This window comes from Leptosomus discolor, chromosome 4 (assembly GCF_034619465.1).
Source record: "Leptosomus discolor isolate bLepDis1 chromosome 4, bLepDis1.hap2, whole genome shotgun sequence".
Lineage (NCBI taxonomy): Eukaryota > Metazoa > Chordata > Aves > Leptosomiformes > Leptosomidae > Leptosomus > Leptosomus discolor.
In genome coordinates this window covers 58462689-58606867 of record NC_141394.1, presented here as the reverse complement: position 1 = coordinate 58606867, position 144179 = coordinate 58462689, and the positions used below count along the sequence as shown (strand labels likewise).

At 39.3% G+C, this 144179-nt stretch overlaps 1 protein-coding gene across 1 annotated transcript; it reads left to right on the top strand.

Annotated features, from left to right (window-relative positions):
* The first annotated feature begins 80847 nt into the window (after nucleotides 1-80847).
* On the top strand, nucleotides 80848-135824 carry NWD2 (NACHT and WD repeat domain containing 2). The gene is made up of 7 exons (XM_086464597.1): nucleotides 80848-80998; nucleotides 102623-102711; nucleotides 107536-107652; nucleotides 127245-127448; nucleotides 129241-129385; nucleotides 129682-130271; nucleotides 131889-135824. The coding sequence occupies exons 1-7, from the start codon at nucleotides 80848-80850 to the stop codon at nucleotides 135822-135824; spliced, it is 5232 nt and encodes a 1743-aa protein (XP_086320723.1).
* Nucleotides 135825-144179: the final 8355 nt, after the last annotated feature.

Here is a 144179-nt window from a genome sequence, read left to right as displayed (position 1 = left end):
GACACACTCTTTGCTTTACATGAACTTCAGAAAAGTCATCACATGACCCAATTACCCAAATTAAAAAAGTCATTCCTGCCAACTTACTAAATAAGCTGCTGAACAGACACATATATCTGAGAGAGGTGCTGCACAAAAAGCTGCCTTCATGACCAAAAGGGCCTCCTACAGGGTATCTTCAGACTAAAGTAATTGTACATATCCCGTGAAAAGCAAAGCTTTCAAAGTACAACATAGACATAAGAAACAAACCTGAGAAAAGTCAGAAAAAGCTAGAGGATTTATCTATTCACACTTCCTCTGTTTCTTTCTACTCACTCAATAAAACGTTCCAGATTGTGAAAAATCCTTATGATGACCAATCTAAAAATAAGTGTGAGTACTGTTACAGGATCACTAGAGCAGAAGGCAGCAATTCTTGAGATGGATAAACTTAATTTGATTTGATATTAATTTCACCTGGGCTGCTGCCAATATTGATAGCCCTGTCATTAGCTCAGCTCTTGTGGCACTAGCAATGACATTTGCAGAGCATGGCCAGTCTGTTACGGTGCTCTGCCAGCTGTTAGTGCCTATTGCAGCTACCTAAGGCACATCCAGTAGTCATTGTCTCCTATTCCTTCATCAGATAGCATTTAGAGAAGTGAGAAGAGAGTTTTACACACTCCACCATCATTAACATATACTTTATTTGCTTTTTACTTCAGAATAAATCTGAGGGATGGTCTTTATTTACTACAAGGTTTCCCTCTTTCAACAGTCTTTCTTACAGAACATTATCAGAAAAGCGATATAGTTCACAACAGTAGAAATGCTTATTCAGACACTAGAAGAAGCCTCTCCAACCTCTCAGACTCTTACAGGTTCAGATTTTGCTGCTGTTAATTTAAAAGCTGAGAAAGAGTAGGAGTTTTTAAACAGTGAAGAAGCCAGGTGCATCAAAAACCTCCTCTGACTACAGAGAATATTTTGGCTGCTGCTCAGAAACTGCTGCCGTAATTTAATTCTTTTAGCTCCGGATAGGCTTCAGCATTCTGAAACAAAGTCTGGCACAGTGGGGAGAAACATGAAGTGCTAGAACCCCAAAACTCAAATCCAAATTACAGAAGGAGAATATGGCTCCAATAAAATAAAAAGGAGTTTCACAGCTAATCAAAATAAAGCAGGGCTGTTTCAACTCAAACTCTCACCCGACTTGAAAATTTTTCTAATACCTAAGCCATTAGGATCCAATAGATCACAGAACAGAATTAACTTCCGGATATACATTCCCTGAGATAGTGAATTATAATTTCCCTTTCGTATTCTGAATTTTTTCTTATCACATTTCTTATGGTTTATACAAATGTAAATCACAACATGATGTTTGCATGTATCTGTATCAAGCCTCTATATCTACACAATAAAATATAAACCCTCACTGTCTTATTTTGAAGCACACGATTGCAAGCACCTAGGAAAAAAAATGAAAGGGGGTATTAAACATTGGAGAGAGAGTATTTCTATTTTTGTTTTAAAAAATACCAATAGAATTAGACACTATTTTTTTTTCTTCCCTATTTCTCAGGTATTATTTTTATTCTCTCAAAGTCAGAAAGAGAAACTAAGGATCTCAGGGGTTTTTTTCTGTTATGAGGTCTGGGAGAAGTGGCTGTTTGTTGATGGGGGCAGAAGTTTTATCTTGTGAGCTACTTCATACAAACAGTGGTTAATGGGAGCTCTGACTTGCAAACAAAGCTTGATAGGGAAATGCATAGGCAGAAGAAAAAAAAAATTCTTTTTCTTTTAATGTCTTCCTTTAATAAACAACCAGATTTAGCTATTTAAGATTTTATTTACAGGATAAAGTTTTTTGGTCAATTTTTATTAATAACGTGTAAGTATGAGGTTCTCTCACTGACATATGCAATACTCTTCTCTATTTTTCTCTTGTTGCTTCCTCTGAAGTACCTCATTAAGGCTGAGGCAAAACTTGGCAGGCTGGATTAGCAGAGCCCTTCATTTTTCCCTAAAAAGCATTCTCTGTGTTTGGTTTTCATCACATATTACTGCTAAGTTTTGCTGTCCTACCTTTCTAGTGGCACCACATCTCTTGAGATCCTCCCTGGGAGGGGGTCACTTCAGTTTCTGTTTACCTTCCAAGAAGTCTCAAGTCAAAATATTTTGAGTTTTTCTACTCAAACTGCCAGCACTTTCACTCTGTAAAAATCCAGTTTCAGACTATTGATGTGGGTTGGTATGAAAACCAAACAGTAGAAGATCAGAATTTCCCACAAGTTTGACATTACGGATTTCATTCATCTCTCCTACATGGGATACATACTTCCAACCATATACTAGTGGATTATTGCCTGTTGGGGAAGACCTTTTCCTTGTGCTGCTAATCTGTAAAAAGGTCAGATGTTCCAGACAGGTAGACTCAAATTTTTCAGAAAACTCTCTCCAGTCTAAAGTGAAGTTTAAGAGAAGGAAAGACACTACAGAGTAGACATATAGATTCAGAAACATTAAACTTAAAACCTACCTCCAGACAACTCTTAACACACTAGCTATACTAGGTTGTGGTTTTCCATGGAAAAGAAAAATACGTGTTTTAATCATAATGAAAAAATACCAAACACCAGTAACTTCATGATACACAATTTTATCCCTCTCATTAATGAAAGTATTTGTAACCTTTTCCTTATACTTTTCGGTTGAGCAATATGTCCAAGGCCAGGTTGGACGGGGACTTGAGCAACCTGGTCTAATGGAAGGTGTCCCTGCCCATGACAGTGAGATTGAAAGTAGATGATCTTTAAGGTCCCTTCCAACCCAAACCATTCTGTGATTCTATGTTCATACACACACACACTAAAAAAAAAAAAAAAAATTCTATCTGCAACTTTCTTAAAACGTAAGCCCTTTACACTAAAATGTATTTCAAAATCTTTTTCAAGCATTTTATTCACTGTGCTGATAACCCTTGGGGTTCTAGATGAAAGATTAATGAGCCTAGAAAAATAATAAGCAACAAGGGAAAAAGCAGAAGCCAATGTGTTTATATATATGTATATAGACACGCAAGGTATGTCTCCACTTTCATCTGTTTGACATCTGCAGTCAACATCAGATATTTGCTACATACTTAAAGCATCTGTGTTCCTTGGAACAGCTGGTCCCACTGTCAAACTGAGATTTGGGGCTGTGAGTGGCAGTAGGAGATTAGCACAGGGTCTTCTCACCTGCACAAAGAGCCTATATACATAAAAAAGCTACAGACTTTCCCCCAAGTCCCTTTCATTTTGAAGGCTTACTTTTTTTTTTCATTAAAGGCAAGTTCATGCAAAATATTTGCAGGATCCAGGTCATGCTACATATAAAAACTGGAATAGTCCAATGATCTTTCTGCATCATCTGAAGCAACTTGATTCAAGATCCTAGAATAGCATTCTCTTGCCATTGTTTTTAATGGCTATTTTAGTGTGATTCTATTTGTTTGAAAGAAAGAAGTATTTTAAAATGGCTTCAAAAATGCAAGCAAATCCAGTTTGATAAATACAAGCAAAGGTAAAGAAGTCATTACGAGCCTTCATTTTCACTCCTGCTGATGGCAAAATGTCGGCAAAAGGTTCCCAGCAACACTTCTGAAAATGAGTGCTATTCACGCAACTAACTCTTGAATGTGAGAGTGGAAAATTTCGAATCACGTCCAGCCTAAGCGGAAGAAAATCACTGCCTTTTCTGCATCTGTATGGAAAATACCAGGATTTCTTGCTATGCTTAAAACACTGAGAGGTGCTGGCATCACATACACATCTTTGAGAATTGAAATGTCATGTTCCCTCTGGGAGAGAAAAGAATCCTCAGGTGCTCATTACGACTAAAAAGTGTTCCCACACAAACTAAACCCCAGGCTTTCTCTACATGATCAGCTTTTAAAGGTTAATTAACAATAGCAAGCGATAAAAATTTATAACCTACTGCTTATAATTTTTTAATGGTTTGATTTCCAATCTTTTATCATTGGGCTTATGCTTGAAATCAAAGTCCCATCTGCTCACATCTCAGAAAACCCTGGGGGGGGGGGAAAGTATATTTAATATTCTAAACGTTTTGCCCCATGCTGAAGATACAGAAGTCATTCATTTTCCATCCCCCTGCCCTCAAGACACATATTCTAAGCAACTTTGAAATAAACATGTTTGAAAACATTCCATCATAAGCATGCTACAACGCTTTAGCAAAAAAAAAAAATCTGGAAATAGTAATTAAAAGAACATTTATTACTAGCTTGTTTTTGTAGCTCAATGTAGATTTTCTGTAGAATTTTTGTTCTACTGTAAAACCCTGCTAACTCGCCTTTCTGCCATAAAATGAAGATAATCTAAAGCATTACTTTTTTTCTTTTAATAACCGAGAACTATGAACTTATGGGCTTGCATTTATGTTATTTTCAAGGTAAGTATATTTTCTCAGTAGTTCCTCACTTGAATTTTCTTAGTGAAATTTTCTAGCATCCTTCAAACTCCACAGTGTTGTTCTCTTATTATCTTGCATACTTAAATGTATGTATGTACGCTCTCACCATGGACATTCTGTTCAAAATATATAGAAATGGTAGCTAGGCAAACTTCAGCAAAATTTTCTACTTAGCGAAGCTCAAGGAAAATGTGCAATCTTGATGAAAAATAATTGTTTGTATGGATCTCTGCAACATCCCTACTACTCAGCTCTGCTGAAGAGAATTTTGCCAAGAAAAGGAAGAAAACCATGAGAATATAAGGAGCAGTAACAAATACAGAAAGATCCACAGCCTTCCTCAGTGTTCACTGTTGTGTCTGCGTTATAACTTAGATGAGGATGTGATGATATAAGAAAGACGGTCTGAAACATCAGGCAGGGTGACTAACTGTGAATGTTTTCCAGTTTTCAGAGCTCAAAACCCCTTGCAGATAAAGATGATTGTAAAGTCTTTATTTGTCAGTAGCTGATCACTCATTGCTTTAAAAAAAAGTCAGATTTAGTTTTCTTGTGCAGTTTTGAAGAATTAAATGAATAATGTTTTTTAACGCAGTTGTAGGAAGCTGAAAATAGAAAAAGTAAAATAGAAATGTAAGGTTAAAACTCTGTCTGTTTGGAAGATTGATGCTGGAGCTTAAAAACAAAACACATTACTGATACAGAAGAATTCAAAACTATGTGAGATTAAGAATTCAGACTGTTCATTCAACCCAGGACAAGATCAAGTTCCCAAATGTCCCAGCATCTACTTTCTACAGATTGACTCTCAGCTTACCATACCCACATTCGTCCTGCAGAACCCTGGGCATTTATTTTCCACATTTCATAATATTACCAACAAAAAAAAAAGACAGATGCTGAGCTGCCCATCAAGCAATTATATACTGCACTGGACTTGCTTGCAGCTGAACTAGACAGTAGGAGTCAGATCATTTGGTCCGGTGATCCACTAAAGCAAGATACGACATTAGAATATACAAGCAATGACATTAAATTCTTACTCTCACATTTTGAGTCTTACCATCTGTTACTGTATCTGTAAATCTCACTGTCACAACTTTCAAAATATTTTCAGGGAGGGGTTTTGTGGCCCACAAGTACACGCATATGGAATAAGACAGCTGGCCATTAACTCAAAGCAGTATAACTAGAACTATTGGCAAGGGTGTGTCTTCTTGGTCTTGAGAGCAATATCAGAATGCTTTAATACAAAATATTGGACTTTTTCAAACATTCTTTTTTTAATATATGTAGAAAAGACTAAAAAATTATCTGTCTGTTCACTTTGTTCAATTCTAACTAGTGGCCAGTTAATTCCTCAATGCCAAATCAGGTAATATGGCAATATCGTTATTTTGATAGTGATATAGATGGCAATAGTAACAGCATCATTATTTTGTGGCTTAGAAGGTTTTTTTTCCTTTAGCTTTCATCTGCATTTGTTGAATTTGAAGTCACCTCAACACAACAAAACAGATTACAATTCTTAATATGAACATATGTTTATGCTGGGAGAAAGAGGTGGGGAAAATGACAATAGTAAAGACATTATGAAAGAAGAAACCATTGTATTGTAAGTCACATGAAGAATAATAGATTTACTATACCAACATGAGAAATTGCATTATGCTACTTCCTCTAGCTTTCAAAACCAAACCTCTGAAATAAGTTAGTTAAGGTTTCTGGGACACAATTGACACACAAACAAACTCTTACATGATCCCATATCATGAACTTTAACCTTAATAGTCAGAACTATACTTTAATTCTTTGGGAAATCTATTTTGAATTAATCTAGAAATAAAATCTGGTTTTAGAATATGTATATATATGTACTGCACAAATCTGCACATACATGTAAGACATTGCAAGTGAACACAACAGAAAAGAACCCAGAATTCTTTAGCCCTGAGAGAACAGGTCTATTCATGAATCTACTCATGGCTTGAAAATGTTCACCTACGTTGTAACATCTGACTTGCACAATGACCCAACAAGCATCATTTGCAAGCTATTTCTCAACCAGAAAAAAAAAAAAGGGGGGGGGTTACTGCAACAATGAAGTTATAATGCACTGGTAGTGTTTGAACATTCACCACAGGAGGGCAATCCTGATACGACAAGAAGAAGGTGTGTATCTGTGTGGGCTCTCATGTCCATGCTCCCTCTACTTTCAACTGACTGGATGCATTTTGCATATGGGAGCTGTGTCCCTATTATCAAGGCGCCAATCATGAAAAAGAGTGCTTTTTAACTGAAGATCACTGTTAAGCAGACTTCCCTTTCGCTTCCAGACTTGTTTCTAGACAGTTCAGAGCATGGACAGAATAAACAGTACTGGAAGTGCTAGTGCTGGTTCAGCAAGTATCAGTTTATACTGTACGCATCATTACCCAAAGATGTTGAAAACTATCCATGTGGCCCAGTAAAAGTGGACATTTTCAAATATTCAGTATGAGAACATTCTTGATGTGAATCCAAACAGTGGATTCACATCAAGGGAATACATAGGGTATTGCCATAGGGCTAACAATCAGAAAAAAAGGAATCCAGAATTCTGCATTCTTTTTCTAATTCTACTAGAATTATGAGTACTCTCACAGAGTACTGAGAAGTACCTCTCAGTACTTGCCCCATTTTTGATCTAGGTGTTTTCATAATCAGTAGTGACTTACTCCAAGAGTAGTGCCAGTAATTTCTTCAGCTCACAGTCAGTTTGCTTGATATTAACAACAGAGATTTTTGAAAGGTCTTGACTCATGGAGAAAATACCTCTCTTCATAAATATAAGTGGAAGAGTCTATTCCTTCACTGTACTCTGATGGGTTCATAGACCAGGGTAGAATCATATCATGGGGTGTTTTGTGTTTCAAACTCCCCAGGTAAAGTGAGATACGTTTTAGTGCACTCTGATACCCTCACATATATCTGCTTCCTTCATGTAAAAATCAGGTCATAAAGCAGTGGTGAGGGGTGCAGAGCAAGGAGTAGTTCATCTTTAACGTTAGATACTCATCCAAGTTCTTAATACAGGCATTGTACCCTCAATATGCTCCTGTGTTAGGCTGCATACAAGGGTTGTAACAGACTCCTGGTACTCAAAGAAGCTTTCATAGGTTTTTGTTTTGTTTTGACACTGAAAAAAATTTCAGTTTTGCTTTCCACAGAGATTAATCATTCTCATCTAGGTGGGTAATAGTGCTATTTCTGGGATTAGAATACAATAATGAGACAAAAACAAAGGTACTCCAACAATATTATTGCAGTAACTGAAATCTTCATTACACAATGGTGGGGGGAGTGTTGAATCTCAGGGAATCTTTATTATTTATTTTTAGAGCAGAAGTACTAGTCCTATCACTGATTTTCAAAGTTTTAGTAACTTTAAACCCAGCAGTTGTGCAGCAATGTATATCTTGTCTGGGTCTATTAAAATTCTGATTATGCGCCCAGTCACCATAAACTAAAAATATTTTCTTGAGCTACTGTAAAATACAACCTAATTTGACAGGAAATACTATTCATTTTGCAGATTCTGTATCTTGCTATATACATCTCCCTTGATTATCTATTTACATGCATACAATACTTAAGGTATTTAAAGATATGAAAATCTAGCTCAAATACCACCGAAACCATCTTTATCTGGACAAGCATGTACACACGGCTAAAAAGCCCATCAAATTCAATTTTACCACCGCAAGGAATTTCCTTTGATAGCAGAACATACCTCCTCATGCTTATTTCAGATTAAAAAATTACTCTTCCACAACAAAGAAAGTCTAATGTTTCACCACAGAAAGTCAGTCAATTGTTTTTATTTACTTAAAATATGTAATTTACTGGCCTGTATTGGAAAACAGCTTAGTATCTGAAAAAGGACAGTGAAGTGGTTTAACTCTGGAAAACACAAGGCTTTATACACACAGTAGTTTGGCCTGACATTCTCTCTACCATTTCTGAATTTGTATCCATCTTTATTGTATGTTTTCTGCTGTTCTTAGTACTATACGTGCAGTCTCACTAACAGTGCAAGTAAACCTTAGAATGTCTTGGGTTGGAAGGGACTTCAAGATCAAGATCATCTAGTTCCAACCCCCCATGTCATGGGCAGGGACTCCTGCTACTAGACCAGGCTGCTCAAAGCCCCATCCAACCTGGCCTTGAACACTGCCAGGGAGAGGGCAGCCACAGCTTCTCTGGGCAACCTGTTCCAGTGCCTCACCACCCTCACAGCGAAGAATTTCATCCTAATATCTAATCTAAATTTCCTGTCTTTCAGTTTGAAACCGTTACCCCTCATCCTATCATTACACTCCCTGCCTTTCCTCTAGGCCCCCTTGAAGTACTGGAAGGCTGCTAGAAGGTCTCCCTGGAGCGTTCTCTTCTCCAGACTGAACAGCCCCAACTCTCTCAGCCTGTCCTCATAGAGGAGCTGCTCCAGCTCTCTGATCATCTTTGCAGCCCTCCTCTGGACTTGTTCAAGCAAGTCCATGTCTGTCTTGTGCTGGGGGCCCCAGAGCTGAACACAGTACTGCAGATGGGCTCTCAACAGAGCAGAGTAGAGGGGGAGAATCCCCTCCCTCGACCTGCTGGCCACAGTTCTTTTGATGCAGCCCAGGATGCAACTGGTTTTCTGGGCTGTGAGTGCACATTGCCAGGTCACGTTGAGCTTCTCATCAACCAGCACCCCAAGTCCTTCTCCCAGTCCACTCATCGCCCAGCCTGTATCTGTGCTTCAGATTGCCCTGACCCAGGTGTAGGACCTTGCACTTGGCCTTGTTGAACTTCATGAGGTTTGCAGGGGCCCACCTCTGCAGCCTGTCAAGGTCCCTCTGGATGGCCTCCCTTCCCTCCAGCATCTCATCAGCAAACTTGCCGAGCACACACTCAATCCCACTGTCTATGCCACCACCAAAGATGCTAAACAGCACCAGTTCCAATACCAACCCTTGAGGAGTGCCACTCATCACTGATCTCTACTCAGACATTGAGCCACTGACTGCAACTCTTTGAGTGAGACCATCCTGCCAATTCCTGATCCAACGAGTGGTCCATCTGTTAAATCTATATCTCTCCAATTTAGAGACAAGGATGTTCTGTGGGACAGTGTCAAATGCTTTGCATAAATCCAGGTAGATGACATCAGTTGCTCTTCCCTTTTCCACCAACACTGTAACCCCGTTATAGAAGATTTGTTCTAGTTTCAATTTCATTAGGAAAAAGACTACTTTTCCTTATAGTCTCAAAGATCAGCATCTAGGATTTATAATAGTTATTGCCTAAGGTTTTTCTCACTTTTTTTTCCCCACTCTTCTCCCTCTTCAGAGTGGAACTAAATCACCCAGAATGACTTCTGTATATTAGAAATTTTACGATGCAGCAAGCATCTGCTGGAACAAATGGTTCAATTTCATAGAGACATACGCATACATGACGCTGAGAAAATTTGTCCTGTATTCGGTTTGTGCACATGCTCAATTATAGCATTTTGATCCCTCTCGGCGTTAACCTTTTTCTCGTTCATACCTGTCTTTTCTCTTCAAGTGTACGCGTTAGAACTGTAAATGATCACATATACATTTTACACACTGGGGGATGGATCCATCACTGAGCATAAATTGTTTAATCCTAGCACCTCAACCAAGTTAAAAAATCTGAGGAATACAATTTTGCCCAGAGACAACGTTGACATTACTGGTTGTGCAAGCAATCCTTCAATTTCTTGTATAAAGCCCCATTAAAGAAATGAAAATAGGAAAGTTCCAAATATCAGACTGAGTAGTTTGTAAAAGTGTGGGAGAGAGAGAAAGTTCAGAACCATTAAATGTTTCATTGAATTATAGAATTATATGTTATGTCTCTTGAACCTTATATTGTGGGGTTTTTCTAGAGTATCATTGTTTTTCGTACTTTCTTCTTTTGCAGATGGGTTAAAAGTCGAGTCACTGAAAATCCAAATACCATGTTCTGAAATTCATTGCAATAGCCAATACACTTCAATACCAAAAGAGAAATCTGCAACAAATGTCATATGAGGGAAGTAGAGGAGATAGTTTTCTTCCCTCTTTGTCACCCTCAGCATCTGAATGGCAACCTCCTGAAAGTTTAATCTCACGAGCCAGAGATATTATGTTCATTTTAGGTAAGATAATTTCTCAAACGTAACATTATGTTTTTCCAGCTGACTAGTAGACTGGGAGACATTGTAAATCATGTTTTAGAGCAAATGCATTAAGGTTTCCTTCTCTTGTGTGAGCATTAAAAGATAATCAGTTCTGTCCAAAGTTATCTTCTGCTATGTTTTTTTCCCAAATCCTTTCTTGATTCACTGGGAGAAGTAGACGGATAAGTCTTCTAACCTCCTACCTGAAGACATCTTCATGTGTTTTTCCTGGAGAGGAAAACATGCAAGAACATGTATGTCATAAGTTAGGGCTGGTCCAGTACGTCCAGTTCTGGGTTCCCCAGTGCAAGAGGCACAGGGACATATTGGAATGATTCTTGCAAAGAGCCATGAAAATAAGTTTAAGAAACTTGAGCATGAGGGGAGTCTGAGAGCTGCAATGTCTTGCCTAGAGAAGAGAAGGCTCAGGGGTCATCTTATTTATGTATAGATACACCTGAAGAGACAGTGCAAAGAGGATGTAGTCAGGCTCTTTTCAGTGCTGCTCAGTACAAGAGGCAATGGACACCAACTGAAACACAGAAGGCTGCAGATAAATATCAGGAAACAATTTTTCTCTATGAAGGTGACTGAGCACTGGCACAAGTTGCCCAGGGAGGTTATGGAGTGTCCCTCCTTGGAAAGGAGCCAAAAACCATGTGGACATGGTCCTGGACAACTGAATCTACATAGCCCTGATTGAGCAGGCAATTGGATCAGATGACCTCCAGAGGTCCCTTGCAGCGTCAACTACTCTGTAATTAGAAGCAGAATCAAGATGCAGAAACAAAATTATGGTTAGATATGATTCAAAGTTTCTTCAAGTTAAGTCATACAGCAATAATTTTGGAAGTGCAGCAATGTTGTTTTCGGTCCTCTTGGTAGGAAAAGCAAATTTATATTAACTAATTTTATAAACTTCAGACTTATGCTTACTAGGAAATTTAGACATATGCAGATACCTGTCCAAGCACCTGCAAGTGGCTGGAAAGTTCAATTAAATGTAAATCAGAACCACTCTTCAAAATCTGGAAGTGTAGAATCCTCAACTCCTTCCCATTCAGCTCTTCCCTAAGGACATAGATGAGTAGATTAATAATGTGAGCAGTCATCTGAAAATCCAGACATGGGCAAAACAGTGAACTGAATGAATTCTAACATCCTCAGCACAGTATAGTGAAAGGAATGAACAAAACCTCTAAGATTTAAATATAATACCAACTGTTTGTACTGTCCATTGTGATGAGTGAGAGATCCCAGATGTTCCCATTTATAACTAGCCAGATATTTTGCTAACAGCTGTACCATTTCCTTTGTCTGGCAATTTTCACTCATTCTCCCCGAGTTAGAGATACCAGTAAAATTTAGACTGTGAATCTGTAACTGCTTAAGAACTTCTTTACGCTAGAGGCATTAAACTTGTAACAATTTTGAAGTGCACACACGAGTTCATATTAGGTATCCAATAAAGATATAGTAGATGAGGTAGTTACAGTGCCAAGTTATACAAGACATCGACACTACACAAAGATTTCTTCTGAGCTGAAAAACAAGGATGAATTACCCTGAAGGAAGAGGAAAAATTGCAGATTTTTAAAACACAGTGAAAATTAAGCTATATTGATTTTCAGTATTTCTGCAAACCTCCTAAGTGAAGGTTTGCAAAATTGCAGACTTCATGCAGTTCATCTACCTACAGTTAGCATTAATGACAATAAATAACCATTACTCCTAATAAGGACATCCTGGAAATAGTCATGGGCTCCTTAACAGTTCTCATTGCAGAACAATAAATACAGATTTGAACAGTATTTTCTCCAGTGATCTGAGTTGATCAATACAATTATACACAAAAGCAAGAAAAGAAATGAGAAGGATCTGAATCTTCCCTTGGGTTTCATTTTCTCAACTGGCAAAATATAGATGAGGCAAAAAGAGAACAGTGGTGTACAAACAGCTTTGCTTATATTGTATGTCTGATAGCAATAGCTGTCAGGTCAGATGTGATATCCTCCAGCCTGAACCTCTAGAGAAAAAAAAAAAAAAGCGATGGGGCATTACAGAAGCCGCAAAAGTAAAGACAAATAAAAATACTGATTTGTCTTACACAAGTCTTGTTCGCAAGGGACTATTCTTCCTGGGTTGAACCAAAGCAGTAGGTTAGTCCTCTCAAGACTAAAAGAACTAGATTAAGAGGGATTTTGCACCTCAGCTGGTAGCCTTCTGAAGGAAAACAGGGACACAGCTTTCCAAGACTTGCCAGTGAGAACTGCCATGCCAGCAAGACTGAAATGACTGCTGCCAATAGCCTACTTTCCCAACAAAGAGATAGAGAAATCAGAGCAACCCAAAACATAGCATGCATGTAAAGGAAGAGTAAGCAAGTTGAAAATGAGCCTGCAATGTGCCCTTGTGGCAGGGAAGGCTAACAGGCTGCACTAGGAGTAGTGTTGCCAGCAGGTTGAGGTAGGTGATCCTCCCCCTCTACTCAGCACTGGTGAGGCCACGTCTGGAGTGCTGTGTCCGGTTCTGGGTTCCCCAGCACAAAAGAAACACAAACATACTGGATAGAGTCTTGCAAAGAGCCATGAAAATGACAAAGAGACTGAAGCATCTCTCATATAAGGTATGTCCGAGAGAGATGGGATTGTTTAGCATAGAGAAGGCTCAGGGATCATCTTATTAATGTATTCATATACCTGAAGGGAGGGTATGTAGAGGACAGAGCCAGGCTCTTTTCAGTGGTGCCCAGTGACAGGACCAGAGGCAGTGGGCACAAACTGAAACACAGGAGGTTTCCTCTGAACATCAGGAAACACTTTTTCACTGTAACGGTGACTGAGCACTGGCACAGGTTGCCCAGGGAGGTTGTGGAGTCTCCCTCCTTGGAGATATTCGAAAGCTGTCTGGATACCATTCTGGGCAACAATCTTTAGGTGGCTCTGCTTGAGCAGGGGCATTGGACAAGGTGACCTCCAGAGGTCCCTTTCAACCTGAACCATTCCATGACTGTGATTCTGTAACACTTCCAAAGTGTAAGTGTAAGAAAGACTAACACATTTAAAACCACTGATTTTGGTTAGATTCACAGCAGGAAATCATGGAAGGCCCAAGCAGCCTTATCACAGATAACAGCCAACAGACTTAGCACAGCTGGGAAAGGGAGGACTGCCACACATCTTCAGCCACAAAGTGTTACACCAGCCAGTATCATCAAAAGAGAAATGAATCCAAAGACATTCACTCAAAAAGGACAAAAGAAATCCAGGGTACAGTTTACACACTAAGACCCAGAGGGACTAATGACCAAGTACAATAAAATTAGGAGGTTAAATTCAATACTCGCTTCTCATTCAGGTACCTGAATTAGGCAACCAGGTACTTGCATTAGAAAGAATGAAACATGCAGAATAGCTGCACTTTTAACTGCTATATGTTATAGGAAATAACAGTCTTATCTTTAGGAGAAAAAGATTCAAAATAATTTGGTTTAAATCTTGACTTCAGAGTATATATGGTACATTTTGTCTTTGAGGTTTGGGGTTTTTTGTGGGTTTTGGTTTGGGTTTTTTTTGTTTGCTTGTTTGTTTTGGGGGGGTTTTGTTGGGTTTTTTTTTGCAGGGGGGCGGGGGGGAGGGCAGTGGAGGATTGCCTAAGTATGTAGATTACATCCTTGAAAAATAACTGCAGAACTGACTAGAACATTCAAAATAACCACTGTTGTTTGCACAATATTTTAAGCATTTAAAAAAAAATATTTTATATGTAGCTAAGAAGCTAGTCCATCTTCAAGAAGCACTTTGAATTTCTTGGTTGAATCACAAAGCTTTACTTCTCTTTCTAATTGTCTAATTACTCAGGTGCCCACAATTGCAACTGAAAGCCTTACAAAGAGATTTAGGCTATTTTTAAAATGAAACTGAAAAAATAAAAAAAATCCATTACTGAAATAGACTTTGTGAATTGTAATGGAAGTGAAATGGAAATTATTTCAGTAATGTGGAATTTTTAAACTTCTCTAATACAGTTTTACTGCTACCTTCTACCAATTTAGCATCCTAATTTTACCTCCTGAGACTGTGAGGTCCTTAGAAACTTCTGATGCTCTCTTCTACCTGCACCCGGTGAACTAGAGATAATTTCACAGCATTTATTAATGCCTCATTTCCCAAAGACCTGGAGGCAGAAATAACTTCCAGAAGATGTAGGACCTTTCACATTTAGATCCCTTCTTAACTAGTTTTAGTTCAAATCATCATATTCTAACAATCTGATGGACCAAGTGCATTTCTTAACGTGCTCATAGAATCATTAGGTTGGAATAGACATCTAAGACCATCAAGTCCGACTGTTGACCTAATACCACCATGCCCACTAAACCACATCTACAAGTGCTACATCAACACGTTTTCTGAACACCTCCAGGGATGGTGACTCCACCATTTCCTTGGGCAGCCTGTTCCAAAGTTTGACTGCTCTTTCAGTAAAGAAATCTTTCCTAATGTCTCGCCATCAACCCTACCCTCACACTAATTGATTCTAATTGGAGATCTCCACAAGGAGATCATGGAAATTTGATCATCATCTTCCCAGACCAATTCACCTTGGAAAATCAATACTGTTACATAGGCTATGCCTTCTCAGGGGTCAAGTAATATTTAGACTTTATGACCGTCAGTCTGAATCCAGGACAGCAGGAAGCTCTGTGCTTTCTGTACAAGTGGTCAGCATTTCAAATCGTACTCAGTTCATTTGCAAAGGAAAGAAGTATTTATTTCCTTAACATCTTTCCCAGGCACTGAATAAATTGTACATGCTATGGAAGCATACTTCTGAAACCATAAGCACAACAGTTTTCAGGAAAACACTGTGCCTGGAGAACGTAGCACTCTGAGCTCTGCACACAATACCCAGAAAGAGAAATTAAACAAGCAAGAAAATGCTAGCAATCCTAGAATCACATCTGATACCACCTTGGGAGGCAGCTTTTGTTTGATGTTCACCTGTTTGACCTGTCAGAATAAAAACACAGCAGTTGTAGCGGATGTGAGTCAAAGAGAAAATATCACTGACAGTGACAACTTTGTCAGGAAGGACAACCTTCCTGCTGAGAGAGTTATGTTAATTACCTGGAAATTCAGAGCTGTTGAATATCAACTTCAAGCTGTTTAAAACTAAATCCTGATATTTTAAGAAAAAAAAAATGTTATGGTACTTTCTACCAGTAATCTAGCTTCAAAGCAAAAATATCACCGGCTCTGTTTGAACTCACTTTAACTCCAGCCAGACTTTTACATTCACCTGCACTACAGCTGATCCCTTGCAAGAAGAAACATTCTGCTAAAAAATTAACAAGCTCACCTGACTTACAATTTGTCATATATTTATTTGAAAAATATCTTTTTACCTTCAGGGAAATGTGAAAATAACTTAATCTAGAAAACAGTTTGGTGCACTTGAGAAACCAGAATAAACCGAATACTGTTGAAACCAGCACTGAAACAAGGTCCTGTACGTACAGTTTATAAAGATAATTGCAACATGAATAAGTAGTGACATGTCACAAGTCTTGTTCCCTTGACTGAAAAGCAGTGGATATTGGCATACTCAAAATAAGGGAATCATACACTGTCTCCTTTTCAGCTATAGTACTGAACAGTTAGCCCTGGTCTCAAGTTGAGATGGAGCAGACAATTTTGAACTCGTACTCAGTCACACCACTCAATTTTCTCCAAGGAAGAATTCTAGCTGCTGTCATAAGCAACATGTAGCTTAAGCTGTGAATACGAACACAGGGGTGGATAACTGGGAGGGTGGGAGGCATTGTGTAAGGCAAGGGTGAACATCCAAAACACAACTTCTAAACTGTCCAGCAGAAGAGAGTTTGCTAGTTGCAATCAGTGTGGGCTGATTGTATATTTTGATAACATCTAAACAAAAGTAGCACATCCCAAATTCTCCAATTCGTAAAAAGGAGATGAGACATAACCACAGATTAGAAAGCTGATCACATATTGTTCTTCTGCATATAGACTGTTTAGAGGGGGAAAACCAGGGACCTGAGGTTCTCTCACGAAGAGCTCACGCAAAAAACGAAGGGCTCCCAAAAAAAGATTGTCTAGAAAACAAGATGAGAGCTAGGAGAGACAAGGAAAGCAATATACACTGGGAAAAAACCTGGAGGTGAAGGATGCATGGAGACAAATGCCAGGGGTGCACAGGGACCTTGGTCAGTAATGCCAGAGACTGTGATTGCATAACTGTGAGCAGCTGCACAGCAGAAACCACAACTCTCTGCCCAACCTCACTGGACCAGCAGCGATCTCTTTGCCAGGAAGGGAAGGTGAGACCTAGGGAATGTAGTACTGTGTGCAAGAAAGCAAGCTCATGTGAGAGGCAGTCAAGCAGGGTAACAGCTCTCATCTCATCTGCTCTTAGATAAGCCCCGGTGTCTAGATCCACTGTGAGTTTATTCTGCCTAACCCATGACAAGCCATTTTCCAGCCCAGCTCCAAAACTTGCTCTTTGTTCCCCTCTCAACCGCAACCCTTGCCTGAGCAATAATCCCAGGTCCCCACTATTCACAGCCAAAGGAGAATTCCAGCACCAGCCCTCAGTTCACTTAAGAAACTGCTTTCCATCTCCCCTACAACTGCTGCTCCAGGTTTCCTTTCTCACAATTAGGCTGGTGAAGGAAACCCAACCCTTTCCAACCCAAAAATCCCTCAGGGTTGGATTCTTTCTGCAGCCATCAGCTTGCTTCAACAGTCCCTTTGCAATATCAACTGGACTCAGCTCTGGGCTTACCCTCCCAACTTTAACCAGAGGCTTAGTCATGGACAAGCCACTCCATGGTATCCAAGAACAGATTCAGTAGCAGCTCTGACTTTTTAAGCTAGTGGTGTTTTCAGCACAAAATTTTGCATGCACATACAGGAAGTTTAAGCGAACGTTACCATACAAAAAAAAAAAGAACAATATAGATTATTCATAGATAATACTAACAGGACAAGACTGTTTAGTTGTTATACATTGAAAACCAGAAAATTGTCCCTTACATTGCAAAGAGCTCTGTAATTTTCTTCCATGCGCCCCTTTTCACCTTCAAACCAAGCTGTTATATACCTGTCTCTGTGAGCTTGGAGGTAGCCAGCAAAATCCTCACTAGTGTAATGGCACGTCAGCGCAGGAGAACTCTAACAGAATTAATAGGAAGTACATTCATACACACACATCTGTATGTACATACAAGTTGCTTTGTTTCAGATTTTACTAAGTTTTATGTGTTACCACTTGTTACATATTGCCTTCATTATGTCGTCTCTTATTACAAGTTATTTCCACAGCATTGAGACAATATTAAGACAGAGAAAAGAACTTCAGTGAAGTTTCAAAAGCTCTGTTGTGGCAGATCAGCTCCCTCACCAAAACAAGACCCACCCCAGTAATTTTTTTTTCAGACTCATACAAAAGGTGTTGTATGTATCTGATTTTTTACACACACACACACACACATATATATATATATATATACACACACACATACATAAAAGCAAGCCTTACAATATCCTGGAAAGGAACTGAGTACTTTTAAGAACAGTACCTTTTTATAGATGAGGAATTGGCACACCATGAGACTAAAAATTCTCAAGATCACTGCAGCTGGTAATAAGAGTGGAAGACATTATTGAGATCTAATCCCTATTGATTTAATTTGCTATTTCTTCTTTTCATTTCCTGTTGTTCCTTTGTGTGAGAGTCACTTTTTTTTCCTGACTAACGTAAAAGTAAAATGCTCTGGTGACCTCATAAGCCTCACAGTTTCCAGCATAAATTAATCTTTCTGAAGAAAATAAAGAAATCTTATCATTCTTTTTAATATGTTTTTTTGTAAACTGATCTAAGTCATATTTTCTTCTTGATTCCTTTTTCAAAGCATTGTACAGACACTTCCATTTTCAGTTGTTTATGCAGTGATGCAGGGTTATATGTAGGTAGCATCTTTTCTAATTCCACTTCCAGTAAATTGCAGATGTTCTGCAATAAAAGGGTAAAGAAATGTTTCCAGGAGTCAAAATTCAGATGTCAGTAGCATTGTTATTTTCATGTTGCAGCAAAAGATGATACTTCTTTAGTAGGGACCAAATTCCTCATGTGACATTCTCAGATCGATTGAGCTTCGAAAATTGATCAGTTTTGTAAAAATAAGCTACAAGAGTTTCTATGGCCACAAGTCTGAAGTACAATTTGCAGCAACACAGGGAATAACAATCAACATGTGCTAAAGGAGAAGTTAATATTTTATACTTTTTTCCATCCAAAAATTTAAGTAATAAGAAGGATTTGAACTGTAAATATTACTAAGTTTAAAGAAGTTCTGTTACTGAAAGGCACACTGTCAGGATAGCCAGTACATTTCCACATGCAATTTTTCCTCCCTTGTAACATTGTTTTTATCCAGATCAAATGTATGTAACAAATGATTAATATACCTGCATTGCTAAAATTAAGGCAGCCACACATCAGACTACAGAATGGATATTTTTAATTCAAAAAAATCCAATTATTCAGGTGAATATCAGCATGGCATCCTAGAAACCATGATAAAACGATCCAGACTTCTGTTTTCTTTTAATAGGCTCTCCCATTTTTGTATGGCCTCTTTTTTTAACCAGCTATATTTTCCCCTTTTAGTAGAACCTCTCCAGCACAGATCAGGAATTAGATCATGTATTACACAATAATTAATATATATTCAGAATAATGAGTACATATTTACCACCTAATGTTATTTTCCATTTAATTTTCAGTAATTCCTCATTCCAGTTGTAGACAAAGCAATCATTGTAGAGGAGTCAGTAAGAAGTATAACCATACCTAAAGTGCACCTCTTAGTGTCTTTAAACAAAATACTTTTCTACAACAGAGTTCAAAGAGGTGGAATAGGCTACCATTTCAGCAAAAAATAACTAATATTTTTAGCCAAAAAGGTTCATAATGTGAAAACCTTCTCTCTTTGACTAGTTCAAAAGAACATGCATGATTATATGAGATCTTGGAAAATATTAATGCTTAAAGGTATAACCCCAGGCAGACTTGACTATAACTTAGGTCAGTTTTACGAGTTTGCACAGCCAGTCTTTCCTATTTCAAAAACTGTTTTAGCAAAAACACATAATGAAATATAAATTTTCCATCAAGTATTATATTTGGGTTTATTACTCACTAAAACTTAAAATAAGTTGTAATACACAGAACAACACTCAAACAGTCATTCCTCACCACCTCTGAATACTGATTTAATCTGCTGCCAAAGCATTGCGTGTTTCACGTGTTTCATTCAACGGTGAAAAATGGTTTTCAGTACTTTGCACTGCTTTATGTGTCTCCATAGATAATCTATTCATGGAAAAGGACAAAAAGAAAAAATAATGAAGGTATAAATAAAGCATAATTATTCCATTCATTCTCTTGGTTATAGCCTGTAACTGTAAATAAAGGCCTTTGTCCCAAAGGCACAATAAAGCAGATGCGCTAAGGGTTATTGCAGACTAAAGGTTAAAATTTTTTAGTGTTTTAAATGGACATCACTTCACTGAAGGCAGAGCCATACCGGTTTCCAGCAGTTGAAAATATGATCACTATATTTGGATTTGAAATGACCCTGTTAAGGTCTGTGCTTATAAGACAGGGAATCTAGAAGGCAGATAGCTTTTGCTAGTTCCTGAACAACAAAGAGTAGCCACTGTAAAACTTTGTAAAGCATAATTTTTAGTTGAAATATCAGTTTATAAACTTCCTTCTCTTAGCTTTATTTTTATCAAAGATGGCCTGCTAAAATTTAGAATCACTTTTGGATTTACTTGTGTTATATTAAAGCCTACAATACTGACTACAACATCAGGTTGTTATTTTCAGCTAATGATTTGCTGGTTAGTAACAAAGAACTTCACTCTAGCTACTGGAGTGACTGCATTGGTGGAAAAGGGAAGAGAAATTGCTATCATATGTCAGCCACCTTGACTTCTGTAAAGCCTTTGACACAGTCCTACACAACATCCTTGTCTCTAAACTGGAGATATATGGGTTTGATCGATGGACTATTTGATGGATAAAGAATTGGCTGGATGGCCACATCCAAAGAGTTGCAGTCATCGGCTCAGTGTCCAAATGGAGATCAGCAACAAGCAGCATCCCTAAGGGGTCTGTATCAGGACCGATAACATTTACTATGATCATCCCTGACATCATGGGATTAAGTGACTCCTCAGCGAGTTTGTGAATGCCACCAAGATGAGTGATGCAGTTAATGCACTTGAGAGAAGGGAGGCCATCCAGAGGGACCTTGACAGGCTTGAAAAGTGGGCCACTGTGAACTCCATGAAGTTCAACAAGGCCAACTGCAAGGTCCCACACATGGATTGGGTCAGTCCCTAGTATAAGTACAGACTGGCTGATGAATGGATTGAGAGCAGCCCTGTGCAGAAGGACTCGAGGATACTGGTGGATAAAAAATAGGGTATGAGGCAGCAATGTGTGCTCAGAGCCCAGAACGCCAATCGTATCCGGGCTGCATAAAAATATGCATAACCAGCAGGCTGAGGGAGGTGGTTCTCTCTCTCTTCTCCACTCTTGTGAGACCCCACCTGGAGCACTGCATCCAGCTCTGGGATCCCCAGTACAAGACAGACACGAACCTGTTGGAGTGGCTCCAGAGGAGGGCCACAAAAATGGTCAGAGGATTGAGAAACCTCTTCTATCAAGAATGGCTGAGAGTTGGGGTGGTTCAGCTTGGAGAAGAAAAGGCTCTGGTGAGACCTTCTTGCAGCCCTTCAATAATTAAAGGTGGCTTAAAGAAAAGTTGAAGAGATGCTTTCTGTCAGGGTCTGTAGTGAGAGGACAAGGAGTAATGGTTTTAAACTAGAAGAGGGTAGATTTAGATTAGATAAAAGGAAGAAATTTTTTTCCATGAAGGTGGTGAGACACTGGAACAGGTTGCCCAGAGAAGCTGTAGATTCTCCAGTCCTGAAAGGTATTGAAGATCAGGCTGGATAGGGCTTCGAGCAACTTGGTCTAGTGGAAGGTGTCCCTTGACCATAGCAGAGGGGTTGGAACTAGATGGTCTTTAAGGTCCCTTCCAACCAAAAGCATTCCATGATTCTATTACTTCTTCCTCTAACTGAATAATCAAAACACTTCATCTGTTTAATTATGTCTCCTTTTTATTAACTTAATCATCAAGGTCTTTGTACAATTCTTAATGCTTCTTCACATAACTCTTCACATTCCCTTCTGCATTGACTATGCCTCTCCCTGTCCAAGTATTTTTTATATATATGTCAAAAAATATATATATAAACATTCCCATGTGGTCTGCAAACAAACCTTGATTCTATTCATCAGCATTGACATTTATGTTTATTCTTATTCACAACATGTTTCCCTTCTTATAGGTCACTGTATAGCACCACAGCCCACTCAGCACCTCCAGCAGTGTCTCACAACAGCTGTTCTGCCATGCCTGAGAGAGCTGGTGTTACAGACAGGAAAAAACTTCTGCCTTCCCAAGATTTCCTTCATTCCAGCATATAATTTTTAAGAAATATAGATAAATTAAGCATCTTCCACTGCCAAGTGGTTGATTTTCTGCCCTGACATTCATGATTCAATATTTCAGAAAAAAATACGTAGGTCTAAGGAAATTTAAGTACTACTTGGAATTATTTTCTGCACAAGGAAATACTTGGTGCCTCTTACTCTAAAAGTACAGGTCCCAATTTGAACTTTCATGGGTGCCAAATAGAACATTTTCTACAGAATAAAATAATAAATACTCAGTTGAACAAAAGTTGTATGTAAAATATTACCAAAAATGAAGGTAAAACTAGGGCCAGTTATCATAGGTATCATGCAGAAAGTGGCATTCAGTCTTTAATCCAAGATTATAACATTTGGACCACTTCTGAGGAAGGGACAAAACATACATATGTATACACAATGTTTTGGCATGAATCAGTAACTAGCAGTGCTGACTAGAACTAATTGACAGCTTCTGGCTTTTAACCACGTATTTTTGTACCAGAGCTATATAGGGTCAAGTCTCAAAGAGAAAAAAGTAAAGTATGCAGAACCTGTAATAAAAAAAAAATAATTCACATCTCCTGTTCCTAGCTGTCCTACAGCATTCAGATGTTGTCTCCCACCGTTGGCTTAGTAGTACTCTCAGATTTCCCATTGCCTTTTCATAACACAATGACAGTGGATTATTAACAGATTAGGAAACACGTACCTAACTTCCCAAACCTTTGCTTTTCACATAAGCTCTTAAACATGAATGAAAAACACCGGCTTTCTATAATCCAGTGGTGAATATATAAATAAACTATTAATTGTGGTAAGTAGTAATCATGCAAAAAAGAAATTCAAATCAGGCATAAGAGGAAGGACTTCCACCAAGCAGATGGGAGGACAGTCTCCCTCCTGTCTGATGCTAGACATTTATAATAGGTACTTCAAATCTCCATAAAGACTTATCTGTTTCTATTGTTTGGGGAGGAAAAAAAAAGAAAAAAAAAACAAAAGTCTTTTTCAACGGTTTTCTAAGCAGTGCATGAATACCATACGAACAAGCACAAAAAGAAAGTACCAAAAAAATTAAGATGCACGAGAAATATTATAACTAATTAATTTGTTCTGATCACAGCCCAGGCAAACTTCAGGAGCTGTTTTGAGTGTTGGTCACCTCAGAGCTAACACAAGATCTGCCCAAAAATGCAAACTGTGCTATTATGAAATATTAATTCAAATTGGTTAACTGACAAATTTTTTTTAACATTCAGGTCAGTGATTTAAAGCCATCCCACCTTGTTAGGGGACATAAATTGTTTTAATTTGCCATCTGTTGAGTGACTTTTCTGAAGCACACCAGTGATCTCTATTGAATTCAAAGCCAATGTGTCCGTACCACAGCATTCTCTCAGATGCCATTTGACAAAACCTCTTGTCACCAGACTCAGGCAGAACAGATATACAGATATTTGAGGTTTCTCTTTTCTATCAGTAGCTCTTACAAATAAGACAAGGTATATATAAAGTGAAGTATGAGTACAAAGCTGATCCTGAGGATGTCCAGCTTGCATTGGTTTCAGAGGAATGTAAAGCACAAGGCACAGATTCATCACTGTTACCCACACAGCATCCAAGAATTCAATGGCAATAGGGATTGTTACGGCCATCATTCATAGGTTCATGTGGGACACAGTAGCAGGCCTTTCCTTGCCCTCATCTGATTTCAAGTATCTGTGTGGTACAGGACTATCAGAGTAGCACCAAATTTTTGCACTGACTTGCAAACTTTTAGTTAATCTCTAAGTTCGCTTTAAAAACCCATATATACAATAGTCCAAATTAAACTGTCTCATAAGATTTAACGGTTTCCAAACACTATTTTAAAATGTTTCTTTAATGGAATATTACAGTACCTAATCTTATAACAGTCAACTCTTAAGGTTTGCTAAAAGCCTATGGTAGGCTTGTTGTTTTCCCAGGGACTGGAGATAGATATATTTTCCAAGTTTATTTGGCTGCCTTCAGTCCCTTTCCATTTAAACCATATTTAAAATTGCATCAGCTTTATGTCAAAAAATGGAATGAGATGAACATACAGCTTTTTGTATTCAAATTGAACGGCAGAAATGCCTGACTCAAGAATACAGTTAGAACGGTAGATTGTTCTTAACTTTGAAGATCTCTAAAAACAAAACAGAAAGGGAAAAGAGAATGTAAAACGTGAACTGTAAAACACAGGTAATTACATATAAAAAAAAGGAAACAAATACAGAGTTATCCAATTTAAGAAGTGCCTCAGTTGCAGCATGTTCAGGTTCTTTCATCTTCACCTTTGATTCTTTTTCCAGGAAACCTTCAATTTTTATTGATGTTGAAGCTAGATCTTCTGGGCAAGTCAGTCAGATTTACTTTAAGCAAGTGCTGTGTAACCACTAGTATCATAGAGGGCACTTTTATATCATCCTCTATTCAGGGCTTTAGATGTACTCCTGAGCTACTTGAAAGTTTGAGACAGAGGCAAATCGCTCTGCTGATATTTCTGACAAAGCCCTCTCCTGATAGACAACATCCTTCAAGTGCAGAAAGGGAAGGTCCAGGTAACAATGGTACTGATTTTCTTTCCCCTAACTTGAGCTGATCCCCTTAGAAAGAAGAATCCACAGTTAAACACCAGCAAGTCTGAATTAGGGCCACTGACAGCCTGTATGTATCCTCACATGCCTGGTCACAAGCACCACAAGAAGCCAAGACAGCACATTCTGCTGCAGATGCCATAGGAAGAACTAAACGTCTAAAGACGAGCTCTGTGCTACTCCAGTGGATCAAAGGTGTCTGTGTACCTCTCCATGGAAAGAAAGTACTCACCTTGCAAAAACTAAGACAAAGGAGAGTTTTCTATTACCCTGGAGAAATATGAGCCTAAGAGGCCTGTATTTTATAATACACCGAAATACATTTTTCAGGACTTCAGTATTTCAACAGCTAGAGGAGTTTAGCTTTGAATTATTCTAATTAAACTGCATTTAAAGCACAGTATTTATCTTAATACAACACAAGACAGATTCGCCTGTACGTGAGAATAAGGGATTCAGAATACCACATGTAACATAAGGCAAGGAAAGAACTGCCTGAACTGTGATACTAAAAGAGATAGGTGACGATGGCTGCTGGGCAGCAAAATATTTGAGATTCAGTCTTTGCTATATATCTGTCCTAAGAACTTGCAAGTCTGCTGTTTCTCACCTATTGTGCTCTCATTTGACAGTCTCCCATCTGCTTTACTCCTCAGATTTTTGATGCTCTCACACCTGTTAGTTCATCTGCTCTCTGCTTTGTCAGCTAGCACATATCTTGAACGAGTGATGGCAAGCTAAAGCTTAGCACGGACAACACAGACCTCTTGTTCCTTCTGCATTTTTTCATTGCTTTTAGCAAACCCTGTATTTCCCCGTTATTTACTCTTGCAGCACAACAAAGCCTTGTGCTTTTGCTCATATTTCGTTCACCAGCATAATGGATATCTAATGCTTTTCTTTGTCCCATAGCTTTTAGCCCTCATCCATACTGTAAACACAGTAACTTCATTGTAGTGCTTGTAACATTGCTTTCTGGTAACTCTAATAAACATCTGTTCAATTGCTTTCTTTGTTCAAATCACATCCTTCCTTCAAACCTCCAAAGTACTTTCCTCTGTGTTACCATATCAGATCAAGTATGGTCTTAAAGGCTTACCATCCTAAATTACTTCTTGGACCTTGCCTCCTGTCACAACAGCTTAGTCAGAAATGCCTATTTGTCTCCTTCTCCTGCTACTTGTTCACACTTCCTCCATGCTGCCCACTCTTCAAAGAAAAAGCCTTCTCACTCCAATATGCCATCCCCTCCCACACACAACTATTCTCATTCAAATTCCTCCTGAGACCTATTTTTGGTGATTCTTCAATAAAAGTCACATTTCTTTAACCCCACGATTTAGCTGAGAGAGTGCTGAAGATATAAAGGAAAAATGTGGCTACAAATACGCTCCTATTTCCATTCTGTCAGAGTTTCTCTTCGTAGTCAGCTTCTCATAAAGTCACTGCTCCATCCTCATGTCCTCTGTGAATGATGCAGTTCTCACCTCTTCTGTGCAGTCACTACTTTACCAATATAAAAATCTCTCTAGAAGACATACTTCTGTCATGCTGCTTATTCTGTCTGAAGACTGATTTGTGAATTAGTTAAATTGTTAGAGAGCTCACTCCCACTGTTGGTACTGAAAGTTCTCAAAAACCAGAGACAATTCCCCATTTCCATTGGGAGCAGGGAGATACAATATGCGTTTCAAGTCAATCATGTCTACATTTTTCCCTCCATTTTTACACTGTAAAGTTATTAAACTCTTTATTTTTTAAGACCCAAACTTCTATTACATAATCAGTAAGAAATAATACAAGAGACAAATCAAATTAGATTCCCGAGTGCAGAGGTAGATGCCTGAATGTTCCAGAAAGGTTAACAGAAACAAGTAAGTATTCTCTCGATATAGAGTAGACAGCAGGTTTAGATTAAGTAACTACATGTTTAATTTTGTATAGGAATAAAATACTTCAGCAAATGATGAGCTGATCAATAAGATACACCACTGGACTATAATGTATAGACTATTATGTTTTTTTCAGTCTTCCAATGTGAAAGCTGCCTATGTCTACTAAGAGCAAAGCGAAAGAAGTCCTTTCATTTGCATTGTAAATGCACACAGCCTACTCCCACAACCAACACAGAGAGCAAACCTGATATAGCAATTTGGAACAGATTTCCTAGCTGCAGCAAATTTGGTGCCTGCTGTCACTGCAGCGCTTCAGAGGAGCAAGTCTGAAGTGTTACTCAAGTGACAACTTAGAACCAGTTTTAAAACAGGAAGTTTTATTATATATTACAATTAAAATCCAGTAGTTAAGTCCATTGTTTCTGGAAGATCTCTCTATGACTTTTCTATGAATTTCTTAATTAAAACTAGTTAGAAACTACTTTCTTGTTTAACCTCAGCAAGAATGATCAATGTGAATTACCCCAGTCCTCCCACAAACTCTCTGGAGAGGTACAGAAAGTGCTGCCCCATGGGCACACACTATTTCTTCCTGGATGGACAGCCTGTTGGAATTTAACACAGACCAAACAATGCGTTCCTAAGAAAGGATTTCATGAATTTTTTAATCATATGCTGACTTCAGAAAAGTTTGTCTATATTTGTCTTTGATTCTGACTAAAAATAAATGCTATTAGTTCAGTACTCCTGGCTTTTAGCTTGGGAGAGCTGCTGAGATGTTATTTAAAGGAATTGTTCTCATGTATCACAAAAATTTTGCAATGAAAACAAGGAGTGAAAATCAACTGCATCGCACGTCACCTTTCCTTACAGAAATATCTTCTGAATGTTTTCCGTCACTTTTAAAACTGTCCTTTGAACAAGGCCTCACAATGCACATAAAAATTTGTTTATACTCAAAAACCATCAGTATCTCACAGCACCTATTAATTGACCTGTGAGCAGAGTCAATATAAAGAAAAGCATTTTTGTTTTCTGCAGCCATTGGACCACTTTTAAGAGGTCTTCACGAAGAACACATGGATTCAATACACACATCTAACCTCATTTTCACAGAAAAAACTCAGAAGCAACAAAGCTATTCTAAATCAAAGTTGATACAAGATGGGATTTGGCTTCATTTCATAGCTATATAGTCCATCTAGGTACAGCCAAGTGTTTGAGTAAGACATAGCATTTCTCATGGAGATACGCAAAGAACATTTTCCAGGTTGGTCCTGTATCAACAAAATGAAAGTGTCTGCCAGGTGCAAGCTGACCACCGCATAACCCCCTCAGTAGTGTGGTGAGGCTACAAGACGTTTGCAAAAAAGAAATAGCAGGAAAACTGTCAGAATGATTCATTGACCTATTGACTCTCTTCTCGACCAGCTCTGAGACACCTCCCAAAATCACAGAAATCCTAACAAGATTTTCTAGTAGAATAAATTATCTGCAGAGGGAGATGGTACAGCTCCATGACTAGAATCACCATACTGTTATAAATAAGAGAGCAGGAAGATCATCAATTCATTTAAAAAATTGCACATTCCTGCTCAATTCACAGTGAACAGGCATTTATTATGGATTGTTTTTTTTTTTTAATAAAAAAATGTGCAAGCAGCTGGTTGCTATTTATTTTAAAGACTCAGCATGGAGTTTTCCATGAGGTGACTGGCTCTTAACAGGATCTGAAAGCAGCCAGGAGTGGAGTCAAAATGACCGGATCTTCTTCTTCCTCCCAGCACACAGTAATGTCAAATAAAAAAAAAAAAAAGAAATTTTGAATCTACAACATCAGAACAACAGATCTGTTACTGTGATCGAAGCCAGACAACTTAAACACAAACAAGAGAGGAGCTACAGTTCCTCAGGTACTTTGACTTCAGTGCTATTGGGGAAGAGACCAAGGAAGTTAGAGCTACAGCCCCTTTTCCACCATTATTCCTTGCCGCTTATGGTTATAAGCACAGTGGCAGGTTTGGACAGAGAAAGCAGCATTAACTAGGTAGAGCACTAATTATCAGTGTCTTTTGCAAGGGGCTAGGATTTGTGACCTTTTAATCATGGGATACGAAATTTCTGTATGCTGCCTGAGCCACGTGAGATGATCTAACTGCGCTTGGCTTTAGTGTAGGGTATGAGAGCATACCCATGAACTGTTAGTGGACACCTCCCTAGCCAAGGTAATTTGATCTCAGTATGAGTTCATTAATAGAGATGGACCAGGGTTCCACAGGAGCTGACACTTGAAATATTCAAATTTATTAATAAAATTAGTAGTATATTGTTTATTCTTCTCTACAATGCTTTAGACCATTAGCTATGCACACACTGGAGGACAGCACTCCGCGTCAGTGACATGCCATGGTAACATTGCTGATGTTACAAATTGCATGACTGTACAAAGGCATTGTATAATATTGCTCTTGGCAACAGAGACAGCAGAATCTATTTCGCATGCCTACAGTCACATCCTGTAACTACTGGAATATGAGAAAAAGCAAAAAACAAGAAGTTGTCAGACAACAACTGCCGCAGTTCACATTACACAAACAAACGCTGCCTGATGTCACAGCAGATCTCTTGTATCAGAAGGATTACCTCTACAGTATGAACTCAAATGGCTTTGATCTGTTAGAGCAACGTATTGGGCTCAAACTGAAAAATGTCTTCCCTCAGCTCCATTATGTGTAGATGACTTATAACCAGGACTTCAGAAGCCTTTTTATTGGCCTTTTACCATTGCAGCAAGAGCACCTGGTGCCAACATTACCAATACAGCTTCTCTATTACCTTGTGCATCACTTTGAGAAGGTTTGCAGAGCGCTAATGATATTAATGATCCCCTGCCAAGTATCTTCTGTTCCCAGCTCTAATTTCACAGCTATCCCCATGCTAGCAATTAACTTTATATTGCACAGGTTTAGCAAAGACATGTTTAAGACTTGCTCCCTAGCTGATGTAAACCCACGGGAGTTTCATATCCTATGCAGGAAGGAAATTATGAGCTGCGGAAGCATACACATGGCAGAACATGCACTGACTTCATGGGGAACACTAAGTGTCTCTAGCCTGCTAGTGTATTTTTGTAGCTAGGTTGCACTGATCTCCTGAACTAATGTATTTCTATACATGTCTATGAAGTTTGCAACCTCAAGGAATACATCCATGTCTTTCTCCCCATCTTCCCCCATGTTCTGTATTCAGTACTTGGTCTCTTAAGCTTTTCCATAGTATTTTTCACTTTCAACAATATTAGCATATTCCAGTGAACTTAAAAAGCCCTTGTTTTCACAATCTAGTCATCTCACTACAGAAACTAGAAAAAACAATACAATTCCTGATATACTGATTATACATATGTCAGTCTGACCTTTATGTCAGATGCTTCACAGTATCCTTATTAATTGCCATTTATTCATGGTCATAGCTACAAATGTTCTAATAATTAATGTTTATATTTTACTGTTCCAATCCTGTGAGCTACTCTTCCTTTTTCCGTTTCAACCTGTGGTAGCTCCATTAAAAAGTTTTATGTATAGAAGCAGCTCCCCCCGCCCCCCTCGATTTGCAGTACTTCCCTTCCCATTCCTCACCTTATTTTTATTCTGTATCTACAAGTTGTATACCTTGCGATTTTTCAGACAAAAAAGACTTTTTTGGAATGCAAAATAGCCTTTATGGAATCCTCATATGTCTCAGCTTATGTTTCATACCGATGTCAGCATGCAGTCTCAAGTACATGGGAACAAGGGTAGAAAGAACCGAGACATGCTAATGCACAGTAAGGTCCAAGTGCTACTAGCCCAAGAAGTTCACAGTTTAGTGTTGCAAGTTCCAGTGCTGATGCTAACAGTAGACTTCTTCAAAATGTTTTACCTAGAATATGTTCATGTATTTTGGATGCTTATTTACATGTATTTTAAGTATGACATTGTTTAAAAAGGCAGTCTTTTAACAACACTGTCCAAAATCAGAGAGAAACACATGCAAGGCAAAACTGGTCATCCAGATAACTCCTAAGGATGTCTCAGCTCTCAGTAACGTTTTTGTTTGCAGTTTACAGAGTAATTTTGAAGAGTCTCAATTCAGAGAGCAGCCAGAGAAATCTGTCAGAAAAGTCAATGTAAAACAACAAACCATATTATATTTGTCATGAAATACCGAACACATTTTAGTAAACGAAACAAAAACAAGAAATACAAAAGAAAAAGCATCTACTTTTAAACACAATCTCAAAGTGAGTTTGCCTTAAGAAAATTGTGTAAGAATACTGTACATTACTGAACATAACCTGATCAAACTATTCAACCTATAATAAATATAGGAGTGATCATAACATGAATCAAGAATTCAAGTAAAGAAAAAGAACAAAGAGATTACAGGAGCTGAAGTAACAGGAGTCCTCAAGGCTCTAATTTACGATAAAATTTGACTTGACATACAGTATCTATTCTGAGAGATGAGGTTATTCAAAGTGCAAACTGGAAGAGTATTAGAATAGTTTTCACAATATTGAAATACAGTACACATTCATTACACTTATGGCTTCATAGTAGTTCAGAGCCCCTACACTTCCTTCTTTAGATCTCTTAAGAGTCTGAGAAGCAACAGAACCTTGTATTTTCAAAGAAAGCTGAAAGCCTGTATTTCCCTGTTTTCAACATTACAGTCAATTTTCCAAGTGTTTAGAGCTGATAACAGCCAAAATCCCTACTTTGAACTCCACTTCCAGTGCAACACCACAGTCCTACAGCATACAGCAGATTTTTACTGCTGGTGAAAAATGGTTAATCACATTCTAAAATTAAGTTTGCTGGGGCCCTTACCAAACATTAAGAAATACTCACACCTTCTTTCATACATAAGACTTAAAGACTGTACTATCTTCTGTAATCATTAATGTTTATTTAGTTGTGTCCAGGTTAAGTTAGAGGATATCAGACATTTTAATTCCACCCCCCCCACCACCCCCCCCCTCCACCTGCAGATAAATGTAGCAGTAAAACCAACACATACCTTTAGCAGAAAAATCGGTTTGGGCATGCTCAAGTATGGCTGTTTCAAAACCTAAGACGTTATTTACCTTAGCTCTATCTTGTGTTAAGTATGCAAGATCTGCTTTGTATTTTTTTCCTGTTATGCTACTTTATAGAAGTTGATTTGTTTATTTTAAGATACAATTAGATGACAATTACCTAATGGGAAGGTATAGAGAAGGTGGATCCAGACTTTTCTGCAAAGTGCACAGCAACAAGCAAGTTACTACAAGGGAAATTCTGTTCAGGTACAGAAGCTTCACCATGGCAGTGGTCAAGTATTGGGACAGGTTGCCCAGAGAGGCTGTGGAAACTCTATTCCTGGAAATACTCAGAATTCATCTGGGCAAACCCCACGTTGTCCAGGTGAGTGTTGAGCATCTCCAACCTCCTTTTTGAATGAGGTTCAAAGCAACATCCACAGCTCCTTTACAAGCTAAATTATTTTACAATTCTGTGACTGACAGGTGAGTCAAAGGACCATTTTAGCCCATAAAGCAATCAAATTACTGCAATCTCAGTAAAGAACAGGCTACAGCTTGTCAAATTCTTCTTTTTAAGCTCAACACTGCTGAAAATGTACAGCACCTTTTTCATAATCCTTCAAAGAGCAGCACATGCGAGACATTATCACACTCTGAAATCATATCATAGGGCTTGCTTTCTTTACAAGTAAGCTTTCATTTAATCTTTCATAATATTCTTATTGATGTTGATATATTTAAGTACTCTACAGCTTTCAAATAACAGAAGTTAAGAGTGCTTTGCAGGTGGTGTTGGTTATTTTAACTCATGTTTGCTCTCCACAAGAGAAGTGCTGGTAATTTCTCAGCAGTTTGCAATGATGATCCCTGTTAAAGATATAAGATCCTAAGTACATAACACCTACATACTCATTTCCTGATACCAAATGGTGAGGTTGTTTATACAACAAAGCATATCGGCAGCCCAAAGGAGAAAAAAGAAAAAAAAAAAAAAACCCAGCTATACTAGATTTTTCTCTGTAGTTGAGAAAAGCTGCATAAGCATGATCCCAGAAGCAGTGGGACTGGAAATACGTCCTCCAGCACACAGCTGGGGGCAGTGCATGAGCACCTGCACTCCAGAAATCCAACAGCTGGTACTCCATGCACCCCAACCTGCAGCTGCACATCAGACAACAGTTGAGGGAAATGCAGATGCTGAAAATATCTAATTGGCTTGATCTCAGACTTCTTACAGCACTTTTCCTGCAATCTTACAATAATTTGGTTCACTTGAGTTGAATAACAAACAAAAGCTGCCCAGACCAAAATTTTCTGCAGTATAACAAAGATTGAGTCACAATTGGCAAGACAGAACTTGTTAAGGCATTGCTAGTAGATTCAAAAATATCTAATAATTTTAGATGCTGCTGTTGTAGTTTAAAATGCTAATCACTTCTCACGCTGAAGAGAATAGCCCATGTATGCCCAGAAAATCAGCATGAGCCAATCATAACAAAAAGAAATAGAAAATTTAAATTTGGAATTTCAGGGTGATTCATTGACCTGCCATTTTCAAAGGAGCTTTTGAACAGCTGTTATAATTAAATCATGTTAAAACAAGCAAATATTTGAAGAATGCTCACTTTGCTCCCTTATACAATGAATCAAGCCATCTGTGTTATCCTGGTCATTCACTGATATTCTATCCACGTAGAAGGTACTAAAAATTATGCTGGTTTAGTCCTCTGAGCCAGTGTACACCTCTAAGATGTTCTCCAGAGGTAGACAAAGGCAACAAACAAGCAAACATGTTTAGGATAACTAGGATTTCTGCTTCTGGTTTTGTTTTCTCTTTCCTCTTCTAGGATAATACAAAAGTTAAAGGAGAAGAATGAAGTGGATGTTTGGAATCAGTGTTCCCAAAAGCCTGGAAAGATCCTCCTGACACTAAACAGAGAACTTCATCTTCAAAGAACCAGAATTCTTAAGAGTTTATTCCTTTAGAGCACAAATTTCAGTCCTCTTCTAGATACATAGATTTGATAACTTCATTACATTGCACAAAAAATGTCTCTATTTAGTGGCAGTGATGGAAAGGCACAATCTTATCTTTAGCTGTTTCCAGATCTGCATGAGTGTCTTAATTAGCATTGGAGCATTTAAACTTGGCACCCTGTGGTTTTCTGTGCCTTTCTCAGCAACATATTTATTGGTTTTTTCCTCAAGGCTGTGACTGTGTATTTTACCAGAACAGGGACACAATTATAAGGCCATGAGGAAGCATGAAAGCAAAAGCATGAAGAGATTTAATCTACATTTTCTAATCTCTTAAAGCAAAAAAAAACAAGGAAAAGCTTTTTATCATTACCTTCTGCTCATGCTGAGAATGAAAATTTGATTGGCAGAGCACAATACAAAACTATGATTGCTGTTAGCAACAAGTGACTCCAAGAAGTTACCTGGGCTTGTGTCAGTTAATCTAAAATTCAGGAATATTTAACAGTTTGGAGGTGGTGGTGTTTGTTTTTCTTTTAAACAAAAGGTTTCACCACTTTCAAATATTGGATGATAATTCCCTTAAAAATTAACTCATTAAAAAAAGGTTACAGAAACATTTTCTCAAATTTCTGTCAGGATTTATTTTGGAAGTTGAATAAATTTAAGAGACCAGGAGAAACAAATTGCCGTTGCTGAATTATTCCACACATGCTCATTTACTTCCAAGTCCCTTCTAATCTTTTCGTCTGAACTGCAACAGTACCTGTGCACAGCCAACATCTTGAGCCAGTTTCCTTCATATTGCCATGGAAATGGAGATTGAGACCGTGCCAGTCCCCCCACAAACACATACACTCACTTGCTTTTGCTGTTCGATATTGCCAAGGCAGCCCCTTGGCTCTAAATTAAAGCCAGACCAAAGGTCAACATGCAGACAATACCAGCCTGATGCAAAAGCTCAAGCTAAGAGTACAAGGCAAGTGCATCATTTGAATCTGTTCGCCTCACATCTCTGTCTTCAGTTTTTTCTGAGCATGATGGTCCTGCTCTCCCACACAGCAAAACATTAGAGATGATGGATTAAAATGTTTAAGATAAGTTATATGCACAGCTACTTCTCCTCAAGTCCTATGCTCAAAGAGCAACCTCTTTAGACTCAGCTTCTTTCTAGTCTTTCCTGCTGGACCACTCTCCAGGTTCCTTTTTCATCTAAAGAGTATTCTGGTTGTTTTGGTGTTCTGGGTTCGTTGTGGGGTTGGGTTTTTTTTGTTTGTTTGTTTTTTTTTTTTGAAGAGTTTCACAGTCTGTCAGAAAGACATGGTGTCACTGTGGGCCAGAACACACACAGGCTGACCCAAATGCAATGTCCTACATGGGGGTTGGGCAATACCAAGCACAGACACAGGCTGGGCAATGAGTGGATCAAGAGAAGCCCTGCAGAGAAGCACTTGGGGGGTTCTGGGACAGTGGGATTGAGTGCACCCTCAACAAGTTTGCTGATGACACCAAGCTGTGTGGTGCGGTCGACATGCTGGAGGGAAGGGAGGTCATCCAGAGGGACCCTGACAGGCTGCAGAGGTGGGCCCAGGACAACATCATGAAGTTCAACAAGGCCAAGTGTAAGGTCCTACACCTGGGTCGGGACAACCCCTAACACAGATATGGGATGGGCGATGAGTGGATCGAGAGCAACCCTGGGGAAAAGGTCTTGGGGTGTTAATAGATGAAAAACTTAATATGACCCAGCAATATGCACTCACAGCCCAGAAAGCCAACCGCATCCTGGGCTTCACCAAAAGAACTGTGGCCAGCAGGTTGAGGGAGGAGATTCTGCCCCTCTACTCCACTCTGGTGTGACCCCACCTGCAGTACTCTGTCCAGCTCTGGGGCCCCCAGCATGAGAAAGACATGGAGCTGTTGTAGCAAGTCCAGAGGAAGGCCAAGAAGATGATCAGGGGGCTAGAGCACCTCCCCTATGAGAACAGGCTGAGAGAGTTGGGGTTTTTCAGCCTGGAGAAGAGAAGGCTCCAGGGAGACCTTCTAGCAGCCTTCCAGTACTTCAAGGGGGCCTACAGGAAAGGTGGGCAGGGACTCTTGATCAGGGAGTGTGGTGATAGGACAAGGGGTAATGGTTTCAAACAAAAAGGGGGTAGGTTTAGATGAGATATTAGGAAGAAGTTTTTTACTGTGAGGGTGGTGAGACACTGGAACAGGTTGCCCAGAGAAGCTGTGGCTGCCCCCTCCCTGGCAGTGTTCAAGGCCAGGTTGGATGGGGCTTTGAGCAGCCTGGTCTAGCAGCAGGAGTCCCTGCCCATGACATGGGGGGTTGGAACTAGATGATCTTGAAGGTCCCTTCCAATCCAAACCGTTCTATGACTCTATGAAAAAGCTATGTCATTTTACAGAAGAAAGTGTTATAAACGCGGATTGGTTTTTTGCAGATATTTAAGTTAAAGACATAAGCCAGAATCAAGTGGTCTGAATCAATGTAGCAAACGTATTAGGTCATGATTTTCTGTCAAGTGAGCACATGAAACAATGCATTCATTCTACCCAGTGCTACTCCCATTGTTATTATGCTAAAGCCTGCTCTTCAATACATACCTAACAAATCAAACAGACTTTCAAGCCTTTGACTTAAAACCTGCACAAAATTATTTGGATGCAGCTATCTATGCAGAGCTCTTCAGCGAAGTTTTCAGGAACAGCAGGCTTACACTAAACGCAATGTCATTTACCCTCCCAAAAATATTTGCTTGCATTTTGAGAAACAGTATTCTATCAGATAATAAATATTAAGCTGTCTAGACAGGACATATAGATTAGGATTGTAAAGTCAAAAGAAAACTGTACAGCCACCCACAGTATATTACACTTCTCCAGCTTCGTATTGGACAAAGCCTGGCTCAGTAGTCTCAGACTTACATACATTCGGCCACAACTGCCAGACAGGAACATTCAGGATGTTAAAAGGGTGTCAAATTATCAAAGTCCAAGACCCATGAAATAAAGACAAGCCTTGAACAAATACACCCAAAAGTATTTGCAAATAAAACAAATCTTAACTAACTTTGTTCTTTGGTTATCAACAAAGCCAAATAAGTCAAAAAGCCCACGCTCACATGATGCATGAAAGACTTTGCGGAGTCTTCTTCATTACTAAGAACAGAAATTGTTTTCAGAATTGATATTTTCCTACACAAGACTCAGGTTTAAGGCTTTTTTCCTTGAAAGAGATAAATATTCATTTTGTGGTTTCTATTAAACCTGAAATCAAGTTTGAAAAATATTGAATTGTTTATAATTGTAAAATTATGTTATTGTTTGTGAATCTCTAAAGCTCTAAAGGAGCATATGTCAGGAGTAGATACGCATTTCACCTTAACATTAGATTATCCAAAGTTCATTTTCAGTCTCAACACTGCATTAAGAAGTTTTGCATGAATATAGATCAACCGTGTTAATATAATCTAGCTCAAGGGAAGCCAGTAGAGCTTTATAGGAATCCATTTACATGTTAAAAATTAAATCTTATTACAAAAATTTATTTGCAGCCAAAGTGTCAATTTTTTTATTCTCAAACTGCTACCAACACCATTTCCAGAACACTACCGAAACATAGTATCTTGAAGGTAATAAACTTATATTTAATCAAACAAATCCCAGTGAAACAGTAAAATAGTATTTTTAAATGCATATACCTCTGGGGATGGCAGAGATAAGTGACTGTCATAAGCTCTATTTGCACATAAAATTTATTTATTTACTGTATTTAGTACAAGTACAAGCAAAGATTGGCTAATTTACTATTGCAGCTCATAATATCAAATAATTTATCACTTGTACAAAATAAAGCTAAGCGAGAATTCACTCATCAGTAGAAAGAATCTCTCTGGCCCATACACTCACACTGCCTTTCTCAAAAAGAATAGTACAGTGCTCCGCCCTGAAAAAGTACAAGAGGGCCTTTATTCACAGCAGGAAAAATATATACACATTTGCCACATTTTCTCTTATTTAAGGGTGACACAAAAGCAGCTCTTAAAGTTGGTGGTCTCCTGGATGTGTTGGTTTTGACTGGTATGGAGTTAATTTTCTTCATAGTAGCTAATATGAGGCTGTGTTTTGGATTTGAGCTGAAGACAGCCTTGATAACACAGGGGTGTTTTCATTACTGCTGAGCAGGGCTTACACAGAGCCAAAGCCTCTTCTGCTGCTCCTCACCCCACCCCACCCGCAAGTGAGCTGGGGGTGCAGAAGGACTTGGGAGGGGACACAGCTGGGACAGCCAACCCCAGCTGATCACAGGGATGTCCCACACCGTATGGTGTGATGCTCAGCATATAAAGCTGGGGGAAGAAGAGTGAAGGGGGGTAACGTTCAGAGTGATGGCATTTGTTTTCCCAAGTGACCACTACATGTGATGGAGCCCTGCTTTCCTGGAGGTGGCTGAACACCTGCCTGCCTGTGGGAGGCAATGAATGAATTCATTGTTTTGCTTTGCCTGCATGCATGGCTTTTGCTTTGCCTATTAAACTGTCTTTATCTCAAGCCTCAAATTTTCTCACTTTTATGCTTCTGATTCTCTCCCCATCCCACCAGAAGGGAGTGAGCAAGTGTTTAGTTGCTATCCTTTTTGGCACCAAATGACACTTGGCTAAGCTGGACTCATATTTAAACATTCTTTTATTGGATCAGATTTGTATTGAAAGTTCCAGGGAAATTGCCAGAAAAACGTGAATCTTCATGGTTGATAAGGAATAGACATATATTTTAAATATTATTGAGAAGAAAGAAGAGTTTAGAGCATATCTGCAGAACAAGCAGCAAAACTTAGCACAGTATTCCTCTAAACAATATCTTCTGCTTCCCAGCAGGGCTATTTATCCCAAATGTTATGCTGCTGTAGTGCATCTGTAACCGTGCGATAATCTGAGCACCCTCATTCAAAGCTCTACACAGGCAGTGCATCATATCATGTAGATATAGCCTAAACGTTAGCATCTGGAAAAAAGCATAAAAACACATTACAGGTATTTTTAAGAGACAGAACAGCAGCTTCATTCACTATGTTTCTTCTATTAAACAATCACAAGTGTCTTGTATGGGGTTTAGGCTGGAACCTCCTTTTTAGGAAAGTTGCAAGGACTAAGCACAGCTATAGTCCCTCTTCTTAGCAATAGCCATAATAATTCACAGGTTTTTATGATTATGCGTGACATAGCAAATATGAAGTTGTAGGAAAACAACTAATGATTTTTCCTAGCCATAAAATAGTAGAAAAACTCTAAGGTCCTCAGAGATGAACCATTCAAAAGTAGAACAGCAGTCAAACTCCAGAAGTTTTAAGACACCATATATAGCATTCCATAGCCAGAGAACAAGGAGTACATTAAAATATTTGGTATTCTAAAAGTAGAAACAAATCTACAATGATTATGATACTGTCAACAAACCGTATTTAAGATGTAGCATGACTGTCAGTCACAATGACATTGCATTTCCTTACAGACTCCTTTGGTCAAGCTTGTGTGACAACTTAACTAACATCTGTCACCTTCCATAAATTAGCTCAAAACCATTAAACTGAGATTGGTAATACAGGATCCAAAAGTTAAGAATTTTAGCAATGCTTACACGGTGTGAGCCTCCTGTGCCAGGAAAAAGCTCACTGTCTTTTATTACCGTAACTTTAAAGAATAGCAAATTTAATACAGACTTGAAACCATAATATTTGCTAAATAGAAGACATTTCTATCTGGGGCAAGAAGCTGTTTCTTCACTGTATATTCACACTTGGTGCAAGCATCTGAAACAAGGAGTTGGAAGCATCTTTCAATTCTAGTGCACAACTTTACAAGCCTGGCTAAGATATTTTGTGAGCAAACAGTTCAATGGTTGCAGCTGCCATCAATAACTTTGATCAGTTGCCAACTTCTGAAGGTTCAGTCTGGACATTAGACACTTTGTTGATTAACATTACTGCAACACTGGAACAGGTTACCCAGGAACGTCATGGAATTTCCAGCCCTGAAGACTCAAGATTTGGCTAGACAAAAACATAACTGAGCTGACCTAACACTGACAACAGTCCCACACTAAGCACAAGCTTGGACTAGACTACCTACACAGGTCACTTCTAACAAGTCTTCCATGATTCCGCAAGTTCACAAGAAACAAGAATTGAATGCAGAAACCTTAGGATTAATATATATGAAAGATTCCAATGAAATATACTCTACCTTTTCATTTCTGGCTTTGTAAGTCTTAAGTACAAGATTGCTGCCCCCCCTCCCCCCCCCCACTTTAGTTTCCCAAGAGCACACAAACCATTAAGATTATCTTTGACTATTGCAACCAACCATTTTCTCCTAATCAAGTAATCAAACTCCAAGATATCATTCACTACATTATTTCTGCTGCAAGTCCCAATAGCTTCAAGTGCACTGGACATAATACACATCCCTCAGGGGAAAATTAGTTAAGTTCACACTATTTTGCCTGGAAGAAGCCTGTCTAGCACTTCTGTACGGGCAGCTAAGTTTCAAATGTTACTTTGAGAGGTGCAGGGCTCGAAAGTAGCTTTCTAACCAACCATCTTTAAAAACTCTTTAGCCTCTTTGAAACAGAGATCTTGAATGAATTCTTATCAAACCAAATTTTTAGGAATTCAAACCTTACTAATAGTATGAATAGGAGTGACATGAAGGTGAGAGACTTGGGGAATGAGAATGATACTGTAGTATCACTTTTGTACCTATTTCCTTTTATGAGAGCGCCTGCTGATGTGAAGTCAAAAGTATACAAGTCTACAACATGCTCAGAGAGACCAGAGTGATATTTTTAGTTTAGCTTTTTCCTTTAGGTCTTCTAGTTTCCATCAGTTTATGTATCTTAGGTGACAAAGAATACCAGAAGAGCCTTCATGTCCCAGCTTGCAATCCTGGAAAGAGGAATTAGCATGTCAGCGTTCAAAGAACGCAAATTTACACCAGGCTGGAATGAATTCCAGCATTCAAGGTTAGTTACACTAATCCCTCAACTGTTACCCCATCTCTCTTTGACCAAGGGTCCCTTTCTTTGTTAAGAATAGCAAGATTATCAGAGAAGCAAGTCCCGAAGCACTTAGAAATTTATAGATTCAGTATAAACTATGCGAGGCCCCACCCCCCCCCCCAAAAAAAAAAAAAATTAGCTAACTTAATAAGAGGCAATGACTACAGACTAGGTCTCAAGGAAATACCAGCCACTTACTTGGCAAGTATAGGTAAGTTCTTGCCATCACTGCAAATTGAAAGAAATTTGAAGCTTAGCCTATCAACCCAGATACTCTCACAGTTAAGACTGATATATGCTTACATTTGAACTGGACTTGTATTGCTTTTGATCAACTTGAAGGGTTTCCCTCTGCTTCAGGTGATTTATTGTTCAGCAATCTAAATAAGGTTGATAAATACAGCACCATTACTCACTGCCTGATTTTAAATTATTGACAGAGGCAGGAAAGTAGCAAATGTCATCAGGAACCCCAGAGTGCATTCCTGCAACAAAATGTCACCTTTTTCCTTTCAGTAAACACTGTCTCTTTCCCTCGTTAACAGAGCATCTACTTCACTGAGATGTCGCCTTGCTTTGCAATGCAACCACTATTAGCATCTTGTTCCGTATTTGCTTTCAAAAAAATTGCTTGGAGTAAACCTACTTTGAGGGCAGTGGCAAATTAAGAAAGGTCATTAACAAAAGAAAAAGGTTACTCATGCAACCTATGTGTGGTGGTTTTCATGTTTTGTTGGGGGTTTTTTCCTCCAACTGACTGTAAGGATAAAATTCTGCAGAGAGCAGAAAACATGCAAATCAAATAAACTGCTAGTTTAAGTGAACTTGAAATTGTGGATTAAGTTATGTCTGAGTTAAATCTCAGCTCTTTAATACAAATTGCTCACCATATTTCTTCCAAGACAATTTTATAATTGAATATTAATAAGAATCTGAGCATCATTAAAAGGTGTTTCAGGACTACATAGAATCTCTTGAGGTGAACTGAACACACTAATCTTCATCTCACAGCCATAAAGCATTTTCTCTGATAAAACTTTGTGACCTATTTTACAGTTCCTTCCCTGACTAGAAAAGAATTCGTGAAAGGACATGCATGTCAGTTTTGCAGTATCTACACAGTAATAAACTGTCAGTTAAATTTCTAAATCGACAGATTTTAATAAGTTTGCATATTTGCACTAACCCCTTTGGAATAATTACCAGTGCAGAAAAATGTAGTTCTGAGCCTGATTGATTTCCATGAAAAACAGTATTAAGAATGAACACTATCTTTAAAGGCAATAATTACACTACTAGAAAAAGACCCAAGTAGAGGTCAGAAATAACAAAAAAATAATTCAGGTTGAAAAAATGCTAGATACACATATATAGCTGCATATAAATAAAATTGAACAGCTAGAAAATCTGTGATAAGAAAATGCCAGCTGTGTCAGTAAGTAGCATATTACAGCCACAATACATGATGAAATTCTGTTAAAAATGTGGTTCTGCAATATATACCCAGACAAAGCCAACTGAAAGAGCAACAAGTTTTTTTATAATCTCAGGTTATCAGCTTTTGAGATTCAGCATGCAGTCCACAGTCATAATCCAGTCACACTTAAAGGCTCGACTTGCCAGTTAGATTCTCAGATACAGGTGCCTCCCATTAGTCAAAACTGGTCTTCCATCTGTGCCTCATGATGATACCAGCACAAATATTGCAGGCTCAAGTTCACTACAGTTACCACCACCTCACAGCATGCCTGTTGCAATGCAGTCAATGACAGGTTACTATTCAAATATTTTAAAACACTCCATTGATGCCTCCTTTGATATTTCAGTTAAGCTGATGTCACATTGCTAACATTTCAAAATAATGTATTTTCACCTTCAGAATAGAACAGTTGCAAGGGTTTTAGGAGGACCCACAGCCTGCATGGCTTCCAACAGTCTACCAAGGAGGTTTTATTCCTGAAGTCCTAAACATTTGGACCTTCTTCCAATTTGTTTCAATATTTATCCTCTTTAAACAGGGTAAATCAAGAAATGACACTGTCAAAGCATAAAGTTGCCTGTAAAATTCATTCAATACAAATGAAAAAAGCTTATGAACATACACAAGAAAGAAATTCAGGAGCAACAGAAGATAGCTACAGGTCCAAAGAGTGAGTGTTAGGCCTCCCCTCTCCCAGTTCAGCATGAGCAAATGGATTTGCTATCTTAGCCCCTAGTCTAATAGCAATAATCCCAGCCCCTTCGGAGGTCTTTTAATTTTACTAACCCCACATGAAAGGGAGACAGGTAGAAGGAAGAGACAGCAGGGACTACAGTTACCATATCCTATGTTCACACCACCTGAGCACCTACTAGGAGATACAGCTAGCCAGTAGCTGCTGCCTCACACGTGGTCTTTCACACTCATCTTGCTTTTTTTTGCTAGAATGCAGGGTGAAATAACTCCCAGGGAATTTCAGGGATTTTTACACCTTTAAAAGAGGGCAATTCCAAAAATAATGAAAAAAATATAGGACAAACTTTAAGACTACTTTGCCATGGTATACCCGTTCCACCTCTGTCCCCAGCCCCAGCCATTCCAGGGAGGGAACTACTCATTTTTGTCGATTTTTTTGTTGGTTTTGCATTTGGGGTTTGGTATTTTTTTTGTTGGGGGAAGAGTTATAGGAGACAAAGTTAGGAGGAAGGGCAGATTGTATCACACCCCTCCCCTTTTACTTATGCATTTATGAAGACTCAAAGCAGTATATCTAAAAGACAACTGAAAACAGGCAAGTTTCCTCCTACTTACTGTCTCTTACAATAATACCCCTTCACTAGACTAAAAGTTGAACTAATAAGCAATTCACACTCCCAAATCAAGCAGAGCAGTGACACATTTTCTACAGTAAAAAGCCTAATAGAAAGAGGCAAGCCTACTGCTTCCGGGTAATTCAATTTTTATTGCTTCTAAAATCTGTTCATCCATTTGCCTCTTACTTGACTTTCACACAGTACCTTCATCTGCCTCCATGTCAAGCTACATTTGCAACTACCTTTGAGACAACCCAGTCATGACATCATTAGGCTAAAAAAAAACTGACACAGATTTTGCTCACGCATTTCTGAAAAGCAGGGTGTTGTTCTTGTTGCCCAATACTAATGAGAAGTTTCCATCACATCACCACTCATTATTTATCACAGGTGTATGAAAAACTGCATTCAAGTGGGAACTTTCCTATTTACTTTTTCTGCAGACTGATCTTGCTTGTAAGTGCCAATTACACAATGTAAAAAAAAAAACCATTTTGAATCTCAGGAATATCAGGGCATACAATGATCAATATTTGATCATTTCCCTGACTGTACTTTTCACACTATTGATCCTTCTTCCACTATCTTATGCTCCAGGGCTTTTACAGCATGCTCCTGTTGACCTACTGAGTATTCCAACCATTTTAAAAAATGTCTCCAAGTCTGTTGTCATTGAATTAACTGGATTTTTTTTTTTTTTTTACTACTTAATTTACTCAAAGCAAATGCCGTTAGGCCATCCGGAAAGACCTTTGAGAATTCTGTTGCTTTTCCATACAGACATACACACTTGTATGGTCTTCTAGCTCACATGAAGACCACAACTTCCCAAGAACGCAGTGGCTAGGAAGTTTCTTCCAAAACTTCCACTTACATAAATAACCATAGCAGCTGTGGTTATACTAATGACATCAAGCTGAAAGAGCTAACCATTTCTAAAATTAGGTCATGAGCTCATCACAGCCAAGTCAGAAATAAGTTCTTGGGAAAAATATTACACAATGCCACGGGTACGGTACAGGCAAAGAGAACTAATGCCTCACTCTAAATTGATTGGTGCCTAATTTTATTAGTCCTTACCATGATTCATGACATAGCTGTGTTAGGTACTGTACAGACAAAGAATTAAATAAATTCACCACAGCAGGAAACCTACAATGAAGGGAGAGTCTAGCTATTAAGATGAGCTTAACAGTAGTTGTGGGGGTATATTGTCATACAGAACTACAGAAACTCCAGATAATGATAAAACTTGGTTCTTGATTTACTCACATGCAGTGTAAATTATGTTGCAGTGTATCACTACTACCTGTTGTCCTAGGTTACAGTGTAAAATGTGCCAAAAGGAAAAAAAAAGTATTCTATTACCATCTTCAGGAGCTGTTGAGACCAGGTGGGGCGGTGCTCCCTGCCTCCCCCCTCTGGACTATCTCCTGTCAATGGCCCATCAAGGAACTGCCTCACGACTCCCCATCCCATTGTGAGATGCTCCGCCCGGGGGGAAGGAGCCAAGCAGTCCATGCCAAATAAAAACTGAGATTTCGAACACCCTAGCAGCCTTCTTCCACTGGATTCCCAGAGGAGCTTTTCCCCTCACTGGAGTTCCAGAGGACAAGAGCTACCTACCCACCACTGGACCTTCGGAGGAAGACCAGACTCTTTTACCTGATCGCTGCTTCCACAGAACTACACCCATCACTTCAGGAGGACTGCAGCCAGCATCTTATCGGACTGCTACTGCCACCCTAACAGGGTGTCAGGTTGTATTTCTGACTCTGTCAGTGCAAACCAGTGGGTTGTTTGTTTTTCCCTGCATTGTGTTATTTATATATATATTAGTAAAGAACTGTTATTCCTATTCCCCATATCTTTGCCTGAAGGCCTGTTAATTTCAAAATTATAATAATTTGAAGGGAAGGAGGTTGCACTTTCCATTTCAAGGGAGGCTCCTGCCTTCCTCCACAGACACCTGTCTTTCAAACCAAGACACCTGTGCAGATTGACTGAAAACTTACCAAATCAAGGCAACAGTGGCAAATAGCCAGTTTAATTTCTAATGAAATCACTACCAGGTGCAAATAAATGAAAGACCAGGCTAATTATCTCTAGTCATACATTCCTTGTTCAGTAGTAGTACAGAATTATAGTTCTTCCTTTCTTTTGTAGAGATAGATCTTCAGCCAGCTCTCTTCACAATTCAGTTTTGACAATGCTTACAGCAGCCAATAACACGAACTGTGAAAAATGGCTGCTTAGTTTAAAGTTGTCAAACCCTGTAAGAAAATAACTCCTTGATCCAGTTTAAGAGATTAAATGAGCATAAACATACATAGTGTGAATGTAGTTCTTCACCGCTCTATGAGCAGAAAAATTTATTTTACAGAAAAAAAAAACGGAGAAAACAATCCCAAACACTCTTTAAATGCCTTTCCTGAAGACTGATCCTGTAACCACTGAAGTTAGTCCAGAAATGGCTTCGTTCCCTAGAATAAGGACATCCTGTTTTAGATTGTTATTTCCTATATCCTTTCAACAACTGCAGAAAGTATCAGGAAAATAGTAAGTCACTTAGAAGCCATTTTAAACACAGAATTCAAGTACTGCCTCGTACAACCTAAAGATTAAACCTGCATTGTTATTCAAACGCACTACAATAAAAACATACCAATATAAGAAATACTGCATTTTTCCACACCTTGTTTAATGTCTACAAGGTTAATTTTTTATTGCAAGACGAAAGACCAATATGGAAGTTTTACTGTAACTTTAGTTGTACGTTGGCAGGGACAAGAGACTAGCCTGCCAACTGATGCTATATGCTTATACGCAGATGAAGTAAGTTTAGTTGTGATATTAATTAGCTACTGATGATTTTGTTATCATTTGCTTTTAAGCTATATCCCTTTTCACCAAATCTATTGGGTTTTTTTACTCTTATTTTTAAAAAAATAACACTCTGTTGGACTATAGTGATACGACAACTGCCAGTTGGACAAACACAAGTCAAAAATATGCATTTCACTGCAAATAAGAGCATAAATACTTCTCACCAGTTTAATTATAATATATTGAAAGAGATAAGTGATTGCTTTTCATGGAGAGGAACTGAAATGCTAATTAGCACTTTTTTTAACAAGTGTTTCAATTTATATAAGTGTTTACTGCCAACAAAAAAAAAGGATTAATATAGCACTCCTTTTGCACAGTTGCATTTAAATTTGCCACTACATTGTCTTTATACAGAGCTTGTTTCTTCTTGAAAAGTCAGTGTGATGGTATATGCACCAATAACTCTAGCTTCTTAACTCTTGAACAAAAATAAGTCAGTGAAATGATGACTCGTGTAATTGAGCTTAAATACTTTTATTCCTACTCATATCAGACAAGAAAACATTTCAAACTAGAAGTCTTAACTCAAGATACAATGACCTTCATATATCAAGTTAAATAAGCACATGACCTGTTTGATACCAAGCTCATTCATTTTCACAAAATCTGCATTTATTTCCACAGCTGTGAAGGTCTTTGTGTGACTACAGCCATAGCTTGCTTTCTTACACCTTGTTCAGGAACAGACTTATGCACAAACAGTTCCACGTGAATGACCACTTGATTGATATCCTGTTCAAAATAGGGTATCCCTGTCCAATTGTGCTCCTTCCCAAAGTATGTAAAGCACCAGTTTCTCATTTCTATTTATTTCCTTCCTCCACCTCAGCTCTGTATGTCACAATGTATTAACTTTACATTTGATGTGCACATAAGCCACAGGCAAAACACACGTCGGTTTTCAGACAGATGCAGACAAAACAATACAAGTATACCCTGAATTAATAATCTGTAGTCAGTATGGCAGATAGCTTTTAACTAGCTATTAGCAACACAGAGCTCAGCAGGGCTTCCAAAGCCTGCACAGGTAGTACAGTTTAGCTTGCCAAAGTTGTGCTGTGACAGAACTGGGCTGTTATTCTCCCACCTCCGATGTGCTGAACAATGCATCCCCATCGAGCTTCCAGCCAGCCAGGACTGTGAGTCCAGGTACCTACAAACTAATCCATGCAAAGTCAGAGAGGACTGCTATTTCAGCTTCTGTTTAGATTAACAAAATAAACTTATAAGGCTCTAAGACCTCTCAAATCCTATCTACAGAGATCTCCCTTAATTTATTTCGAGGCCCTGGTAGGATTGTGCACATGAGAGCTATTCTGTCAAGTCTGTTCTTGTTTCCAATTCATTTCTCACAGAGGTGTCAGTTCACTACTGACAAACCTTACATGCTTTGATACATACCTGTCTTCAGTCTTAATCCAAGAAGTGAATCAAATACAGGAACCCTTCAGCTCAAAAGCTGTCTCATTTAAGCTCATAAGATTTCCTACAGACAGAATTATCCTCCATTAATCGTCTAGTGGCTTCAGGACATTAAAGAAAATACCCCACCTGCATACTTGTCAGACAGCAGCATCAGCTGCTGAGATTCTGACTCCCTGGCACAGATACAAGCAGCTTTAGGTGCATGGCTTTAAGACTCAGAATCCACTCCCCCTATAGTCAGTGCACTATCATGTATAGCATGAAGCTGGTTCTTTCATTCAAAATACATCCTTGACTAAAACAGCACAACTCCCAAGAGGAACTAAAACAGAATGCTTAAAATTTTACTCTCAACATCTGTTGCAAATTCTTAGAAGATAGAAAAGGTAAGCCTTAGAGCCCCAAACAATTTCAATTTGACAAAGGAGAGCTGTCTCAGAAAACTTAAGTCTCTTCAGGTTTCAGGAAAGTCAGCAGAAAGGTAAAAATCTGATTCTCTGCTCATCCTTCTCCCTCAGATACCAGGTTGGCAGACAACTTGAGGCTTAGGCTTTGGTAGTTCCATTTCTCAGAAGACTCCTATAGATGACCTCTTTACAAGAACATAGGAAGAACATTTAATTGTGCTGGAAGGCAATTCAGCTAGAACCATCAGGAAAGAGCCCACATCGATAAACCCATATAAAGATTTCACAACTCCATTTCTCTTATCAATTACACATCTCTTGTAGTACAAACTCTGGATTTGCAACACAGGACACAGCTCACTAAGTCACAGCAAGGGCAACAGTGTTTACATTCAAATACATTAGCGAAATCTCGAGAAAGAGCACAGAATTTGCATTGAAGCACAAAAACACACAAGGGCAAGGACTACCTGAAATGCATGTTGCCTTCTTGCAAGCTTCTCTCAACTGTTTACCATAAAAATCTAAGCAGAAATGGAATATATACTACAAATTACTGCTGTTTGAGTCCACTGTATGCAACATGTTAACTTCACTCAATTTAAATCTCAAAGTGTTAATATTTGCAATAAATGTCCATTTATCCACCCAGAAGTTCAGCGTTACCAGCTAAAATCCCAAGAACACATGCAAAACTACTCAAAATCAGTAAGTCTCCACCACAGAATTTGGCATAATCCCACGTGCACAAAGTCAAGATTTTAATCACTAAAGGTGCAAGCACACCTGCTTTACTACAGCTAGCACAAAATCATCTTTTTGAAGACAAGGAATAGCTTCACCCTTAGCCAATTCACTGTTTAGCAAGCAAGGTAGTATATTGGATCCAGTACAATTATACCCTTCGCACTATGCTTACTCCAGATTTATTTGCACGTTTATATCAAGACTAATACAGCCCTTAAATTTTCATGACTAGGTGCTCATGATGAGGGCCTGTTTTCTCCCTAGCTGAACCACATTTCATAGGCTGCCATCTGGCCCTGTAACAGCAGCCTTACAGAGACAGAAATAAAACAAACTTTCATAGCTTGTGCCCATAGAAAGAATAAAAGTTAAAACTGCTTATTCTGCTCAAAGATATTTTTTAAACTACTTATCGCAACATGCACATAAATTATTATTTACATGATACCCAACAGGCGTTATGCTAAAATGAGATTTTACTCTGTTAGGTGACCATGTCTTGCACAAACTGCTTGCTAGCTACCAAAAAGTGTTTGCTATTCTGTTCTGAATACCTGATCAGTAACTGACGTCAGGAGCATTTGTTTGACATGAATATGTAGATATGTGAAAATCTGTGTTCAAAACAAGACAGACTGTGATGAAAAGTCAAGTTTGATGGGCTGGAAAAAACCCTTAAGGCTCCTCTTCAAATCAAGTTTGAGTTTTCTTCAAAGGTCAATGTCACTGTGACCTATTTCCTTTTTCTTCATTAGTAGGCCTCAGGAATGCTTTGAAATATTATTGTTCTAAGCATTTGGGGAAAACTTTATTAAAGAAATTATCACTGCATGACCATCACAGTGCAGCCTCCACAGCACGTCTGTTCTTGTGATTAAAGAGGTTTCTCTATATCATACATCTTTGCATTAAAATTTAGAAACAGTTTCAGTCTTTTCAAGCGTTCCAAAAAAAACACTCTATCAATGTTTACAGTCTAATGAATATTCCCCCCAATATAATGTAAATTACTCACATAGCACAATAATAAATCAATAACCTGATTTTTTTGTTTTGGGATAAGCCAATGATTTTTGTACTCCTAGTGCATACCAGTCAATGGTCATTAGAGCACTCACATGAGAGAAGTCAAGATGATACTTATTTCTGTCTTTTTTCCCCCAGGAGGCTTCCTCAAACATCCTGCAAAGATGACATATCTTGTCTGTTCAAGTCTAATACCACTACTGCATCAACTGGCATCACAGATAGGATGCATAATTATCAACTAAAGGTATTAAAGTCATTTCCTAAGAACAACGAGATATGTAGGTACTGAAGACTCTTTAGTTTTACTCAAATTTGTGTCAGTTTTGGAAGAGCTACAGAAACTGACTATGTGAAGCTCGTTTCTCTTTCATGTTGTATGTAAGTAACCGCAGAGTTCAATTTAGAACTCAGGATCCTGACATCTCTCCCGCTCTCATCGGGAAATTGTATGTTCTACCTTCCACTCAAGTACATCCAGAGCATTTGGGCACAACACCTCTTTGCATCAACACCTGGCTAATTTCAATGCACTTCATGACAAAACATCCTGTTACAGCAAAAGCATATGTCAGACACCTGAAAACCATTACAGCAAGAAAGCCAAGTACGTCTCAACTCCAATACCTGTAGGCCACACAAAGCTATTTTGCAGATGTAGGAGAGGCATAGGAAAGGGATGGGCATTCGTAGACACCAGGAGCAGCTAAGGGTTGGTTTGCTGGAGCTAGAATTTCTGCTTGCAGCTCCTGAAATTCACAGTTGCTATCATGCATGCTGCTGTTTCTGTTATACTTACATAGACAACTTTCAGTCTTTACTAAGTCCCCAATTCTCCTTCCACCAAGGAGCAGTTTAAAGAGATTTTTCTGCATAGAGTTTGAGCAACTGCTTCATCCAAGCTCACAGTTACCTCAGAGAATTCTATTCTACAAAGACAGAGACCATTCTCTAAGAAATTGCTGCAATTCCCTATTGCAAAACTTAAATCACTAGCTCTGCTCACTCATCCAAAACCCAAGTATAAACTTCAGTCAGATGCATGGCTGAGCGAAGAGGACAAGAACTGCACTCACACTAGAAAGAGGTTTACCATGCCTGCTTTGAGGAAAACTAGACCTCAATACAAAGTAAAACATGCTGAATTGAGAGAAGCACACAACATTTTCACTTCTACAGTCAGATCAGGATAATTAGCTGATCAGCACAACTCAATGGTCATTGACTGGTTTAAAAACCAAGCAAGTCTTCCTCTCCCTTACCTCCTCCTCCTGTTAAAGGATCTGTTTTCTCTCCTGCCACATGCTAAGAGGCTGTGAGCATACCACAGAGAGCCTGATTCACTTACACATAAACCCTTCTTGCAGGAAGGAGCAGTGACATCCAAGGTCATCTCACCATGCTAGCAGCAAACCAATGTGCACAGGGCATGCATATAGAGGAGGAGGAGATCATTCAGTACCTCACAATTTACGGATATTCCCAATCATTAAAGAATAGTATTGTGCACGTTAGCAAAAAGCGTCTCCACAGAAGAGCCTGTTCAAACATGACTACAGTATTAGGGCTCCAGATATTGTAAGGAAAAAAAAAAATTACCCAAAACACAGATATTTCTCAGACTAAATTGCACACTTCTGCATAGTCTCCTTTTTCTGAATCAGAGAAATACCTCTAGCACTGTCACTTGGCAAAGGTATCATATATGTAGTTCTGTGATTCTGTTTACTAATAATAACCACTTTACAGAGCCTGCAACACAGGAAAGCGCTTCCTCAGCCTTTGCATATTCCCCTTGTACAACAGCCTTGCAATAGTCCTATGGAAGACAGGCATTATAGAGCAAGCTCATCTCAAGTGGGAAATCATGAAAACTTTACCCAGGAACCCCTTTATAGGGCTCCCCTCTGTCGTCCTTCCTCTTTTATTTCCATGGAAGACTCCTCATCACAAGCCAGTAGATCACACCTTACCACAGATAAGTTACACCTTCTTTTCTCACATAGCTGCACACCTAATTACACTTCTACCCAACTTCTCCTAACGGAATCATTTGTTCCCTCTCAATTTATATAAAGGGTCAGGAGCACTCATGGAGTACCTCTCCTGTGTTTAGGAATAAAAAATCAAAATATGTTGATTTTTACCACAACACAAATATACCCACACCTTCAGGATCCCCCTGTCCTTTTAATTACTTTTTCTAACCCTACCTCCTACAGCTTTTCTCAATAAGAAACCCACAGCCCATACCTGGGAACTTTTGTCTGTCCCTTTCTTCCCTAGCTCATGAAAAAGTAAGCTCCTACTTACCCTTTTCTCCTTCAATATCTGGATAACAAGCAGGCAGAAACTTACTCACAACCGCATCTCTCTTCCAAAAAAAAAAAAAAAAAACAAAAGAAACAAAACAAAACCCCACACCCAACAAAAAAGCAAACCAACATCAAAACATAATAGAGCCAACAAACCAATCCTCCAGTTACCTTTGTTATGGCAGGAGAGGTAAAGAGCACAAGACAACCCCCAGGAAGCCATTCAAACACTAGCATGGCTTCCTTCTAATTTCTAGGTATGGGTGACACCTGGCCTGCCTACCTTATCAGGGACAGATGGGGAATGCCTGCTCTATGGGGTAGTGGGGAGAGCTGACTCTGTTGTGATTTCCATAGCAGCTTCAATTGGTTTCATCGCTTAGAAAGAGCTGGAGTGTCAGTAACTTCACTAGTTCTAATGAAACAGTGCTAGATTTCCATAGGTATTTCACTCAGAGAAAGCTAATGGCATTGCTTTTTAAAAAATGCTTGTATTGAGTAACTATCTTTTATCAAGTAGCAGCTTCGGGGGTTTTTTTTAGCTGTTCTTAAATGATCTATGAAAACTGTAGTTCTGTGCAATCTGGAACACATTTTCTTTCACCAACTAGTATCTCACATTCTTTTTGCAGAAAAAAAAAAGGCCTAATTATCTATTCTGGACCTAATAAAAACAGGAGAGTTATTCTGTGATATTTCCATGTGCCAGGAATTGCTGAATAGTCTTCTTTTACTGATTTAGACCTTTCTCAGATCTTGAAAAGTCAGATTCACTTACAGTTTATGAATCTTGAGGTACCAGAAAGGAATTGACTGAATAAGTCTTAACTGCCAAAACATGATGTGCTAGCACAACAGCAAGTTAATCCCAAGCAAGACTAATCTTCTAAAACAGATGACCTGAGCCAGATTTAACTCTAGTTGGACCTGCACGTTATAGTTTCAGCTGAATTGTAACTTTGTAATCTTTCTCTTTACCCAAAGCAAGGTGCTTAAAGGGTCACTTTTCAATTCGTAGGAAAAAAAAAAAAAAAAGCTGAAACAGCAAGGGAATAACAGCCTTATGTCTAAAAAAAAAAAAAAAAAAAAAAAAAAAAAGCATAACACTGTTGTGTACAGCATTTTTTTAGTTCTCCTTGATTTGCAAATACATGAGCCTTATGCAGCCAGGTCTAACTGTCAGCCCTGGCTTGCTTCCTCTTACCCAAAGGAGAAGGGAAGCAGCTTGTTCACTGAACTCAGCCTAATCAGTGCCTCCTCCTGTTTTTGCACCAGCTGTGGTTTGCCACAGGGACTGGTGTGTCTGCTGCTGCGGGTGGGAAGCCTTTGCCTCTTGCCACTAGCCACAAGCATTGCCCCATCCACAACCCAGCAGCGCAAGCCAGCTCTTGGTGTCAGGCAGCAGCCGTTCCCCCACTCCCAGCACTGAGAACAAAACACAGCCCACGAGGGATCCTAAAACCCAAATCTGTCCCATGCAGCTGACAAAATTGGACCACCCCACAGCCAGGAAATGAAGACATTCCTTAGACAAGTGCAGGATCTCTTTTCATTAGATAACATACGTTTGGGGTTGTTGGGAAATGTTGCTTCTTCACTTTCTTGCGAGAAGCCTAGTTACCATATGTGCATCGAAGTTATCTTATTGCCAGCAGCTGAAAAAGTGTGGGTGCCAGTGTGTGAACACCAAATAATAAAGGAATCCCCAGGAGACGTCTGATTCAATTTCCTCTGTAGTACAAGACAAACATGAAAATTCATTGTCTTGATTAGCTTTAGTGCAGGGAAACATCTTTCACAGCTGATTGTAAATCTTCTGAATGATCTCATTTAGCTTTTAACCTTCGTCTCTTTTTCATCCCTGCACAGATTATTCCAGCCCAGACATTCATTTATTTAAATAGCCTATGACATGCATATGTTGTCTCCAGTTGGAATGAGAAGACTCTGAAGTGCACAAATAAGACTAAGAACATTAAAAACTTCCTTCGAGTTTCTTGATGCAAACATACTGCAGATCTTATTCCTAGAAATAGGAAAACTACAAGGAGAATCCCCGTCACAGATAAAATGCATGTACTTCCCTCAAAATTGCTAGTGTTAAAACTGGGGAATGAGGGAATAGTTTAAAAACTGAAGACTGCACCCTGTGTTTTAAATCACCTTTCTAATGATCTCCACAATGACATGAAAGCTAGTAATGTGCAAAAGCACGGTGACAGTGTAGGTCACAGAAACAGGGGATGAGTGCTGTGATCTAATGAGACACTGGCAGCATGCATTATTCTTACAGTCACTGCATCTGGTTTATCTGTGCTGACTCCTCTGCCCTTCCATGGTTTCATCTGTGATGTTTCTGTTACAGTTACCGAAGGAATTCTTCAAATGTCAAGAACTGTTATGACCAAGAGAGAAATCACTCTCTAACATGTTTTTCCAGAATTTTATTAATGCAAATGATGATGGAAATTACTGCTCTGCTTTCAAAAGGCATATGGGAGATTAAATCACAAACAGAGCATCATATCTCAATCTGGTTTCTATCAGTATTCTTCCTCATAGGTCAGAATATCTAAAATCAAAGCTGTTACACGCTTCACTAGGCAAAATATAAGGAATCAAAATCTCACAAGATATAGTTCTACCTCATAGACTCTTTGGCCTTAATCATGTTTTAGAAACTTGAGTTAGCTATAAATTTTACAGAATCTTCATGAAATAACTAAACAGCGTCTTCTCAAAGGTGTAAAATATTCAACCCTCCCCATCTCTTCCTAATATAAATAGAAGGCAACAAAGATGAGCAGAAGTATTTTGTTTGTGTGTTTTTCATATACACATGCCCACGAGACCTTAGAAGAATTATGAAAGTTAATGCCTGCCTTCAAATAGAATTCAAAGACACAAAGATTCAGGATGTCTCACTTTCATTCTTCAAATTGAGATCTAACCTATACTGGCTACCTAGGTTTCCTCCAAAGTTTGCAGGTACAGATGGGAAATTTTAGCCAGCTATTCAATTAATATATCCTAAAACCTCTCAGGATGACGTGTAGAGCCTGTGGAGATATTTTCTTTCATCGTGAATGATGACAGCCCAAATGATTGGTTTAAATTAGATATCTGACTCTTAGAAAACTAACCTACAAAAAACCTACCTAAACTCTTTATGTTAGATTTTCCATACTACCTAACCAGAGAGCAGAAATAATTAACAAACAAACAATATTGTCACCAATATATTGTCAATGGGTCATCAAAGAAGGGCATATCTGGACAGTTTTGATAGCTGTCTGGCATGCAGATGCTATCCTGACACACCCATTACAAGGGCACAGAGTGGCCATCCCACTTCTGCCTCCAGAGAGGAGGAAATCATTATATGATGTGTTTTCCGATAACTTTAATTACATTAAAAATAATGAATATGTAACAACATGAAAGCACATAAACCAGTTTTTAGTAATATTTTGTATGCACATTCTTACAAATGCATTGAGTACCTATCACTGTCCAGAACTTCCGGTGAGAAGCAGACGAACATTTCTCCCTGAAACCACAGGAGAATAGATCCAGCTTTCCAATTCTGATTTCAGCAGGGACTGGGAATGGCAGCAGAGGTGGTGCCCAGTCTTTTTCAAAACTAACGTAATTTTGTACGCATTTTGTCTTTTTCTAGGTTTTTTTAATTCTCAAATCAATAATACAGAATACCAACGGTGTTGAGACAGCCTGAAGATACATCTCTAGACATCCACCAACCATTGTACGTTCTTGTCAATGCCAGAAACACATCTGGTCAACCTGCATCAGAGGACAAGTCTGGAGGGAATTGAGTGAGGGCTGCCACCTCTTGGTGAATTAAATAGCACAAAAGTTGGCTTATCTGCTGGAAAATGATGTCACATGTATTGAGTTCACATCCATTCATTTGAAAGTATGCAGTCAGTACCAGCGCTTTTATGTCATGCCAGTGTGTGTATGTCAGTGTAATTAAAAAAACCCTAAAATTATATACAGTCTTCCACAAAGGCCAAGATTACAGAATTTCCAAAAGAAATGAGCTTCATGAGAAATATACCTAGACTTGTCAAACAATAACACCAGTTGAGGCGACATCTTATATTCTAAAAAGACAAAGCACAGTGTATAACATTAAAACACCCTCCATAAATTTTGTATATGTAGCATGTCAAATAGATCAGATAAAGGGAGTATTCCAGACTTAACCAGTCTCTAACGTGAAGTCATTGGTAAATTCCCCTTCATTTTGCTCTCTAATTAACCTTTAATGGATGACAAGTTAAAATTACTTTTATACAGCATGATTAGCACGTTAACACTTTTTTTTTCCCAACTGAAATGTAAGATTGCTTTGTAAAAAGTTGGCAATTTCTAGTTATTTTCTTCTGGTTCAACAACACAATCTGAGTGCTCCAGGTTTTCCTCTTCCTTGGTGACAGTTCTGGAGCTTTCATAAAAGTTTTGTAATATTGATAAAATCCCCAAAGCAGCAGTAGCAGCGCTGTAAGAGTTGCTGCTGTTGCTGTTTCTATCAAAGACCTTTATATTGAATTAAATGTAATGATGACTCTGCAAGGTCTTAGTAAATACCAGCATGCATTTGAATTAAAATTTGTCTCATATTTTACATATATTACCTTGATCCAGCTTGTCTTCATGCCTTACATAGGACAGTGATATAATCCACATATTCTGTCCTCAGGTAGAATCCTATGAGATAAACGAAAATGAAACTTCTATTTTAGTGTGAAGCAAGTTCACAATGCATTTATTAGCAGATAAATAGAATTACCACAATGATGCTACTTTTACTGACACTCTGTATTTTATCTCTAAGAAGCCTGAGATGTAAGTACCTTCTCCTGACTGGACAAAACCCATCCCAAGAAACATCAAGGAGGCCAGTTTGCCCATCTGCGCTACTTACCCTGTTTTTGGGGTGTTGGGGCAGGGATGAGGAACAAGACTTGGTCCAGTTTGGGGATGAAAAAGAGATGAGGCTCTTTAAGACTTTGAACCAACATCCACTGAAATCAATGAGAGCCTCTCAAAAGAAGATCCCACAGGCTCTTTGGAAGAGCCATGGTTAAGTGAACACTCAGTTCCTGGTTTGTCTTTAATCCCTTTCAGGTAACCCTAAAGGTTTAGTCCCAGCAGAGGTCAGTGCAGCTGGGGATTTGGGTCAAGACAGAAATGGTGAGTGGATAAATGGTCAGAGTTGCTTGTACTACACAGCACCATACTCATTGTTCTGCTGGGATCAACACTGCTATAAGTTTCTGAAACAAAATTTTTAAAATTACCCATTATATCTGTTAAAACCAGCTGTAGTAATGAAAAACTTACACCAGGCATCTGCAGTGCTGACAGGTCTTTTTATAGGCCTACAGAATGTGTAAAAGAAACTTTTGTCAAAATAATTGTTTTGAAAAAGGCACACTTTGACAGTGCTCATTCACTCTGTGTTTATAACTCACTGTGTCACGTTAGGTAGCATATCCCACTTCTCTTTAGAATGCGTGCCACCAGATATTTATGGAATAAAGAAAAATATTTTACTACCAAAGAAGTATTTAAGCCTTTAGTGGGATGGATTACCAGCTCTGTCTCAGAAGAGGTGTACAGACGGATACAAATATTGTTGCTAAAGAATTACTCCCACTATAGACATGTCCTGCAGAATAGGAAATGAATTAATCTGCTCATAGTGCAAATAATTTTGCTTTTTACTACAGACCTCATTTAAGCAGCACAGTAAGTTCTGGAGATAATTTTTCACAGAAGGTCTGCACAGTATCATTTAGCTTAACAAGATCTAACTTGCCAATGATTTTTTTTCTATATTCTGCAGAGATTTCTGACTTCTGTACAAAATCCTCACTCAAAATTTCATTTAGAGTGCAGAATAACAAAAGAAACTCGAGTGTCAACATGAAGAGTTTGATTTTATATCAGGAAAGGTATTCCTAGGAGAATGAAACATTCTTGTAGCCTCTTAAATCCTGCTTTCTGTGGAGTCTTGGGTATAAATTACTTCTATAGACTGAATACTGTCCTAGCACGCATTTTCATGCTATTTATAGATTACTCGGTCTGGCCTACTACATGCAGAGCTTACTCCAGCATAAGTTCAAGAAACGCACTTTAGGCTAGTTATGGGGAAGAGCATATAATGCCTCTGAGCATTATCTACATCACACCTACCAGAGTAGACAGCATTATCACGTAAGAGACTTGGAGTCACCCAAGCACACAATAAAAAATATGATGCATAGTATAAAAACTAAGTAGAGATCAAGCCAAATATTGTTTTTCACATAGCACTTAGCCTCCATCATATTTGTGACTTGCTCTCCAGGTACTAAATAAACCTTTTCCATCCTGTTCTATATCCTCCTAATAGGGCTGATGTACTTCTTGGAAAAAGCTTGAATACTTTTTTTCTCCCAGAGGCGGGCTACAATTACTCTGTAAGTATCTGTTCTAAATAGATTGATACATTAAGGGCAATTTGAAAAAGTGGCAACCAGGGAACGTATGTAGTTTTAGTCCGATCACCTTCTTCAAAAACTTGCTCCAATGCATGGACCTGTTCCATCTGGAACCAGCTGATTTGAGTTTGGGAGGAACAGATTTCTTCTGAGGGGTCAGAAGGTTCCTGAGTGGAAATTAGGGTGTTTGGGGATTTGGCAGGAGGAACTACCTTTATCTTCAGGGCAAAATGAGTTTTCAGTGTAGAGATACGAGGAGTGAATGTATCACTCGTATCTGAACAGGTGTTTAAAATTTTATCCTTCTAGCAATGTAGTAAAGTAGCTATGCTATTATGTCAAGCTGCGCTCCCATAGCAGAATCACATCTATAGAAGGTAATTCTGAAACATCGCTAACTCTGTTTTAAAATAATCTAGCACAGGATCAGAGCGGGAGCTATAGATGTTGTCACCAAAAATTTGTGGTGCCTAGGTGGGTGAGGCAAAGATAATCCATATGGCAGTGATAACACAATATGGAACTTAAGCTTAATTCCTTAGAAAACCTACAGCTATCTACTATAAAAGTATTTTTAAAAGTCTGATTTTAGGTTCATCATCATCATTTATAATTAATTCAATAGAGAATCATCCTTGTTCTTAAGATCTATTCTGAATACTTGAACATTCTGAATATTTTTCATTGGACATTTCAAAGTTACTTTTCTCAATACAATTTGTGTTTAATTCTGACAAGACACAGCATCTAAATCAGTCCAGTCATAGTACAGTGGCTTTCTATATATATGTAAAACATATAAGTTGAATAGGGAATAACAGTGCCTTCTCAAGTATCAAGATAATTACATGACATACTATCACTTCTCTGTCTGTTTTAGCCACTGCTCAGTAATTTTTAATATCAGCTTCTCTTGTGTTTCGACTAGCTATGAGCTGTCTGGACTAACAATAGGAGAGAGGATATTAATTTAGCACTGAAGATGCATGCTGCAGCTGGACTCAAATAGATCCCATTGTTGTAGGATTGCTTGGTGAAATCTTACGGCTCCTGTTACTCAGGAATTAAAGTTGCTGGAAATGTTCTGATGAATGCTTGTCAGAAAATGTCAATGTGTGGAACACAAACTGTTTTATTAAAAATATCTCAGGCTCCACAAGCTTTTGCCAAATGCTGACTGAATGCTCTAACACAGAACCTAGTGGAATCAAGAGCCCTCAATAATCCAGGTGTGCCTGTCCCCAGGAAATTCCCACTGCTCTTTCAAGGTCTACATTTTCAGGGTGCATATTTTGATGTATAACCCAGGACTCTCTGCTATGCAGCTGGGACTCTAAAATCCGTACCTCTATCCAAAAAACTCAAATCCTGGCATTTTAGACTGCAGCTCAGTGAATTCAGCATTCTTTTTATTGGCAATATGAATTAGACAAGGGTTTCAGGTTTTCAGAATAGCTCCAAGGTATAGCAAGCACATTTAATTTTGAAAATGTATCAATGTTTAAGAAAAAATTTACTTGAAAAATTTCAAAACCAAAATGGTTCCGGTCCAGCTCTTAGTTCAAAAAAAAATCCCATCATCATATACTTAAAGTGTGTAAGGACCCAGCCTTCATCAGTGGCCTTGCTTATTAACAACTAATCCACACCTGCGCACCTGTTCATGAGCAGCTGTTCTTCAGAAAAGCCTACACTTCAGCCTACTTGTCTGAATCTAGAGATGAAAGCTTGAAAGATAGATGCTTCCACTGAACAGGGAAAAAGATTGTCCTTTTATTCTGAGGAATGTTCAGGATGTTCTTGCTAGCAGATAGAATAAGAGTGCCTTTACACTTTATAGCATGAATGTGGAATGGAAACATTGATGGTTCCCTTATGATTTCATTGACCTTTCTGTCAGTAAGTGAACTCTTTAGATGGAGATACTCTTCAGTGAATAAAAGCTCATTAAACTCCTTGGAAAGCCAACTCAAAAATGAAAGTTGAAGGCACCTTCAGCACCATTCCTATCTCATAAAAGCGCAAGAGAATAGAATGAGTTAAGGATATCAATGCACTGAAAATATTGCTCTAGTCAGCTTCATGTGAGTAAGTCAAACTGAAATTACTATGATGATCCAGCCAAGCACTGACCTGTTTAAAATGTAGGTTTAAATTAGTCTGGGATTTGAAATCTGAAAGTACCTACCTCTAACACAGACTTTCTCATCAGCTTAAGCAAGCTGGTTGGTACATCAATTTCTCATGTGCCAAAATGAGAGCAGACTTCCAGAAGTCACAGGAGCTCAGGAAAATATCCATTGAGAAGTGCAGAGTGCCCAGGAGACATAGTAACTCAGCTTCTGAGTATTTTGTAAATGTGGTGGGGTTTTAATGAAAACTATCCCCACAGAGTGCAATATCTAAGCAGTCTTACAGCAGGTTCTTGTAGTTTTCATCTATTCTATGATTAGAAATAATTTATCAAACTCAAAGATATTAAAGTAGCGTAAAGTAAAATCAGGATTAGAGGAGAAACATGACAGATGTAACAATCAAAACAGGTCACACACATTTTTTTATTTTTTTCCCCAGTCTCACTCAGAATCACTGCAGACTTACAGTGTGTTATTTGATGAATAGAAATGAAGCCTCTTCTGGAATTTAGCTCCATTAGGAATACCATTAGAACTGCTGTCAACAGCTTAAATATACAAACTGTTCGCATAAAAATTGTTGCTCAAAAGAAATAATTATATTCCACTTCCTCTAAAAGATCACAGTAAAAACATGAGTTTTGCTTCAGAGAACCCAACACAACAAAAGTCTCCAGCTCATTCTCCTCCATGACTAGATATGCCCCCTTCTTAATACCCAGATGGTCTCAGATTAAGCCCTCATGCTCCAGTACTCCTTCATCTTCCAAGCTGCTTTTTTTTTTTTTTTTGGCAGGAGCCCTGCTCCTGCCTCACAGCCTCCTGTAACACCTCTCTGAGACCCTTCTCTAAGGCACCGCTCTGGTACATGACTGCAGCCACCTTTTGCTGCAAAATTGTTAAGTGGGGAAAGGAAAAATCATCTCAGTGTTACCAGATGGAAAATAGTGGTGGGATCAGGACACGGCCTTTCTGCAGTTTTCTACACTGACTGTCACTGTGGGAAGGTAGCTGCTACATCCTGAGTCTCCGTGTGAAAAATGCCTCCAGGAAATACTATTATAGGTGTCTCACATTTAAACAACCAGCAGAATATATCATTGACTTTCATTCATACATAAAAGTTGTCTGTAATTTAGCTAAATGCTTCTGAGTCTGGATCATGAAGCTCTTCCAGCTCCTGTGTATTCAGCCATCTTCCTCCTACCAAAGCCACAGCCTCTTGCTTGACTTTGCTTGCTACTTTATTTCTACTTTTTCTCTCTTTTGGCATCTTTCTTTTTCATTGACATATAAGGAATCATTAGTATTTTCTGCTCTCAAATGGAGTCCCTTAACTCCAGTTTCTCTCTTCAGCCTTCATTCCTAGTATTATTATCATTGAGTGTGACTCCTCTGAAAAAGAATCCAAAATACTTTTGTAGTTCCCCTTCATTTAAAAACTCCTTCAAAATGACATTAACCTCTACTACCCTCCTTTACGTTGTTTCGATACCTTTCTGAAACACTTCAAGCAGACACACAACTTCGGTTGTGGAGAGCCACTTAACGTTACACAAAGTCACAAACTTCCCCTTTGATGAAAACATAGTGGACACGTGTGAATAGTTAAATGCCAATGTAGAAATAAGTTGTGCAATAACAACATCGTTTTCACTGGGATGTTAAGTACAGCCTTATGTTTGGCAGATTTCCTTGTATTTTTATGGAGTTTTAAAAAAAAACTTTCATGAGTTACTGGATGAAGAAGTGTTAAAAATTAATTCCAGTTCAAGAGTGAAAATCTCAACATGAAAAGGTACTAGCTCATTGCCACCTGCAAGTGACAGACACAATGAGAAATGTCAAAGGAAAAAGATCTTTTTAAAGGGGGCTCCTTGAATTATGGTAAAGTACATGCATGCAACAATCTTCTTGTGAAATCTTTGCAGTGTTTGAGTCATCCCCATGACCAGGGTGTTATGCAGTCACCCACCTGGCTAGCACAAGTGCACTGAGTCTATCTATCTGCACTGGAGAGATGGATTTAATGAATGGACCACTCGGTGGATCAGGAATTGGCTGGATGGTTGCACTCAAAAGAGTCACAATCAACAGCTCAATGTGCGAGTGGAGACCAGATATGAGTGGCGTTCCTCAAGGGGGACCTGTGCTGTTTAACATCTTTGCCAGTGACATGGACAGTGGGATCTAGTGCACCCTCAGCAAATTTGCAGATGACACCAACCTGCGTGGTGTGATCGACATGCTGGAGATAAGGGAGGCCATCCAGAGGGACCTTGACAGGCTACAGAGGTGGGCCTGTGCAAACCTCGTGAAGTTCAACAAGGCCAAGTGCGAAGTCCTGCACCTGGGCTGGGGCAATCCCAAGTGGATACAGTCTGGGTGATGAGTGGATTGAGAGCAGCCCTGGGGAGAAGGACTTGGGGTGCTGGTGGATGAAAAACTGAACATGACCCAGCAATGAGCGCTCGCAGCCCAGAAAGCCGATCGCATCCTGGGCTGCATCAAAAGAAGCGTGGCCAGCAGGTCGAGGGAGGGGATTCTCGCCCTCTGTTCCGCAGACCCCACCTGCAGTACTGCGTCCAGCTCTGGGGCCCGCAGCACAAGACAGACATGGACCTGCTCAAGCAGGTCCAGAGGAGGGCCAGGAAGATGATTAAGGAGCTGGAGCACCTTCCCTGTGAGAACAGTCTGAGAGAGTTGGGGTTGTTCAGCCTGGAGAAGAGGAGGCTCCAGGGAGACCTTCTAGTGGCCTTCCAGTACTTCAAGGTGGCCTACAGGAAAGATGGGGAGGGACTCATGATCAGTGAGTGCGGTGATAGGACAAGGCGTAACGGTTTCAAACCAAAAGGGGGTAGATTTAGATGAGATATTAGGAAGAAGTTTTTCACTGTGGGGGTGGTGAGACACTGGAACAGGTTGCCCAGAGAAGCTGTGGCTAACCCCTCCCTGGCAGTGTTCAAGGCCAGGCTGGACGGGGCTTTGAGTAACCTGGTCTAGTGGAAGGTGTCCCTGCCATGGCAGGGGGGGTGGGACTAGATGATCTTTAAGGTCCCTTCCAACCTAAACCATTCTGTGGTTCTTTCTAATGTAGATAGACTGTACGCCTTCCCTCAAAAGCAGTAAGCCAAAAGAAGAATACGAGCAATACCGTCCTCTTAGAAAAGTTATACAGAAGTGAGACAATCAGTTAATTCAAGCAGCATCCTAGAACTAGCATCAAGGCCATATCAAGTGGGCAGGATGGTAGTAGACACAAAGTCTTCAAGAAATCCTGCCACAGTCAAGGATCTCAAATTTACCTCGCTGAAAAATTCTCCTTATACATACTACCACGGCTTTTTCCCAGAATGCCACAGCTGACAGAAAGTTCAGCTGTCACACCACAGGGAGAGGCATCAACATACCTCTCTTTCATTGCACAGGGTATGGCTACTACTGTAATCACCTCACAGGTCTGGATAGCTTTGCCCAGGGCTGTCAAGGGCTGGATGTAACTACTGCTTCCACTCCCTCATTTTACATCACCAGTTGAAAGAACACATGGAACAACTGCCTTATTGTTAATGCAAAACAGACTAATTAGGGCCTAGAAAACTTTTTCTGTAGAAGACAGGACAGCCTGTGATATGGCAGTTAAATTATGACTGCAAATTAAAGGAAACTAAACTACGCAAAGTGTCAGATGAGACAGCAATCCACGGTTTGTTCAAAAAATGCTTGAAAGGATCCTCTTAGTCTCCTGATTAGAATCTGAAATATTATTCTTCACTTATGTCCATGACACAGAGCTCCAGAATGGACAGTTCAGCAAACAAACTAAAGCTTGCTCTTTGAAAAATGTTTGGTTTGGATACCTTTTCATCACTCAGTTTGGGAAGACTGGAGCTAGTTTTTTGCTCAACATTTGCCACTCTGATTTACTCAGCCCTAAAAATTACTGACCTCCTTTGCAAGTATACACATCCTGTGACCGCCAGGATGTCCATGGAGGGGAGTCACTCTGTGAAGGCAAGTGCCCAGTGCAACATCATTCATTTTATTATAGGGTGTTCAGGGTTCTTTTTCTGGAATGCTGCCTAGTTATTTCTGACAAGTTGGTTATGTTGCAAGCCTGCTAATGTGTTGTAATGCAATTAAAAATGAGGGGGGTTTGCATCAGTTTCTTCTACCAATTTAGAAACACTAAGCCCTGCCATTTCTTTTGCCCCCAAGGGAATTGTATCATGAAGTCTACAGATTGCACTAGTCAAATGGTAAATTTTCCCTTTTATTTGGGCAAATAGCCAGGCAATGAAGATTTTCTTATCCAGAAGAACTAATGGCTACATCTGTCACCTTTTCCCTTCAATTATTTAGACTTCCCCCACACTTAGGCTGGCTTCCTGCTGGCAGCGCTGCGGACTGTGTCTATTAATCATTAACTGTCACTGTGCTTTAAAAGAAGGAAAGTGAAAAGATTGCTTGAGAACAAAAATAGACCTTTCTCTTTTTTTCCTGATGAATAAATGACAGCTATGTGCTACCTGGATTTACAGAGTCTTCAAATACATTTTCCTTTTTTCCAAGGAGTAATTAACATTCTAGACAAGCAGAGCAAATTGGCTGTTCCCTATAAGTCCATGTTCCAGGGCTCCCTTTTTCCTGTCGTATCAAGGTCTGGCAGCCTCTGTTAAAGCTTACGACTCCTCCACTGCCACCACCTCCAGACAAATATCAGGGGAACAAGATTATGTTCTCCATGTAGTACTGGAGGCTTGGCCTATTAAATGAGTGGGAAGCTGTCTCTTCCAGTGGTCAGCCTGACCTGTTTCACTATTTCCCAGGAACCCTCCCAGCAGTATGTACTCTTAGGCCTCCTCTGCTGTCCTTGCCCAGACAGACCTCTTGTAGACCAGAGCCAGGATCCTCCTCTGCACATCCTCCCATGTGGCCTTCTCACTGAGGAGTTCACAAAGAGATTCCAGGTCCAGAGACTCTTTTCCTGAATGCTTGGGCTTCCCACAACTTGTTTTCCTAGCAGGTCTTCCTCTTCCTTAGTTGTGTGCTCCTCCTCTGGAAACCTCAGGCACAGGTGAATCCTTGGCTGTACCGAGACAAGACACCACAGAAGAAGAGAGTTTCTTAAGCCCTGTGCTTTAAAGAAACATAAAGCTCATGCCAACTCAGAATATAGGAAAACATTCCAGCTTCCACTTCAATATATACTCACAATTTTGGTTCCTAGAGACTGAAAAGCCACTATAAGCAGAAAATCACATCAAACTCCTTCTATTCACTGCACACTCTTTGCACTTAGAATAAACTATTGCCACATGCTTGACCCAGTCACTCCAATAAATAATTCATAGTAAGTCTCACTCCAATGCTTTCCTGCAGGGTCCGAGAAAACAGGATTTCAGAGAAAAGAATACATCTCATGAAGAAACGGCCATTTGAGCAAGCATAACAAAAATCCTCCTCAAGTTGCAGTACATCCTGCCAGAGACAGAAGTCAGCCCCAGCTCACGGAAGTGAGGCAGATGCAAGGATTCAAAAGAGCCGAATCTGTATGGTCAAAACACTTTGAAGCCAATGAAAAGTTGGTTGGTTTGGACCGAAGGAACCTACTCTCCCTTGTTACATTGGGAATTAAATATACAGACTATGCTGTATTTTTATAGGCTTCCTCTGCATTTTATTCTGTTATGGACACCATGTTACAGAACGTAAGAACTGAAAGTTTTGTGAAAAGCTTTCCAGGGAAAAACACTTGCCATTTATAAGGTTAAACATTGATTTTATTAACAACAAAATATTCATATATTTATATTATTATATTACAATTATCATCACATAATATTATTATAATATGTATGTTATTGCATGTTATTAACTGTTATTCAATATTTGTGATAATATTTATATTACAGTCTTATAAGAAATTACCTGATAAATGTCAGGCACCCATGGCTTTAAATGTATTAGCAACAACTGGAATGCTAATCAGTTTGGATTTGCCTTATCACAGAATCACAGAATCACAGAATAGCAGGAGCTGGAAGGGACCTCTGGAGATCATCTAGTCCAACTCCCCCACCAAAGCAGGTTAGCCTAGAGCAGGTGTATACAAGAGAGTGTATGTGCCGGCATATCATGTAGTCCTTCTCACCTAGTATGTTTATCCCAGCTGTGAGCAGACAATGCACATGGCTGGGACGAATCGAAGCATCTATACTTAAGCTTCATTACAAGTGATTTTATTTTTTAAGAGCAGTGGAACAAGGGAAACTAAAGTCAAAGGTGCTGACTATAAAGGAGACATACATTGGTCACATTTTCCATCAAAAACTGATTATCTAGCAGTAGAGAGAAACTGGAGCAGCAGATTAAACCATTTCCTGGCATCCTTATTTCTGGTCTTTCAGGCGCACAGGAATACAAATGGTGTAATTTAAATAATAAGTAATAATGCACAAGAATACTATTTCTTTTCTGACTATTGAAAAAATACAGATCCTGAGGTCTGTCTTTCTATAGATGAGGGATATTTTCTGTTTCCTGTTTTCTGGAAATTATCAAAAGAAAAAGACTCTAGCTTGTGCTACCTTTTAGCTAGGTCTACATTAGCAAGTAGTGTGGACCACTCTGTAAAGCTGTTGATGCAGATGTTTTGACTCCAACAGCACACACATTTTACATTCTGATATTTTACTTCAGATTATCTCCAGTCTGGACTCATGGGCTGACTGCCACTGCTTGTCTTTCAGTTTCGTGTCACGTGAAAAGAACCCAGTTCGTGCACTCCAAGACTACTGTATGATGCCAGCCAAAACCCAGTAAGTGGGAATAACGGGGAGAGACATCTCAAGAGAGCACTTCAACCCAAACTGAATATGGATGCACTTCCCTGTAACTTAGTGGTGCCTACCCTTCCACTGCTGTAACTTCTGGGTTTCAAAATCAATCTACACCACAGGAGAAAAGGCAATTCTGTTCTTCAGCATCCAGTAATTAGTTAACTATAACATGGACGTTTATTTGCAAGGCAAAGCAGGGCAGATGGGACAAAAAAATATTAATGTAAGTATCCATTAAGACATTAATTAAATTATAGCATAGGTATGATAGCAAATTAATTCACACTTAAGAAAACTACAGTTAATTAAACCTAATCCTCTTTACCTGGAACACATATAAAACTAAAGGTTTACAACTAAGAGAACGACCACTTCTGTTGACCACCTTAGATCATCCTGAAAACACAGCAAGACCCTGAAATGTAATAGCTGTAAGGTGCTACCTTATTGTTTTAAAATGTCACAAAAGCCCTTACAGAAATAAACAGCTTTATACATTTCACTGTGATACCTAATTAAGTTTGTGAGTAATAAGCTTGTGAGATTAAAGTTTGTGAGACTTTACCTTTGTCAGACATTTGCAGTGCTGTTTTCTCTGAACAGTCATAGTATCATTGCACTCTGAAGGCACAGCCAGTTATTTGCTCAACAGATTATTTGGCAGCAAGCTTTTATCTTCTGAACAGCTCAGCTGCCCGTCTCCTCTGGAGAGCAGCAAGCAGCCTCTGTGACACCCTTAATATGAAGAATGGAACTTTAATTCATTCCTAAATACAGGCCACCCCTGTGTCAAGAAGCCTCTGTGCTGCTGGCTTCTCGAAATACCACCAAACTGCGGGCACATTACTTGCCAAGCAGCTCTGCAGGGGTGGACAGACCCAGCAACGCAAATAGCCTTGGCACCTGGTTTGGGCTTGTAACATTTCACACATGAGGTTTGTGTCTTCAAAGAAAAAGATTCAATCTGAAAAGCTCAGATTTGGTGTTATAATTGAGAACAAAAATAGAAAAAGGAACACTTAATACAAACAGACTGTCCCAGGAAGCTGTATCGTGAAAAATTCGGTACTTGCATAAAAGATACCGCTCCTCAAGGGAACCATGAAGTGGAAATCGTCGAGGAGGTGCCATGGTAACTTGTAACGCCTATCTGCTCTCACTGATTCAATACCACGGGATGTGGATCGAATGCTGTTTTCCAGGTGAAAAGCTAAATGACATCTTATGCACTTGCACTACAAAAGTACCAAAAGCAATCCTCTCAAGAGCAGTAAATTTAAGACCATTGTCCTGGCCAAACTCTGACTTGGTAAATTAGATTATTTCAATTTTTTTAATTAAATTCTTTAAGGATCACAACCACTGATATCTGTAAGGACATCCAGCAGTACCTGGAGGGTCTCATGCTTATGTCTTCCTCATGATCTCTAGTGCTTCCAGCATCCCTTTGAGGTGAGGAGATACAGCTTGTACCTTAGCTCCCTCACAGCTTACAAATGAAGAAACTATGTATATAAACTTACTGCTAAAGCTATTCAGTCCTCAGAGACAGCTTTGACTCCCTGACTCCTGAACATCTATGTGAAGAATTATTTTCTGAGGAAAGAGGCTCTCGGAAGCCATGAGGCTGAGTGACCTAAACTAACAAATATGGAACTAAGGGTTCAGCAGCAGCCAAGGAAGGATTGTGATCACCTGGAGTTATATCCTTAAAATTCTCAGTAGATCTAGTCCTAATTGACTTGCTTAGTCATTGCACAAGAAACTTTGACAGGCCTGGGAGTTAAATCCAAGTCTCCTGACGTCCTGACCATGCCTCATCCAGTAGATAATTCTCTCAGTGAGTTAAGAGAACACATAACACATATTTGGGGCAAAGAAAACCTAAAAGGAAATCCATTTTACTTAGTTACATATTATTATACACTACAACACATTTTTCAACCCTCAGTAACAAACTGAAGCCTGCATACTTTGTACAACAGTACAAAGCCACATAATTAATGTTGGCATGAAAATTTGTGGGGTAAATATGCTTGATGACTGCTTGAAGCAGATAAGGCCACCCATAACAGTGGGTAGCAAAAACAGCCAACAGTCCTAGCCCACCTGGCCTGTAGGGAATTGTCTTCCTGACTCAGATTTAACAAGTTGCCTAACTGTGTGCACCAGCAAGATACAACCCAGGGGGAAGCAGAGGGCTTCAGCCCAGCTCTAGCTGTGGTCTGTCTCCTACTGAAATTAGCAGGAGTACTCATGCCCTTGGAGGAAGGCATTTTTCCTCAGCTTGCATGCTTTTTATGTGTTTTCATGCACAAATTAATTTTGTGCATGAAAGCACAAAAAATACTCTCAGTTGCTTGCTTTATTTTTTTTTTTAAACAGAAAAAGAGTAAGAACTCAACTTGAGTTTTAGTCACTTCAGTTGAGACTCAAGAATTCGGGGTTCAGTTCCCCAAACATGCCTGAACTGTCACTTATCCCCAGGCCTCTCTTCTATCAGTAGAAGAGGGCCAAAAAAAAAGAAAAAAAACCAAACCCACAACCCCAAAACAGTCAAGCAAGTTCATGTACTTCTAGTGGGAGAACAGCTCTATTTGTGCACAAGAGGGAATTCATTATTTTTAGGGTTTTTGTGGGTACTTGTATACCTTAAAGCAAAGCTTTTACTTAGGGAGTCGTTTTTATAAAAGATTGAAATCCGTACAATTGGTTTCAGTTGGCATCCAGACAAACAAGGGAAAACGGTGTCTCTTGGAAGACCAGCCGCCAATCCTCTTACGCAGGAAAACTAAAAAAGGAGTGACTGCACCCGTCAGCAGCTCAGCCAATAAGAAATATTAAATCACACATTCAGCACACTTACCTGCTTGCAGAACACTTGGCAGAGAGACAGAGTCAGAGGCTGGTGCCTGGAGTAAACAGCTGGTGAGCGTCGGGGCACTCGCCTGTCTGTCTGGTGCCTGCTGCTGCTCCCATCTAGCCCAAACATGCAGATTTTCTTCACAAGAAAAACAATGCACAAGAGTGACTGGTACACAATCTCATCCTGATAGCGACCTTCAATACAACTCTATAGCTGGCAGCTCTGAAACATTTTTGGATCTGCTGGTTTATACATACCTACACCGATGGAGGGGCAGATTCTGATGCCATTCTTTAAAATAAGCAATGCATAACTCATAAAAGAGACTCACTGCATTATTTAAATGGCTTACTAAATATGATTAACTTCCAAGAATACATCTAAACTATTCTTGTTTCTGTAAAAACTAAAAAAAAAATCATTTTACAGAAGCAATGACCCAAATGACAGATTTTATTTGGAGATATTTAAAATTAAAATTCACCCTGGGATGATGATAGTTGTCTTCATGATTCTTCAGCAAATGTTTTTACATTCAGGCTGCCTAAGGGCCTTCATAACACTTCAGAGCACTGCACTGTACAACTGTGGCATAGCAATGGTTGCAAAACATGTCTGTGATGGCATTTGGCAATAAGGTACTCCATGCTCCATCAACTTACAGAAATCAGCATTAGCAACAGCAGACTAGAGACAGAAATCCACTGCCATCATTTCCGTGGCAGAACAACCAGATTCATGTAGAGAAACTCCCTTTTGCTCTCAGTGCTCGTCTCCAAGATTAAGTACTTTCTTCGGGACTTGGAGCAGGTGGAGAGCTTCCTTTTCCCCCAGCATAGCTGCAGTATCATTTCAGGAGCCGGATAAAAAATGATGGCGTATACTAAGTAAGACTAAAAAAAGTGACAGCTGCTTTTTCAGAACCCCTGCAGGTAAAACAAAGCTTAGCAAGTTTGGATTTTTTTCCTTCTTAGCATTAAGAAGACAAATTAATGTTTCTATTATAATCACACTCCCCTGGGTCTTCACATGTCTAAACTAAACTTTCTATGTCAATAAATCCCATAAAATCACATTAACAATAGAGTGTAAATGGCTTCATTTTCTATTAGCACAAACACATCAGAGAGCAGCAATTTTATTTTCCATGTAACATGCGCAAATAAATACACACACGTATAATCACATTATTAAGCTTTATTAATCAGCAACCTTGCGGCATGAATATTTTGACTCGTCTATTACTCACTTGCTACATGTGCAGCAGGTGTAGTTCACTTTGAAGAAGAAAACAATCATAAAATCCTGCACAGCAGACAGCCCTCCCTTGCCTCTGCTGCAGACATGTACATACTCACCAGGCTCAGCCTCTCCCCAATTGGTGTCTCAAATACAAATTCCAAGATTACTTGCCACAACAATCTATGCAAAAGCAGCGGCACATAAACTTGGAGAGACTGTCAGAGAAACATCTCAGCCTTCTGTCCCTCCTCCTCCTTTACTTTCTGATTTGTATTTGGACTGCATTTTGTCAGAGGGTGTGCAATGTGCATCTTCTTTGCTGCCGTAAGCAACTCCTAGACCCAGAAGCCTTCAGGTCCATCTCAAATGTTGTCACCATATGGAACTTTACCATGCTTGTCACCACTACCAGTATATATTTTAAAGACTAAAGCTCCTTTTCACTGTTCTAGAAGAAGTGTCTGTCAGGGAGCAGTGCAGGCAGAGGGGAAAGGCAGTGCTGACGTGAGATGGTGAACTGGGGAGAAGGGGAGCTTGGAACAGCTATGCAAAGTCACGATCCCTAGAAAGCACAGCGACAGAAGAGCTAAGAGAGAATGACAGGCCAAAGAGATTAGGACAAGGTGGGGGGTGGGGGGGGCAGGGAAGACACTGAAATTGCACAAAAAGAGTGTAATAAGAGACTAGGACCAGTAGCTAAAAGAGGAAAAAAATAGTTGGTGGACAATGGAAAGATACAGACACATTGGACAAGAATCTGGGAAACACATAAAAGGACTGCATAAGACAAGCTGAATGGGATAAAGAAATGGTGAGTGAAGTAGGATAAAGTCCTTAGGGAAGCAGACTAAGCATGTGGGAAGACTGTGATGGTGGGTTAAGTGGGGAAATTACGGCTTACTGAGTAAGTTAAAAACACACAGAAGCATATTTTGCCTATTTTCTTTTAACTATGGATAACCTGTAAGGATGATGCAGGACCGTAAAACAAAGCAGATTGCAGATTTATTTTTAGCTGAAGTCAGAAGGTGCAGGTGTGAGGCAAGAAATTACAGGGAAAGAAAAGATCATTTCTTGGCTAAGACAGTGAACGTTGCTCCAGAGGGGGAGGGAATTACATTGCATTCTGGCTTCCACCACAGATTTCCTAGGATGCTAATTAAGTAATTTAATTTTTTCAGGGGTGGTCATTAATTGCAGGTTCTTCATTTTCTGGACACCTGACCTGAAAGTCTGAAGGTTAAAACACAAAAATGCGGAACACTCTCAGCTACAACCAAAGCTGACAAAAATTGTGTCTTGTACTTAGTATCTAATACCAGTTACTTTGAAAAAACGCAGTCCTTGGTATCTCACAGAGGGCATCCAAAATTAACAGATACTTTAGGTGTTAGTCTTCCTGTGCTTCAGTGGAACAAGTAGGCTTCATTAATGAAACTTTCTCTGACTTGAGTGTTACGCAGATTTTGGAAGTGCTTATATACTTAGTAGCTTGGGAAATTATATGGAAGAGCTCAGGAGAAAAAGGCTGCTTCTGCCTTCTAACAGGGTCTGAAGGTGAGCTGTAAGTATGCCTCCAAATGCCCACTGACCAACAGTTGAACACTGTTCATTAGGTGAACACGCCTCTTTTCTGCACCGAGTTACATCAAGGGCTGTTAAAATAAAGTACTGGCTCAGTTAATTAAAGATTACTATAATGTATATGTGCAACAAGGTAAAATTTAAAGCTATATGGGCAAATTTGAATGACTAACTCGGAAATCTTACTATTGCGTACTCCCTGTGTTAATTTAGCAATCCATATGTCCCCGTGTGTCTTTTGAGTGTGTGTGTGTATGTGTGTGCATGCATCTATCCTTGGGGAGCGTACATCTACGTATGTGTGCAAGAGAACACTAATTCTGTATGAAGAAACAGGTTTCTTTTAAGCTTCCAGTAGAAACTAAGACAAAAATAATTTCCATGCCTTCATCATGATATTTTAGCTGCAAAGAACCTTTCAATCAAGTGTGACATGAGATAAAAATAAAGATGTGGTGCAGCCACTTACATTTTAAGAGAAAAGGCTATGTTTGCCTTGCTAGTTTCAAAGAAAACAGCAAATTTCTAAAGAAGCTCAAAAAGGGGGGGGGGGGGGGGGGGGGGGGCAGCAAACATGCAGACCTCTTCCATTTCCAGACCACTGTCATTCCAGGGATTAAGGCAGATTCCTGGCAGTGCACTGGTTTTAGGATAAAGTAGAATTCCTTGTGCCAACACCAGCTGGCAAATAAGACTGGGACTTGGACGTGAGAATGAAGGACCACTGTGCTTACAAAAGTATAAACCTAACCAGCTTGGAAGTACTATCTTCCCTGTTTTCCTTGAAATATAAATTAATCTGTATGTTGTACAGGTGCACAATCACATTGCTTGGCAGCTCCTGAAAACCAGGATTGTTCTTACACCTCTGTATTTGGAAATCTTATTCCAGGTTGGAGTCCCCTCCTTAGCACTTGTGAAAGTGATGTGGTTTGAAGACTTAACATATATTTCATTACTGTATATTCAAAAGCAAAATAGAAAAACAGAAAAAGAAAACTTTTTTATTATTAAATTGTGCAAAGAACATGGAGAAGTTACCAGAATTTCATTACAGGCACACCCCCAGGAAAAATGTATTCCTGGACTAAAAAAACACAGAAACTCAAACTTGTCCTTATTTTACGAGACCAAAGTTTAGCATCCTCTTTTGGATGTAGTAATGTAGGTGTTTCAGAGAAAGTGTAAGAACATTCTGGTGGGCCAATGTGGGATAATCTGCCTCCCATAAAACTCCTCTTGATGTGACGCAGTGATTGACTAAAGTTGCAAAGTCTAATGCAATGCAATATGCTTTCCAAATTCTTATTACTTACAAAAAGACTGTCTTTTTTTGTAATTTGTATACATTTCCTACCTTGCTACTAAGGATCCTGATGTGTAGTGAAGGCTCACCTACCAATGCTTTCCATGTATGCCTTTGGATGACACAATAAACCTATTGTGAACCTAATGCAAACCAGTACAAGGCCATCTCTCAGACCTTGCAGTCAGCTCATAAAACTCTGCTGCTCCAAGTAGCTCCTCTGAAGAGGAGTACAGCAAAATGACTATCACTCTGGACAGGTTCTCTGTTACAGCTCGTAACCATGTTGTCAGTGAGACTGAAGGCTGCCGTTGAGTCTATCTATTGGCAAAGCCTGATACAGCAACCTATTCACAGCATGGAAGAGATTCATCCCAAAAGCCTAGCGGTGTCAGAGCACAAGCAGGGCAGGGAGAAAACAAACACTTTCAGCACTCAAAACTGGGTGGAAAATGGAAGTCTACATCAAGTAGAGTTAACTGAGCCCTGAAATGGCTGTAAAAGGTCCCTGTAAGAACTCAGTATCCGTGTAAGATTTGCTAAGACATCTTATTTCTTGCAATCAGTTTCTTGACATAAATATAAACTCAGTAAGTCTCGGCAGCCTGTCATTCCTAATTTGCAAGGATAATAATAACTGGGGGTTTTTTTAGTGAAGCATGAATTCTGTGAGCTCTCTAGTCTCAGCACATCTGCCCCTGCTCTCCTGCCAATCCAACCACCCCAGCAAAAGTAATACAGCACTGTCAAGAAAAAGGAGCAGAGAAGGAGCACAGAAAGTTTCTCCCCTCGGTTTCAGCATCAGCAAGCTGAAGCAGAGGCAAGAACAAATAGATGGGATGTTCAAACAACAGGACTGCGGCCACGGTTCCTGTGGTAAGGAGCTTGCTCAGACTCAGCACCTCATCAGCGTGGGGAGAATGACGCCTGGGGAACGCACCAAGTCCTCGTTGAACAGGCAGAAACAGGCACAGAGTCACAGGGTCTCTCTTGCTCAAAATGAGATTTCATTGCCTCCTTTTGTCTGTCGCTCTAGGCAACTGCCTGCTTCGCCAGCTCCTAAAACTGGGCCAGCTTGCTAGGGAGCTGCAAAAAAACACTCAGCTTTAAGTTAGTATTCAATCAGAAGATGTAATTCCACACAGGAGTCTTTTAGCTTCTATGTGAAAGTGGAGATGCTGGTCAATTTGCTGACCCTTAAACTTTCATTTTTGACCTGATCTCAAAACTTTGCCTTCCCAACTTCCGCAAATAGCAGGCCGTTTTGGAAAGAATACAATAGGAAGGCTGAACATGTAGCCCCTGGCAGAACCAGTCTCTAAACATCTGAGGAGAACTGATGGGTATTTTAAGTACCTAGGTCATAACTCAGTATGGCTGTATTTTAGTGCAGGGCAAAACACTCTACTTGAAAGATATAGATAAAAAAAAACCCTCAATTATTATGACCCTGTCACACACCTGGTATAGGATTTCCAGAAGTGCTAATAACAGGTATGCCTTCACTTCAACAAAATTACTGAGCATGACTCCACTGATTGCAAGTGAGACTGACATTAAACCACTACACCAAGCAGTTTTACACACCCCACAACGCGTATTAAAGTATTACAGCACATATGAACAAGAACATAAATTTAGCCTGCAACAGAATAAATTTCTCATGGTTTGTATCACAACACTGCCTATAGCATAACACTCAGGTTACTCCCCAAGCTCGTCAGACTGTTAGAGATGATCTATCACGCTCATTTTTACACAAAACTCAACTCAGAGTGACATGTCTCAGAAAGGTGTTTGTAAACTGCAAACCCTTATTCACGCTGGGTTTAAGCCAAACAACTTGGTGCATTTTTTATTGATCTCCATGCATGTGGGTCAGGACTACTGAGCTATACTCCGTACCTCCAGTGTCTTACCATTTCCTGTGGTACTGCTCAAGAAGTAAAGCACCACTCTGTCTGAATTACAGCAGGATCAGGCCATCAGGAATAACCTGGGTTTACTCATGTGTTTTACCAAGGGACACATTCTGTAGCTTCATTTAAATACATCTGAACTTGGAGCAAATGAGGCCAGAATGATAATCAAAAAACATTCAATGTATACTGAATGCAAATGAGTAAAGATTCCCTGCTACTTTACTGATTTATGTTTTTCAGGAACAAGCTACTAGCCACGTTTATATGAAGTCACTTGCATTTTTTTATTCCTGTTCCGCACAAGGATACTTCTTGCATTAACTTTAATGGCAGACACTAAAGATCCACTCCAAGTTCAGCAGTCTGTGTGAAAGTTTGGGGATCACACCTTCAGGCAATGCTCTGCAATCTTTTCTACAGGATGAGAATCTCTGCTCAAGTGGCTTCCACATAACTAGTTTGGGACTCAAATACAAACACAAATTCTAAATATCACTTCTAAAGTAGTACATTTTCCTAAATGAAAAATTTACAAAATCTGTTATTCAATATGAAATGGGCTCCTTTTGATGTATGTTTTACAACAAACACAGTAGTATCCTCTTTATGACTTGGGTTTACATAATATTCTTCAATAATATTTTTCTTTTTGTTGAATAAACAGAATAATTCTTTTTAATTCAAGAAAAGCTACCAACTAATCTCCAAACTGAGTTAACCCAGAGTGCTTTCAGACTGATAAAGTCTCAGGTAAAGCAATAAATTAGTTTGGCTGTAATCATTTCTTTATCCTCTCCATTTCAGCCTCATTGTACTTCATTCCCAGCGTTTCCTGTTCGCAGGCACTGAATCTGAGGATGTTGAGCCCAAATGCAGACAGGATGAAGCCGGACAGCTGAAGAGATTACCACTCTGAGGCATCTGTCCAGTTCAGCTTTCGCAGAGGTGGCAGCTACCGTGACAGGAGGCTGAGTCATGCATAAAGGCAATCCAGTCTACAGATCAAAATAGTAATATAGATCAGCACAGGTTCTAAACTGCGTAGTGGGAACCTGCAAGATGCACGGGCTACCTACTTTGTGTGCAATGCAACGATGCCTGCTGCGGTAACACCCAGGCAACAGACAGGCAGGGTGAACAGTTGGAAGTAATAGGCCTAGCTCCATTTCATTCAGCCCAGGTCTGTGAGACAACATGTTAGTTAAAAGCTGAGGCTGTTCTCCACAACATCAAAGACAAAATTCCAAAAGAAATCAAATTAGGCAAACTCAAGTTTTCAACTTAGTAAAGAAGTCTTTAAAAATTACTGTAGTATGGTAAAGGGGTAGACCAATGAGCCTCATCTTCTGAAGAAGCTGTGAGAAATTTATTGACAATAACACTAAGGCAGCAGCAGTATGAAGTGAGAGTCTCTGCATCCTTACCAGGAGGTGCTTCCACAAGCAAATTCACGTTTGAGAACTGCCTAGTACTTTATGCTGGAGAAGCAAAGGAGATAGCCCAGCTGAGAGTTAGTCCCAGCAAAGTACATAAGACGTAATTCAGCCTACACTATAATTCATTTCCTTCATGCATTCATTAACTGTCTGCAGCCTCAAGGAGTTGCTTTTCAGCTCTGTATTAGACAAATTACCTGTTCATCACACAAGCCAGAAAAAGGCACGTCTAAGTGCATTGGCTATAGAAAGGGTAAGCGAAGACGAGACCAACAGTTTTGTAAGCAGTGACATACATGAAGCCTCATTTCCTAGGGAATTGCATCTCATGACTGTCAGATTTTTTAACCGAATTATACCAAAGCTTCAGGCTTGTCTTAAACAGAGTATCAGAGAATCCACAGAGAAGAGAAATATGCATGCCTACCACAAAAGACTTCAAGTGAGATTTACTCCTCACTGGACACCACTGAATCCTACAGGAATATACATTTTGATTGAAAGAGGGCTTTTCCAATTCCTAGGCATTCAGTTCCTGACACAGTGGCACAACCTCTCTGTCCAATGCTGACATTTCACTGCTAACGGTTGAAATGTACACTGCACGTTTTTCTCTTCACAGCTAAGTGCACTCTCCCCTGCCCAGCAATATTCACAGGGCTTAGAGGAATGTTACCTCTCTGAGGACTAGTATCGTAAAATTTGCCCCTCTGTTTCATTTAGTTGAAATCGGCCCAAAATCTATGGGGTGCAGAACTCATAAAGCAACAGCAAGCAAACAGCAACAAAATTACTCCCTTATACTAACATGCAAACACACAGGGGAGTCAATCCTGCATTTGCCTTATTTCTTTAAGGAATCGGGATTTAAAAAAAAAAAAAAAAAATCTGCTCAGCAATACTCAAGGAACCCATCTGGCTGTCACCTTCGTTTCTGAAACAGAGCTGAGCAGTTTGCTTTTGCCTGCTTTAGGAGCGTTAGTTACCCCCTTGCGAGCCAGCTCAGCCTCCCCCGTTGCTGCCACAGCCGGCGGCGCGTCCGGCCGGGACCGCGGCGGGGCAGGGGGGAGAGCCAGCGGTACCGAACGGGCGGCGGGGGGGGGGGGGGGGGGAGACCTCAGCTTTTAACTGCTGTGTATAAACACAGAGTAAGGTTGTTTTATATATATTGTGCATAGCGTATTATATATTCAATATGTGTAAATACACAAACCCGCTTTGTATCAGATACAGCACATGAAATACGCTGTAGAGACACTACCCGCATTACAGACTTTTCTCTCCAGCCTTTTAAAGAGTGCAGAAACGCCTGCAAACCCCTCTGTCGAAGCCTGCACCTTCCTCCCAAGAAGGTATTCCCACGGCCAACAGCCCCATCAGGCCAATTGAGGCCTCGTGCCCACCCCTCCCCTGCCCCCCCCCCCCCCAGCCCCTCCCCTCCGCTCTGCTGCCAGGTCCCTGCCTGCCCGCCCCTCCCTGGGAGGTTTCTAAACTCTGCGGCTCGCCCAAGGCCCGCCGGGGCTAGGGCCGCCGCGCCGCACCGCACCGCGCCGCCAGCCTCCAGCGGGGACCAACCGGCCCGCCGCCCCCGCCCGTCCCGGCGCACGGCGGAGCCGCGGCCCGACCCCGCCGCCCTCCTGAATATTTCATCGGCGCTGCCCGACGGGATGCCCCGCCACTGACTGCTGCAAAGGGACCGCATCCCGCCAGCTGCTGGTCTCGCTGCTTCCTTCCTTTTTCATTCTTCAACCCGGGGCTTTTCATTTATTCCGATAAATAAATAACTGATTAAAAAAAAAAAAAAAAAAAAAAAAAAAGGAAAGAAAAGAAAAAAGGCAGCAAGAGCATCTCTCTTTTGTATCTGAGCAGGTGGGACTCCTGTTCAGGCGATTACAGAAAAAAACACAAGACGGGCTCTGAACTCTTGAGAGCCCGAAGGATGGGCCGGCAGCAGTTTTCCTATAAAAATCCGATCGCGGGGCTGTGACACACTCGGCGGAGGGAAGGCGCCGTCAGCCTTGCCGGAGACGTCCCTGCTTTGGACACCGCAAACCCTCGCGGGCGGAGGGGGAACCCGAGAGACTCGCCGGCTCGACCGCGCAGCGGCTCTCCCGGCGCCCGGCCTCCCGCTGCTCTGCCCGGGGGCCGCGCCCGGGCGGGCGGCGCTGGGGGCCAGGCTGCCGCCGCGGGGCCGCCGTCCCGCCGCCTCCGCCGCGCCCGGCACCGCTCCGCCGCAAACTTTCTGCCCTCGCCCTCCCCGCCGCTGGCCGCCGCGGGGGAGCGGCGCGGGGGGCGGCCGGCGCCTCGCCTCCTCGCTGCCCCCCGCGCTCCGGCGCCGGGCGGCGGCCCCAGCCCCAGCCGCGCCGCCGCCGAGGAGGCAGGCGGCGGCCCCGGGCAGCCAGGGGGTCCGCATGGCCGCTGCCGGCGAGCCGGTGGCGAGCGCCGCTGCTGTCGCCGCCGCGGCGGTCCGGGGGCTGCCCTGAGCCGGGGCCCGGCGGCCGCCTGCGCGGAGCGCCCTGCGGCGCGGCGGGATGTGGCCGGCCGGGGCGGGCGGCAGGCTGCCCTGCCCGCGGGACGCGGCGCTGCGGCGGGCGGCTTTCTCCGGCAACCTCTCGGCGCTGCCGTCCCACCTGGTGCCGAGCGGCAGGAGCGTCCGCGTCTTCATCAGCGCCAACCCCGAAGGTAACCCGCGGCCCGCCGGGCCCCGCCGTTCCCCCTGCCGCCCGCAGCGCCCGGCGCCGCCGCCCGGCCCCGGCCACCGCCGCGGCGCTTCCCGCTGCTCCCGGGCGCCCTCGCTCAGGGGCTCCCCGGCGTGGCCGGGATCGGCTCCTCGTCCCTCTCCGCGCAGCCGGCCCCGAGGGCCGCCAGGGCGGCGCGCTGCGGGGAGCCGGGAGCCGGGAGCCGGGAGCGGGGCCGCTCCGCCCCGCCGCCGGGAACCGTGTGGGGCGGGGGGGCGGGGCGGGCGGTGTGGGGCGAGGTGGCTGGGGGGGGGGGTGGCAGCGCTTTGGGCGGCTGGCTTTGCCGGGGGTCGGTGTGCGAGCTCGGGGGTGGGGGGGTTGGAGGCGCCGGTGTACCGCGCTCCTGAAGTTTTATGCCTGTAAATGACACGTCTGAAAAGCACCGGGGGCGAGCGGGGGGGTGCCTCTTTTTGACAGTGTCAGAGCAGCTGGGCACATGGGGCGTGGGGGCTCGGGACGCGGAAAGGGGCTGCCTTCTAGCGAAGGGGAAGCTTTTCTGGGGGGGGTGTTTTGTGGAGCTCCCCTGGGGAGGCTGGTTAGAGTTCCCTGTGGATTTCATAGCACAGTAAAGGCAGGTCTCAGCCGGCCGAGGCTGCAGCAGATCTACTCCTTTGATCCCGGTCATACTCCGCTTCCACGGACGCGTGCACTGAAACCTGCAGTTTTGGCTTGATTATTAAGTCGGGATCGCATACTCGATATCTGAACTAATGAGATAATCTGTTACTTAAAGCCTGTTTTCAAAATTACCCTGTGATACGAGGAATTTGCGTACATTCAGGAGGTGTCATTCCCACTCGTAAAATTTAAGTTGGTGAAGCCTATTCCCACTTGAAGCACGGAAATAATAAACTAAGCGTTCACACCTATGACACTTCTTGTCTGTAAAAATGAGCCCGCTTTCTTCACGATTCTCTTTCACACCACCACCCACCACCTTCCCCCCTAATGCTTCTAATTCAACAATACCATCACCTTTTTATGCAAACATCAGGGATCTGAAAATCATGCTTGAAATGACAAAATAGTTTGAATTTTGAAGTGAAAATTGTCTTGGCATCAATACTTACAGGAGTATGAAAAATAGCGCTCACAGGCAAAAAAGTGGATGTAGCTCTGCCTTGAAGAATTCCCACACCTCCAGGTCACGACACAGGGAAACTCAGCTCTCGCATCCAACACCCCTGTTTGTTTAAAAAGATGGCATTCTTTAAGGAGGGCATGAAAATGCTTGCAGTGTTGTTGCAATCTAAGCAAAGATACATAAATAGCGATAATAATAATAAAAATGTTTATTTAGCTCTGAAAGAAAATTTATGTGGATTTTTAGAAGATATGCTATTCATTAGAAATGGATTTCTGCCAGCATCGCCTTAACTGTGGAGCTACTGACGCCTCCGTATTTGATGTGAATGGCATTTATCATCAGGATAGCTTTCATGTTAGCTAGGTATTTCCTAAAATAAAAAAAAAAAAAAAACAAACCAACAAACCATTAAACTAATTCAAAAAGTTGAGGTTTGAAGCCATGTGTATCCATTTGCAGGATTATACCATTGTTATTTCAAGATTTCAGCTTTAAAAATTATTATTTATATTAGCTGTTTTGTAGGATCACAGGGTCACAGTGATTAACACTTCTGATGTCCAAAATTTTATCTGCAACATTGAGCCTGTTTTCAGAAATGGTAGTTTGGGACAGAAATTTCAGAGTGGTTACAGATGTTGACTATGAACATTTAGGGACTCTAAATGATGAGAAACAACCATGACTATTTATCAGTCATTCCACTGACACACGTGACCTTAAAAACATATATGGATAAACAAGAAAAAGTAGCCTAAATGGGATTTAGACCCCATCCTGTAACGTCCTTATAAATAAAAATGCTGTTTGCAAAATACCTAGAAGAGTTCACAATGCAAGAGTTCTGGAAAAGAAGGTTAAACTTTTCCAATTTAGCAAACTGTTTACCATGTTTAAGCCCCAAGCCACAATGTATCTTTGCACGACTAAGGCCTTTCCTCTTAATTGTCAGCGTATTGATACAGTTTATACCGCAGAGCATTCTGAAAGGGGCGGTGGGTCCCCGAACTCTCAGAGGTAGAAGTGAATAACCCCTGGCTGTGCTCTGCACGAGCAACAGCTGTGGTGCCAGAGCAGCTTAGGGATTAATCCTGCTGGCAGCCACAAGAAAACTTTTTCTACAAGTTAAAGTGTAGAAACGTAGGAGTAATTTTCTTCGATTACATCAATTTCATAACCGTATATTGGAGAACTCTGGTGAATCAGTGTTTGGTCTGTTCTTCATGAACATACTTTAGTATGACTGAAGTATCTTATGGTTTTATTGTGCAACTAGGAAAACGATTATTTGTAAAATTTCGTAAACAGAAATCCCTAAAAAGAACAGTAAGTGGCGACAGTGAGCACGGGTAATAGGAATTTTAGTCTCTTGTTTTCTAGAGGAAATTTTGTAGATAAGCGAAGCTGTATTTTCCCCTAGTAGTTAACAGTATTGTCTTGCTCAAATTGTTGATATCAATTAATCAGTCTTCTTATCACTGAAGATGATTGGATCTTTAGAAACACTGAAGTTGCTTTATTATTTGAATATAAATAAGTCTGTTTTCTCATTTCAGTAGACATAAGCAATCAGACGTATTTTAAATATGTATTTTGGCTAAGAGAAGTTGAAGATTTTGCTTTAAATAATTAGTTGGTTTTCCCAATATATTTTTATTGCTTCAAAGTGATAAAGTAAGTTATATTCACCTTGTTGTAATAAATGCTTTTACTGTTTTACGTAGAAACCTGTAGCAGCAATCAGTTAATGACAGTTTCCCTGCTACTCAGCAGTGCCTGTATGGATGCTTGCCATTACCATACAGTTCATATTAAATACAACAGCTGTAAACTTCCATACGGTCCCGTTACATGGAGCTGTGACATCAGCCTTATATGGGTTCAGAATATTGCAGCGATTCTCATCACTACTTCAAACAGAAAATTGACTTGCAAAGTTTGCTATTTCAAGAAATTATGTGGTGATACAAGGCAGTGTTACAAGCCCTGGTTGAAAATGATGCCTTAACTGGAGTTAGGAATTTGTCTTGAAAACACAGTCGTGTGAATTGGAACATACAGCCAAAACTCTGACAATTTAAAATTCTCTTGGCTCTTCTGAAGGTGGGGAAGTTAGCCCTTTGCTAGTTTGACTTAAGGTCTTGTTATTGCTTCAATTAGTCAAGACATTGATAATTTTTCACTCTGAGCTTTTTAACTTTTGGTTGTGAAGGTGCCTTTCCTGTCTGTGATTGAGCAGAGATTGAGCGCATTGAGGAGGGATACCTATAAAGGCAAATCCTACACACAGGTGGTTCCATTGAAGACAGGATGATAATACCTTCTTCATACAGCATCTGAGTGTGTCCTGACATAGGTGGTGGTAGCCAGCCTTGTCTCAAAGTGTAAACAGGGTAGCAGTTAGCACTTCACATGGTAAGGATGCTCTCTTTTCTGTCCATTATTTCGGCGGCACAAGGCTCGCTCTTCTCTGTGCAGCACCTCTGCATGCTTCTGAAGTTCCCACACAGGATTGCTCTTACTGGATATCAGCAGTTAATACTTCTTAGCCATTTTTTAGCCATTCAAAACATTTCTATTGTACAAAGAGACACAATTGTGATGAGATCATGGGGCAGCTTTGTTTTAACAGCCCTTTTTAATACAGAAAGGCTATGCTCTGCATGCTTTCTGTGCCTCCAGCACATATTTTTTAAAACTATAAACCAAATTATGTATAAAAAACCTAACTAGTACTAGTTTTGGCATGATTAAGAATCTTAAGTGTGAAGCCCTATGTGTACATGTAGGACTGTAAAATGAAGATCTTCTAATAGAAGATGCTACTGGTATTACCACCTGTTTAATGCCTCCATTGTACAAGCACGGTATAAAACTAACCTGTATGGCTGGAACTTCACCAGTTTCCCCATAGATTGCCTGAGTGAGATTTCCTTGTCTTAGAGTATTGAATGAGTTTGAGTTTTCTTGCGTTATTATACATTTTTTCAACTTAGTTTATTTCCATTGACATGCATCATCCAGAACATTGTATTAATTTGAAAAACACTCGATTCTGATAAAGTACAAATGTTTGCCCAATTTACATGTTTTCTTATAATACATAAAGCAAAATTCTTACCTGCAGTTAGGTTTCTGACTAGAAAAGGATTATTCCTATAAACAGTGATTGCAGAAATCAGTCTTACCAATGTTTTTATTTGGATCTGTTATTGTAGACTGCTTTTCAGGAATTGTATGTAATTTTGTGCATGGTGATGTACATGTGAAAGAAAAAAAATGTTGTGTGCTTTTGTAGTTTAGTGCTACTGAACATGAGGGTGGATAACTCATAACAGATGAAGAATTATGATTGTTTTAATTACAAAGTTATTGCCATATGTGATAAGAGAGAGGTATAACTTTGCATTCTTAGTGTCTTACAGGTATATTATGTTATTTTTACCTGAAATGTTGTTTCTCTTAAGAAGAATACAACTGAGGAAATGTTAACGTGGAAAAATACTCAAAAGCCAGGATAATGCTTAGTTAACGATGGTCCATTTTGACCAGCCCCAAAATACCATATGGTGTCCCTACTTGGATACATTGCATGAAGATCTTTTTATAAAGACAATTTTATATAATCTGGGTGGAATTTATTCCTTAGCTAAAGGAAAACACAGATGTTCAAGTGCATGAAATTGCAAGGGAGGTGTTGCGGAGATGTGGAGACAAATAACTCCAGGACTTTTTTTTATGCTAAGTGTTAGTTCTGGTTACCTAACTTTGTACCTATTTATGGTTTGATGTGACGCACATCACTGTGGTGTTTAAGAGCTACAAACCAAGCTACACTTGGGAAAAAAAGTTCAATAGTCTTAGAAATAAAGTTCAGTATCTTGGAGGTTGAGAGTGCGACATGGTTCAATTGCCTGGATTTGGTATGGGCCTTGATTTGAAATTTGTCTTATTTCAGAAGGCCCAAAGGTCAGAGATACCAGGAGTTCATTAGGTTGGAAAGAAGCCTGACACTTTCAGTGTTTCTTCTTCTATGTGAAGTTTTCTCTCCTCTTATGCAACAGAACAACTCTGTTGTTGGTGTGGTTGAGCAGAAAGCCAAGAGCTGACCCTCCTTGAGACTGTATGCCCAAGTCCCATGTAGGCTTTCATTTTTTTTGCAAGGCAGGGCCACTAGATCTCAAGCAGAACCAGTACGAGATGAGTTTTTGCTGAGCAGATCCTCAAGCCTTTGTTCCTGTTAAAGGAAATGATAGCTTTGGGCTAGGATGGAGACTGAATTGGATTGACATTTATTTGGCCAGACAGATAAACTTGAGAAACTGTTGATAAACTATGAAAATAACTGCTTTTCACGTCCCCGTTCTTTTTGTGGGTTCTATGCTTATGCAGCCTGGGGTCTGGGCTAAGAATTTGGTCTAACTGTACCAAATATGCAAGTGGAAACATTGAGAACTTCTGTTTAATTTTCAAGAAAATTTTCCATTCACATACTCAAAAGGTAGGATGTGCATTTGGGAAACACGACTATGATCATGAGGTGTGGGTTTGTTGGGTTTTCTTTAGTAAAAACGCAAGCTATTTATTTTGTTGGGTGTGTTCTTTCTTCTTGATATTTAGCAATAAGCAAAATTACCTGAAACCCAGTCACCTTCCTAAGCAGCATCTGGAATTATCAACTCCAAAAGTTTGTGGAGTAGGTATTTACCCTATCTACTTAAAAAAACAGCACTCAAAACTTTTAACCACATGACCATTCTTGTTTAATTTAAACCAATTATTAAAATTGCAATTTTCTATAATTTTTGTATATGTGTATACACGCACATGCACACATATACACAAATGACATAAAGTAGTATCAACTGAATAAAATGGTATAAATGGATGTATAAAATTCAAGCCATGCTGTCATAGACTATTTTCAAACTTGCTGTCAGGACCTCTTTTGAGAACTGAGTATTGGTGTTCGAAGGGCATCACTCAAGGTTATAATTCTAGCATTACTGAAGAACAGCCTAGGTTTTGTTAAATGCTATTGTAAAAGTTAAAGTTTTACAGAGAAGTTTCGAATTTACGCACAAATAAACTTGTAAACATTCAGGGTTGTGTGCACCTGCAGCTTAGGCTCTGTGACTGTTTTTCTTAGCATTGAAGAAATAATATTAAAACAGAGCAGAACCTACACTTTATTTTCTTTCTTTCTAACTTTACAAATATTGTTTTATTTCTTCAGATGTATTTGCATGCTAGACTGGTTCTGTATATTGTAGTTTATGTATATATACATTCATATATATGCATGCATCTTTTTATTAAGCTAGAAATACAGAGCGATCAAGATGTGCGTAGTATACTGGAGCGTGCCTCGTTTCTGTGCAAAGTGGCCTTCCTTTCCATGACAGACAATGAGGAGTTTGCGGCCCCTGTACACTTGACACAGTTTCTAAGTACAGTGAGGGAGAATGAAACACTTGTGCCAATTCCGTGTGATATCAATTTCTCAAATAATATGTTAGATGATGGATGGCAGCAGTATTGAATCAAGTCCTTATTGTGAATTGTTCCCTCAGCAAGGTATGAGTCCTCGCTCAAAATGAGAGGCAGCACTGTGCCAGCAGCATTACAGTGCCTTCCCCCACCGACACAGGGGAACTGCTTCCCTGCCTGATCAAGGCCAGTGAGATGACCTCTCAGCTGAGCAACAGCCTGCTGTGCAGAAACTGAGGATTTTCAAGGCTGTGTTTCAAGGATACCGTGTGTATTCTGTGGTGGGATTTGTGTATTCATGTAAGAACAGTGTAGTACAAAGGGTACATAACTTGTCATCCTATCTCTAAGCTTATGCACCAAAATAACTCCTTTTAAGACACTTACATACATGACTGTGGGCACATGCATGTGTCCACAGAAGTGTAAACACATAGGAGAAAACCCTACATTAGACTTTAAGGGGTTTTTGGACAATTTTAAAATATTTATTATGGAAATAAAACTTTACATCAAGATGTTACTGAACTTCTAATTCAAGATACAAGGGCAGTGCCTGAGCAGCAATTATTTTCACCTGAAACAAATGAAATTTCTTTGAATTTTCATCTGCTGAAAATGTTTTTTTGTGATAAGATATCCTTTCAGGCTGCAGTAATAATACGTTAGTAATATTTAGCTACCAGTAATTTAAGGTTTTAGTATATTGAAGGTGGTAGATATAAATATAATGTACTCATAATCATGTGTATGGAATACAGCGAAATCTGGCAGTTTTTAATATAGGCAAGACTGTTTGAGACAACTGCTTTATCCCCTTACTGGAATTTTAATTAAAATATAATAATAGATAGAATTAGAGAACCCAATTTAATCATGGTTGTGCCACTGCAACTCTAAAATAACTCCACTGGCCTGATGCTACTCTTACTAATTTAAGTTTTGTATCAGAGAGGCTTTTACTTACAAAATCTTTAGTAAAAAGGGGAGTAGGTAGCTAAACCACAGGTAGCTGAAAACAAGGAGTGTAGCAAGGTGAAGAGGAGGGAGCCCTGACTCAGTGCAGAGTACCATGCACGCAGCTGTGTTGGGCAAGAAGGAGATGTACCACTTGCAACTCTTGTAAGCCACCCCATTGCCACCATAATTACGTGCCTGCTGCTATCTTTGACCTGGCCTTAAACTCCCTCTATAAGCATCTGCTATTGCCTATTGTTGGAGACAAGACACTGTGCTGGACAGACCAGCTAACACTCGTTCTTGTACAGAATCTGGATGTAGAGGAAAAAAGTAACCTCTACAGACTAGATTTGTCAGGCTGTTCAAAATAGACTTGGTGGCAGAAACTGGAAAGCCTGGCAAATGGCAGGACTTCCACACTGGACTTCATCCGGAGTCATGTTGTTGCTAAGTATCAGTCACTGGGGCTGATCAAATAGCTAAACACATCAGATTTCAAATTGTCAGAGCCTGACAAATATTCTTGTATGACCTGCTCCTAGCCTTTGCTTGGGGTGGCACAGCTGCAGTCTTCAGTGTAGTAACATGCCTCTGTGGTATGATTAAACATTCAAAAATGTTTATTAGTCCATATCACCCTACTAGCGACTGAGTACCTTTGCAGGCTCACCTATGCTTTATAAATCTCCAGCTTTGTCTTCCAACTCTCTGCTACCTGAATCAGGTATTAAGACATGTAAGAGTTATTATGTATGTATGACTCATAGCAATGTTATTTGTAAAAGTATAATTTAGAGTCTCTAATTAGTAACATTTTACAAAACATTAAGATGAAATGAGAATTAATGACTAAAAGCCCTATCTGGACAGCTTTAGTTTCAGAGAGCTCCCCAACTGTACTGGTTGCTATTGGCGGGCATTTCTGAAGCCCAGATCCTTTGATGTGTTCGTATTATTAAAGAGCATTTGCATTTCTCACAAGCTACAGCACTTCACAAAAGTGCAAAATAGAATTCAGAAGCATATAGAAGTTCAAAGTTAAAAATCATTGGCAAAATAAATGGCTTGCTCAAATCCTCCAACCCCCCCTTTTAGCTTAGTGATTTCAATATGTATTATCTGTCAGTTAGTATTGTTTATTTGTGTGTACAGGATTGGTGCCTGACCATGCAATGTAGGAAGAAATGACTGGCACTTTAGAGTATACGTAACAGAAGCCCCGACACTGCCTGGGTTTACACTCCATGTTTATTCGCAAGCAATCTCACTGACTGGATTTTATTAGATTAAGATTACTTTCAAAAGATCAAGAACCATGGAATAACCATGTGGGTTTAATACTTTTAGATGAGAGGACTTATCCATATTTGTAGAGTTATGCACATCAGGTATTACACTGAAGATAAATGAGAAGCAAATGCAGTAAGATCGGACTTGGTGAGTTAGAACAAAGGAGCCCAGTACTCCTTCCTCCTTTGACCCTGGCAGTTTGAGACACATGATGAAAGAATAAGAGATCCCAACAGGCGCAAAATTATAAAAGTTATAACTTTATGTTTAATAATCTGTGAGGTCCTTTGCTTCCATTAATTTGCTTTACTAATTAGTCAATAGTTTTGGTACTTGTAACAACATTTCCAAGTCTTGAGGTAGATTATTGCCCAGTGAAATGCCTAATTCCACTAACTTCAGTGGGAATTTTGTATGAGCAAGACCATGCATATTCATCCAAAGAAGAGATCTTGAAAACCAAAAGTGGAAATATCTGTGGAGTAGGGGTACCTCAAAGCAGATCTCCCTAAAAGAGTAACTTCATCCAAAACCATCATTGTAATGATCCATTTTTGTCTATCTATAGAAAGAGAGGTTAACTGTGAAGAGCTAGTTATCTGAATGTCCTTATTTCCATGGGGTTATTAAAATGGAGCCATACTAAGAAAAAAACCCAAGGAAATTACAGTGTTCAATAATCTACGGAGCCTAAGGTGTGGAGTCTAAAGAAGTCCAGTGTGTCATGCATGACTCTAATCTAAGAGTTATTTAATTACCAAGAATTTTCCACACCTACCTATGCCAGCATGACACATCTAGATCTTGCTTTACTGTCATAATCAAACATAACATAAATCACGTATGACTGCTTTGTAAGTGATTTTCTTAAAATGAGGGACTTTTCTTTTTTCATATCTACTGTTGTTCAATAAAGGCCCCACAAATTCTAGAAAAGGAGATCAAAGAAAAAATATTTTCTTACCTGGTAGTAGTCCTGGTGGCTAGATTCATAGTGTGTACTGTTCTGGCAAGACCATGTTATTTGTTCTGAAGAAAATGCCTATTTTTTTCCTTCATTTTCCACCCTGTAATATTTCGGATAGCTCAGATACTGAAAGCAGTGAGTGTTGATCTTCTTTTTAGGATTGGTTACTGGAAAATACTATGAAAATGATAAAATCATATTATTGTTTGAGAATGGTCTTAATTATCTATTTATTGGATTACTTTTAAATGGATGAAGAATTATGCAATGCTCTTGAAGCAGGTTATTGAAGCATTCCTGTTGACATAACCCTAATTTGGTGTATCAAGACACTAGCAAAGTGTGTATGGTGATTTACTTTGAAATGCAAGTCATTTACATCAGGTTATAAAGAATTTAGCAATCTGCGGTCAGCAAAATGAGTGCCATTGAGTTAAATGACAAGCCATTTAAACCAGGAATATGTGGCCATAACAGAGGTCCAAGGCACTTTAGGCAGTTATTTCATTAGTCATTTATTGTTGTGCAAATCACAGACCAAGAGCTGGAAGGAACCTCCAGGGGCCTTTGAGTCTGTCCTCCTGCCTGAAGCAGGATTAAACATAACTGCACCATTCTGAACAGAATGCTCTAGCTCTTCATGAGCTGTCTCCAGACCAGTTAAGAAAATACACAGGAAACCAGACTGTACAGCATACCACTGCACTACATCTTCCACAGCACTACCAGTAGTGCTTACCGTGACATACACAGACACAGAGTAAAGTCAATAAAAATGACCAAAGGTAAAAAAAATCCCTGAAAATTTTCTTGCCTAGAATGAGTTTTAGTAGCTTTCACTAGTGTATGTCGTGACTTAAAATTTCTCAAATCCAGTTTCTGCCTCTTTGTCCTTTTACCATGCCAGGAAGCCAATCTATGCATCCATGCAAAAGACAGATAGTATAATAAAGCGATAAACTCCCGTAAAGATTATTTTATAATGGATGTATGTCCTGCAGTGGCCTGCTTGTTTCAAGTTAGGCTTTCCTGCAAATAAGGCATTTAAGAAGTGTCTAATAGCTCATGTTACAGCTTTTCTTTCGGAGGTTTATTTATGAATGGGAGGAGGAGACTCATTTACAGGATTTCTCTTATTTACCAGGTGATTTATTCTCCTGGAGGATATTCATAATATTTGAGACTAATATAATTTGGTCAGATTTGTTTAGTATCAGTCAATGGGTTAAAAATATTTTTCAAAAGAGAAGATATGTAGAAGACACAGATCATCATTTATTCCTCCTTTCTTTAGAAAACAGAGCTAAAAATGCAAATGATCTCCTTACACTCCACCTATTTTAATGATGAATGGTCTATTCTGTACTTTCTATAATCAACCATGTATAATACTATATAATTCTATTGGGCAGTTCCATTGCTGACCTATTGTTCCAGTGTTAATACCACAGTCAGCTCCTCGTAGTCATTATGTAAATTTAAAATAATTTCAAATAAAAGAAATGAGTTCCCCAGTTGTGTTTAACTGTGTGTAGGTTCAGAAGTTGAAAGATGGCTTGCACATGTTTTTATCTATTCCATGGCTAAGGGATAAATACCTTCACAGGCACTGAGTAAGACTGATAGTGTCTGGCAGTGCAAGAAATGGATGTGAAGTCAGGTCTACCCTTTCAGCCATCTTCTACACTGATGTTGAGAGTATAGCAACAGAGAAGATCTTTATCCTTCTTTAAAGGTAATTGTAACTCATTGGGTATCATTATTGTGAAAATAAGACCAAAGAGTTGGGGAAAATGGCTAAAGTAATTTGAAAGTACTAATTTGGAAGACAGTCTGTAGTTCAGTCACTGATTGATTGAATTGGTATGCCAGTTCTGGCAGTTCTTCAAATATTAGTTGCTGTATCACACTTATGAAAGGTATTTGTGAGAAACTGAACTTAGTTGTTTGAATTACATCTGCTTCTCGAATGGAGTGATTAGAACATGTGTTGTCCTTTTTCAATTACCAACTCCTCAAGACTTAAACTGCAAATTTACTATTACCTTAATATACCTAATCAATCAAATATGGTTAGCAAGCAGAAAAAAATCAATAAAATCTGGAACAAGAAAACAACATCTAGGAAAATCAAGGCATCAGAAAAATATTTTACTTATAAAAAGAAATATATTATAGAATTTATTAAAAATGGCCTCTTCAACTGACTTATATAATCTTCACTAAAAATAATACTTAGATGAATCATTAGAATTGGAAAGGGTAGGGGAGAATGGAGGGAAGATAAATCACTCTTCCTTTACATGTCAATCACTGTTTTCCTCTCAGATGTTACATAACCTGTCAAAACAAGCCAATTTTGTGAATTATTTGTTCATGTCCAACAACTTTTAGCACAGAGCCCACCTGTAATTCTCAGTTTTAAAAAATGTGGTACCACAGTGCCTGTAAGTGGGTGGTTATAGCTAGGTAGAAGTTGTCTGTCAGTATGTGAAATAGTCCTGTAATGAAACCAGTTAAGATTCTCTTATTTAGGTAAGGCGTGGTTGAGTTTCTGGCATCCCTCCCGCACGTAGTCCTGTTGTTCCGGGCTTAATGCCCTCTTGCAGCTGCTCTCCTTTGCTGGGATTGTCATTTAGTTTCTTCATCTTTGATAAGTGTTTCTACAGCAGCCAAGAACTATTCTGACAGTGCAGGGATGTTATTTTAATAACCCTCTTCATTTAGCATCAAGAAAAAAAAAAAAGTCTGTTGCAAAGAAACCTCCTACTTCATTGATGCAGACTTACTGCATTGACAGCAAGCAGCACCTCACTTCTTCTGTGGGTGTCTCTGCGCACCCACAAGTGTCAGGTTCAAGACTTTTCATCTTCTGACATAAGAGTCTTCACATCTTTCACTTGAAGCGCATACAATAGGCTACATTTATCAGTCATGCTTTTCCAGCTGGCCCAACTGACTTCAGCAGTTTTGTAGTGACCCAAGCTCTGGCCATGCTCTACCCAACTTAAGGAAGAATATGACCTGGATTAGAATTTTGTGACTTGTGAACTTAAATAGAACATTTAGAGAAGGGAAGGGCAACTTTATGAGAGAGCTAACAGTGCTTGCATAGCTCTTCCATAGCTTTGCAGCACTGACAGATGTAAAGTCACATAGGAGTGTTTATTGGAATTTCTTCAGACCAAGGTGTATTTTGTGGGCCTGCGCTGGCCTGTAATATGAAATACGTGTGTGCTCTTATGAGCCTTGCTTGCTTGTGGTTTTTTAAGGCTCACCTCCACATTATGCCTTCTCAAAACCTACAACATACCGCTTCGTTTGAGTCCAGCACTTGAATCTGCAGTTCAGTTAGGAGGACAAATGTCTGTGACATCCCGTTCCTTTATTGATTGCCACTGCCTCATTACCTCAAGTGCTTTAGTAACGTACCCTGATTGTTTTCTCTTTCGTCCAGTTAGTGATGTCAGAAAAAAAAAAAATAAAGCTACTGCAGTACACACAACTTAATTGTTAAAGACATTTTCCAGTGTTGTACAGCTTTTTTTTCTGCTTTCTAGGTAATTCCATAATTTTTTGAAGTGTGAGTTGACATCTCTAGATCAATTAGTAGGATTTTTGCACATATCTTTGTTACTGCACTGGCCCTTTTTATGTCTTCTGTTAAGCATTTTTGCACAGCTCACTCAGAAGTCCTCTTTCAGATCTCACAAGAAGTTTTTCTTTCACATTAATTTTTATTATAGTTGCAAATTCCTGTCCTTGCATGCTTTGCTCTTTTCCAGTGCTTAGTTGTAATAAGCTTTGGTGTTCTGCAGAGATAATTTTCAGACTTAATTTTGGTGTCTCTAAACGTGCTGTGTCTTCAATTTCTCCTGTCACATCATTTAATTGTATGGCAATAATTGTTTGTAAATTGTCATGGTTTCAAGAGCTTTTCCTAGTTTGCTTTATTAAATGAAAGAATTAGATTTTGTTGAATTCTTACACTTGTGCAGTTTGCAGAATGCAAATTCTCCCCCTGTAGAGGTTCTACCTTCATCCCATAGTGCCGCTAAAGCTCCCACTGTGCACTGGCATTTGCATGCAGATGTATTTGCATTTGCAGTGTTTGCCACAAATCATAGTCAAGGGACGCAAGGACGCCTGGGCACCCAAGCTGCAATCTAGAGACCATTTGCAGGAATGGAAAAGGATTCCAGGTCAACCTAAATTCTCTTTTTTTCTTTAAGAACATCTATTTGTAAGGGTGCTTTGTTCCCATGGGGTGATGTAAGGTTAGTTATTAGGATAAATTATGAGATAAAATTCTGCTTCAGAGTCCTCACCTATACCATACCCACTAGATTTAATGAGTATGTAGTGTTTCTTTATTTATGAATTTATTTATGGATTGAAGGATTTCATCCAAACTCTGGAAGTCAGTAAGGCATCAGAAGGTACTAGGTTTCAGTACATACCACAAACATAAAACTTCATTTAAGATTTGCTGAAATTAACAGATCTTTCCAAATTTGTTTCGTTTAAGCATATTGTACGCATAATAAAACTCAGAACTCCCAGAAACCAAGATTTGTTTTAAATTTGGAACACAATCACGTGTGAATAATCAAAAGTCTATTGATACTTAGATTAGGAACTGCTTTTCCTTTCTGTCATGTCAGTTCCATAGTAGTATTACCCCAAAATTCTGTATTTTAACATGAGTCTTGACCCCATTGATTTTACTAGTTGCCTCAATTTTTTAATGTATATAAATTGACAACTGGGTGTTATTGTGAAGCCAATAGGTGGCACTAGTTAATCATATTAACAGTCAAGACGCAGGGTATTTTATAAGATGTCACTGTGAAATGTGGCCAGCTATGAAGCATTGTAATTAAAACTGCTGCAACTAGAAGTTTTAGTCTTATAATTATGCCCTACATTTTGGATCCTGCCTCAGATAGTTAGGTCTTTTATTTTGAAAATGTGTTTGTTTACATGTTCTGCTGTAGACCACAAATTTGTAGCCACATCCTGTCATTTCTTCACAATTGACAGACACATTTCAAGATTACTTACTATTTTAAAGTTATTTTCTGTTATTTCTTCTGAATTTCATGCCAAACGGCCATTCCTTTGGGCTCAAATGCTCAGCCTACTGTTGTATTTATTTTTTTAAGAACTGAGAAGGTTGAGGAGAGGGAGATGCCACCAATGTTATTATGCAGCAACCTGGTGGCTAGAGCATTAACCTCTGAGCTGAAGGACTGACGTCCAGGTCCTCCTTAGTCCAGAAGAGTCGCTCAGACTTTTTGCGCATCCTGTGAGAGAGCTCCTGCCATCAGGCTGCGTGAGGACACGCAGCCGTGTACCTCACAGTAATGTTGCAGTATTTTGCTAGTCCAAATTTATTTGGAGGGTTTCAGTCAATTGTGAGTTTTAGTTTAATTAATGAATGGCCATCAATCTGTCCACTTTCTCATTTGACTTCCTGGAAAGCCAGTGGAGACCTGAAGGTTGGCAGTGTTGTTCAGGGAGGGCACGCTGGAAGAAATGACCCAGACAAATCTGTTCCCATTCCCTAAAAAGAGTCTTGAGGAGCTTTGGATGCTTATTCTAATGCTATCTAGTCACAGAAACCCCAAGGGAAGGAAATTTAGAACAGTCTATGGAGTTAATTTTCTGGGAAGGCAAGGGTACGAAGTAGCTCAAGTCATTTTTCCCTCTTACCAGCTATGTGATTCAAACTCATTGCTTGCAAAGTGCTCTGAGATTCTCAGATGAAAGGCACTATAGAAATGCAAATGACTTATTATTATGGTATTATTTTCAGAGACAAGGTTTCCATAATATTTAGGGACATTTGTTACCTATTGGTGTTCACAGCTTTTAGTATCAGGAGTAATATACAATGCTGTTGTGCATTATTAGTAAAAAAGGCAGTCTAAAAGGAATAATTCAATTGAGTAGTCCTATGTGACAAGAACATACTAGCATTAAGAGGTTTGGCAGCTGCTTCCTTGCTTGGTATTGCTGCTAAGTAATTTTTAACCTTATTTGCGTCATATCCTTAGATAATTCAAGTGCAGAAATTCTCACTGCAGTTAGTAGACAATGGTTATAAAATACCCAGGGGTTTTAATATTGCAATGCATTAAAAAAAATCCTATAGTAAGAATCTGTCTTACCCATCCAGCAAACCTAAGCATTTAGAATACTTGGAGGAAGCAAATAGCTGGGTATCTGAGTGGGTATGCATTCAGGACTAGATTAGAAAATGTTCTCTGCTTATCCAGGGCCTCAGACATCCATAGTTGCACAGAAGACTCCAACATTACATGGTAATAAACATATCTGTGTGCATTTGTGCAGGAGACTAAGCAAGCAGAGAAGTAGGCTGTGAAAGAGGTGAGGTTGACCCCCAGCAAGCTTCTGTCCTGACCCACTGCAAAGCATGGGAACAGCAAGCACAGGGGAGTGATACAGAAATTGATTCTTCTGTGCATATGAGAATCTGCTCTTTCCAGGGTGACAGGCTGGAGATGAAACCTGCAGGCAGCTCTGTGACCCCATATGACATTAATTTCTGTGGTACCTTGAACAGCTACAAGGGCAGCTTTTTTCTTCTTTTTCTGCCTTGGTCCTTCCAGGTTCAGCTGCCTGTCTTAACCTGTTATGTCAGTCAGTAATTTTCCTGCCAGCTCCCGCGAGCTGGGTAGTGACATGTCCTTCTGTCAGTCAAACTGTGGCAGTGCAAACAGCCTCCCTGCTTAGGACTTTCCCCTGCTTGAGGGCCTTGGCTTCCGTTGTGCTTGGGTAAGGTTACTCATGGGTTACGTTTTTATCAACAGACTCTTGAGTGTGCTGCTCCTTTGAGGGTGATTGAGTGGGGCTTGTTGTTCCCACATTGGCAACCCCTGTGCAACACACCATGGCAGGATGGGGCTGAGCAACCTCCTTATTCAGCTGCATCGAGCCTTGGTTGAATACAAGTCGTGGTGTGACTGCAGCCCAAGTGTGTGAAACAGCCATTCCCATCACTGTGGCTGAACTCTGACTGGTATGACCACCAGCAAGAAGAGAAACTGGTGTTAGGGCAGAATAACTGATGCTTGAAAATGAGCAATTTCCAATGGGCTTCTGTGTTAACTCTTTCTGTTTCCTTGCGTATATGTTTTGAAATTTTCTTCAGCTAGGCTATTTTCCATGACTTACTTTATCCCAGAGATTAATGTTTGGCAACTGTTTGTAAATACACATCATCTGTTTACAAACACAAGAATGTGAAGTGTACTTTCCCCATTAAAAATAAAATAAGCAACTTTAATAGCAGAACAGCTTGTGTTTGAAGGTCAGACTTTGGCATGGAAGTAGTTCACACTGAGAACCAGCACCTTGGAGTACTCTAATGAAAACTGGCAGGGATTTGACTGAGCTACAAGCCTTCAGAAATCACACCTCACACTAACAGCCATGTTTAAACAGCAGTTGCCTATTTGGCGGAAAGGCCGTAAATGCATATGTGGCTAATTCAGTCCTCAGCATTACACTGGGGATGCACTGGGAGAGGGAGGGCTCCAATGGCATTCTCAGTCAGTTCAAAGTGTAGGGGTGAGTAGGACGGTGTGGTTATGGACTGGCTTAGGAGGAAACCATCTGCAAGAGTTAGCACTCATATGGAAGATGTGCGTTGAGCAAGTCACTGTCTTGCTCAAGACAGTGTTGTTTTTTGTTTTCATTTAAATACTGGAGACAAGTTTAGGGTTGGGTGGTTTTTTTAAGTCTTGTCTTATGTTTTTGCAGATGTAGTTTCTTTCCCACAGTTTATTGTGGCCAATCATTTGGATTTCAGAGTATCAGAATTAGAATTAGGAGGTGTATAAAGCTCATCTCATAGCTACTGTCTCATTTTGGCTGCTAGGAGAATGTCATTTAGTTAAACCGTTCATCTGCAGCAGGAGCCTGGAAGGTGGAATTTGCTTGTGTGACACATTTTTGTTGTTAGGATCTGCCAGCTTCACAGATATGCTGTTGCTGTAAATCAGGTTAGATCTTATTTAATTAAACCGGCTTATCTACCATCCATACTAATTACTGTAGTTCATCTTAACTATATGCACTTCTGTTTCCTTAAAGTTTCACAACTTATTACAAATACGGGAATTCTTAAAATATTTTAATACAAGCACCAGACTCAAATTCCAATTAGATAAACACATTCCATTAGATTTGGAGGTAGGAATAAATATACAGGATGAGTATGCCAAGTGTCTTATCCAGAACACAGTTCTAGTTGAAGGAATGTTTTATCTCTTTCTATTTCATTTATAAGGTATTAGAAATGTAGCACTACTCTTGCAGTGTGCTGTTTCATTTTCTGAACAAGACTCCACAGGTTATGCTGCAGGGAACAGCATCATGTCCTAAAACTAGAGCCAGTGGGGGTTCTGCAGTGTAAATCCTATGGGCATAAATGGAAAGCAGCAGAATACAGTTTCATCTGTTGTGTGCCTCAGACAATGTATTTCCCATTTATCATTTAGTCATGTTTACTCTTCTGCCCTTTTCCAATAATTTCTTTTTGTTACTGCCACTTAGCCTATTTTATTTTCCTAGCAAGACTGTGCTGTCTGCTGTCACACTGATCATTTAAGTAACTGCAAACAGTAACTGTGAATTGTTGCTTCTGTAATAACAAAGCTGTAGTCATGATTAATTTCTGACTAGAGAGGCAAGAATCATTTTGGTTTAGCTCAGTAGCTGAGTAGTAAGTTGGTTTTCAATAGTTTATTCTACTTAGTAGTGAAGATATGATGCTCTGTGTTTTCATAAACTTGCATGCCAAAATTAAGCAGTGTTAAGGCAAAGAATACAGAATATATAGTCTTCTGCCACTGATTGATCTAAAGGCCTCGGTTACTGTGAAGGTAAAAAGAAAGTGAGGTATTTCAAATGAAGTAAAGTACACAGGTAGCTTTTATCACAAGGTACAGCAACACTGCGCAGTACCATGACTCCAAGCTAGCACTGAGAAAAGTTGCCTTGGAGCCCAAATAATACTGCTGCATCGGCACAGTGCAACCCTCTGGCTAATTAGGCTCGTTAACTGTGTACTACATTCTGCAAGAAAAGGTTGATTTAGGCATTAAAGTATGAGAGACAATTAATGACTGTGGATCCTAAGAAGTGAGAGACTCATCTGTCCCTCTATTCTTTATGTACTTACTCAGGCAGATTTGGGCTGAGAGTATTGGTTTTTGCACTCCATCCCTAAATATTTGTAGGATGTGTCTGTATTCATCCAGATCTGGAATACATTTCTGAGGTGAATCTCTTGATCATCACTATCTAATATACTTTGACACATCATAGAGCAGTCTTGGTGTGCATGAACTGGGTTCCTTTTGGATGAAAACCAGGAAGATAGGCCCAGGATCTCACCTAATGCACTCCAGATGTTTGTGGGGGTTGAGCTCAATCTGAAGTAAAATACCCTGAAATACTTATGGCATGGACATTGGGTCCTTGGCATCAGCTTATTTTACTCTACAGTTTTGCTCCCACTGGCCCACACAGTAGCAAAATTCTTCCCAGGCACTGTACGAGGGGCCTGGATGACTAGGCTAAACCTGCAGGGTCTTCTGAGAGACAGAATCACTGCTGGTTGCAAGGGGGACTCAGGAGGTCGTCTGAGCTAACCTCTCTTGAAGTGCTGCCAACAGTAACTTGATCAACCATGAACTTGTTTAGTTGAGTCTTGAAGAGCTCCAAGGACAGAGGAGCTTCTAGTGTCCACCCTGAACTTCCCAAGCTGTGATATGTTGTCATTGCCTTTCTTGTACTGTCTGACGCTGCCACAAAGAGCTTGGCTCTATCATCTTTGTAAGTACCTTAGAAGTAGTTGTAGCCTGTGGTTAGGTGCCCCTTACACTCTTTGCCAGATTAAACAAGCCCAGATCCCTCAGTCTCCCCTTGTAGCCCATGTGCTCTTGGCCCCTGACCATCTCAGTAGCCTCTCCAGTTTCCTCCCCATCCTCCTGATTTGGGGTGCCAGAGCTGGGCACAGCACTCCTGCTGCAGCCTCTTCAGTGCCAGGGAGAGGAGGGCAATAACTTCCCGAGAAGGAAGTGAGGAGAGAGGGAGTGCAGCCACATTCTTCTGAATGTAGCCCAGAGCAGGGTCTGTCTTATCTGAAGTGTTCAAATTGAATATATAAAAGCTGTGCACTTCAGATTTAGGGTCTCGCCTTGAGTGGCGTGCCCACAGTCAAATAGAAAGCTTGCACGGGAGCAAGGACTTGACTAATGCTTCTGGACTGTCGTCTTCAGAACACATTAGTGTAGTTAGTATATTTTAAAACATGAAAACATAAATACATAATATTGTTGCATTTAGAATGTTTTATGAAAACTGCTATGCCTTTGACCATTTTCACTATAAAAGTTTGTGAAGGAAGAACTGTGGTAATTCAGATAAATTGGATTAAGCTCATGGCTGTACTTTGGAGCTTTTGTGGTATAACCTTTTACCCTGGTGAAGATTTCACTAGAAATAATTCTCTGGAGGTGTTCTGAATTGCTTTCTGTTTATAAAAATAAATGGTAATTATACCACACATTTGTGTAATATTTCAAAGGTATATGTAAATATTAACAACGATATTACAAATTTGGTGTAATTAATTAAATTATGGATTTCACGCTCTCCTAGAATTGTCAAAATAAAAAAATATTATAAATCTCTGACCATGATTCAATGAACAGACCTCTGACTTAGATGTATCAGCTGTGGCTCTGATAAATAAAACATTGTTAGATTTGCATACATATCTCTGGTTTACAACAATATGGGGATTGTTAAATCAGTTTTAACCTATTGTTTTGTTTCAATGCAGTTACACAAATACTGCTTTAACTGCAGTAGATGTGCTCCATCATTCATAAGTTAACACTTTATCTTTCATCACATGGCACTCAGATATAGTGGTTTACAACAGCTGTGTTTCATTTTTGGCAATAACTTAGCAATGGTGTCATCCCTCTGTGTCTTAACTAAGTCGACACTGGTCACAAGCTAGACCTAGCAAAATCTGTCACATATCTTAGTCTTATTGGGAAAGACAAATTTTATTATCTAGATTTCATTACTAACCAAATTTACTTCACATTTGACAGTATGTTTCTTGAGTGATATGTTTTATATAAATGTGTTCAGATTAACCTGGACAGACAGAACATTAATAGTAATTTGGTGTCATTGCCATATTGTACTTCATTATCAAAACACATGCCATTTTGCATGGCAAGAATAACATGAACTGTACATTTCGTATGACAGCAGGAATCACCTGGGCCAAAAGACACCATAAACAATACTATTAAGAGCTCTTTTCCTTTTAAGATGCAATCAGATTAAAGATGGTAAAGAAAGTGATAGTGGTGACACAATGTCATTGATTCATGTTATCGATTTATTTCGAAGTATAGAGATCTCTTTCATCTTCAGTGTATCTCTTTGTTCCATGGTATCTCTAATTCATAAAATTCAGCTTCCTGAAAATTAAATAGAAGTCAAACTGATAAAGAAATTCTGACTTCGGAGATTTCCTTAATCTCCAGACTGTATGTGGTACAAACATCAGTTTGGAGATTAAATCCCAGCACGTGATTTTCTTTAGGTTTGTGTGTGTGTGTGTTAAGGGCTCTCTTCTATGTGATAAATCTGTATCTCTGACTAAAAGAACAGGGTTCGTATAAATATTGGTAATAACATCTTTTTCCCCAATGCAGATACCATAGCAGAAAGGAGCGCCCTAAGAGAACATGTATATCCTAAACTGAGAGAATTCTGCAGGGAAAACTATGGGCTGGAATTTCAGGTAGGTTTTGTTGTGTTGAATCTTGTGTTACTTTTTCTTGAAACTCTAGTTAGGACAGATAACATTTTAAAATATCATTGGTAAAATAGAAAATTGCAAAAAATGCATTTCGTATGTTAATTGCACTGAATTGATGTACTTAAATTATCTTTCAAGCAGATTTGAGGTAAATTCTGAATAGATGAAAAAAATCACAGTTTTACAATGCAACATTGCACTGGTGGTAAAAGCAATATGGCAACAAACTGATGACTTTCACATTAGAAATTTAATGAAACCACCTCTATTTTAGATATTCAAAGTATTTAAGAAGAAATAAAGTTACATCTGAATTACCATGTGGTATTTTTAGAAACGATACTGAAGTTAATGCAACCTATTTTTAATTTCATGTAATCATCATTGAAGTAGCACCATCTGTATATTCACATAGTTGTTATATCTACTCTAACTATGGATTTGTCTTCCACTGTAATGTAGAAAATAATTTATCCAGGTCAATATTGAAACTGATTACCGAAATGAATTGAATGTGGAACATTTCTATTGTGATTATATACTATGGAATTTGCTTCCTTTAATGTCAATTGTAAAATTCACATTGCTTCAGTCAGGTCATGTTTTCCTTTGTGTTATGGAAGACATAAACCTATCCACAACTTTGGTAAGAGCCAATTGGTAATAAATAAAGTTGCATTTGACTTAAAACACATGAGTTTGCCATCACAGTTAAAGTCGCTGGTACTTTTAAGTCAGGTATATCCTAATTCACAGTCCAATAAAGTCATCCAGTAAAGTCCTATATATGTCAGCAGGCCTGGAACTCGCTCTCTGCTAAAAGAAACAAATGCAGTGTGCAATGCTGTGAAAAAGTTGTTCAGTTTTTCAGAAATTCTGGTTCTACATCCTCAAGCCTTCCTCACATACTTGTATTAATCTCTCACCTTAGTGACCCCAAAAACTCAGCTCTACAGAGTGTTGCTTACTTCGAAACAGCTAATGCCTTTTATGCAAGATCCTGTTCCTCCCCATGTATTATTCTTGATGCACATGCAGCTGGTTTTTAATCAAAATAACAAGTTCTTAAATTAGGATATCTGGTTTTAATTCCCTGAATCACAGTGGAGATGCTGAATCTGCATGGTGGTAAATTCCAGAGTGATTTTTGATTATGGCTATAAAAGAATTTCATCTGAAGGTCCTAGCTCATCAGCTGATTGGGAAGTCCCAGCTGCAGTGGTACATGCAAGGAATAGCAAAAGATATTTAAATAATAAAGCATTTTTCTCCTGATACTACCATGTGATATTAATGGAAAATGTAAACTCTTTATTTCTCAGTTATCTTTGAGGAGACATCTCAGTGACAGGAGGAAAATGTCTCTTCCAAGTAGATCATAATCCACTGAATTCTCTGTGAGAGGAAACATCTTTCTTCAAATGGATTGTAATGTAGTCTCTAGGGGAGGAATAATTAAGTTTACTCTAGTTGATATTCATGGTAGGAAATGATTTTGTTATATAGTTTCAACACCAGGAGCATCCTTATGTGATACGAGGTCTGAGAGACAGCTCCACTGACACATTTCTGAAAACACATTTCTGCAGAAGCCAAGTAGGAAAACCTGTACAAAAAAAAGTTACCAAGGGAAAGTAGTAAAGCATTTTGGAGGAGGCTCTGAGGTAGAATTTATCAAAAGATTCTTTTTTTTTTTTGCCTTTTACATTCCTGATACACTGGGTTTCTTAGGTTAGCATGCAAAATTGAGACTACAGTTTTTAGTGCAGCAGTGTCAAAAAAGTATTATGTACTTTTGAGGTACAGGGATAAATTTATATTTCCCAGTACAGAGCAAAGCACATAACATTTCATGATGGTATGTAATCTACTGTCAATCAAGAACTACCTTGCATGTAACTACCACAAATACCCTATAATATAGGGTGTCCTGAAGATGCCCTCTTCCGGATAAATCATGGCCCAAATGAAATGCATTTGAGTACATTCATTGTTCCAGCTTCCACTGAGTCACCTGGCTGCACTGATAATGTGTTTCAGTTGTTGCAAAGCATGAGATCTGTCAGGTGTCCTCAAGCTGGTGGGAGCTGTTAGGGAACATAACCACCATGTGTGTGGAAGCAGAACTAAATATATTCAATCACTCTATGAATTTGTTTGCCTGATGGACTTCCTTTTCTGTTGAATTAGAAAATATTTCTGCAAAACAAGTATTGGTGAAGACAGAAAGCAATTAAGGTGAGAAAAAGGCTTCCAGAGTGCATCGTGTTTTGTACCTGAAATACAGTGATTTTTTAGGGGACAGAGAGGTTAAAGAAAGTATTTGTAATAGAAAATTTTTGGAGGATAACTAATCATAGTTAATTAGCAGCATACTCTTTTCTTCTTGGGAACAATGAACTGTTTCAAATCATTTTCACTATGTGAAATTTTCTAGAAGGAAAGTGGTAATCTGCATGAACGGTTTTTTTCGTGGGGTTTTTTTTTAAGCACTTAGAAGCGATAAAGACAAAATTATTCTGTTTCCTTTGAAAAATCTGTGAAACTCTAAGATTGGTAGGACAAAAGCTAAAATAAGCAAAAGGAAACACTGAATTATGAATGAAAAGTCTCCAAAAGACTAGTGTGGAACTCAACTAGACCAGTGTCAGTCCACTGTGTGTACGTAGCTCTCACACGGAGCACTGGTTGTCATCTCACCTTGGCAGCCTTACTGAAAGTTAGAGTGGGTGTTTGTCACACAGTTTTTCCAAGTATGAGTAAAAACGTACTTCAACATTGGATACAGTTGTCTTCTTGCTCCATTTCTTTAATTTTGTAAATCCTATTTTAGCTACCATAATGAATAACTGATAAGCCTCTCATTTTTAAATTCTTGGTGCCTTTAGAGACTTGATGGCTAAAATATTTCTTCTTGCAGGACAAAGTTACAACATTAAGATACTATGCACCAAAATTTTGTTGCCAAATAAAAATAATCTCTAACGTTGTAACACACAGAAGGCAGCTGCTGAGCTACTACAATATCTGCTATTCCAGAGAATTTCCTCTTCACTTTTACAGAGTTAGCATGATTTCTGAACAGTTAATTAAAATAGAAATTGCTTTTATGTTTCAGATGAACTTGAGCAGCACAATAAATTCATTCAACCAGTAATTCAAATACTTTTGACTGTATGCTGAGATGCTCTAATTTTAAGACTGGAATACTGAAGCTGTATCATTCAAGTAATCAGACAGCTGAATACAATGTGAAGTTCAATAATGAAGTCATATAGATATATAACAGAAGGGACAGAGCAAGAAGGGAATGCTTTTTTCCTGATTGGACTAAAAGAGAAGAGGACAGAGAAGAAATCAGTGCAAATCAGAGGACAGGAAGGCTGTTAGATGCAGTTTTGTAAAGCAGAAGCTGCTTGTTCCAGCAAAATTTTGGAACAGAGTTTCTGTAAAAAATAAAGACATTAAGTGTATTTTCTTGGCAGTGTAAGCCATAATGTATACATTGGGCTATTTCACTCATCATCAGTCAGACAGTACATTACCTCTTGTGTTTGGCAACAGTGTGCCTACTCCAGCAAATACTGACACATGTCCCAAACTTTTCTGGCAGAAATAACCAACAAGACTGTTGGTAGTGAAATTAAACATGAGTATAAATGCTTCTAGGATTAGGTCTTAAACCTTGGCATTTATTGTTATGAGAAATTTCCCATGGAGATTAATCAGCTATAAACTGGTGAATTTTAGTTTTACATCGACCCATTATTAGTTCTGGCTGATTTTATGATCTATTTAGACAATAGCTAGTTTTGCAGTCCTGTTTCTTATGGAAACAGTAGAGTGCTTCCACATTACAAATAATATTACAATAAACAATATTGTAATATATTCATGTCAACACAATTTTGATATTTTTTTTTTAACCATTCATTTGAACTTTCTTTGTTCAAGGCAAATACATGATGTTAAGCATCAACAGTAGTTTAAATGAGAGAGTAGTGCAATATACCATAAGTTTTATTTCAAAAGAAATGCAAACGCATGATCCCTATTCTTTTAAATTCAATTTCCCACAGTAAGAGTTCAGCCTTTTGGTTAAAGTATGTAGTGAAATCACAGATGATCACTTAATTTCTTCAAATAAGTTTAACATCCATATTCCAGTTTCTTCCAGGAGTTTGTTTGCAACTAATTACCATCACAAAACTGAGTCTGTAGCTACAGATAAAAGGCTGAACAGCAAGCTGTCTGCCACTGCATATCTGTACAATCTCTGCTTCCAACGTAACAAAGACCAGCTAACAAAGGAAGTACGGTATTACAGAACCGCATATATTCTTTCTTTTGAGCCATTTGCACAGGATGAGTTTATATCCTGTGGTACAAGTGACACAGGGTGTCAAGTCGTGGTCTTGACTGTCATCCACAGCAAAACTCCCATTAATTTCCATGGAGCAAGGATTTTATCAATGCTTTTGTCATTATTCTTACCTATCCATTATATGCAATACAGTAGCAAATAAAGAGTACATCAAATCAAGATCTTGTCATGCTAATCTCTGCATAAAAATATGAATATGAAATGAGAGACAGTCCCAGGAGGGACTATCTGGGAGGGAAAATAAGAGGCTTGAATTGTCATTTACCTAAGGAAACCCTGCCAGTCTTTGTAAGGCCTGGATACAGACCTCATTGCCTTTTACTGCACTGCAGAGCAATGCTTAACAGCTCACGAAACGTCGACAAATTTGATAGGTAGAAAGGGCATATGATAAAGTGACAATGTTGCATACTATTTTCCAGGTCATAGACTTATACTGGGGAGTTGAAGCAGATGAATGGGACAGTCCTGAGCTGCAAAAGACTCGTATGAAGCTGTTAGAAGATTGCTTGAAAAGTTCTGCAGGTCCATGTTTTGTTGTGGGTATAAAAATAATGTTTTACTTTACAACAAAAATACAATGTTAGCTATCCTAATGTGCATGATTCACTAACAAATGTATTTTTTTTTCTTTCTAAAATATTTGATATTCCTCATTGTACATTTGCTATACTGCATCTAAATGTTTCCCTACACTGTAGATTAACAGTGATTATTCAGTATTAGTGGAGAGGAAAGAAGGATCCTTCATGATCAGTCCCCATAGCAAGATGGATTTAGAAACTACAAGGTATGACCGTACTACTATCACAACAGAAGTATGGACTACTTGTTTAAGGAGGCCACCATTAATTAATTCTTGGCACATCTCACACATGCATTATTGGCTGGCGTAGAAGGACTTACAAAAGCACCGCAGCAGCCAAGAACTGTCTTCTGTGATCTGCATTTTGGTGTTCTGTGTCGTAAAGCCAGGACAAGTTGGGATGCCAGGTATGAGAGTGTGAAAAGACTGGAGTGACAACCTTGGTGACAACCTGAGGCAGCTCTGAGTCTTTGTTTTTTCCCTACTCTCTGCCTTCTCTTTCTTGTTGCCAGAACAAGCATTGCTATTAGGATTCTTCAAGAGTCAGTAAAGCTGGCAAAAAAGATACAACTTCACTGGCTTTTCCTATTAGGCCTAAAGGAGAGACCAAAACACTTTTACATGAGTGCTTTAGAAAGCTTTACGTGTTTTTTTTTTAATGTCAGAGAGGTCTTTTTCTGTAGATGAACCCGTTGTTTTACATCAAGCTCAACTGTCTCCAGCTGTCCCTCACAGCTTTTACAGCTGAAGCAGCATGAATTTAAGAAGTTATGCCAAACATTGTGTAGGGTTCTAATAGCTGAAAGGCACTGGGAGTAGGCTGTATATACAAAGTCCTGCCAGGTATGCTTTTCCCCCTTCCAATGAATCATATACAATAGATTTTGCTGTCACTGATTTTATATTAAATATCCAATTCAGACTAGTGCATTTTTTTTTTCTCTTCTGAGCTTAAAGAGATTTGTACCATGTTTTAAGATGAACACAGTTAACTTGAAAAATATTTAAATACCAGTTTAGTGCATGGTATGCTGACTGTATTCGTTTTAAGTACATAGACAAAAAATATATGACTTTTGATAAATGCCTTTTCCCATCTGCTTAGGGAGTAGCATATCCTCTTTGTGAGAAGCAAGGCTGTTCTTTAACTTTCTAGGTAGAAGCAGGTATAGAATCTCTCTAATTAGATCGGTTATTCAGTGGCATAGACTGCATACTTAACAGTATCTATTAAAGCATCAGAACAAAATACAAGATAATTTGGGAAGAATGTGAGTTTATTTTGTGTATGAGAAGTACTATATCCAAGGGAGACTTCAGTGAAAGTACAAAAAAGGCCACAATGAGTAGGATTTGACTTGATCAAGGATACTTCTCTGAAAGATAAATATTTCTGTTATTCCAAAACATATTTAATTCTTTATCAGCTGTCTTGAGGCTCTATCTTTGTGAGAAATAAGCGGGGAATGTATGACAATTCTTTTTCTATGCATAGTTGTAGGACTGCAGAGATATTAGGTTAAGTCTCAAGTTAAATTAACCTCTATGAAACTCTTCATTTGTGTTTAAGAAGACAAAGTGCTTGCAGAGAAAAGAATAGATATCTTGCCTACATTAGGTAAATTCAGTTCCAGTTTCATTCTAGTGCTGTAGAAGTACCAGAGCACACAGGGCAAAAGACAGACTCATTCAGTATCTGTCCATCAGGCTGGATGTTTTGAAGCAAACACGCCTAACCCTACTTAACTAAGTTTGTCAATTATTATACTAATTGTTAGTATAAGTTTTACTAAATTATAAGCATTTTGCTATTACATGTCTTTATTACCAGTTTTCAAGGATTGGTCTGAAAGTGAAAAAAAAAAAACATTCCTTCTGTTTACTACTGATATACTACTGGTTGTCCCCTCCATAGTCACTTGTTCATTGCAACTGGAAGGGTAGTGGAAGTGCTTGTCGCTCAGGCATCAAAGGACACCCACCACTCTCCTTTGAAAGCTTTGATTCCCACTTATTAACCTGTGTTTTGATGTTAGACTTCAATGGGAGACAATTTTAAGACCATGCCTTTGCTATTCCAAATTTTCTTTTCTGTAATATATTTGCTAAGATAATAATTTAGAAAACGTAGATTTCTCCTCTATATGTAAACATACCTCAGTGAACTCTTAGACTTGTCATAATGAGGCAGAGTTCTGAAAAAATTGCATGTCCTCATTTTTTTTTTTTTAAGGGAAGAATTTTAAAGATTTAGCTAACTGAAACCACAGAATCCCATGGGGATGGAAGGGATACAAAACACTGCCTGCTGTGAAAGCTGGAGATCACTTCCCTCCATGCCAAAGATTAGACAAAGAGCAAGCTGTGGCATGTGTTGTTCCGTACTTTTAGCACACCCTTACAACCGTATCGCTGGGTCTATTTCATTCACCTACCTGTCTCACTCTCTCATTTAGCTTCAGAGCCCTGGGGAACAAAGGCTGTCTCAGTGCTTGACTGTAAAGAGCTCGGTGCTTGGAGTACTGAGTCTGGGCTGGGTTTGATGCTGTCATGACACTGTTTTTCACAAGACCTGCTGGCCCAGATCTCTAGAAAGTTTGGGTAGCTTCCATCTTATGTTACTAAATTTAGTTTTCTGAGTTTATTATTCTACTTTTCATCTTCTCTTTGATGAAGAAACAGAGTTGGAGCAGAAAGGCATGGCTTTTTTCCTGTGTCCTTAGACATGGATGTTCTGAAATCTCTGACAGTGAAGGAAACCTCAGCGTGTACTATTGCTGCATATTTTAGCAGCTCAGAATTTTGAAGCTGTTAAGAACTGCCTGCCTGATATTGTTACTAAGGAAAGAAATCAAGCCAAATCAGAAATTTTAAACAGAACAAAACAGTTAGCAAAGAGGTTGCAGTGAGACAACAGCTTCAATATTTATGCCAGGTTTTCCAAGTATGGGCCAGAGGAATAGCTCTCCCAATGACTAAACTGGCAAAAATACAGAAATATCTTTGTGCACATTTGTTCTTTGCTGCTTTGTACCTTAGTGGGATGGTGTTTATTTCATTTACAACACAAATTGAAGATGATGCTACTCCAACAAGCATGACTAGTTTTAATTTATAGTAATATAATTAAAAACTGACTTTGGCACTGCAGGCTTTGGGCAACTTCCTATTTCTTGAGAAATTTCTATAAAATGTGCCACTTCCATTCAGCTGGGTATTTTTTTTTTACTTTTCAGTTACCACTTTTTTAATTCAGACACAGATCTAGGATTAAATCAGACTATCCAGAATTAACTAGCAGATATGGATTGATTTTAAAAAGTGTTTCTTGATGGCATTTTGTGCCTGCATTCTGGTATCAGATGGAGAGAAAATGAAGTTCAGTTCTTAAATTAGTGCAGTGCAGAAGTTGGAACCCTGAGTTTTTCTTCAGGTACGAATCAACAAAATCCAAATGAACACATACACATAAACACAAAGGAGGAGGCAGTTCTGAAAAAAATGGGCAATTCATTTCCTGTGACACTTTCTTTGGGAACGTACAGTCCCACTCTTACCTACTGCCTGAGCTCTATCAACACTTGATCCAATAAGGAAGAGGAGAGTTGTTTGCTTTTTGGTTAGGCTGGATTTTTTGTTTGCTTGGTTTTTTGCTGTGTAAAATCAGTGCCTATTATACATGATCATTTAAAAACTCATAGCCTTTACTGTACCATGCTATTTTTCATACCACGCTATTTTTGATCTACAGCATAATTCACCAAGATTTATTTATGAGGGGAAAAGTACTATTTCTGTGGAGAAAATACTTTCCATACAAATTTTATGCAGAAATCATACTGATTGTCTCTGAAATCTACATGGAGAGATTGAAATACAGTATATTTATTGAATTGTGAAGTGCTTAAACTCTGCATTGGGTAATGGTATTAAAGACAAAATACATTCAGGGCATCACTGGAACCTTTACATTTTGTTAGGCTATGTTTCCTAGTAAATTATGAGAGAGGGCAATACAGACAGGATGGTAGATTGACGATAAAGATTATATTATCATCCCACAACTAGTACTGATCATGAACATCTATTACAGATCTAGTCTCAACACCTTTAACAACTAGTAGAAAAATATAGGTACCTCTGCTAATATCTGAGGTATCTTCTGGATGACTGTTTCTCCATTAACAGCAAGGAGACATTAGGGAGGTAGACTGCTAATTTAGGAACCCAAGTACAGTGTTTGCTACCACTTAAGGCCTTGAGCTATTTAGGGTGTCATTAGTCTATAGTGATTATTTGCAGAATAAGTTTACTGCCCTTTTATCAGGGTTCCCGAACTAATACTCCAGTACTAATCTGCTGTTGATTATGCCTTAGCACAGATGCGAGAACTGGCAGGCTTCTCTGCACCTCTCTTCAAACACACCCTGCAACTTATAACACGTAGGTGCTCTTCCATCTGTGCGGCACCACGCACTCTCTGCCTGAACTGCTGTTCTCACATGGCTACATCCCAAAAAATTGTGAAATGAAAGGGAGAAATGGAAATGAAATAGTTTGTTGCTTGTAATAATTTGCTCAGTTAAATATGTTTGGGTTTGTACAAACCTAAGAGATTCTCTCCACCCATCATTCAAATAATCTTGTCCAAAGAATAGTAAAAACATTTTCTACCTACTCTGAGCAGCCATTTTAATTTACATTATCCCTCTCAAATTATTGACAGATTGTTTTTAATTTCAGCATTAATGAATCATTAAAAAAGACCTAGCATTATAAAACTGGGATTCCAGCAGGATTTTAAAAGAACATTAGCAATTTACAATATTTGGCATGTCCTTAAATTACCCTGAAATTGAAGACAAAATATGGTAAATTGAGGACAGAAATGTTTTTTACATCTCTGGATCTTTTTGTTCCTACAGTACAATGCATGCTTTAATCAGTCCACGAAGTACACTGCTACTTGGTTCTCTTTGCTTAGTAGAAATGGTTGATAATTAATTCTGAGTGCATTCCAGCTCAGAGAAAATTCCAAATTGTATTACTCCAGCTCTGCTGCATCTCCTCAACTCCCATTTCAGTTCTGATGTTACTTTAAGGTTTTTTCCTAATGTGAAAACCAAATATACACATTTGGTTCTGAAATACCTGAGTTACATTTTGCTTTTGCTCGCCTGGGAAAATTGCCACACATTTTAAGTTAGGGAGGCTACAGTCAGTTAAATGTGTCTATAGTAAAACAACCAGTTTAGGGGGAATGCTAAGCACCCAGTACTCTTCCGGAATTCAGCAGAAGTTATGCATGCTTGGTACATTTCAGAATTTAATTTTCCTCAAGGAAGCAGCTCCACATATAGTTTTAAGTGAATGAGGAGAAATAGCTGGAACCAGACGTGGCGCAATAGCCCATCTCTCCCAATAAAGTACATTCCAAGAAACAAATATCAAACTATGAATTTTCTTCTCATTCTGCATCGGACCCATCCAAATAAGAACTCTCTCTAACATAAGTGGCTTTGGGGTCATACAGTGTATCAGGAACAGCTCCATAGGACTTGTTGGCATTAATCTGAAGTGAAGTATATGTCAATAGACGCTAATCCTGTTTTAGATGGACTTGGCCAACGGGAAAGATTTTTCTGTGAATGTCAACGTAGAGCTTTGTACACTTTTTAAAATCCTTCAAAATAGAAAAAGTGATTAAATTTTAAAGACACAGTATGCCACTTTCCCCTCAGCCACTCTTGGTCTTCTTTCACAGCCTCCAGACTAACAGGCAAACGGTATATATCCCTTACCATGTTGTTAGTCTCTGAACCACACTACACACAGAGTGGAATCAAGCATAGGGTGATATTATATGATTAAGCTATTGTGAGTGTGTTCCTTGATCTGCTTTAGGGCTGAATATGTATTTTCCTGTGAATCACCTCTGATTCTCTAAATCTAAAATCTAGGTTCTAAAAATGCTTACCAATTTTTTAAATGTATCCCATTGAAAATAGCTACAAGATTCATCAGGCAGCTTTTCCACAGAACACAGAAACTGCATGGTTTTTGATGGAGTCTTAAAATAGCTTGCATTTTCAACCTATAGTCAGAAGACTGTACATATTTTCTGCTAAGTCACTGTATTTCCTTTTCTTGACATAAATAGAATTTTTGGTGCTGCCTTCCAGAAAGGTTAAGTATTATGTTTAATGTAAATGACCATATTGGTGAGAATAAGATTAGAATGAACTCAAATTTCCATCATGCTATGTATAATGTGTAGAGGAAGAAAGAGGCTGTGTGAGATTTATGAGATTTATTTTCTCTTGACACTCAAGAGCTTTACCAAATCATCTTCTGAGGTAGTATTGTAATCAGCTAGCTATCAGGGTCTGTTCTACAAATGAAACTGTAGATCAGAAAACCAACACTGTCTGTTCTGCGGAGTTGGGGTGGGGGGCGCGGGGAGGGCAGGGAAGGGCAGGGCGTGAGAATCCTAAATCTTGCGGTTCTGTTTCTGTGTAAAGAAAGAGCTTGCTTTACAGTATTTTGCAGGTAGTTGATAAGTTCAAAGAGAACTCTTAATGCTATTGCTTGCACCTAGGGTATACGCCTTCCCTTTTCTCAAATACAAAGATTCACTTGATGGATCCTTTAGTTCTCCAATAACAGACCCAGAAACAAACACCTACCCACAAAGCAACTAGTTCACTTTTCAGTCTGATTATTGTTAAATCCAGCTAGCAGTGGCTGGGTCTGGGTTTTTTTTTAAGATAATCTGAATGTATAATTTCTCAGGATCCATTTTTCTTTAACAATGAAAGATACTAATTTACAGAAGTAAAATAAGAGACAGTATCAGTGTTCTTCATAGTGATACTGGTATGCATCCCCAAGGTATTGCCTCTTTTCTCTTGAAATATTTGCCTTCAGTGCAAGGTGCTTTTTTTGGAGTTATTATTCTGTTAGCATGCCATGTAGCAGCTAATTATCATATGCATCTTTCTTTTATAACTGGAAAACCTCACAGAGTAACTTCTTATTCCATTCCACCTCAAAAAAATGAAGCTGAGATTACTTGCTTAGAATGCTATGGAGACTGCAATTACTATGAGTAAACTACATGTTATTTTCCTGTCAGCTATTTTGCATAGTATAGAAATTACTTTAATGCCTCAAACTGCTTAAAAAGAATTTAGAATGGTGCTACTCATGGCTGGAAAAACAGCGTATCACCTGCCCACGTACTTTTGCGGCGCATATACTCTGCCTCTCGGTCATGCCATTGCGTGGCATAGGCAAGATAGTGTTTTTATTGAGAGAAGTGTCATGACCTGATGCTCTTTGCAATATTTCGTTCATTTCCTATGCGGATTTGCTACAGAATTTTTAAATGTTTAGCTAATGACTTGACCTGTTACCTGCAGGCAGTAATTAGTATTTCATGCTTGTACACTTACCATTAATTTTAGGTCCGATTAGCTTTTAGTTAAAAATTAGTGTTAGAAAAGGCATGAAGATATCCCAATAGAAAGCTACTATAGGTTTTATTTTAACCTGTTCCATTCTTGAAGAAGTATGGTAAGTGAAAGTTAAGATGATTTATAAAGGTGATATTTTTCATCTGTATTATAAATGGAAAACTAATATTGAGTAGTACTGAAGAACTATAGTTTTTGAAATGTGACAATTCTGAAGGTGGCTTTATGAAAAGATGGACTTATATTTAATATAAATTAAATTATTAGGGTTAGTATTCTCATCGTAATATTTGGTGATGTGAATTAACTGTAAAGATTGTTGACACACTGAATACTTTAAGTAATGCCAATCTTCATTAGGCACAATCTTTGTCAAGTGTTTAAGGGGTTGGTTTATCAAGCCAAGGAAAGCTTTAATCTCCATTATCACAGTGCTTACTTTAGTCTTTTTCCTTCAGTTCACCTTTTTGGAAGATCCCTTCCACATTTTTCTTTCTCTCCTTAACTGTTACTACAGTTTAGACTATTAGTTCCTTTCATAGGAATTAGTTCCTTTCATCCTGCAACTATGCTACAGTCCTTTCTAGCCTCCTACAAATTTATACTATTTTAATAAACCAGAAAAAGCAGTTCTTCCCCTCCAAGCATGTGAAAAGTATGGAACACACATAAATAAATTAAGAACATCTGGAAGGGACTGATAGTTCCACATCAGTCTTAAGTTTACTAGGTCATCATACTGCTAGCATTGTTGGGGAAGGAAAATGATACTCTTTGTATATGTGTCTCTTCTTGTACAAGGAATTATTTAATCATTTCTTTTCATCTTTGAAGGACTAGATTGATAAACTATCTGTTCAGAGAGTACCAGCCACCAACTGTCCCAAATAACAAGCCCTGAAACATATGCCAGCTGGCTTGGAGAAAATCATGTTTTATTACAATTGGCACGTAAGGATATAGAAAACAAATAAAACTCATCAAAATCCAGGAACTAGCCAAAATAAATAATATAGGCCATTCCACATGTACTTGCAAAGCAGATTTGATGTTACGTTATGCTACTTGTTTTGCATGCTGTGACAAACACTAAATTCTGGGTGGCATTATAATCCACTAGGGCTAATGTCCCTTATACCAAAAATTTGCCTTTGGGCCTTCATTTACTTTATATTCCGGCAAAACATGTTTATTAATGGTGGTTTAGGTGCTTCATTACACACTAGATAATCATGGGTCATATCAGTCTCATGGGAATTCTATTATTCTGTGCAAGTTGTGAAATAATTTTCTTGACATTTAATTACAAAATTGGGGTTTCATTTGTAGACTCAATGAATACCAATCTGTTTACTCTAATAGGAAGGGGGAAAAAACTAGCAAAAAGAAATCTGCAGTGAACTCTCCTATCGTGCTACAGCTAGCTTCAGTTTTCCTAAAGTCAAGAGGGGTGTTAAAAACTCTGTTACACCATCAGTGATCTCTGCCTCTGATAATGCTCATTAATTAACACTTTCTAATACCTTCACAGTGGCTATATTGTAGCTTAATTATGTTACAGAAAAGCATAAATATATAGGTCTATTTCCAATAAAGCGTGTGTATGTGCTTACAGTAAGATTTGGATAGGGTTTGCAGTCCTAAAACCCCTCCTCAGTTGCTGCAACTTTGGCAGTGACTACAGACTAGATGTGCCTCTGTTAATCCTGTAGGTGCCTAATTCATCTCTTCTTGCCATTCTCAACATCACCTTGATTTAAGCTTGTTGGCTCGTCATTTATCATTTAAATACCATCACAAAATGGGAATTTAGAAACTAAGCAGCCCTTCTGATAAACACTATCAAGATCATATTTCCCAGAAAGCAGAATATCATCTTCCTTTCTGGCTCCATGATGACCGTATCCCTGGATGCTCTGTAAGGCACATGAAAAGCTTCTCCTGCTGTTGCTGTTTATTCATTAGCCAGCCTTCACCTACGAGATGCAAGACAGGTTTTCAAACCCTTTCACAGTTCCTCCCTGCTTGGGTGAGTGTTGTGATTATTTTACAAAGCAGGGGAGGTTATGCCACCATGCCCTCCTCAAAAAGACAAGACTGATCTCCTTGCTGTTTTGGGGAAAGATATGTTTCCCACTCCCTGTAGGAAGGGTAGTGATTTCTACAGACAAGGTTATTGTCTCCAGTCCAGGCTGGGTGCTAAAGTATTTTATTAAACCTGGCTCTTGTAGTTTGTTTTTCTACCCAGCTCTACTGTTATAAAGTGTTACGGGACCTGTCAGAGAGTTGACGGGAATCTGGATCACAGCAAGGTCCTGAGCTTTATGTGAGAGGAAAAATGTACATGCCTGTCAGGAAATCTCACACCTAATTTAAAAAAAAAAAAAAAAGAGCAAAGTAAGAATGATACATTTGTTTGGAGGAGAATCAGAGTGAGTGAGCAGCTCAAATCTACAGCCAGAGCTAAGCAGTATCTTCTCCAGTCCTTCCTCTACCCTACCTTTATTCACAGATCTCTTTCTTAATTTTATTCTTTTTGATGATTATTCTCACCTGCACCCATGCTCAGGGACATCAAAGACCCACCAGTGACAAATGGTGAAGGAAAAGGCAACAAAATTCACTAAACTGGTGCTTCATGATCATGTAGAAGACAGGAGAAAGAGTGTGAAGGAAGACCATTGATACTTTCACAGCCAGAAGAAAGGAGAGTTCTGATGAAGCAAAGTGTATCAAGGAAGTAGGTCCTGAAAGTGCTGAGGAAGCACATTCACTCTGCATGATGGACTGTTAGCTCCTACTCACTATGCCCTGAGAAACTGCTCATCATTGTTTCATATCTCCCTACTACTAGGGAAAAGCTTTGAGATTTAAAAATATTGCACTCTGGGTGAAGTTCAGAGTTGAGGGAATTGGTTCATTTACAGCTGGATTTGGCTGCTCTTTTCAATTTTCTGAAAGGCAGGTTAAGCATCAAGTAACTCCACCATCATTTTCTTCTTACACCTTACAACAGGAACATTACTCACAGCAAAAGACTTCAGCATTTGCACTTCATCCTTCCAGTCCCAATTCCAGTCAGTTTTCTTACAAGGTAGTTCAACAGCCCCTTTTTGTTTTTCGTGGAACTGAAACCAATACCCGTCTCAAGTTTCTGAAATACCTATAGCCCCCCAGTGTACTTCTGGAGAGCCTGCAGGGAAAAAAGGAAGAGAGAAATTAGAGCATGGCTCTGTGAAACAATGTACAGCAACATTTCTCAAGCCAAGGAACATAAATGTATATCCAAGCAAGTGGGGAAAAAAAAATATTTCTCAGCATAGAAATGTCTTTATTATGTCTTCAGTTTTCTACTCACATAAGTAATTTCAACTAAAAATTGTATTTCTAATTTTATGTTTTGTACAGTCAGCTGAAGTTCTAAAACTAATGCTATTTACCCAACTAAATCTAAATACCTACCTATTCAGCCAAAGGACTGAGGTATGGACACTATTATTATCACTAGGTATGGAGAAAAATCAAATAAACATGTTTGACACCACTCTATGGCATCATTGTTCCCTTAAAAATTAAACAGAAAAAACAATGTAAAGCAAAAGTCCCATCCCTGCTGATATATAAATACACAAAATCCTTTGCATATCAACACTCAAAATAGAAATGCTTATTTTGCAAACTATCATTAGCCTTGTTTTATAGATAGGCAATCTGAGGCAGTGGGAAAGCATCATGCAAAAGTTACCAGTTTCTATACTGAGATGAAGCAAAAGTAGAAAGAAGATTTAAGAGTTCTGCACCAGCTCTGATGGTCTGTCTGCTAAGCTGTACTGCCTTACAGCTCTTGGCAGAAGAAAAATGCTGTTCTGAAGGCACTTTGACCTGTACATCGTAGAAATCGTAAGTTACAACTTTTTTGGCCGTTTTTCTTATTTTTGATTGCTAATGGAAGTATGTTTGGGAGACTTTACTTCCAATGCAATATAACTTTTGTCCTTTGATCACTACCGTGAATAAGCAAGAAAAGCAGTCAAACGTATTTGATTGAAGAATATTTTCTCTGAGTGTATCAGGAGGCGCTCACATTGTATCACATTGCAGCTAGAAAGAAAAAAAAAGGGAGTAGAAGCAGCTATTTTCAAGACGTGTCTCGGGCACCAGCAACTCTGGAACTCCAGCTTCCTAGAACCGGGTTATCTAAAGTGCCTTACTACAGCTTTCTCCATCTTGGTTTCAGTTGTTCACTTCAGTTCAGTTTCACGGCTTAGAGTTTACCCTAACAAGTACCCTAACATATATACTGAGATTCCTATATTTGTTTTTCTTCTTACTGAAATCGTTACTGCATTGAAAATAAATTGAAGTAAATATACTTTTCTAGTTTCAGTTCAGATGATTCACTGTTGTTTAGCCATTAGCATTTTTGCTTTGAGTTTGAGAAGAATTGGCTATTGTTGCCTTAAGGAATAAAAAAAAAAATAATACAGGACATTATTTTCTGTTTGTTTCTGGTAGTAAATTCTCAGTTTCAATTCAAATCATATTTATTTCTCAGAAACAAGGTTCCAGCTAGAATATTCCAGCAAGCTTCCTGTTAGTTTATTGGGGGTTTTCCCCCAAAAAAATATCTCTGGCTGTGCCTGAACATCTTATATCACATAAGTAATTTCTATAGGGTACTGTTACAATAGAGTTACAATCTATTGGAAACAAACCAAAAAGACCTATAGCTGTACTAAATTTCTATTAATGGGATGTTAAATAAAAGGCCCTTAAAAATCAGTATCCTGACCATTTGTTCCAGATTTCGAAGACACAATTTCCCTGTATAGTTGTTTATGTCAGTCAAGCCCACATTTCTGCAGACCAGGAAGGTAAATACATCTATATGTTACAAATTCTGCGTGCCTTCCCTGACCTGAAAGTGCCACCTAGGCAGGTTTGCACATGCAAATGCACTGTGTTAGCACATCTGAATTCAATATGAAAGACAGCACATAGAATGTAGCCAGTATACATATAAAAAGTAAGGTTTGAGAACAATGGAGCATTTCTTGTAGTTATGCTGAAGTGATTCCATCTTCAGTTCAAACGTACATATATATCAACTGAATGAAATTGATGGGCATTAGCATCTGATTATAATAAGTATGCTTTTTAGACAAAACATTTATAATAAATTTGAGATCTTTTAAAACTGAAGTTGAATAGATATGTCAATCTTTCACTTGCATTTTTCTTTATGTGTCTTTTTTGTCTATAGCAGTCTGATCTATTGCTGAGTAACATACTTTTTATCAGCTAATAGATACATTATCACAGTAAGCAGTAGTGCAAAAAACACATTTCTCTGAGCAAAATGGCTATTTGACTGAAATGTATGGCTTTAAAGAGGAAAAAAAAGTTTTTATTTCATAAGAAAGATTTAACTACAAGAGGAAGGAAGCCTAGAAGCACAGGCTGAGGAAGCAGGGAGTTAGGTCTCTAACACCAGGATTCACAGAAGGCAGTGAAAAGCAAGTAACCACAGGAGAGACAGGGTTCCAGAGCATTGACTTTGTACAAAGCCCTTGATTGGGGCAGTCATGCAAACTGTGGAGAGATAAGATTCATGTTCCTACTACAATTAGTATTCAGTTACTTATACAAAGCTACGCAGTATCATATACAGAGAGGAGCGGTGCTAGCAGGAGCTTTTTGACATGCTACTGTTACCCCATCAGTGATGCCCAGAAGCCTGATAAGTTAGGGTACACACTTAGTGACCACAAACTTGTCCTTCTTCCAGTTCAGGAGAGATTTTGAAACAGGCCTCTTGCTCCACAGGTGAGCTTCCTCATTACCTGGCTTGCTTTAGATTATGACCCACTAGCTACAGCCCGCTTCTCACTTGTCTTCTGCCCAAGGCCTCCTGGTGAGGCGAGGCACAAGTTTCTACCAGACTGCAACCCACAGTTCCCTTGAGGATGGTAGAAGGGCACTTCCTGGACATCAGTGGGAGCAGCATTTCCCAGCCCTTTACCACAGATGAGCATAGCATCCCAAGGTATTTTAACACACTTAAGTCCCTACAAGTCAAGCAGCTGCTGAAGAACCACTTGGTGCCTCTCAGTGGCACCTGAATGCTGATGCTGAGTGCCTGCATGCAATTTCCAGCCCAGAGCAAGAAGCATTCACCACTTCAATAGTGTGAGATACTCTGTTACTCCTAATGGAGCTGTTCTACTTTGAATAAGCGATCTCAGTTTAAGTTTACACTAATTTAGAAGGCTGAAATGTTAGTCAAGACCTATTTCATGAGTGGGCCAGGCTTTCCTCCTTTAGTCATGAGCAGTTCCTGTAAGAAGGACAGGGCTGAGAATTAGGAACACCAACTTCTACTACTCAGTTACAGCTAACGACTGCATACCTGTCACAGCTCTGAGTCCCTGCCCAGGCTTAATTCCCTGCCCCTGCTGCCTATGTCAAATGGGGACAATACTTCCTAACGGATCTGGCAAAACCCATTTGTTTAAGAGGTGCTTAGATCTGAACACACAGAGGTATCTTAGGTTAAATTGTGGTTAGATTTCATTCCTTCAAAGATAATTTCTCGAAAGCTTATTCTTCTAAAAGTTGTCAATCCAAGACTGCTCTGAGAAGAGGTAGAGAGATCATACGTATGCGCTTCAGTGTCACATGTGGAACTTCACAAAGACCAAGAAGTAGAAGCGGTAGGACTAATCCCATGACAAGTATCTGAAATCACTTCACAAAACATTACAAATCTGACTTTTCAAATGACTTGCTTTGCAGATGTTAACTTACAATTTTTTTTAAAAAAAAGAAACAGATTAATGAAACCAATTGGTAATGAATATAACTTGCTGTTATTTGACAGCTTGCTTTTATGATAACTACCACTGAATATCTTAGTTGGATTTAAATATATCTAAAATCTCAACTTGTTCTGCATTAATAAAATGTATGGTATTAGGGTTCACGAACATTTTATTGATGATGTCTGAACTAATTACATGAAATGCACTATGAATCCATCATATCAAGATCAAATCCAAATCTGGTTAGTTTCCTCCTTTTGGTCATTCTTGTGACTGTGCCTATAATTTTACTATCTTTCCACACCAAGAAGATCAGAGGGAAAAATATTTCCCATCTGGATCTAAACAGTAATTTTTTAATCTCCATTTAATAGTAACTTCAGTCTCAGGTTCAACAAAGCTAACAAGACTACTGCTGAGGTTGCTCTGTGTTAATTCTATAAAGTTTTGTTAGATAAAAATGGGTGCTGAGGGTTTTATACATGTTTGCCAGCCTGGTAGCTTTAAACAGTTGAATCACCTTCAATCTAATGAATCTTTAATTTGTTGCTTTACTATTAAAGGCATGACTCATCAGGTGGGAGATTTTGATTCACAAGTCTACATATAAAACTGTCTCTTGGTACTGAACATAGTGAAACATTATTGTTCCCTTTAGAAAGCATTTCCTGTAATAATCATCAAAATGCTGCAATATTGTTGTCACAAATTGAAGTTTTAGGTTATTACTGTAGAGTACGGTGATATTTTTCATAAAGGTCTGAAGTTATCAGAAGCACAGGAATGACTCCATGAGGAGTTTTCTACCATATAAACTTTTTTACCAGATTATTTTTCAAATGGCTACACAGAGTCACATACTAATACCAGAACCTCAGCTAACTTCTGTTGGGGCACTAAGATGAACACAGCTGCAGTGCAGTGCCTGGGATTGCCCTGCTCTAAATGATAGACCTGCTCAGCACAGTATTTATGATTTGCTGGTTCTATTCGTGTAATCAATTCCCTTCTTCATTCCCGTACTGTTCTTTTGATTCCCTATCCTGTTCCTATTTCTATTTCTCTTTGTTCACTTGTCAATTCTACTGTATTAGAAAAACTAACACTAACTCATTTAATTGCCTTTATAAACACATATATTCTCTGAGCAGGTGCCACCGGTGTCCTCAGAATCTCTGTTCAGTTGCTCCTTAACTTTGCTTTAATTGCAGAAATGCCTGCTTTGGCTAAAACATGGAGTCCTTGTAAGTTCTAAAACTAAATGTCTTGGCACGTTTAGATCCTTACATGATGTTCACTGATGTGTTCCTTTCTTGGTACAGCTGTTAGCTTCAGGCTCTCCTAAACATCTCCTAGATGTCAATGATAACAAGCTAGACACAGTTTTCACCTTGCAGTGCAACATATATTCACTCAGACTTCTCCTTCCTCCACACTTCTTCATTCCTTTTCTTCCTAGTACTATGCGTGTGTCATATTTTAAGATTAACCTTAAAACTTTTCCATAAAACACAACCAAACAAGAAGAGGAGAAATACCTCAAAGCAAAATGATACAAGGCTTATTTTATTGTTTATTAAGCTTTATGGGTGCTCACTGCCATCATCACAAATGGAGGACGCTTGTTTTTTCTGTGTGATTCCTCTTCTACATATGTCTATTCTTCCCTAAACTAATGCTAGACTTCTAGCAAAATATTAGCAATGACATCTATAGCACCAAGGTACACCATGATAAATGTATGTCCTCTACTGTTTAACATTTGATTTTTAAAAAATTTGAAAGCTTTCAAATAGTATTTGCATAGGCCTCTGTTTTATTTAAAAGCTTGTGATACAGTCATCCACAGTGATTCTAGTATTCTGAGCACGCCAAAGTTCCTTTTTATTGTGTTTTGCTCTAGTAGCCAGGAGGATGATCCCGAGTACAGGATTATTTACATGTCTGTTACAGTGACAGATAAGATACAAGAAAAAAACATCCATTTTCATTTTAAAGTACTGCCTTTTATTATTTACTTATAGTACAGTGGAGAGAGAACAGCACAAACTGTACCAGAGAAACAGAAAAGTACACAGAATAATTCCAAAACAAATTTAGTTGATTAAATGCAGTACATTAAACCCAGACATTTTGATGTTGACATTTTAGTATTGTTAATGAAGGGCCCAGCTATTGATCTTTGCTTGGGCAACTGTTTATTGAATCCACTGGACTTAAATTCAGAAAATGTGTAGCCTAATGAATCTCAAGTAATAATTGCTATACAAGGTAATGGCAAAATTTGCATAGCAAAGCTCCTCTGAGAGAAATTTATGAGATTTCTATATCAATCTGAATGTGCAAAGGCTTGCAATTCAGCATGATATGAGTTATAACCTCACTTGAATAAAGTAGGAAAATAATATTATATTTTGTTTAATCTCTGCAGCTTCAGAAATCCAAAATTATAGGGCTCCATGAATAGATCAGGATAGTAAAAGCTTAGACATTTCCACCCATTATCTCATTATGTGAAGCAACGTAGCAATCTCTATGAGGGGAGCTACTAGTTAGAATGATCACATAGAAAAAATAAATTCACCTGATAAAAATACTGGATCATTTCTTTAAAATTATTATTATTTAATTCCAGTTACTGAAGACATTTGTTCTTTTCTCTTGAGTCCTTGTTGTGCACCCTGAACGAAGGTACTGTGGGATATGAAGGGGCAGTCAGGCAAACCCATCTTACCCCTAATGTCTTTCTATCGGAGCAGCTTCTTGAAGGACTTGAGTGTTGGGACATGTCAGAGACTGAAACCTGGACTAAATGAACTATCAGAATTCCTACGTTCCTTCATTTCTCCTAAGCGGTGGACAGACACTGATTTGTTGCAGTCTGCCAGCTCTTTGTCATTGCTCCTCTGTTGGAGGATGCCAACTGCTTGCCATCAGAGCGAGTAGTTTATGTGACAGTTTATGGTACTGTAGTTTATGTGAGTTGATTTTGCTCCAGGCAAAAATCAGCCAGGTGAGTTTACACAGTGTGACTTGTGGTCTGAGCTAACTGAGGTGGTTTTGCCTAAAAGAAGTTAGGAAGTGTTCACCTGCACTGCTCTGATGTCTCTGCTCTGAGGCTACAGCATCTAGCATGATAGGCTGCTTGAGTACTTTCTGCCAACACAACTGGATTCAGAAAAGGGGTCTGCAGCTTCACGCTTTTATCATCAGTGAAGCAAGCTTCATCATCATCAGTTATTGATTTTCAGGGTTTAGTTACAGCTGGAAAAGTTTAAAACAGCTTCTCATTACGATGAGTGCTTTAAAAATAATGAATATTTAAATTTTTATTATTTACAAACAAGATAATTTACATTTTTAGGATACTACTGTATTTGCATTAGCATTACTTTACCAAGAGATCTTTCTGATTCAAATCAATATGCTGATACTGTGGTTCCTCTCCACATTAAGTACTCCTCATTAGCTCAAAATCTTTACTGAATACATTTAAATGAGGAAAGAAATAAAAAATCCTACTTTAAAGGAAGTCAGAGTTCTCACTGTCCTTTGTAGACCAAGCTTTGAATACAGAATTAAGCTGATGATCGCACATTTGAAAAATTTTGTCGAAAGAATGCAGGAATGTCCTGCAACTCTGTCTTCTATAGATTTTCCCAATCCTTTTTTTTTTGTAAATAATTACGGACAGCAAACTATGGAAATAAATTTTTAAAAAATGTATTCAGAGCATCACAACCAATATTTTAATCTTCAGTTTTGAAGGTGAAAAATGTCTTGTGCCACAGTTTAAGAACTTTCCACAGTGGCTGGAAAGGTGCCCAGTGGAAAAGGACCTGGGGATGCTGGTTGACAGGTGGCTGAACATGAGCCAGCAGTGTGCCCAGGTGGCCAAGAAGGCCTGTATCAGAAGTAGTGTGTCCAGCAGGAGTAGGGAAGTGGCCCCCTACTCAGCAGTGGTGAGGCCACACCTCGAACACTGTGTGCAGTTTTGGGCCCCTCACTACAAGAAGGACATTGAGGTGCTGGAGCGTGTCCAGAGAAGGGCAACGAAGCTGATGAATGGTCGGGAGAACAGGTCTTGTGAGGAGCGGCTGAGGGAACTGAGGTTGTTCAGTCTCTGGAGAAGAGGAGGCTGAGGGGAGACCTTATCGCTCTCTGCAACTACCTGAGAGGAGGTTGTAGTGAGGTGGGGGTTGGTCTCTTCTCCCAAGTAACAAGCAACAGGATGAGAGGAAATGGCCTCAAGTTGCACCAGGGGAAGTTTAGATTGGACATTAGGAAAAATTTCTTCACTGAAAAGGTTATTTTCTTCACTTTCTGGGCTGCCCAGGGAAGTGGTTGAGTCACCATCCCTGGAAGTATTTAAAAGACGTGTAGATGTGGCACTTAGAGACATGGTTTAGCGGTGGCCTTGGCAGTGCTAGGTTAATGGCTGGACTTGATGATCTTAAAGGTCTTTTCCAACCTATATAATTCTATGATTCCATGAAACTTTTGCCTGTATACTAAACATGTGCATTTAAGTATTAAACGTGCTATTTCTATTTGGTATTTGATCAAAACTGTTTCCCTTGCCCCATTGGTCATTCAGTGGGCAGCTACCGGGACAAAAACATTGAACATTTTTGCAACAAGGGAATAAGAGACAGCAAAGCAGCTTGTGGTTCTGTTAACATGGGTCCTTGGTATTGCTGGTAAAAGCCACATTTTTAATAATACCAACATGAGCTGTACATAGCATCATGTGAATTTTCATGAAACAGAACATAAAATCTCCTGTTCCATTACTGTAGAAACTAAAAATAGAGCCAATAGGTAAAGAATCCAGAGGTGCATCCTTATTCTGAGTCCAGAGAAAAGTATCTCCACATGTGCTTTTGCAACTGAGATTAATGCCAACATGTGACTAATGGGAATCAATAATACATGAGTCAATACTGTGCTAAGAAAGTATTTTGGGTATTTTTTAGTTCTTCTTTTGAATGCCTTTGTATTCTATTTACCAGTTAATATTAAGAAAGACAACGCATCTACTTGAAATTTTACCAAGTCATCATAGTAGGATGCAGCTCAGTAGAGTACCCTGAGCAGTAATTCATCTTACACTGTATCTGCTTCCCTTCCTGGTAATTCCAAGTCATTAAGCTATTATCACTCTGATTTTTATGAAATTCAGATCCTGAGAAGGGGTTTTGCATAACTAAAAAGAAAAATTTAATCCCTACTTTCCTGCAAATACACAGGGCCTATTGGGAGAGAAGTATGGGAACATCCGAATACCGGGGGAAGTTGAGTCAGCAGAATTTGAAATGATCCTGGATGCTGCTGTAGAGGCCAAGCTAGAGACAAGGATTTTAGAAGAGTGGTACTGCAGGGATGAGAATGCGGTGCCACCAGCGTATTATCTCAGACCAAAATGTGAAATGCTGAAGAGCTACCAGAATACGGTAAGGCATAGTCACCTCCTTACAAAATTCTCCTCTGTCAATTACAGTGGCAGGCAGTCCCCAGGGCCAGGCACTTGCTGCTGCCTCTGAATTAGCTTCTACAACCCTGTGCACACCTGAGCAACTGGTGCTATGATGCTCCTTTCCCACACGTGGTGAAGCAAGCAGCTGTGAAACACCAAGGAACATGATGGGTCTTGAGACCTGCGTTGATGTGCTCTCTGGTAACAGCTAGAGCAAGTGGATTGTAGTCATTCATGACCTGTCAGGGCTAGTGGGGCAGTTGTACAGATGTCTCTTCCCTTCCCTGATGTTGGAATAGGGAGAGCCTAGGCTTTCCTGCCCTGGTATTGTGCTTTTGTTAGATTTCAGTGAACAGGATTTGCAGAGGAAATACATATTTTGCCTTCTATCCCCATACAAGAAAGCTCTTTAACAGTCAAATAAGTGCGTAGTGCTGTCCCGAGTCACCTCTTATACTTTTAATTTATTAACTGTATTCTAACAGAAGATTTTTGAACACTGTTAATTATCAATTTTAAAAGAGGCATTTGTCTTTAATTGATGACAATAAAAACTGTGTATTACCCAGGGCTCAGTTCTACCCTCCTACACATCCTATACACCCAAGGACAGATTTCAGAGTACAAAAAATGAAGTCCTTAACAGAGTATTCACTTCGAGTGCATACTGTATTATACAAGAAAATGAAATTAAACCATTATGCTGCATTTACTTATGGTGTAGCAAAATGTTTTCTCTGTTGCGTGAAAACACATTGAAAACATGAAAAACACAGACATGGAAAGAGTTTTAATGAGTTGAAGACAGTGTAATGTGGTTACTTGTGAAGTATTGAAAGCAAGTTTTGTCACTTTGCATTGTTTTGCTAATGTCCACAGTATCCCTTTGAATAAAGCTTGGCTTTTTTGTTATTAAAACTGTGTACCTTTCCTCAAGCTACTGATAACACAGGAGTAAGTAAAAAGATGTTCATAACTTAAAGCTAACATAGAGTTACATCTCATAAAATTGCAGAAAGTAATAAAAGATACACAGCTCTGAGCGTTGTCAAGAAAGAGTTGCTAAGGAAATTATCCTGGAGGCTCGTCTTTTTCAGATTATAGCCTCCAGGAAAACTGGAGACCCCTTAAGCACTTCACCTGCAGTAAGTAATGCAGCAGTGACTACCAGCTGCCTTAGAGAAGCCTCCATCATGGCATCTGTGAGATACCATCTGAAAGGATTAGTGAATTTCTATTGCAGTCCCTCTCTGATGACAATAAAATTACTGTTACTATAACAATGACTGAACAAAAGTAATGTCAAATACAATCCTATATTTTTCAAATATGGTAGCTAATATGAGGTGCTTAATTACAGGTACCAGGAACATCATTTTCAGTTTTGAGATCCAAGTTTAAATTATTATTATGACTTCTCATTAAAGGAGCGATAATTTTAGCAGTATTACTGCTGCTTTATTATCATTATTTCAGGCTTGGTTCTCAAAACCCTCTTTCTATAAAGAGGTTATTGGTCTTATTCTTGAAAAATACTGTATTAGCTGCCTACAGTAGGAATTCAGAAAACAAAGTAGCTAACTTTTGTAATTCTAAAATGGAATATGTTATTATTATCTGCAGTATAAAAAGTTGAACTCTTCTTTATTTTTAGTATATGTGTTTCTCTGTTACCATGTTATTTATGACCTTGAATATTAGACTTTTACTTTCTGAAGTTGTAGATGTGTGTATTACAGCTACTGTTTAACTATGGATATTTTTAAAAGATGGAATCTTCTTCAAACTCTATGAATGAGAACAAATGGCAAGATATATCAGAAGAGATTAAGAAGATTTTTAAGACTGCTGTGAAATTGCTGTATGAGAAAGGAAAAATGAAACACAGCCAAGCAAAGAGATATCTTTCCTCTGGTAAAGTACAGACTAACTATTTCTATATACTCATTTATATCTTTTCTATCAACCTTTCCACAAACATGAAAATATATTTCTGTTGGCATTTCTCATATAACTGAAGAGAAAAAAATGTTCATTGTGCTTGCCAAAACTCATACAAAAGCACCCAGTGATTTTCCTGTGTTTTTTCTGTTTTTTACAGAAAACAGATGCAATCATTTAAGAGTCTGCATGTTGGGGGGTAGGGGATGTTCTTGAACTGTTTATAAAGAAAAGATAACAGAGACTCTGTGTTCTTTTTTCATCCTCAGCTATTGAAGATGAACTTGATTTTGCCTTGGGTAAACAAACACCAGCTTTCCTAAAGAAGTGTGTTTGCTACATTCGGAAAATTGCCAACATTGAGCGTTTTGTTAAAATTCCAGAGATGGGAAAATACATGGATGTGGTACATACTGCCGGGAAGTTTCTACGAGATCCTGAAGCCCATGAGAAACTGATGAAGCTCAGGGATGAATTCATTCCTACCATTGTCGCGTCATCCAATCTGAGAGTGTACACGTCCGTCACTCACTGTGACATGAAACTGGGCTACTCCCAAGAAGTGGAGAACCATTACATCGAAGGACTTGGTAAACAGTTCTATGAAGACATGATTGATATAATCCAAGCAACAGTGCAGCAGAATTTTGACACTGAGACAGACTTGTTGTATGATGAAGTTCTTCAACACTCATCGCTATGTAAAACGTACTCCACTTTATATGAATATAGATGTGAGGCATTAAACATAGTTCACAAGTATGTTCTACCTAGCAAAATAGGACACATTAACCCTCTTATCATATACGGAGGACCATGCACCGGGAAGACTCTTTTATTAGCTGAAGTGGCAAAGAAGGTAAATAAATACTTTACATAATATGGTGATGTTAAGAGCATTAGTGTGTAAGGGCCAACTTAGTTGTAATTCTTCCTGTTGTCAACAGACCTGATATCAGCCCTCAATATATAAAATAAAAATAATAAAAAGTATATTCTGTATATTATTGTACACATATTCAGAAAAAGACTTACCTTTCAATAATACCGTGTCTGTATCATGTGCTTAGCGAAAACAAAAAAATTTCGTTGGAGCTCTTAAAAACCTAGTGGGAAGCAATATAGTTTTGAATTAAGAACATGTATTTTAGAAAGATCTCTTTTCCTCTTGTTCCACTGAGATTCTATGAATTTAGAACCATCTAAACATCATATGCTGGTTTTAGTCTTATTCACAAATACAACATGTCTTTCAAGTCATTCCATCTTACGTTCTCATCAGAAATTATTCCAGAATTAGTCTCATACACTTGCTACAAATACATTTGCTATAAATCTATCTGTAATAACCTGCAAAAATATCTGTACTCATTTATCTGACATACACTGTTTAAGTCATTGAGCTGAGTGAAACACTTTGTGCAAGGCAGGACCAGATGCAGAAAAAGACCCAGCTGGCATCTCTAAGCCTAATTCTCCAGCTGGGAGTCACAACTTTGAGTTCCCTGCAGGGTGCTCAGAGAATTTAGCATAGTGGGCTGGGAAACAGCCGTATCAGCCAGAAGGAAATGGAGAAGGGAACAATAATGTTTAAAATCCTGTCTCTTTCCCAAATGTGACTTCCTATAGATTCACATTAGTTGCATATATGAAATTGGGATTTGCAACTCACGATCTCATTTCAGATTTGAGTACATAAGTTAACCTAGAGACTCTGGTTACACTTTTCCTTTAAAATATTCTGTGATAACTTAAAGTGAGGTGAAAAGACTTAGCAAGTAAGAGAACTGAGTGTGTTAGCCTGCAAAGACTGAGGGGATTTAAACCCACATTCCTCACTTGCTTAGAGTATGCTAACCAAAAAAACAGCAAGAGATACTTTTTACCCCTTGCAGTAATGTGCAAGAGCAAAAGTGACAGGCACACCAAGACAGAGCGTACTTCTGTGGTCTAGGAATTAAGGTAACCTGCTAGTGAAGGGCAATCTGTGCTCTGATCCCTGTCCCCTAAAGCCATCAGGGCTTGCATTTTACACTCAGCTAGGAATCAGTGTTCAACAAGTTCAGGTGGCAAGCTGGTCTGCCTGGCCAAGGATGATATTGCTTAGTGTCTAAGGAAGTTTATTAACAAGAGTTTATTAATACCTAGTGACTTTCAGAAGTGAGACACAGATTTTGCAAAGAGTACTCTGGGATTTATGGACCACATTCTACTCATGTCCCCTTAGACATGAGCTTTTTTGTGGATCTGGGTCTCAGTGTTTTGGGATAACCTGTGCTAAACAAAGCTAATATACAATGTGAATTTCATTCAGTACACATAAATCAAATCAGCTTTGAACTCTGATAGTGAAAGCATTTCCATTCAACCAGTAACATTTAAAAAACCCATTTATTTATATATAGGCAATCACTATTTATAAACTCCGTTTCTGTGCTTCATTTAGATACTAACTCGATTATGCTCTATATTCTAGTCCTATTCCTGGTTGCAAGAAGAGATGGGACCAGATTCTGACCCTGTGGTAGTTATAAGATTTTTGGGATCCACCGAAACAAGTACAGATCTGAAGCATATACTTCAAAGCATTTGTGAACAATTAGCAGTCAACTATCGTTGCCTTGTACAAAGCTACCCAAAAAAAATTCATGACCTTCGGGACTTGTTCATCAATCTCTTGAATGAGTCTTCGTTCCACAGGCCACTGGTGATAATATTCGATGCCCTAGAACAGCTAACAGATAGTGATGATGGTAGGAAGCTCTGGTGGCTTCCCATTCACCTTCCCCGTTCAGTACGGATAATTTTGTCAACACTGCCAAACAAGCATGGGATCCTGCAAAAACTGAGGTGCCTTATTCATGAAGAAGACAACTACATTGAATTGACTGCAAGGGACAGAAAGATGTGTAGCCAAGTACTGAAACATCAGCTGCTGCGAGTTAAAAGAAAAGTAACATCAGGGCAACAAATCTACGTCAACGAAGCATTCTCCAAGTGCACACTGCCTATGTTTGTGAACTTAACATTCAGAGAGGTCAGGAATTGGAGATCTCACAAAGATGTAGATGAGTCCTCCCTCTGTGTCACTGTCCATGAAAGCATAGAGCAGTTGTTTTGGTCACTGGAAAACAAGTGTGGATCAAAACTATTGTCAAGAGCACTTGGCTACATCACTATGTCCAAATGTGGCCTGAGTGAAATGGAACTGGAAGATATATTAGCCCTTGACAATAGTGTTATGTATGAACTGAGTGAGAGCGTCAGAGAAAATAACCCACTGAGAATTCCATATATATACATTGCAAGGCTGAAGGAGGGCTTACAAGGATACTTGATAGAGCGACAGGTGAAAAATGTAACGCTGCTTCTTTGGGCAAATAGGCACTTGCAACTAATTGCCCAGAAATTGTACCTACACAATGAGGAAGATTTACATGAAATGCACACAGTCATGGCAGAGTATTTTCTTGGTGTTTGGTCAGGTGGACGAAGAAAACCTTTTTACAGCAGTGACCAATATCTGAATGGTTGTCCTGACCATGACAGTAGAGGCCTGAACGAAGACGAAAAGCACTGCATGGATCAGACTGCTTTTGACAGGCAGGCACCTGATCAGCCATGGGTCTTTCAGTGTAATCCATTAGAGCCTGATATCTTTTTTATCAATCACAGAAAAATGACAGAGCTTATTCATCACTTGACAAGATGTGGAAGAACAGATGATCTTCTGTACGGAGTCATTATGAACTTCAGCTGGCTGTACACCATGATTAGAATAGGGCAGTTTGATAAAGCACTTTCTGACATAGAACTGGCCTACACCTACTCTCAAGAAAAGGAGCTGAAATTTCTGGCCAGTACCCTCCGCAGCATAAAGTTCAAAGTAGTAAAATACCCAGGTTCGCTCTCCGCTGAATTGCAGCAGAGGCTTCTCCCAGTAGTAAGTTCATTGCCCAAACTCAGACATCTCCTCTTAGAATGTGACAAGGATGGACCCAAGTACTGCTCTATCGTCCCTTTGCATTCCTCCATGGATGTGACTTACAGCCCTGAGCGCCTGCCACTGTCATCCAGCTGCATGCACGTCACTGAGATTTTGCCTACTTTTAATCCCAGCACAATTATTGCTGCTTTAGAAAATGGCTCCATCAGCACTTGGGATGTGGAGACCCGTCAGTTACTAAGGCAGATTACAACAGCTCCATCTGTTATCTTGGGGATGAAGCTTACTAGTGATGAAAAGTATCTTGTAGTGGCTACAACAAACAACACTCTTTTGATATATGATAACATAAATTCCTGTCTTCTGACTGAGGTGGAAATTAAGGGGTCAAAACATTGTGGAATTGGAGGGGGCTCCAGTTTTATAAATGGATTCACGTTATCAGTCAACCATGCACTTGCTTGGCTGGAAGCCAGCAAAGACGTTACAGTAATAGATCTGCTTTATGGTTGGCCTCTCTATCACTTCCACTGCTGGTACGAAGTGACCTGTGTGCAGTGTTCTCCAGACGGAGTTTATGCGTTCTGCGGACAGTATTTGAACACCGCGACCATTTTTCACTTGGGCAGCGGAGAGAAGCTGGCCACTGTGACCTCTGAATTTTCTGGTGGATTTGTGAAATTCCTTCTCATTCTGGACACAGCCCAAGAAATGGTGATGGTGGACAACGAGGGCAGCCTCTCTGTTTGGAATACAGAGGAAATCACAAATCCCCAGCTTACAGATGACTTTGACTGCAGGAGAGAAGACAGTGAAGTTGTCAGCATAGAGCTTTCTGAAGACCAAAGTGCAATTTTAATTTGTAAGGCTCTCAGCATTGAACTTCTTGACACTCATGTGTGGAAGGTGGCTGAAAAGTTTAGAGCTAAACACAATGAGCGCTTTATATCTGCCGTGTTGTCCAAAAATGGCAACTGTATAATTGCTTCAATGGAAAATACCTCAGCCATTTTTGTTTGGAGAAGAGATACGGGACAGTGTATGGCAAGCTTACAGGAAATCTCAGGAACTATAGTCAGGCTAATTAAATCAAATCATCATAACATGCTGCTATCCTTATCCACCAGTGGTGTCCTTTCTATTTGGGATATAGACATCATAACTGCTATGTCCAATATTGACAAATCTGGCAAACCTATCCAAAGACTGGTGTTGCCAACCAGAGGTGAATTAATATACACATTAGATGGATCAGATTCTGTCCATAAGTGGAACTTCAGCACTGGATTCATTGAAGCCGTGTTCAAGCATGAAGGTATTGTTGAAAACTGTGTGCTGACCTCTTCTGGAGAGATAATGGTTACATCAGATGATAAATGCAGCCAGTATGTATGGCACACTGTTAGTGGTGAGAATATCTTTCGCATTAATGGACAAAAAATCTCAGAGTTAATGATTACTCATAACGATCAATTTGTAGTCTCTCTCTGTGAGCAAAATGCATCCAGAGTTTGGCGACTGGCTACAGGACATAGGGTTTGCAATATTTTAGTTGCCTTACAGAATGCATTTATAACAACTGCAAATACATTTGTAGTCGGAATGGCGAAGAATAAAGTGTTGGCAGTGAGTCTCTGGACAGGCAGTATAACCAAGAAGTTTTGCTGTGATGATGGTGCAAGCATTGTGGATATTAAGCTGATACCAGACTGCCCAGATATTATAGTATTTATAACATCTACTGAAACTGTGAACATCTGGAGCCTAACAGAGGAAGTCATCTGCAGACGCGTACAATTGCCTACCAATTTCTTAAAAAATTTGGAAGACTTTGAAATATCTCCAAATGGGAAGCTAGGAATTATAACCCGTGGTGATGAGAACATCAATGTGCTTGATTTATACAGTGGAAAACTCCGTGTGGTTCACGCTCCAGGTGTCATCTGGCGGCAAAAGCTGTCTCGGGATGGCCGCTATCTTGTGTACATCTGTTTTCGCAGTGAAGAAGATGATGACAATGGTGCGGTCTCTAGTTTAATAGTAATGAGGCTAGCAGATGGCAAAAACATCGGTGCCTGTTCTCTTTATAAAACTCCTACTTTTCTTGCACTCTCACAGAGACATTTAAATATTATTATTGGATTTGATGACGGAAGTATAGGTACTTACACTGTAGTGGATCGAGTCGATGCTGCACTGAAAATTAAAATTGCTACTTCAAACAGCCGTCAGATTTTCAACAATACAACACAAGTGATTAGGCCAAAATGTCACAATTATAGCTTCAAAGTGGCTGCAGACTGCATCTGGAGGGAATCAACGGAGGTATTTGCAAGGGATAGCCCCATTACAGTTACAGAGCCTGAAGTGAGTGAAGGAACACCAACCAAAAAACACAACTATTGCTATGAGAAAGTGTGCTCAGCCATAGATTGCAGAGGACACAGTTTTGCTGCTGACCACTGAATAACCATCTGGACTAGCTTATCTGAATAATAGTATACATGCATAGATTTGTCTTCTGAATTCACATTAAAAAATCAGTGCATTTCTTGGAAGACAGACAGAAACAGCAGAGGGCAGACCAGCTGTTTTTTTCCTCGACAAATATTCTTACATTTATGTAAACAAAAAAAGCAAACATAAAGAAAATGGGCTGCAGGGTTTTTTAAATTTCGGAATACAAGGTTCAATCCAGGACTTCACCAGGGCCTTGATTAAAAATTTCTAGCAATACTATCAAAATTGTTACGCTATTACAGAAGTTAGGTGATCTTATCTAGGATTGACAAACTCTTTTAACTAGAACTAAAGCTCCACATGATCAGTGAGAAGAGTCAGACCACTATTTTATATACCAAGTCGCTTAGATGGGTCTATAGCTAACAGCCAACTTTATACCCACTTGCAAAAATGTGTTTTTCTGCTTGATGGTGCAATGACAAGATGTCAGCTGCCAACCTGGAACACTTGATACATTCCATCATCATTTAAAAAATACCTACTTTTGGTTTTTTTTTTTTAATTGGGATTAATCTTTGGGTTGAAAGGAGTAGGTGCCAGTCAGCTGCAAACATGTCAACACGTGAGCTGATTAGTATTTGTTCACCTCAATGAATGGACTGAAAGATTTATTTTTTTTTAATTGCATGCAGGGATTTCAGATTTCCGTATCGTGATAAAAATGATAAAAACCTAGGTCATAAAAGGAATATAGAGTTTGGGGTTTTCTTTTTGGTTTGGGGAACTTTTTCGTCTTCACAGTGTGTATTAGTACAGATAGTAATGAAAACTTTTTCAAAGAGAAAAGGCGTCACAGATGAACAGTTAAACACATTATTTTCTTTATGCTAAAAAGTTGATATCCATTTTGTTGTAAGAAAGTCTAAAGTATCTCCTATGTCCCCAAAGTAATCTTAATAGAAAGTTTTCAGACATGCCATGTATTAATCTTGATAGCATTTGCCTTACTATCATTTCTGTTCTTTCCCATGATAAATACAGATCAGATGACCAAACACTCTGGGACTGTTTGTATATGTACTGAAATACCCCACTAAATGTAAAGGCTGTCCAAAGGTTCTTTACTGGTCCAATTTGTCATGGGTTTTTCTTACTTCCACATACTTACAAGCTTCACTTTCTGCTTTAGAACTGTTCTGAGCCTTTTGTACAGTTTTATCAGTTTCAAGGCAGAAATTGTGAAATAATGACAGATGCTTTAAAAAAAATCACATTTTGCCCAAGTGAAAAAAAAATTACCGGACAACATCTGAAAGGTTACAAAGATTTTTCCCTCCTTACATATATTAAAGTTGACAAACCTGTGGAAATTTTTCAAACTATTTAAACAAAACAATTTTATTTTAAAATCAGAACTCCATGCCACAAATTTCCAAGAAATGAATGCCAAGCTAGAACTTAATGTAGTGTGTGAATGTTCAGTGTACAAGCCAATATAGTATATTAAGTGACTTGAATGATTTTTCCTAACTTGTTTGCAACTAATAGATCATACTGAATGTTTTTATGTAAACTTTGTATTGTTGGGAAAACCTACCCAATCAGAGATTTATATTTTCATAAATGTCAAATTTAGTTAAATTTTGTTACAGAGTTGTTAAATTAGAAATCTATTGCAGTCTTCAAACAATATACAGTCTTGTGTATGCATTGTTTGTACTAATAAACTAAGGAAACAGACTTGTGTGTGTCCCTTAATTTTAGGGAAATTTCACTCTAGCAGAGGGACACAAGGCATTTGCAGGTCCCATTAGCCCGTATTTAAATAATTTTTAAGGGTTATATTCATAAGGAAAAAATCCAGGTTTTTTCCCACTTCAGTTAACTAAATCAAGCATTCAAAACCCAATGAAATTCACCAAATAAGTTCGTGCTTAGATGTTGCTTATGACTAGATTGCACACTGCCAGTGTGCAAGTCAACAGACATGAAGGCTTGTGTAACGTACCCAGTAGAAAGCTCAGAAAAGAGGGGAGCATCTGAGATCCCACTCCTCCTCAGACCTTTGGAGCTACAGGAAGGGGCTGTGGGATCCATGCCTCCCAGGACCCTGTCCTGAAGATAAGCAACTTCCACCTTGTTTCAAACCCTGGGCATGACTCATGCATTTCAGCCTTGAAATCCTTGTGCATAACCTGCATAATGTTGGAAAGTTACCTCCTTCATTATCTTGGAAGAGTAAAAATGCATCTCCTAGCTGCCTGGAGAGTGGCTAACTTTGGGTAGTAAAAGAGTATAACGTAGAAACAAAGCAAAACACAGAAACTGAGAAATGTTCTTCCTTTTTGGAAAGCACTACCAGAATCCAGCTGGTCCCAGCTCAACTGAGTGGCTTATCGATAGAGTACCAGACTTGCTCCTCTTGTTTTCTGCCTCAATGAACTTTGTGGTCTTCTGCACAGTGGCACAGCTTCTTGGGCCAGGAGACAGTCCACAGCAAAACAGTGGATTGGCCTAAATGTGAGAGCAGTTGTCCCTTCATCTCAGGTCAGAGAGGGAATTGATTTTAGGCCTTCTCTAGTTGGTCAAAGCAATAGGGTGACACATGAAAGCAGCGACGCTGTATATAAAAAGGCATGGGTGTTCCTGTTCTGCTTTGAACCGTAGTCTTTTATGTTCTAACCCAGGACAGCAAGAGTGGGGCAGCACTACTGTTTTTCTTAGTTGTAAAACAATGATAAAGACGAACACGAACATGATTCCTAATCCACTTAAACCCTTCAACCAAGTAAGTATTTGGTTCCTAATCTCATTGAAGGATGCTGTTTAAGTCCTGTCCCTCCTCCTAGTTCATCTATGTCTTAACAGATAAACTATCTCATTCAGGTTTCCAGCTTTCTGAATCTATTTCTCAGGAGTCAGACTCCTCACACTAAGCCTAAGCAGCAGACACAGGTTTCTGAATGGCATTAGGCTGCTCAGTGTCCAAATACTTGCTACTGCAAGAGTGAGCATTCCCCAACCCCTCAAAAATCTGTCCCCAAGTACATCTATGCAGTGGTACAGGGACACTATTTGCATAACCAGAACAAAGCTTTCAATTACTCTTTATCTAAAGTGCATCAATAAACAGGCTCAGATGGGGTCCATATTTTCTGACACAAGAATCTAGGAATAGACTGTAGCTGCAAGAAAGCTTTAGAGGGGAATTAGCCGGAAATTCTTTGGCAGACAAAGGTAAGCCGGAGGTCAACTAGAAAAAATATTTTTATCAGTCATTTCCTTTGCACCACAGCTGGGGAATGCACGGCTCATGACTTCATTTCATACAGCCTGTGGCCATTTGACTTTATTCACATTATTATCAGATAACATCAAAATGTGAGTTAACATGTAGACTGGAAAAGGCATTCAGAAGGCATTCAGGTTTCAGCAGTTCCCCAGCCTTGATCTCTCCATGCTGCATGCTCAATCCCTGTACATAAACTTCTGGAAACAGAAGTTTTAGCCATCTAGCAAAGGGAATTTAAAGCAAAAATCCAGCACTAAAAAGGCGTTCATATGCTGCACAACCATTTCAACCCCAGATCAGCTTAAAATGCTGAGATTTTGCCCTTTGACAAATAGTTATGATGTGTGCCTGTATGATACATCATAAAATGGGTCCTTTGGGTCATTACCATTAACCTATTAGCAACAACCTGCATTGTTTTGTTTCATTGATTAAGGATTACAAAATACTTGTTTTAACATAAATATTAAGACTGCAAAAGGACAGAATTCTAAAATCTGTTTTTATTTCTTCTAATTATAAACCCAAAGACATCTTACTTTTTTACACAGTATTTTTTACCTTATTACATTTACCATTTACACCATATTATTTAACCATAAAATTGATTATGTAATCATCCAAATGTGGACTAGGGCCTTTGGATAGTTTTGGTTATTAAGGATTTGTTATTAAGAATCATTATCAAGCATTTATGCTACAAATATGACCTACTTCAAAGTTCTTAAACCCTGTTAAGGACATTAGTTGATATCTCTTCCTGGAACGCCACGTCGCTGCAGGGAGAATAATGATATATGTTTTTATCCTGTGGTTTACCTTTGCAGCCTGGTCGCTGAACACCAGTCCTTGCATTTTGGAGGTAGTCAGGAGACACACATGACATTAAGTGATGCTCTCAGTGTGGGTCTAAATCATAATCTCAATTCTCAATTTTAACAGTGAGGTCAAAGGCTGAAGGAATAGTCTTCACAATCCTTTCCAGGGTAGGATGAGGCATTTTAACATGTGCTTCTCCAGAAGGGGCAGTTTGCACCACCATCCTTCTGTGAAAAAGGGACTTTCACTATCAAGGACCAGCTACACAGTGCTAAATTCACTTGAAAACACAGGCCAATAACCAGAAGAGTGTGAGGGAACGCTCTCCAAAGATGTCCAGTCCAGCAGAGCATTCTCTTAAAATCACAAGTGGTTCCCAAAGCGCCTGTTAAAATCTGCCCCTAGCAAGCTCTTCTCCTTGCCTCCGCTGCCCCATCATCCCAGGCCCATGCTGCTCCTGCTTACCAGGGTGTGTGGTGCTCCCATCCCATCTCAGCAAAGCCCCTGATATGTTCCCAGCCATGGTACAGTCCTCACCTGCAGTTCCCGCCCTTTTGGCAGCACACTGGTCCCCTCTCCAGCCTCAGCAAGGAATATACAAAAACAGATTTAAGGCACATTCACATGTTCCCACTGTCACAGCTTTCACCACACAATACTGCCACACCAGCACGAGTCTTTTACTTTTATGTAGCATATAACAGAGATAAATAAAATCATCTTCCTGCTTTCATGCCTTGGCTCTGATTCCACATGCATTTCAGTGTACATGTGAAAGCTTCTAGACTAAAACAGATCTATTCACACACTTGCAAATTGAGCGATGAAGTAAAAATCTGGACATGCTGTAGCACAGATGAAAACAGAACATCCCAAAAGCAACAGGACAGTTTGCTGCCATGTGTCTCCATTATTCCATTGTCTGTTAATAAATTGCCTGGCACTTCCCGCTGTAATATCATGTTGATAATAGTATCTGAAGTTACAAAGTTAACCTTCTGGGCTCTAATTTTTCAAGGCAGACTTCTATCTCAGCAGGAACGTTCTTCAGAAAACCTCATCCAAAATGGTCAACTAAGGTACAAGAATTAATTTAGAGGAAAAAGAGGATTTCTACAGGCTGAATGCCTCAACTACTCTTCCTTTGAAAAAATGCTGTCACATCTATGTTTTTGAACAAGGAATATAGATTGGTGAGAAGTGATCATTTCCTGCAGGACAAGCCTGTGAAAACCTGACCAAATGATCAGCCTGAAAAGACCCCAGCAGTTTGCATGTATTCATAGAAAATGCTAGGTTTCAGGAACAGTACTATAGGAGCACAGCATGCTTGGGACTGCAGGGGCTGGGTAAGAACTTCCCTACTACTGCAGAAATACTGGGTATGGGCTTGAGAAACCTCAAGAATGAATAGTCTCTAGAGTGCCAGAAATACAGAAGTCCTGAATAGGGTCTCATGAGGAAGCCAGGTGCCAGAAGAAAGGGGGAGGCAGCCTCCCTGAGGTCACTTCCAGTGGCCTCCCGGCCTACAGCATAGCTTTTTGGCTGGGACATTTCTCAGACTATTAGCCCAGCTCATTAGCCCAGCCACTGTGAGGGTAATGGGAAAATACCACCAGATGCAGAGCTGGCCCATGGGGCTGCCTCTGGCTCGGCAGGGCTGTGAGCAGGTAGCCAGCACATGCTGGGCGCGGGTCTGCACACAGCATCACGCTCCGTGCTGCAAAGGTGGGCCCTGGCTGTTTGCATCTCCCGCCTTCCTCACCTCCTCTATCAACTTGGGGATGTGTTAGCCTGACAACACTTTACTTACTGACCAGACAAAGTCCATTTTCAGGTAACACTAAAAGCTTGCAGTTCACTAGCTCACAGACTGTAAACAATATTTGGCCTTCACATTATGACATAGCTCTCTGCTTAAAATAAGCATATCCAAAGCAGCTTTTATTACGAGTGCGGCTCTGCCGAGGAAGGCCGGGGCCAGGTGGCGCAGCTGAGCCTCTGCTCCTCTCAGCCCACTGCTGAAATGAGTTTGACAGCCTCATCGAGAGCTCACTGCAGCTCACACGAGGGGAAGCACAACAGGGTAAACCCTGCCGGCTGCTGAAGGGGGATTTTAGGAGGATACTTTGCATGAGAAAGGCAAGCAGGACTCCAAGCATGCCTCTTACACTGGGAAGGCAAGGATGCGACCCCCGCCAGGCAGGCAGGCAGTCCTAAATCCACCATTATTTAGGATGAGAACACCACACCTACTCGTACAGCATCTGGACCTCACAGAACTGCTTCCACGAGGCTTAACACCACTAACAAACAAACAAAAGATTTAGTAGAACATTTCCATAGTACTATTGAGCAGGCTGTTAGCTCTGCTTTGGACCGCCGGCTGTGACATGTGCAGGTGGATGATGCAATGTTAGTGCCACTTCTTTCCAGGAGGTTTTTTTTTTTACAGTTCCAGGTACATCGACATCCCTGTTAAAGATCACAGCCGCTTGCAGACACTGCCTGAGCTAAACCTCTTCTCCTGCACAGAGAACACTCTCGTAACTGGATGGTGGCAGCAGAATATCTTTCATATCACTTTTGGAAACGCCACACCCAAACCAAAAGTCAGCAACTTTCACAGGTAAACGTGCTGTGATGCCTGCAAATATTCCTTAGAGCAGAGTTCTGCCATAAAGTATCACACAAAACAGTGGGGATTAAATGTTAGGCAAAACTACGTGATGTAAAAGATGAACTTTCTGCCAAAACCCTTCAGAGCCGTTTGTGACATGGGGAGATTTAATTTGAAGAATGTGAAATTACATCATTCATATACTGACAGGCTCGGACTTTGTTGTGGTCATTGTAAGGGACTGTCCTGGAGGAAAAGGAATTATTTCGCATGTGTTTTCCTCTTCTCCTTTTTCTAACCCTGACCAGAAGACAGCAAGCTCTATCAGGTTTTTATCCAGCTTGCAGGTAAAGGGTTACAGATTCTAGGAAGTATTAAATGCAAACTTTAAAGGATTTTATTTTCATCTACAGTCACATGATGCCTTAATACCCAATGACACTAACTACAGTGTCTCATTAAAAGGTCATGCAAACTCCCAAGCTAAACAAGGCATTCTTACATATTTAACATTCAAATGCAGAAGCCAAGCTAAGCCATGGAAGATTGTAATCAGAAAAAAGCTGCACTTCCTGATCCACACAAAAGCTACAGGTAGGAAAAGTTCTTCTTCCTTTAAACTTGCAACCTTGTGCTTTCAAGAGAAACTGTTTACAGGGCATATGTTGCACTCTCTTTCGTTTTTAGCTGTCAGAATAGTCTAATAGTTTTATCCTGAAAATATCTGATCTCACTTGTTCCACCTGTTGTAGAGTCATTATTGGTTTTATACTCAGAAACACAGCTGCCCCAGCAGAAATCCAGACAAAACAATATTTTAAGGCAAATCTATTTATAAGGTAATATTTTAAAAGATTTCTTCATTATCGAACTGGTTGTTTTAGAGTATATGGGGTGAAGGGGGAATTAATACGTCTTTGATGTCTGAAACGAAGGGATTTAGAACTCTTCTGACTTTACTTAAATCATGAATTGCACATTGTTTCAGTCACTTCATTCAAACTGTATTTTAATGGCTGTGGCTTCCTCACTGAATTTACACGATTTCTGATTTTCCCCCCTAGAATTTGGTGCATTTAAAAAAAAATAATAACTCTTACAATAGCAAATGAAAGGCAGATGGGGAATATTACAGTGCTCTGTAAAAAGAGAAAAATTTACAAAATGGGGACTAAGAAGAAAGTCAGTTAAAACCCAGATAATCAAGAATTTAATCATATTAAAGCATATCCATTTTCACATGGAGTGATAAAGTTTCACTGACAAATGCTGGCAATATTGCAGGAGTGCATTTGTTTTTACTCGTGCTGAAGGATTTTTCCAGGGTACAGCATTAGCATTTTTATCACAAAGATCTTTTTCTCATCACAATTTTTCTTTAAACTGTAATTGTTTTCAGACAGTGTTCTAAATATTCAGCATTTTAATCACTTTATATGAATTTAGAGACAACATTCTATAGAGCTACAGAATCTATATTTACTAAAAAATCTCTAGGGCATCATAAGATTATCACCCCCTGAGGATTCCCACTGCACAAAAGCAGCAAGCAGTGTTTCTTGTTTTACTCCTACAACAGCTGAGTGGTGATTGCAAGCAACGAATTTTTTCCTCAGTTTATTCTATA

Excerpts from the sequence above, each read along its gene's own strand:
- NWD2 (XM_086464597.1), top strand. The coding sequence starts at position 80,848 with ATGTGGCCGGCCGGGGCGGGCGGCAGGCTGCCCTGCCCGCGGGACGCG. Across the intron at positions 129,386-129,681 it reads AAAGAGATATCTTTCCTCTG|CTATTGAAGATGAACTTGAT; the intron begins GTAAAGTACAGA and ends TTTCATCCTCAG. Across the intron at positions 130,272-131,888 it reads TAGCTGAAGTGGCAAAGAAG|TCCTATTCCTGGTTGCAAGA; the intron begins GTAAATAAATAC and ends TCTATATTCTAG.